We start from the raw sequence: 138,131 nt of genomic DNA, 5'->3' as shown, positions 1-138,131 counted from the left end.
AGTGTTATGTGAAAGGACCGTACCAGTGATTTTGCATCATATTTTAGAAATGCTATATCATTTTCCTTCCATTTATACAGCCGTTGGTTTCCATTCATTCCACTATGATATGAAAATGAACTTTCAGAGACTTCAGACTTTCTTCACACCAGTATTCCGTCACCGTATTAAAGTTGTCCACATTAGTTTTCCTAAAAGCAGCAGAACTTTTGTGTTTTGATGCCTTGAAATTGGGCGGAGTGAACCGGTCTCAGAAAGTAGTCCCCGAGGGAAAGTTTGCTTTACACAGAGAATTATCAGTTCTGTGGTTTATGAATGATGACGGCTTTGTTAGTCACAGAAGCAGATCATTGGAAGGTGGGGGCTTCAACCAAAAATTCAAATTACAAAACTGAGGATTTCGATTACATGTTGTGAAATCTTAAGTTCTGCATGATTTGCAAAATGGTTTGTTGCCGTGTAAAATGTGGGTGAATTGCAGTAAATGGGCTAAACATTCGAAATCACCGCTATGATCTTGATCCTTTAAGTGTGTTCACTTCAAGCATGATGTCTGGAGCAGTTTCTTTGAACTCTCTTACTTCAGTCCATTTGGACAGATGAGAACAATGCCAATCAAACTGACTGAAAATGTCTGAGTTCTCCTCCAAGAAAAAGGTTGCGCAGTTACTCAGGAATTAGAGTGTAATCTAAACCAACTACAGGAGAGAAAAAAAACACAAGGTTTTATGGGTATAAGGAGATGGATGTCGACATCCACCCTCATGCCTGGGAAGTCTATTGCTCAACTAAATGAATCGAGAGCAAACCACGGACCAGCAGTGTGGACTGATGATCACATTCAGCTGCAGACAGGTGACAAATTGAAGGAAAAACCAATAGAAATTTAGATGTTAGACCACCATGACGTAGTTTCAGTGCACCTTGGCATTGATTCTCCAAGTCTCTAGGACTCTACTGGAGAGATGGAGCTCTATTCTTCTGAGAGATATTCCCTCTTTTGGTGTTTTTATGATGGTAGTGCAGAGCGCTGTCTAAATGTTGCTCCAAAATGTCCCATGGGTGTTGAGCTGGGTTGAGATGTGGTGAGCGTGAAGACCATAGCAAATGATTTGCATCATTTTCATCCTCATCAAACCGTTCAGTGAGGCCTCGTGCCCTGTGGACGGGGGCGTGTTATGAAAGAGGGCCAATTACAGCAGAAAGCACATCTAAGTCTGTTTGACTAAAGTTACAGGGCCAGGAATCAGATGTGTTTTGTGTTTTATATTCTTTACCAACCAGCTGCACGCAATGAACATCATTCATGAGGAAACACAAAGGCCATGTGGATTTCGACATTTGGCTTTTTTTGAACATTTCCGTGCCAACTGTCACAAAAACTGCCCGTGCCCATTGCGTTCCCCTTCATTTACACTCTGCTCTCTGAATTTTCATTTCTATTTTAAGCCCGTGTATTTATACACAGTCTTGGGAAAGTTAGGGGTACAGATGCCACATACTTCTGTCCGTCACCTAGGCTGTCAATGGGCTGTGGACGGAGACACTAAATTAAACCGCGGGTCAGTGATGATGTGTGCACAAAACACACTGAAACCTGACACACACAAGCCAGCCTGCATCACTCAGGGCACACTCGCCCCTCAGCTCGGCAAACTACCTTCATCATCATCAGTGTATCCATAGAGTGAAGAATTATCACACAATACCAAAATAATACTAAAATACTATATCTAAATATCAAACACATTCCATGATAAAATCTTTTCAGTTTTCACACTTTACATGGAATGCAGTGTTTTTTTTTTTGTTGTTGTTGTTTTTTTGTTTTGTTTTTTTTTGCATGAAAATTAGGTCGGGCAGTCATGTGTGTATTACAATACATTTTTCTGTGTAACATTTTGGGTCAAGTAACACAGTAGTTAAGTCCCAGGGTTCAAATGAGGGGCTTCCAGGGGGTCCAGTGAATGAATGAAGTCAATGAAGAGTAGTTTATTTTCACTGTAATCTCAGAATTTACTCTACAAAACCAGTATTTGAGTCATTTTTTCAATGATGAGTTAATTTAAAACATTCACAACTGGCCCTCCAGCTACTTGAAAAAGCATCTATATATATATATATATATATATATATATAGTAAAAGACACAAATTTGTGTCTTTACATTTACCTCAGAATACATTCAAGCTGTAGAGTGGCTGCACACTGTGTGTATCTTATTATAATGACCTTCTACTGTAATCACACCACTGAATGGACGTTATCAGTATAATATATCTGATAAGGGGTTATAATGTGTTTATGAGTTTTAAATCCTCTTTTAGCAGTACTACTGTTTCTCCTGTCACACAGAGGAGTGTTCGCTGAGCAAGCAGGAAGCAGGCACGTTTGTATGTGTGTGTGAGAGTGTGTGTGTGTGACATTTAGACCCTCATTCAACCTGTCCTGTGACCTGAAAGGAACCCTGGGAAGATAAAGATAGCCAAAGGCGCCTCAAACACGTCAGCCCTTTGAAATTATGGTGACATTACATGCAATCCAAAAAAAGGACAAGTGAGCCGCCACTGTGCTTTGCATATAAAAGAGTTTTGCTGGGTAAGATCCCAAACATTTAACAGAGCATAAGCAGACTGCTCTGTTTGCTGTTTGGGATCAAACCCAATAAAATTATTATTGTGAGCGCCTGGAGGCTCCACTTTTTCCTCCCTTGACATTACATGGAAAACGTTTATCAAGCCTACAGACAGAAAATGAGTTTCCAGATGAGTAATGATTATAAATCTCATTACCTCAAGAGCACATTGTATACATTCATGCTTAAAGGCAGTAGAGGCTGTGCACCCCCAGTGATAATGGGATTGCCTGTACAAGTTCAGTCATGCAGTTGGTTTAAGTTTCAATCTAAAATTTATGTTTATAAAGAGATTCTCTCTCTCTCTCCACACACACACACACACACACACATATATATATATATATATATATATATATATATGGCTTGGGGTGAGCTGGACTGCAGAGTGAAGGCAAAGGGGCCAACAAGTACTAAACACCTCTGGGAACTCCTTCAAGACTGTTGGAAAACCATTTCAGGTGACTACCTCTTGAAGCTCATCGAGAGAATGCCAAGAGTGTGCAAAGCAGTAATCAGAGCAAAGGGTGGCTATTTTGAAGAAACTAGAATATAAAACATGTTTTCAGTTATTTCACCTTTTTTTGTTAAGTACATAACTCCACATGTGTTCATTCATAGTTTTGATTCCTTCAGTGAGAATCTACAATGTAAATAGTCATGAAAATAAAGAAAACGCATTGAATGAGAAGGTGTGTCCAAACTTTTGGCCTGTACTGTATATATATATATATATATACAGGATATAGATAGATAGATAGATATATCAACAGATATACAGATAGACAGATATACAGTATATATATGCATACATATATACATATGTAGAATTGTCCATAGGCAAGAGACAAGATTTTGCTATCAGAGGCATTCTGGTTTCCAATTCTATTTCAATTGTGAGTGATTTTATGAAGACATATCCATATGGGGAGTGAAAGTGATGGAGTGCATTGGCAGAAATATTGTCTGGACCTAAAACACCTGCAAAAAGTATCAGTGTTTGTGTATTGTGAGGAGAAACGTAAATGGAAAGGACTTCTGGCTTGTCTCCAGCTACACTGAAAAAGCCAGAGGCTAAATCCTCAGATGACGGGTTGATGGGTTCCAAGGTTAGGCTAAAATTGTTCTGTATTTTTCTAACACATTGACATGCATTTGTTTACTGATTTTCATCAGATTGCCAGCTGTTATAGATGTCGGTGATTGGCCTGATTTATGAGAATGCTAATACAAGGAGGTGATGGGTGACGGTTGTGTTGTTCCAACAGCTGGTCAACTGCTCTCGTGTGACAAACAAGGGAAAGGACACCTCCTCAAAGGTCTTTCAAGCTACAATAAAGGCTGAATGAATGGGTGAGCATGGTCAGAATCAGCAGGAAGAGATGTCTTGTGATGAGTTCCTCAAGCTGCCAGCAGTATGTATGCACAGTTTAGTGTTACTGCAAACCAGAGAGTACAGCCATTATCCCTTCAGATCAGAGAAAGTGACATTTATTTCAAGAAAATTCCCAAATAGAGATTTTAAAATGATCCCACTGTCAGAGTTTTGCACTGGCTGTGTTTGATTGTAAAAACTAATTTAGACAAATTTCATGTACCACCTCTCAGAGCAAGAGAAAGTTGACTGTGGGATCAGCTGCATTAAAGACTGCTTTGTATTGTGTGTGTGTGTGTGTGTGTGTATACTGTGCTTGAGTGTGGCAAGTCCTTTGTGCTGTGGGGGAGCAACAGATTTTGACAGGAGGATGGGAAAACAAACCTGAGCTCTGTGGCAATATTTGATCTGCTCTTTTACAATCAGGCGTTAAGGTGGTCTTTTCTCATGGGGAGACCCGGTAATGCCAAACTGAAAGGTTTCACTCAGAGGGATGCCCTTCAGAACAACAAACTCTTTCACACTTTCAAAATAGCTATGAAAGTGAGAGTAAGTGTCATGCCAAATCAGTTATTATGGATACTGATATTTTTGTGGTGAAGCTGCCAAATTTGACAAGTTTAATCACAAAAACTTAAAATGGTTCAGTGTTTCACCTCAGATTTTATTTTTGTCAGGGTGGGGAAGTTTGTCAAACAGTATTTAAACCATTATGAGACACTAAAACTCTCCCAAACTGATGAAATTGCTTTAGGGTTAGCAGCACTTTGGCAGAGGAAACTGTGTTTAAACTAAACTGTAAATACATACATAAATAAATATTTGCTGAATCTACAGACTCCAGATCAGAGGCCAGCGTCACTGGCCTGTATATAATATTAAAGGAACGGTCAGCCTGATATATTGTTCAAATCAGAAAATTATTTTGATGAACTCAGATTCCATCAAAATAACAGTTTACAGCATCAGCCCATGATGAAGTCTGCATTTACAGATTAAATTAAACACATGCCAGCCAAGAATAAATTCCTAGCCTCTACTAATTTTTTTTTTTTTTTTTTTTTTTTTATTAAACTTGAGGGAATGATAGCTAGACATTTTGAACATACCCCCGTCTGTCTCACCATGGCACCAGTACCGTGTTAACCTTCATGCTCAATATCTTGGACATTGCTGGGTGATATTTCATGTTTTTACACCCAAAATGAAACTGAAATTGGCCCACCACAGCGCCACCATCAGGCCAAAACGTCCCCATGATGCAAAAAGCAACAACAACTCGCCACACAGGGGAACTCTTGCACTCATCATGGAAGACTGAAAAAGGATTCTCAGCAAATACAAAGATCGTGTTTGGTCTCCAACCTCAACCTTTACTATGTTTTGTTCATTCTGACTTTCAGAAAACAAGTTCATGTATTCATGCTTTAAGCTAAGCAGCAATGGATTGAGAATATTATTACGGCTTGGTCTAGGGGTAACGGTGCAACATAAGGACGAAGGCGAAAATCAGATTAGTAATTGAGCATTTTATTCCTACCAAAATGATATTTACAATCAGTGAGGTCATGTGACTCACCTATAACATGGGAAACAACTGACTTCAGGGTGAATCCAGGCCAAAATAATAACCAAAACAAACTTATTAGGTGGGGATTATGTCTTCTACCTAGAAACAAAAAGATATTGGCTAGACCAAACTCCCTCAAACCAAAACAGGAGAAAACAGTGAAAGAAAATGGCCATTCACCCCTCTCTTGGAGCTATTTACAAAGTGACTGATCTATTTACAACTATGCAAAGCATTCATTCATGTTAGTGCTAATAACAAATAGACTAACAAGCAAGTGATCAAGGCTGACCGATCCTAAAACGCAGGTTTTCACAAAATCTCACTAAGTGAGATTTTGGTAAAGCAAGTTAAACATGAACGAAAAGTCAACTAAACCCACAGATCTATAGTCCAGTAATTTTAGGCCAAAATTGGGGTCAACCTAGGACAAATTGCAAGAGAAGCAAACTCAACTGATTTTGGATCCTCAGTTTGTCCTGAGTGATGGAAAAAAAGTCCCAAGGAATCCCATTGGTGGAAAGTTTTGAAAATCACCTATTTATGACCACATATTACCAAAAAACACAGTTTTTAACACACAGGGGAAAGGGGTTCAACATTTTACTGTCAGATATCACTATAAAAATTCACAAGTTGATTACACACACAAAGACAAGAAAAAAAGTCAATTACAAGTTCTTTGAATTATTCTGTTTAAAGGTTACTATATATATAGTAACCTTTTAATTAAAAGGTTACTATATATATAGTGACCTTTTAATTCACTGTTTAAATATCTGTTCTGGCTTTTATTCCTTATATTCCTTATTAGCGCATATCAAATCAGATAATGTGTGATATGCATGTGTAAACAGAATAATTCAAAGAACTTGTAATTGACTTTTTTTCTTGTCTTTGTGTGTGTAATCAACTTGTGAATTTTTATAGTGATATCTGAAAGTAAAATTTGGAACCCCTTTCCCCTGTGTGTTAAAAACAGTGTTTTTTGGTAATATGTGGTCATAAATAGGTGATTTTCAAAACTTTCCACCAATGGGATTCCTTGGGACTTTTTTTCCCTCACTCAGGACAAACTGAGGATACAAAATCAGTTGAGTTTGCTTCTCTTGCAATTTGTCCTAGGTTTTTTCATAAAATGACTAGACTACTATCACACAAGTGTCACATGTTTAGGAGCGAGGAGGGATGATGCTGCTGCTGCTGCTGCCAAAATCAACCTTCAGCGCCATCTCAAGAACCGGGACCTTAAACAGGCCAGCCCCCGGCCCGGTCCAGTCAGCAGCAGCCACTTCACTGGAGGGCAACCAATCCCTGCTGGGAAAAAAGAAGGGTCTCACCCTCCCAAACACAGGTTACACAAAATATTCAAAAACAGGCCCTATTTGCCCATCATTTTCCATTTTCCAGCACAGTGTTTCGAGCGGGAGGGGCGTTGTTGTCTGTGGACATGCAAAAGCTCACACTTTCATCCCACCCAGCACCACAGCAGGTGGAGCACAGGGCGGCTGAACACAGTCTAGGTAACGGGCTCGCTTCAGCTCCTGCGGCTCGAGCAGCAGAGGAGGGTCGGACTCGTGTTTGAAGTGGGAGTGTTGCAGGCAGAGTGTTTATGTGAATCACACAGCCGGGGCTGGGGAAGGCTTGACCCTTCACAGACCTCCCTAACATAGCGGAAATGACTTCTCTCTGTGTAAGACCCCCCCCCCCCTTCACACACACAAACACACACACACACACACACAGACACGCACACACACCAACCCCCCTGACTTCTAAACTTGTAGCTTTACAGGAATGTAAACACCACAGGAAAATGAAGGGGAATTAAGTGGGAGAACTTAAAGTGTTAACCTTTGTGTGTGTGTGTGTGTGTGCATGTGTGTGTGTGTGTGTGTGTTTGTTTGCATGTACTGTACAGTAGGCATCGTGGTCATGTCTGTCTGCATGTGCCCATATACCGGGGTGTTTTTTACAACACTGCAACGTTGCCAAAGTTGTTTTTAATGAGAGCTGGTATGGCGACTGCAGCTTCGGCGTTTCAGGCCTAAATTGCTCCAGCGGAGAGGAAAACATGAAATAGCACATTGGAATTTAGGCCTGGAGTTACTCTCCCCAGGGGAGGCAGTAAGAAACACTGTTTGGTCCCGAGCCAGGAACAGTAAAAGGAGACCAGACCAGCGTCCATGTCTTTCTATATTCCTCTTTTTCCCTTTCTCTCTCTCTCTCTCTGTCTGTCTGTACATTTCTCTTTGTCTCTCTCTACAGGAATTAATTTCAATATGCGTTATCATGATAATGTCGGACATTGTGTGTCTCCCTCCTTCCTGTGTCAGTCCAGTGTGTGTGTGTGTGTCTGTGTATATGTGCACATGTGTGCACTGGTGCAGACTGCAGTATATTTATAGAACTTTCCCTCTGCTGGTGATGAGGTTGCCACCTGTACCCCACAGCTGCAACAAAAATATTCACACACACACACACACACACACACACACACACACCAGGTCAGATAGGGCACATACAGGGTAGTAATGTGTGGGAAAGACTGGTCTCAAATAATATTGCCAGTAAATCAATACATTGCAAAGTACATCACATTTACCATGGATGTACATCACACTATGGGGAAAAAAAATATACTGTAACAGATAATAATTCTATCATTTTAATAATAAAAAAAATGATGATCATGGAAGAAGAAGAAGAAGAAAATGCAGTGAATGCAACATGTGGTCCTGACTGAAGAAGTCAACTACATTCAGCAACAGAAGCTACAGATACACAGACAGACAACTGAGTTTCACTATGGCCCTGAAACATACTGAGACATACGAAGGCGTATTAGGGCCAATGTAGATGGAAAAAATTATGGAGCTGGGGTAGGGGGGTAATATTCAGAGAAAAAAACTCAAGAGACTAAAGATTAAAGTTTTTATGAGAATTTATGAATTTATGAGAAAAAAAACTCAAAAATTTTGAGATTATAACGTCACAAATTTAGGAAAAAAGCTCTTTTTCGGTCAAGGAGCCACATGTGTTGACTGTGTGAGGTTGGATCACCCACAAGTCACAATATTGTTTTTCCTCTGAATCGGCCCAAGTCACAGCAATGTCTCCTCAAAGTCCACATGCTGATGAGAAGATTGTGATTCTGAGCTCAAATCACCAAGATTTCCTTCTGACTGAACCCAATATTATAAGAAAAAATATTTTTTTCTGATTTTTTTCTCATAATTGTACAACCTTAATCTCATAATTTCTGATTTTTTTTTTAGTTTAGAATTTTCGAGTTTGTTTCTTATAAATTTGTAAGTTTTTTTCTTGTGAATTTGCCACTTTAATCTTAATTAAGTTTTTTTTCATGAAATATAACCCCCCTTCCTCCAGCTCTGTATTTTTTTTCTCCCTACAAAAAGCCCTGATACGCTGTCATCGAGACAAACTTATCTGCTACCCACAGTCCTCCCCTCTTCCTAAGTATGACAGGAGGTTTCATGACTTCGAAGAGAGGAGAACCATGTGGAATACATTCAGTGTCATGTGTGTCATGTGTGCACATTTTTGCACATTTAAAATAATAAAAATGTGTAATTTTGAGACTATTAGGCCTAATACAAATACAAGAGTGAAAGAGAGAAAGCAGCAAGTGAAAGAGGGAAAGTAGCAAGTGAAAGAAAGAAGGAAAGTGGCAAGATGGTGAGTGACCAGAAGATGAAGAGCAAGAGATTGAGAGCGCACAGAAGATGGAGAGGAGGAGATGGAGAGTGAGATTGAGAGAGAGCAAAAGAGAGAGCACAACTTTGACATTTGTGTATTGTTCATTGTTAATTCTGAAAATAAAGGGCTGTTTTTAAAGTACATGTTGCCGTTTTTTTTTTTCACGTAAAAAAAGGTGCCAAAATGCACAAGAAAGCATAAAAATAGAGCTTGTTTATCAAAATGTTTCTGTGGGAGAATACCCCCGGACCCCCCTACAAGGCAGTGAGTTCATGCCAAAGAGTGCAGAGTTTTCATCTCATCCACATAGAAATGTACGCAAATCAAGTTGTGATGCAGACATGCATCACAAGTGTCAAGTCCCCTGATGGAGAGAACAGAGAGAAAGAGGGAGGAGGAGGGATTAAGGGATGGGATGGAAGTGATTCCCATTATCAGAGGAGGGAGGAAAGATGTGAAGATAGGAAGGAGGAACTTTATCAGAAATGTGTGATTGATTCTTGTTGAAAAATTCCTCTTTTCTCTGGCTGTGCCCTCGCCCTCCTGCCACCTTGTTGCTGCAGCATCCCCGACACAGAGAGAGGGAGTGATGTTTGGAGAGAAGAAAGAGGAGGCGGGACAGAGGGAGGGAAAGAGCTGACTGGGTGAGAAAGGCAAGAAACAGAAAGAGAGAGGTGGGAAGCCAAAGGAAAGGAGGTGAAGAGGGGGGGAGAGAGAGGTAACAAGGCAGTGAGAAAGAGAGGGGGAGAGAGAGAGAGCAAAGGGGGGGGGTGGTTGATGTTTCCATGGGAAGCCATCTCAGACACTTGTTGTTGTGTTTTCACATGGCCTTCAACCTCGCCGTGCGGACCACAAACAGATGTTAATGACATTTCTCACAGCAGATTCTTCTCCGAGTCATCAGCGCTGCTAAACGTGCGGTGACACATGTTGTGGGGACGGACGCCACGGCAGGGCCGGCCGCTCTGCAGCAGAGCTCAAAACTCTGCAGCACAAACAGCACGGCCTGAACAAATCCTCCTGAGACACTAGAGGGAGACCGCTGTGCACCAGTAACGCCTGGCTCAGCCACGGCTAGGCAGTTTACTACTACAACTACACCTACATATTATTATTAACTGTTTATGGTGTCAAGTGTCGAAAATTATTATTTTTCAGGGCAATGAAATTAGACTTTTTCATCTCCTTGGAAATTGCACTGATGGCTCCCTCTCTTCATGTGCAGCACCTCATAAAGAAACTAATACTTTACTTTTGGAATAAGGCAAACTTTTCCTTTGAAGCCAAATGGAAACTTGTTTCATTTGTACCTGAAGGCATCAGGATCAGGGTCTATATTCACTGGATACAGATGAACATGGTTACCACGATGTACAGGGTGTCCATAAAGGCTCTTTACAATTTAACAAATTTATTACAAAAGCAAATATATAGACAAATCTGTGGAAATTATTACAAAATGAGGAGTAGATATTGAAGTTGTTTTTTTTTTTTGCCTCATTTAATACGCCTCTATATGGGTACCATTAGTTGCACGAAGCACATCAAGACGGTACTCGATTTCTTGTCGTGTTCGCTGTAGCAGAGCCTCATCAGTGGTGGCAATGGCATTAGTGATCTTTTGCTTCAGGTCGTTGATGTCCAATGTGATTAAAAACTTTGACAACCACTGAGTACATGGAACAAATCTGATGAACATATCTCATCAGTTGCTTTTGTAATAGATTTTTTTAAATTGTAAAGAGACTTTGTGGACACTCTGTAATACAAATTGTAAAGCATTTACTCATCATTGCACATGTTGGCCCGCTCTGACAGAGTCATTGATTGTCTTTTAGTTAGGGACAATTTCAGGATTGTTGCCATTATACCAGTTGCAGTTATTTTTGCTTTTATTTGCTCAGGCTTGTGCAGAATTTGGGAAAAAACGGCCACTGGTAACTTTCCTTCAGCTGGGTCAATTTTAAAGATATATAGCGTATATTGGCATATTTTTAGATTTGCATCATTTACACATTTGCTTGTTTGAACTCTGATTCAAGTTGTTTTTTTTTTTTTTTCTCTGAAACTTCATGTGCTGCTGCTCATTTTGACTGCTCCTATGAAACAGGTTTTTAATCTCAGTGGGACTATCTTAGTAAACTAAAGATCAGAAAATACTGCTGTTAGTGCTATTTCCATTAGCACTGCTTTGCGAGTCGTGTTACTACTATTATTATTACTATTCCTAATAATAAAAATAACTACATTTGCAGCATGTAACACTTTTTAACAGTGCTATAAAGTTCTTATAAGCATAAGAATGTTTAAAAGAAAATACAGATGAGACAGTAAGAAGTGTGAATGGTGACCCTGGCAGAGAACATTTGAAAAAATATGGGGAAAAAAATTGGATTTGATTAGTTTGTAAGATTTGGGGTGTACTGCTGAGTTTTTAGAGTCACAGAATAAAAGAAAAAAAACTAAAATAACCATAATGCTTTGCACTACACACCTCGGTCAGCTCCACTCATCTCCACGCTCCACCCTGCTGAAAGCTGAACGGTGAATGCAGACATATTCTGACACCTGGTCGCCCAAAAACACTTCCTGGAATTCGTCCGGCATGCCGAAAATTCCGACTTCTCACGAGTTCCCAAAACTCCATGGATCACATACTTTTTACACGGACCTTTGTGGTTAGAGACTATCTACATGACCTACAGTGATAAGTAACAGTAATAACCAAAACTTCTCAGTAAAAAAAAAAAAAGAAAGAAAGAAAAAGAAGAGATCTGGTTTAATTAACATCCCTTAAAAAACAAAGCTGGTTAAAGCTGACTGATATTTCCTACCAGTCAGGACTGCAGTCTGCAACCACGGCTCCAGATTTGACCCGTCAGTCCTCAGTGAACTGTCTCCTTGGCAGAAACCTGCTCTCCACTGACAGCGTTTGCTAGTGAGCTATTTATTATTATAGATTTCCCATTTTTTTAGGAGTCACACTGATATAGGCTAGTAAAAACAACATCAATTATATAAGACAGTTAAAATACTCAACAATAGTAGGCTAATAAGGGCCTAAATATATTTAAAGATTGTTATTTGAAAGTCCAGCCCCTAAAGTGTCTTCAACAAATGTAACAACAAATTCATTCAAGAAATGTAGTTGATGACCCCTGCCTTACATTCTAAGGGTCAAGATGTTTTGGGGCCAAATGTTGTTTTAGGGTTACCTGTCACTTTAATGTAGTCTTTGGAATTAATCAATAATTAATTTCTGTTCATATGGGGTCAGCAGGTCAGTGAAAAAGGCACAGGCTGAACCAAGTTGATTGATCACAGTTGTAAGTGATGAGCAAAATCCAGTCGGGAGTCAGGGGATGGATACTGATATGAGCTGCTATATGTCCACTCAGCACTTGGAGCCCCAGTCTGGCTGAGTAAGAATGACAACGTCTATAATGCAAAGCAGATTCCGGCGTGACTCGAGCATTCCCTTGGCATCTTCAGCGGAGCGGTCCGAGCAGCTGTGTTTACTTTCTGACAGAGAAAGAGAGGTTTAGAGAGAGAGAGAGAGAGAGAGAGAGGGAGGAGGAGGAGGCCATGTACACTATTCTGTATGCTTGCCTGACTCTGTGTACATGCGCCATACGTAGACATGTGACTTGTTTGTGTGTTTCTGTTTGTGTCTGTGTGCATGCGTCAGGGGAGCCGACCGCGGCATGGGGCCTCCAGGAGCCTGCGCCTCCGGTATAGTTCTCACAGCCCACAGAGTGACTCCCCGACAGGGATCGTGAGAACCCAAGTGGTGTGGTCCGTGTGGTTACGAGTGATCTGACATAATGTAAAGAAAAAAAAACAGCAGCGTTCAAAAGATGTCAACAGCATGACATAGTGAGAGGAAGACATGTGATTCTCACACACACACACACACACACACACACACAATGCCAGACTCATCACAACTGGTTTAAACTGGGTGGGAACCTGCTGTGAAACAAAACTGGTAGAGTACTGGACAATTAGTTTTGGTTTTCAGCATTTTCTACTTCTTATGCAGTTTAGCTGGGATGGAACGTGATGCAACAGCTTTCATATTCAGATGACTCTTTCAAGAATATCATTAGCGTGCCTCATTTATCAAACCATATTAAAACAATAAGAAGACACTGCTGCTGTATGCTTCTTCATGGTAAGTACAGGCAGAGCAGGAAAATGATTTTTTTTTCCCACTGGCTCTCCGCATTTTCTTAACTGGCCGCAGAACACAACCGAAGTATGCATTTCTTAATATGCTCACTAATTTGCATTAAAGGGGCACAATATAAAATTGTGGACTGATTCAAGTAAGGACTGCTTTGAGTTAACTGAACAAGAGAGAGGAATAAGCAACAAGCATAAATTATCAAGTGAGTCAAGTCAATTGTCAAAAGCTTATTCCACATCTTTTGGTGTTGGGTAGAGTTCAATAGACGCAGTTTTGCAGCCACTACAGTCGCCATCTGCTGGCCATTGGAGAAACTGCAGGTTAAGGCACTTTTGCATCGGCTATATTTCTCTCTGTTTCCCATGAAAAACATCCCTTTGTGCCTTAAATGTAACTCTAAACCTTGCCCTCACTAAAGATGTGCAGTTCTATGAATATGCAAATAGTCTCCATCCCCCTCCTGCCAGCTCGTAACCAGAGCTCTGTTCACACAACCAGCGTGTCCCATCCCATGACAGGCGTGAATACTGCGCCACATCTGATAATCTAACAATAAAAAAAAGTTTTATTTTTTTCGGTGAATCCCTTAGCTTCTCTAATCTTGTTCATGTGAAGCAATCATTTTTACCAGCAGTCCAGCACCGCAACTTTAGTCTCAGTTAGATTTGTTTAGACATTAGGGAGAAAAAAACACTACCATTTCCAGTGTTCTCGGTATTTTAACCTTTTTTTTTTTTTTTTTTTTTTTTTAAATGCTATTTGGCATAACAAAAGCCCACTTGGATTATTTAAAACAAACTTTAAAACATTTTCAGTATATTCATTAATTCATCAGCTCAGTGTGGTGAGATGGCTCTCATGCAGTGGGCATGTGGGACACTGCACTTTGTAGGATGTATTGTGTATTGTGTCTTTTTTTATGCCGTAAGAAGAACACATGTTTGAATGGAGGGGGTCTTTCAAGTCATTTTGACAGCTCACATCTGTGGGAGAAAAGCCAGTCCAGTATGGGAGGAGCCTCGACGGCATGCTCCAATATCACTTCAGCATGGCATGTGCGAGCACACTGCAGCTCACAGGACGCTGCACACAATCCACCTGATTCACCTGAGACAAGGACAAGATGGTGTGAAATTCAGAAGTAGTTTTGATATAGATTAAGGAACAAAATGCAGTTGAGTGAGTGCAATTGCAATGGAGATGCAGTATGTGCAGTGTACAGTGCAGCAGAGAAATCAGTTCAAGTTCATGTTCAAGTTTATTTAAAACCCAGCATCACACTTGACAGTCATTATATGTTCACTTACATGCTCAGTCTTTTTCTCGTTACTTTTATAATTATTTTATAATCTTAGAATTTTCAAGGTTTTTGTCTCATAAATTTGTGATTTTTTTTCCCCATAAATTTACAACTTTCTCTCAGAAATTCTCAGTTTTTTTCTTGGAATAATACCACATCCTGCACACATCCCCCCACCCTGTTATTTTTCCTCCCTATAATGACCCTAATATGCTGTCGTAAGATTTGAGACTGAGTTAATGAGCTGTAAATTAGTTGTTGGCGTAGAGAGGAATATCTATTCAGTACATCTGCGTCCTCAGAGTCCAACAAATTAATGTAAATAGTGTCTCAGAGTTTGTTTTGTCCCATTTGGAGTCCCAGATGAGTGGAGTTTGCCATGTAGACCCAGACAGGCAACTTTAGACTATTGTAAAGTCGATTTAAAGGCGCTTTTCTGTGATTTATCTTTGAAACACTACCTAAATTATCTTAATGCTGTAAAACTCAGCCATCTGTGCGATGAGGAAGAGGACAGCAATATGTTAAAAAGTCTGTAATTGATCCAGAACCGGCACTAATAGGACATTTGTATTTCTTTTCCTTCTTTTTTTCTCTCTCTGTGCTCTCCCTCTCTCTCTCTCTGTTCATCAAAACACCCCCTCCCACTCTTCTTGTCTCCCTCCATCCTTCATGTCACACTCCACCTTCTCTTATGTTGATGTGTGGCTGTGTGAATATTTATAGGCTGGTGAATGGAGAGAGATAGGATGAAAGCCAGAGCTTGGCCTCTACCTCTCCCGCTCTCTGCCACTCCTAAATCATCACTGAGTCTGGCTCACTTTTATATAAATGCTTTGTTGGATGTGTATGTGTGTGTGTGTGTGTGTGTGTGTGTGTGTGTGTGTGTGTGTGTGTGTGTGTGTGTGTGTGTGTGTGTGTGGCTGCATCACAGAGGACAGAGAGAGACAGTTGACATTATTTTAATGACCAAATGGAGTGTACAGTCACAGCAATTTTCCGTTCAAAACCATACACTGAAGAGTAAGACAGGACCAGAAATATGAACAACAAAACAAGAGAAAGGAAAAAACATAAGCGGAATATTTCTCCTGTCAGATTATCTTGTCTATCATGCAAAATGCAACATGAAGCAGTTTTGTGAGCCCATATAATTCTCTGAAACAAAAAAAGAAAAATCCTTTCATGGCTTTTGTGGTGTGCAAAATCCACTTGACAAGAGTGTTTAACACCTCAGCTACATCCTGACATGAACATGATTCCACCACATGTTTCCTGCTTAGAAAAATGGCCACCTTTCTTTGACCTGAGAGAGAGACTCCTTCACAACAATGTTCAAAAGCAAAAACAGACACAGAAAAAAAAATCTTGCCACTGGGAATAAAAAGAGAGAAAGAGAAACAGATAAAAAAAAAAAAAAAAATTGGTAAAATCTGGAAATGTCTATAGTGGCTGTTCAGTCCAATTCAGCTCAACACAAAGAAGCTTTATTTGCATCAAAGATCTTGAAAAGCATGGAAGGTTTATAGGGCCATGATTAAAATATAAATGGCTCAATAAATACAATGTCCTTCAGCAAGGGTAAATTTTGAGAATGATCTCTTGAGTAGTATGAGAATGACGTTGAAATTTTGAAATTAAAGTCAAAATTTCAAAAATAAAGTCAACAGTTGTTTGAAAATAAAGTTGCCATTACAAGATATTGCACTAAGGTATGGGTGAAGTGTACTAAATCCTATCACAATATAAACGACAACAAGTCCCGGTACCCATTTTTGGAGGAAATTAAACGTCTCTTTTCTTGTTGTTTTCCCATTTGAACTGGAAAGTAGATCCGGCAGGTAACATCTTCAGAAACTTTTCGCATAGTAACCTTGCGCCAGGAGAAAGGACCTGATAGTACGTTAACAAACACTTGTAATTACATACACATATAAACAAAAGGGTACTGGGCTATTTTGTTTGGCATAATCTGTATGAAACATGAAGCAGCTAATGAGGAGATTTCACCACCATGTTGACTCATATAACACCCAGGGAACTACACAACCCAACACTACCAAAGTTCAACTTTGCTTTAACCTAGTTTGGCACACTAGGCTCCGTGAAATGATCCTCTCTTGCCTCTTGCCCTTTCCACTGGGCGTCAGTGTACTGCCACTTAGCATGAAAGAGATCTGCTTCCTCTGCTGAACTCACTGAGGTTCAACTCTACCAGTGCGCTGATTTCTACCTCCACAGCTGCTCTCCCTCTTGACAGTGTTTATGTAACATCCCAGTTTGTGCTCATGTCAGTGATCAGCCTTCCCCTCTCTGGCTGAAGGTGTTCTCATCAGTGAGCTGAGCTGCTCCAGGCTGTGGTTGGAATGACACCTGTAGACTTGTGGCCTCTAAGTTGAAGGCCACTGTTCTAGACTAGATAGTAATCCCAGCCTGGGAGGGGGATTCCTTACAAAAAAAAAAAAAAAAAAAAAAAAATTGCAGTATATTGGAAAATGTCGTGTGATCTATTAGATAATACATTTCCATATACAGGAACTAGTCTTTATATTTTCCAATATATTGAAATATATGCAGAGACCATACATGTTTATATATTGATACCTATAAAAAATATATATTGCAATCAAGACCAAAAATGGCACTATATTTTTTACATGTAATAATTTGTTTGTCTTTATATGTTCAAATATACTGCAGTATATGCTTATACCATATATGTATATATATATCGCAACATATATAAAGAATATATTGGGATATTTTTTTAACATTGCAAATTTTCCAATAAATATGCATGGACCATGCATGGCATATATCTGTATATATATTTCCAATACATGTTCCCATATAATTGGAAAGTCATAAATCATGTGTGTTTAAATATATGTACCCAGTATTCATCACATATAAATCTAAATACATTATAGAGGATATTTATAAATATAAATTGACATTTATTACGGGATATAAACACATATATATTCATATGCAATATATTGCAGTATCTGAAATGCACAATTGCTTATATATTATTCCATGTATTGAAATACATTACAATATATTGATGCAATATATAAATATATTGCATCAATATATGTTTCACCAATATATTATTCCATGTATTGCTAAGACATTTTCAAATATAAAAATATATTTCAACATATTGTAATTCCATATATTAAATATAAAGTATTCTAATATATTACCATATATTTCATTTAATGTATTGGTAAATATATTTTCTTTCTGTAAGGGGAAGTTCTCTGCGCATGTGTGTGTGTGTTTGTGTGTGAATGGTGATGTGTGTCTGAGGTTTATGACCCTACAGCGTGCTCTGTTTTCGCAGGGTGACAGCCTGAGGACAGCCGGTCTGTAGCAGGGTGAGTTGGGGGGAAACAATTTAGCAACACCTGGTCTGTGTGCACAGGTGGAGGGTGTAAGGGGTATCGGAGCCGAAGTGTGTGCGCGTGTTTGTGCTTGTACTTGAAAAGCTGTGTTTTACACATCCAGAGTGCAATGTGTTTGTCTGACTTTTCTAGGGTCAGTGTTTGGATTCAGGGTTAAGATTTGAATTTGAATTTGAATTTGCATTTGAATAAAATTTCAGATTCAAATTAGGTCAAGGTAAGGATCAGCGTGTGGTGGTGAGGGATGAGGTAAGGTTTAGGGGATGAATGTAGTCAATAAAAGGTGATGTCATACTATCACACCAGTTATTCTGACCAGTTACAGAAAAGAATTAGTCCCTAACTTTTCTGTTTTATGAAATGTTTTTGTGTTTGCGGTTTTGCCGATTTCTTTCTGAAATGTTGTGTTGTGTTGAAATGTTGTGTTTCCGGTCTTGTTCATCTGTTTTCTGAAATGTTGCTGTGGTTTTCAGGGACTCTGTACTGATCTGAAGCCCATATTCTCTTAAATGCATGGTAAACCCAGTTAAAAAGAGGGATTTTTCTCACTTAGTGTTGTTATTGTTATTGTTCAGTACTATACTCATCATCCAAGATTTAAGAGTTCCTAAAAATCACTTACTGTAATAAAATGTTCGAAGGGCTGCATTTTCTACAGTAATCCGTTCAGACAGGGCTCAGTGGCCATTTCCCCTTGAGAAATGTTATTGTCATGACTGTGGTAAGAGTGAAAATATTTCACTTGTTGGATCTAGCGCTGCAACAATATGGTAGCAAATGTTTTCATAGCTACTATTGCTGTAAGTTTGCACTTGCTGAAAACTTTTTTGAGCCTTATAGCTGCAGAACTGAAGTGAGAAAGTCCATGACTGATGCCATCGCTCACTAAAGCTCTGTACTGAGATGTCAGCCTTTGCTAGCCCTCGCCTCTTCTTGCCTTATGATATGCTCCTCTGCGTTCCATGCTATCGAGCCAACAGTTACTGTTACTGTAGTCTGTTGAAAGGAGCGCATGGTGTCAGGTGTCAATCAAACAGGCGCAGGGCGAATAAAAACTAAGGTCATCACTGGACTTTGTCAGTCCGTGCTTCTGTGTTCCTCCCTACCTCTTCATCTGTTTAAATAATTTATTCAACTATATAAGATCCAGCTCACAGTAATGTGACCGCATTTTTGGGAGCAAATCCGGCGACCTTTGTGATTTGCTGACAAACATGAAACATAACAGATACATTACAGAATGACAGAAATTATATGCTCCCTAAAATGCTTGTGAAAGCCTTTCACACACATTTCAACACAAAAATTCTGACCTGACATTTAAATAATGTTGTTTTCAAAATGTTTATGTTTAAATTTTCAGTTTTTTAGTTTCTTCTTCTTCTTCTTTATTTGTTTTTTTCTTTGTTGGATTTTTTTTTTTTTTTTTTTTTTTTTTACTAATATTCAGGTAATTTTTTGTTCATTTTCTAATTGCCATTTTTCCATGTGTTTGAAAAGAGCAAGTGAATTGGACATAGCGTCACTGATTTGACGTGTCACAAAATGAGGATCTGTCTTCCACTTTTGCAGTAGCCAGTCACAAACAAAAAGGAAACCTTAACATTTATACTCCAAACACAAACTCTAAAAGTGATCACCCTCATTTACAAGCAGGACACAATTCTTGTGGTCTTGAGATAAAAACTGCCAGTCAAGACGTCCCCTGGTAATATCAGTGCTGTCCAGAGAAGAGGGCATCTGGGGACATTTCTGGAGGACAGCTCCTGCTGGGGACAAAGCATCAAATCATGGACTTCTTAGATCCTGAATTCCCTCTGCATTTGTGTTGCACTATCTGTCTGTGTTTCTGCCTGTTGAACTTTTGAACTGTTTGTGGAAACCCCTGTCTAATACCCGTCATCAGCAGCAGATACCATTACAATGTGCTGCAGAGATCCAGGCTCTCTTTGCTCCTCTACATGGAATCAGAGAAGAGTGTCTTTGTTTTAAGGAAAGGTAAACACACAGGAATCTCTCCATTGTAGACAACTGATGAGCAAGAAAGATGAGCAATTTCCTCTTTGGTTACAGGTCCGTATCTGTGTGTGTCTGTGTCAGTGCATACATGAGTGTGTGTGTGTGTCTGTACCAGGAATTACTACTGTTGTGGGGACATAAAGCTGTTTACACAGTCATTTTGTGGGGATTTGCCTCCCTTTTGGAGACAAAGAGCAAGTTCCCTTAGCAAAAATCATTATTTTTAGAGTGAAGACTTGTTTTAAAGGTAAACTAACTTCAGGGTTAGCTTAAGGTTAGGGTTGGGCTTAGGGTTAGGCAGGTAATGGTTAGGGTTAAGGTTAAGGTAAGTCAGGGAAATTAATGTAAGTCAATGTAATGTCCTCTGAAGTGATGGAAACACAACTCTGTGTGTGTGTGTGTGTGTGTGTGTGTGTGTGTGTGTGTGTGTGTGTGTGTGTGTGTGTGTGTGCAATTTTGAGGATCTGTGAGTGTAGCAGGGGGTTTTGTGTTCAGACATTCAGACATTAAGGGCTTTGTAACTTAGCAGAACCAAATACACACCCAAACACACTGTCTGGTGGACACAGACAGGAAGGGGAGCGGGGGTGACTGTCTGAACAAAGAAAGAGCAGAATGGACCTAATTTTCAGCACAGCTTAAATAAGAATGTGGAGTAGTTATTATTATTATTATTGCTGTTGTTATCATTACTCACCTGTATCAACCCTTGAATGCACATAACCCTAAAATGTTTTTGGTATACTGGCATGTGTGTGTGTGTGTGTGTGTGTGTGTGTGTGTGTGTGTGTGTGTGTGTAATACTTTTTTATATATAGAAATACCTTTAGGCATGTCTAACACTACCCATGGACCACATGCAGACTATTTCCAGCCTACAGTATATGTACAATTGATATGAAACTACAGACACTTGAACAAATGCTCACCTACATTTTGAAATGTTGATCACAATCCTGTGCCTAGGGAATGCAACCATGCCGAAAACATGAATCATCTCATCCCTGGCCCCATGATCAATCTTCATACCAAGTTTTGTGCAAATTCATCCAGTACTTTTTGAGTTATCCTGTGGATGGACAGACAGACTGGTGAACAGAGGTGAACACATAACCCCCATGACAGAGGTTTGCCTCACCATTTTTTTTTTTTTTTTTTTTAACAATAAAACTGTTTTCTCAGCAAGTGGTGGACCTGTTTATAGGGAGTTGTGGACCAAATTGATGTGTCAAACCTGCAAATAGTTATTTTAAATAACTGCCTGTCCCCCTTTTGGGGCTAAAAGGCTATACAAGCAGAGAGTCAGGAGCCAACGTCTGGTCTCAAAGAACGCCCACCTCACTCTGCTCAGGGTGCACTTGGAAATGACTAATTCAGGCATTAGGTCAGTGATGGTTAAAGGTGAGGACCAAAGTAGAAAATCTGGATTTTGCTGACATCTAGTGGTTGAAAATTTTACCTTGCCTCAGTGATGCAGTTGTGCCTCATTTGGCAGTAGCGCAGCAGTATGAATTTAGTATGGTACTCCATACTGAAATACTGAAATAAAGTCACTATTTGTTTTTTTATGTAGTGAATTACTGATCTGAAGTTTTTTTGACATTCGTTGTCTGAAATCTTGACCCAAGAATGAATGCATGCAATGTATTTCTTTTTTGTCTTTTTATTTTAATTGAGACTATGTACGGTGTAACCCACATTAAAAACCATGATGTAAATAAATAAGTCATTAAAATGCATAAATAGTCTTTTAAAATAAATGAGTCACAAAAATTTATTAATGTATATTTCATTGATTAAGAGACAGTTAAAATGTTTTGGTAACCCTTTAATGAGCACTATTAAAAGTCTGCCTACAAAAAATGGTGGTGAGAGACAGTGGGAACAAAATGGAATGCATGATATCCAGGTCTCAGTGGCCGGGAAGGGCTTTGAAAGAGAGAGAAAGAATAACAAGAGTGAGAAGTTGGTTGGATGATGGTGTGACTGGCAGCGCTAGCAATACCAAAAAAAAATCAAGAATCAGTCAGCGTGAGAAGCATATACATATCTATATCTATATCTATATCTATATATATATATAGATATAGATAGATAGATAGATATATAGATATATATATGGATCAAGCAAAAAAAAAATGAGTGGAAAGTAATACTTGAATTTTATCAAGATGGTGCTATCTATCATCCGATTAAACTTACCAGAGAGATTGGCAGAATTAAATATGCTAGATTTATGAACAACAAATGAGTGTTGATACATGCATCCAGCAAACAAGAGCAGCAAAAGACACAAAGAGTGTTGTCATGTAAGGGTGAAAGGATGAAGGCCCAAAGTTGAGAGGAGTAATCGCAGGAGTCCCATTGAGTATGTCTGTGGAGGATGTTAAAAATGAGATTCAAGGTGGCAAAGTGATTGATGCCACAGGGCTTAAAAGTAACAGGGATGGCTCGTTGAAGGAAACCCTATCAATGGTATTCAGTTTGAGGAAACCCTTCCTAAATCTGTGCAAATTAGCTACAGCTTGAAGAAATACATTCCCAAAATCACTCAGGTGTTTTACATGTCAAAGAACAGGGCACACAGCACAGCAGTGCAAAGGAAAGCTAGGGTGTGCAAGATGTGGAGGCCAGCACGAGTATGGAAAATGTGATGGAAAGGATGCCCGGGTTAAGTGGTGTAACTGCGGAGGCAAGCACAGTGTTGCTTACGGAGGCTGAGTAGTGCAGAAAGAAGCCAGAGAAGTCCAAAGATTTGAGATAATAAACAAGGTTTCATATGCAGAGGCACTAAAGAAAGTATAGGAGACAGGAACAAACAACAGGAATTCTAGAGGAATGACCCGAAGAAATGCGGTACAAAGTCACCATAACATATCTGGAAATCAGGTCCAAACTCAAGACCCTGTACCAATGCACTGTCCACTAGTAGTGAACAAAGTGAACTTTGTGGTCTTCATCTGCCACAGCATTAATGTTACATCACAGACAGTAGGAAGATTCCTTGATATGAATGACATTAAAGCAGATCAGATGCATGCACTGCTGACAACTGAAGTTGGAGAATATGTACAGGTTAAGGGTCAAGACCTTAATCATGATACTTCACATACTACATTGGAATGCAAGAGGCCTCATAACCAATAGCCAAGAATTCAAAAACTCGGTTTCAATCTTATTTAGCTTTTGTGATCCCAGGGTTCAGCTGTATGAGACATGACAGAGCCAACAGTCAAAATGGTGGAGACTGTGCTGCTTTTCTCAAAGATGGGTTGGCCTATAGCAGGGGTGTCAAACTCGTGCCATGGAGGGCCAAGAGGCTGCAGGTTTTCATTCCAACCAACAACTCCACCAGGTGATTTCACTGATCACCCTACCTCGAAACAGAGAGGCGGGACTAATCAGTGAAATCACCTGGTGGAGTTGTTGGTTGGAATGAAAACCTGCAGCCTCTTGGCCTTCCATGGCACGAGTTTGACACCCCTGGCCTATAGGGTGGTCCCTTCCCCTGAGGATATGAAATGTACAATAGTTGATATTTGCAGCCCCAGGAAAGAAGGAAATATTAAGATAAACAATATGTGTAATCCATGTAGAAAGCTTGAAATGTTCAAGGAAATGGCAGGGGCGGTATGAGGCAGCAGTGACAGACAATAATGGAAATGGTGGAAGAAATGTTGGATGAAAGATCCTTGGCTTGCCTAAAAAATGGACAAGGTACCAGAGTTGATGTGAACAGGAGTACAGTGTCATGCTTGGGTTTTACACTGGTGTCAGGTAGTTTGGTGAATGCCTCTGAATAACATGAAAAATGATACAACCGTAAGAAGTGATCACTTCCTTGTGATCACTATAGTAAATGTAAATGTTTGCACACAAGAAGGGAGTTCATTTGCCAGATGGTGCTTTATAAGGCTGATTGGGAAAATTTTGGGGTATGTCGTGAGGAGTCAGTGCATTTGGTGACACTAGAAGGAAGCCTAGAGGAATGTGTAATTCATGTTACGGAACAGATTCTAAAAGCTGCACCTCTGAGGACACCAACAAGAATAACGCAGGGTAGGACGAATGCCGTGCCTTCGTGGAATGAGAAATGCAGCAGAGCTATAGGAGCACAAAACAAGGCATTCAGAGCTTTGAAGAAAAATATGTTACCAGAGAATTTTATAGAGTATCAAAGGAAAAGAGCAGTGGATCGTGGGATAGTTAAATATACAAGAAAGAGGTCATGGAGAGCATTCTGTTCCATCATTGACAGAGGACTAAAGTTAAAAATACAAGCTGTGGCTGGATGTGACTGGGGGGCAGATAAACAGTCACTAACTAGCATTTACAGAGTAATTGTGAGGTCAACAATACAGTATGATTGTATAGTTTATGGAACAGCAGCAAAGACATCATTGCAAAAAGTGACAGGAAAGTATAGAGCAATATGATTATGTATAGAAGCAATTCAGTCAACCCCAATTAATGCAGTACTAAATGAAGCAGGAGAGACACCGCTGGAGCTAAGAAGAAAGAAACATACTCTTGCATATTGGGTCAGGCTAAAAGGAAGTGGGGAAGAAAACCTTTCAAAGAAAACACTACAGGACTGATGGCAATATTGTAATTTCCAGGGGAATGGGTTTGGGTAGTGGTATGAAGCCAAAAGAGAAAGATTACATAATAAAGTCAGAGAGGTGGGCTCTGATGGGGATGCTGGGAACAGGAGGGGGTGGGGTGGTGCTAATGACTTTCTTAAGTGACACAAGGGTTGATGGTTTAATTTAAGAAATATACAATGACGATACACTCTCTTGTACAGCAGGTGGCGGTATGCACTGTAAGCTGTTTGCAAGCCGCCAGTACACCGAGAGAAGAAGTTACCGCAGCCCAGCTGCGGCACAAGGAGCTGACAGCAGAGACAAAAGCAGGAGAGAAGCAGAGGAATTTGTAAGTGAAATACTTTAAAAAGAGTTTATCTGAAACCTGTGCAGCAACACGTACCTGGTCAGTAACCCACGAAGAGCTTATCTAACTGAGCCACAGCGGTTTTTAGTGAGTCTTGATTCCGTTTGATTGAGTCTTTGCTCGTGATGCGCTGTGCCGCTGATGTTTGCTCTGGAGTGACCGCTAGCACAGGGCTGCTGTAACTGTGTGGAGAAAGACACACACACCACCAGCTGTTCAGCAGGTGAGATGTTCGGCTTGATAGGGAAGCCGTGTGTGAATGTACACTGTGTGAAGAGGAAACATGCTGAGTTTTGTCAAATGTAAAAACGGAGAGTGAGAGTGATGCTGCAGCCTCAGCGCCATGTTAAACCACCAGGCTGTAACGTTACGCCATAGTTTGGGGCCTGGATGCAGTGGTGTAGTCTAGTTTATTCAAGTGGGTATACACGCGCGCGCACACACACACGCGCGCACACACACACACACACACACACACACACACCATGGGCAGCGCTGGGGTGGTGCTTGCTGGTGCTATAGCACCAGCAGAGATTACAATAGCAAGTAACTTGTGATATGATTGAGAAGACAAAGAATATGACAAATATGAGAATTATGATAATACTAGATTATATATTATATTTTGTTATGTCTTATGTAGGCCTAGATATTAAAAGCTGTAGATTTTTTGCTGTAATGATTTGACTAAATAATGAGAAGAGGAAGAAGACAAAAAAAAAAGATATCAAAACACAAATGTCTGAACTTATGTTATATTTTTCAACATAGTTCCAACAATGGCAAAGCAACATATATAATAATGTGTATATATATATATATATATATATATATATATATATATATATATATATATATATATAAAAACTAAAATATGCAGTATAATGCAATGTAATACAGTGCAACGTAAATAGTAAAATGAACAAAAGAGAAAGAAAAGCGCTTTGTTTCTTAACATAGTGGCAACAATTATGATAATAACGATAACAGCAGTAAAAATTATGTTTAACATAAATAGCAATGAAATATATTGCAACATAAACAAATGTGCAAAACAAAAAGAAAGGCGCAAACTCCAAACACAACCCCACCACCCTCCCCACCATACACACACACACACACACACACACACACATACACACAAGCACAAGCACACTCTAAAACAACAAAATGGCACAGGGGCATCAATGTAAAGACTTCCATCCAAGGGGAAAAGTAGAGCTAAGCCATTTAAAAATAAATAAATAAAAATAAAATACAAACATAAATTTTCTTCTTTTCCTTTTTCTTCTTTTCTTTTTTCCTGTAACCTCGTGTCTCCAGTGCAGCCCTCCATTTGTCATGACTGTGTCTCAGACTCTTCGCAGGACCAGTTGCCAAAGTACTTCAAATGTGATGGTGGCTTTCTCACTTTATTGCTTTATTGCACTGTGATCCTCTGCACAGCAGAGGATCACATCTGTCTTCTTTTCATATTTCCTGGTGACGTTGCCAGTTTGCGCCCTCTCCTGTTTCCTCTTCCTGTATTGCTGAGTAAGGAGCAGCTGGACTGGACGGCTGCGTCTGAGGTGGCGTAGCTGAAGGTGATGGGACGTTGAAGAACATCATCTGTAAGGTTCCAGGTGCTGCCATCACCTGTGAGGGGCCAGGCACTGGAGGAAGCTGCACAGATGGGAAAATGAAGGGGAGAGAGATGGGTGGTGCCGGTCCAATTGCAGGAAGTGCTTGATGAGGTGGAGTCTGGGAGGCGGCCTGGGGTTGCAGTCCCCCCTTGAGTTTCTCCTCCCCAGCAGTGTTTGGTGGCAGGATGAAGAGCAGAGTTGGTCCTTTCTGCATGGCCACAGGAAGCTTCTCAGGCCCTGCCATGGGTGCATCTAGAGGTGGGACACCCTGCTTTAGAATCTCTTGTTCCTGCAACTTGCAACGCCTGCTGAACCTGGAAAAACATAAAACAAAAAATATTAATAAACATTCACTTAAAGCGATAATACACAAGCGGGTGTGATGGACTGCTATTTGGTCACGGCTGTAACGCGGCAGCATGGCACAGCTGTGATCAAACAGCAACTGATCACACCCTCTCATGTATTAGTGCTTTTGTGTAACTGGGTTCAGTCCCCAGCTGAGCATGCTCTCTGTCCTTGTGTATATATCACCTCATGTAACGTGTTAACCTTAAACGCTCTAATGAAGGCTCTGTCCTCCAAAACGTCTAAGTGTTTTCTACAGTGATGTGAGTCAACTGGTGAGATGTGAATATCTTGTCCTCCCTGATTTGATGAACCTTGATGTGCTATGTTTTTACACTTTCCGAATGCTGGATATCAGGTTTAGCACTCCACTAAAAATCACTGCTAACTGTGACCTTCTCCTTGAGGGGCGCTGTGGCTCAGGAGGTAGAGCGGTCATCTGGTAATCAGAGGGCTCCGGTTTGATCTCCAACTCCTCCTGTGTCGAAGTGTCCTTGAGCAAGATACTGAACCTCTCACCACTCCTGATGCACATCTTGGCACTTTGCATGGTAGCCTCTGCCGTGAATGTGAGGCAAACATTGTAAAGCACTTACAATGATCAGTAGACTAGAAATGCAGTCCATTTACCATTTTAACAATGGTTTGTGTCGGTGGTATGGTATGGTGTTGCTTTATACTGTATGTTAAAATGACCATTTCCTCTCCTTGGACAAAAATCATGAAGGTGAAGTTTGCTTGTAAATTGTGGTTTCCAATTGAAACTTAAATTTTAAACCCTCTGATGTGAATGAGAAACCACAAAACAGAGACATCTCCAACCTCAAGGTCCTTTTCTCTCAGGGATGGGAAGAGATCTTGATTCAGGACAAAAGCTCTCACTGTGAGGAGGATTTATTATTATTATTATTATTATTATTATTATTATATCCGTATCCATGCATTCACAAACGTAGATTAGATACATGTACGTACATCTTTTGCAGTGAGACTCCCTAAAAACGTTCTTGTTGGCTTGCAATGGATCATTTCATCACTTTTTTGATAAACTAGGAAAACTGCAACATAAAATGTTGTCTATTAACCTTAATATTTGCTTTATCCACAAAATTAAACAGGAGAGGTCAGGCTAAATTTTAACTTCAAACACAGATGATTTTATTATTATTATTATTATTATTATTATTATTATTATCATTATTATTATGATTATTATTATTATTATTATTTTTTTTTTTTTGTGATCCACCTGCTATGACTGTTATCTTTGAATGGACGTTACAGTGGGTAACAAGGCCATTATCATCTATTCCTATCATCACTCTGTCTAAGCCAATCAAATGTTAGCTTCAGCCACTTTAGTTAGCTTTCATTTGCTTACCCTTCATTAGCTACTTGGTTAAGGTTAGGAAAGGGTTTTGTTAAGGTTAGGAAAAGGTCATGTCTGAAGTTTGGGAAAGGTAATGGTTAAGATGAGGAAAGGACAGTCACATTGGGTTCCTGATTGTGTTGACACAAACTGAGATGTTGTTGATATTCTCTACACCAAAGAAAAATTGTTTACATGATGACTCTTCAAAACAGTTTACATTGTTCAGTAAAAACAACATGCTGGATCAGGGCTTCAGGTTTGACACTGCAAACCTGCAAAATAATATGCTCAATGAGAAAAAAGGTGATGCTTAATAGTCCAGTCATTTTATGTAAAAACCTAGGACAAATTGCAAGAGAAGCAAACTCAACTGATTATGTATCCTCAGTTTGTCCTGAGTGAGGGAAAAAAAAGTCCCAAGAAATCCCATTGATGGAAAGTTTTGAAAATTACCTATTTATGACCACATATTACAAAAAAAACACTGTTTTTAACACACAGGGGAAAGGGGGTCAAAATTTTACTTTCAGATATCACTATAAAAATTCACAAGATGATTACACACACAAAGACAAGAAAAAAAAGTCAATTACAAGTTCTTTGAATTATTCTGTTTACACATGCATATCACACATTATCTGATTTGATATGCGCTAATAAGGAATATAAGGAATAAATGCCAGAGCCGATATTAAAACAGTGAATTAAAAGGTTACTATATATATCATAACCTTTTAATTCACTGTTATATAGAAACTTTTAATTCAAGGTTACTATATATATAGTAACCTTTTAATTCACTGTTTAAATGTCTCTTCTATCATTTCTTCCTTATATTCCAATTAGCACATATCAAATCAGATAATGTGTGATATGCATGTGTAAACAGAATAATTCAAAGAACTTGTAATTTTTTCTTGTCTTTGTGTGTGTAATCAACCTGTGAATTTTTATAGAGATATCTGAAAGTAAAATTTTGAACCTCTTTTCCCTGTGTGTTAAAAACAGTGTTTTTTGGTAATATGTGGTCATAAATAGGTGATTTTCAAAACTTTCCACCACTGGGATTTCTTGGGACTTTTTTCCCCTCACTCAGGACAAACTGAGGATACAAAATCAGTTGAGTTTGCTTCTCTTGCAATTTGTCCTAGGTTGACCCCAATTTTGGCCTAAAATTACTGGACTATAAAGCACTGCATGAAATCAAATTCAACAAAAAATAAATAAATAAATGAATTAATAATGCTTTTAAATAATGCCCTGTTTTGCTTAACATTTCATTTCATTGCAAAAGAACTGTAAATTATTCTTCCACCACTGTTGTGATTGCACTGACAGCTGATCAGTGATACCAGATGATAACAGTGAATGACTAGTCCTGATGGGAGTTGGTTCCCGCTGGTCGGCTCCACATGAGACTGACAGGCTGCTTCCGGAATTCCCATCACAACTGAGAATCAGCACGCAGCTCCATTGTTCTTTATGACATCATCATCATCATCAGGCAGCAGTGAAGGTCCACTGGGCTCTGGGTCACTTTTACAACTGCACCTCAGGAACACTGACAAGCATGTCGCAGGACCAGAAAAACACTCACACGAGGAAGGGGACAGGCTCCTCTTCCTCATCACTTTTTGAACAAGCCCGCCAGCAGCAGACCGAGTCTCTGCTGCTGGTTCCTACACGCCTTCCACAAGTTGCAACAGCAACCGTGGATCCCCAGCTCTTCCAGGAGAGGCTGAGCCGCCAACGGGAACGGATAAAAGAAGCGCTTAAAAGACGGAGGCTGTGGATGATTGAATGCCCTCCTCACATTCAGAAAGCCCAGGAGATGAAGAGGAAGAAGGAGGAGCGGGAGGAGAAGTTCAGGCTGATGAAAGAAAGGGAGAAAGAGGAGGAGAGAGAGCGAGAGCACAGGAAGAAAAAAGAGGCCGAAATGAAGGAGATGAAAAGACAGGAGATGGAGAAGGAGGCCAGAGAGGCAGAGCAGAGGTGGAGAGAGGCCAAAGAGAAAGAAAGAGCCGAGAGAGAGGCAGAAAAGAAAGCACAAGAAGAGAAAGAAAGAGCCGAGAGAGAGGCAGAAAAGAAGGCACAAGAAGAGAAAGAAAGAGCCGAGGGAGAAAAGGAGGCAGCAACCACAGCAGATCACCAGGACCAAGAGCTGGAGGTCAAACTGGGTTTCAGGGCAAAGCTCAAGGCCTGGAACTTCAACAGACAGAAGGAGAACAACCTGAAGAAGATCTCCAGGACCTTTAAGAAAGAGCACAGGATCTGCTGCAGCTGTGAAGGTGAGTCAGTCAGCTAACTCAGCAAAACACCTGAAGGCAGCACAGTGTCAGCACCGTGTGCCTCAGCTCTACTGCAGTTCATTTCCAGGCAGACTCCAAACTAACCTGTCCACTTGTTCCCGCAGTGGAAGGCTGCCCAGAAGATGTGGAGCATCAGCAGAGAAAGAGGAAGACCCTGCTGCAACAGGAGGAGAAAAGACGGGTGAAGGAGGAGCAGTGGAGAGAAAAACAGAGAGAGAAGGCCCTCAGAAAAGCCGAGAAGAAGAAAATGAAGGAGGAGCAGAGAAAGGGGCTGTCGTTTAACTCCCACTGAGATCTCAGTCTCTCCTCACAGCCTCACCAGTCTGAACCTACGACAGATTTTACCAGATGACTGACTTGTGGGCTCCGCCAACGCACCTTTATTTTAATTGTTTTGTCTTTGTAATCATTTTAAAAACATAATAATCATAATAATAACAATAACAATAATAATAAAAAATTTAAAAAATCATCCTCACAATGAGAGCTTTTGTCCTCAATCAAGATCTCTTCCCATCACTGAGAGAAAAGGACCTCGAGGTCGGAGATGGTCTCTGTTTTGTGGTTTCTCATTCAGACCAGAAGGTTTAAAATTTAAGTTTAGATTGGAAAACAAAATTTACAAGCAAACTTCACCATCATGATCTTTTTCCAAGGAGAGGAAATGGTCATTTTAACATATAAAGCAACACCACACCACCACACCATCCTTTTGTTTTCTCACCACATACACACACACACACACACACACACACACACATACACACACCAGTACAAATAAAGGTTAATGAAATAAAATACCAAAAACCAACCAATAAAGGATTAGATATTAAACCCAAACAAGTAAGAAAATAAAAGAATAAACCCTAACCCTAACAGGCTAAAATACATGAATAAATATTTAAATAATCAAACCCACCTCACAACTTGTGTGTATATGTGTGTATATGTTTGTATTTATATATAAAATCATAATATAGCATTTAATGTAAATACTTGTGAAGTATTTCTTATTGCTCTGTTACAATTGGCCGTATAGTTCAATGTTTCTTGCATTATCCAATGTATTACATAGTTCAGGGCAGCTTGGCTGCTAAGCAGAGGACAGACACAGCAGGAGCCAGATGTACTTTCTCTATCTTGTTATTTAGGTCTGTTGCATTAGATACACGCCCAGTCAACATCCACACACATAGCATCACACATTCCGGGAGCAAGGCATGGACAGTGGTTGGCCTGTCCATGTCCGGGTAACTGGCCAATTATTCTCGGTTGCGTTTAAGTCCAACCTATGTACGGGGCAGGCCCAAGCCCAAGAACATAAATGTGTATCATTTCCTGATATCGAGGCTCACTCTGACTGAGATCCTGCGGGAGCTCTGTCACACTGAGACCAGCGCTGCCTTGCTTTATATGTGACCATAATAAATGTTGCATCAGAAAATGGAAGACTGACTCCGGTCTGTTCTTGAGCTTTCAACAAAAGAATCGGGAGCTAACAGCTCTGTGTGCAGAGCTGTGCGGCACCAGACTACAGTCCTACCGTGATCTCATGAAAAAAGCCCAATCATGGAGAGAGATAGCCAACAACTTGAGAATACCAGGTGTGTTTAAATATACAAGGAATACAAGGAAGTTTGTTCGTCATTATACAACAGGTTGTATAATGAAATTAAAATGTGGTTCCCTCTTAATTGATTCATTAAACATGGCATTTCTCATCATCAGCACATTTGTGTAGTCTACAAGGTCAATATGGTTCTCCTGGGTAGCAGCATCTTTGAACATCTGCCAGCCTGTGCATTCAAAACAGTCCTGTAGAGCCGCTGTAGCTTCATCTGTCCACACTTTAACTGTTTTTACAGTTGGTTTGACCCTTTTTGTCAGCTGGATGTAGGTAGGCAGGAGAAGCAGGGAGATGTGGTCTGACTGGCCAAAATGAGGACGAGAGAGGGCTCGGTAGCTGCCAGGAACATTGGTGTAGACATGGTCCAGTGTGTTGTTTCCTCTGGTGGGGATGTGGATGTGCTGGTGGAATCTTGGCAGAACAGTTCTGAGGTCTGTTTGATTAAAATCCCCAGTAAAAATAATAACTGCATCTGGCTGTTTTGCCATTTGACTGCTGATGACCTCATACAATTCCTGGAGTGCATTTTTCGAATTTGTATCCGGTGGAATGTAAACAGCAGCAACAAACACACTGGTGAATTCTCAAGGCAGGTAAAATACTGAAAAACCAGCAGAGATATATGATGTTTGTGCTTTCTACTATAGGCGAGATTTTTTTTTCTGCTGCTCTGCGCCCGTCTGCGCTGTAACCGCAGAGCGCGGCCCAAACCGCGCGCTATGTGAAAGCCCCTTAAATGAATAATGAATAATTGCAACGTTACAGTCAGTGCATATCACTGTCCACATTTTGCGAATGAAGCCTGTTTATTTTATAATGTTCCTAGGGAGTGTGATATGGCCTCATTTCAGTATTAACCTCTGAGCAAGCTGCCCGTTCTGTTGACATTTTGGGAATAAAGCCTCAATGTGTGTGCCTCAATCAGTAAGGGATTGTGTCCCTTATTTGTCTGCGTGGAAGTTGGCAACCCTACATCATACCTAACTTTGTGTTGTCACACTTTCTTGTCGTAATATGTAGTTGCTAGCATGTTGTAAATAGTACCACTGTATTCCTCATCCTTGAAAATGTAGGATTAGCCAACAGGATCAAGATCCTGCGATGGCCCTATAGCCAAAAACGATCCTGTTATGGTTTGGTGTTTTCTGTGTTTTTGTACTTTGGTTGGACACTTGTTTTTCTGTTCCTGTGGTCTCTTGTCCTGTTCCCATTAGTATTTTCACCTGTGTCTGGTTAGTCTGGTTTGCCCCTCCCAGTGCCACACCTGTCCTGTGTCTGGCAATTATCCCTGATTGTTGTGATCCCTCCCAGTGTTTCCCTCAGCCTATCCTCTGTGTTCTCCTGTCTTGTGCTCCAGCCCCTTCCCCAGGTGTGTCTTGTTAGCTATCTAGTTCTTGTGTATTTAAGTCCTGTTTTGAGTTCTGTTCCTTGTCCAGTTATTGTCTTTGCTGTCACGTGTTCCCTGCGTTTCCTGAGAGTTTATTAAATATTTTTTGTTGTATTCTGAGCTTCGTGCCTCCTGGCTCCTGCATTTGGGTCCTCCACCAACCTCCGGCGTGACAGATCCTTAAGGCATGCTCTAACAGGGTGCCAAATTTCATGCTTGTACCGTAAAGTGCACGATGTTTCGCATAGCCGCCGGACTATCTGGAACAGTTGCCACAATAAGCCATGTTATTAAGTTTTCTGACATCTGGTCATCTATGGAAAATGGATATGAATTTGCATATTTACTTATATTATTTACATAGTCACATAATTGATATGTATTGATGCAAAGCAATATGATATGGATGTTGATTGACGGTGCATCTGTCCATAGATACTAGTGAAGGCTGGAGTGAAAAAAAAAACAAAACAAAACAAAAAACAGCAAAATCAATTTGTAAATGCTGTAATAATGCAATCAAAATATTGTTGAGCTATCTGTATACAAGTGCAACATTTTGAAGGACAATACACCGTCACAAGTGACAAGTGATTAGATTATTTTAACATCTTCTGTAGCATCTATTTAATAATCATGACTATGTATGTGCTTTCAAACAGTAATGTGGCGTGCTGCAGTGTCATGTCTGTCCTCATGACCACTGATTGTGCACCAAACAGAAAGACAGCGGGCAGGTGAAGCGCACCTTGTAGTCTTGGCAACGTCTTCCGCCAGGCTGCTCAGCATTCACACAGGCAAACCCATGAGTGGCATCATACCTGCAAAACACAAGAGGCAATCTGTTTAACACAGGAAGGGCCGAGAACCCCCATCACTGGGCAATGAGATTTAAAAATTAAACATCCTTGTAGACTGGAAATTCAACGTCCCATTCTTTCATAAATGTTTCTAAATATTCTGTATCTAAATGATGGCATTTTTTAGAATTCGAGGGGAAAAGTTGATGTGTAGCCATCATCCCACTGAACATTGTGCTGAAGCTGCAGACACAGTATTCACTTAGTCTGTTAATCTATCAACAGTGTGGGGGTTTCATGTCTGTCCTGTGGCTTACACTTGGAGGATGTCACCGGTCTTTAACGCAGGAGTACCAGACACAGTCATGGCTTCGATCGCCACAGGCTGGGAGCAGACCTCATTGGGAAATACCATCTCCAGCTGGAGGAGGGTCTCATAGTCCCCCTGCCCAGTGGGATTGTCGAAGTCAAACCAACGAGTCCTGCAACCTGCCAATGAAAAACAGCAAAAATCAGAGTCAGTCCCTCAGGACAGAAAGGGGGTCAGCAACCATCCATTTTTAGGAAACAATCTTATTGCTTTTCAAAATGCGTCTTTGTCAAAAACTTGTCCAATGTGGCTGGGCATCCTTTTGTACTGATTAGGTTATCAGCAACAAGTGCAGAGCGCTGGCCAAAATTCAGTTAATTTTCTATAATGCAACAAGAAAAAAGAGACAATAGAGGAAGAAAAGAATACATAGAAAATAGGAAAACTATAAAAACCATCCTGAGATATTGAAATTGATAGTTGGAATTTGGTGCACCATGGCACCACCAAGAAAATAACTGAATTATTACATTTAAATTCTAGCTTTCTCTGTATATTTTCGAAGTTATTAATGTTTGTGCAGTGAAATGGTAAAATGCAGTGGCGGTTGCAGCCCTATAGGCGAAATTACCAGCTTGCGCCCTTCCATGTTACTACTCCTACCACGGTACCAGTCGGCCGCGGCACCGGCCGCTCACCTGTCAGATCTGGCAGACCTGACAGTACCGACCGGTGCTGCGGCCGGCCCGCCTTATGCAGGCCGGTGGCTTTTTTATTCAAACAAGATTTTGTCCATATAAAAAGTAGCCCATTTTTCCAAAAAAGGGGTCTTGAAAAAGAGGGGTCATCTTAAAATCAGGGTCGTCTTTATGCGGGTCAATATAGTAGGAGAAAACTGACGTTTTTTTTTTTTTTTCTTTTTTTTTTTGAGGGAGCTCGTGCACCCCCAAGTAGCCTAGATTGCGCCCTGGGCGGTTCCCCACATTGCCCATGGCAAAAACCGTCCCTGGTAAAATGTGTAGGTACGGTTAATGAAAACTTGATACCATGGACAGTGCTTTTGATTGAAGTGGGTGTGTGTATAACCTATTGTAGGTGTTGCATTGTGAGTGGTGCTGAAACGCAGCGGAGGAGATGGTTAGAGACAGAACATGTCACTCGGTTACTGCTGTTAAGCCTGCTGGTTTTGCTTATGGACTTCCAAAGGGTGATTCTTGGTTTTTGTTTTAATTATAGTTTTGTTTACTGCATACGATTTGTCCTACAACTCCTACAAAGCCTGGCATCTGCTGTTTTCCTTATTTGACTTTAATGTAGGCTGTCTGTTGGCGTTGTTGTCTGTCAGTGTAATATGAATAGTAGTAGACATTGTTTTTAAGTTGAAAAGCACGCATTTAATGCTGATTGCTGGATTGGTGTGTGACTGATGTGCACTCTGGCTCGGAAGTTCTGTTAAGTTATTGTTTATGCTCTTGTGTAGCCCGGGTTGTCTCCCATGTTGCTGACACAATTCACTTGTATATTAAACACGAAAAACGCTGTTGTTTTGTGAATCAATAGCGGCATTGGTAAAAACATATCTGAAACTTACTTTTGAATCCCACGTGTCTGGCTTTTGCGCAACTAAAGGCTACCATATGATACATCCATCAGCCCCATCACTGAATGATTCAGCCCCACTACAGCACCAGCAAGAAAAAATCTCTGCTGCCGCCACTGACACACACACACACACACAAACACAGGCTCCCTTTCTGAAACGTTAACGTTAGCTCCAGCTGTAGTGTCCCCCGAAATATGATCAAAAGAGCCGGCTTTGTAACACAGAGAAGGCGACTTTATGAACGGGAAAGTGAAAAAAACATAGTGATACGTATCTTTGCGCATTTTTAAGAGGTTATAGGGAAATTCGGGACCTTTTCTAGTGGGTATACGGAGTATACCTGCGTATCACGTAGACTACACCACTGCCTGGATGAACAACATAGTAATGTTACAACTCACAGTGAATGTAACACTTTATTTTGTTGATTTATATGGACAGACTAATTCATTTTCTTCATGACCTGTCTTTATGTTGTGTACCTGTTTGAAGTTGGACTTGAAGATCTTTCCATGGTGAGTGCAGGACGACACAAACACTGGGAGGCAAGCTGGCGAGCCAAACCCATGGACTACGTTTGTAGACACCCTGCTACATCATGCCAGTGAGAGGATTCACTGCTGCCAGATGGACTGTTGGTAAACTCACTGCCAGAGCGGTAGTTCCCTTCAGCTGAACTGATTCAGCAACACAACTCTGAACTGAACTGGATTGGAAATGGAACTGGATTTTGAATAGAATTCAAACCCATTTTGAAACCATAACTCAAACTGAAAAACACCTTGAACTGAATTTAAAATGAAGTGTTAACAATATTGTACTTTTCATAAATGTCAAGGTTGCAGTATATGGATAAAAGTTTTGGGCCACAACTCTTAATCATTGAATTTGGGTGTTTCAGTCCCATTGCCACAGGTGCATAAAATCAGGCACCTATCCGTGGAGTCTGCCTTACAAACATTTGTGAAAGAATGGGCCGTTCTAAAGAGCTCACTGAGTTCGAGCGTGGTACTGTGATAGGATGCCACCGCTGCAACAAGTCAGTTCGTGAAATTTCTTCCCTCCTTGATATTCCACGATCAACTGTAGGTGCCATTATTGCAAAGTGGAAGAATTTAGGAACCACAGCAACTCAGCCACGAAGTGGCAGACCACGTAAAATTACAGAGCGGGGTCGCCGAGTGCTGAGGGACATAGTGCGTAAAAGAGGCCGACGCTCTGCTGACTCAATAACTGCTGAGTTTCAAACCTCCTCTGGCATCAACATCAGCACAAAAACTGTGCGCCGGGAGCTTCATGGCATAGGTTTCCATGGCCAAGCAGCCGCATGTAAGCTTCACATCACCAAGGACAACGCCAAGCGTCGGATGGAGTGGTGTAAAGCACACCGCCACTGGACTGTGGAGCAGTGGAAACGTGTTCTTTGGAGTGACGAATCATGCTCTATCTGGCGGTCTGATGGACAGGTTGGGGTTTGGCGAATGCCAGGAAAACGTTACCTACCTGACTGTATTGTGCCGACTGTAAAGTTTGGTGGAAGAGGGATAATGCTATGGGGCTGTTTTTCTGGGGTTGGCGTAGGCCCCTTAGTTCCAGTGAAGGGAAATCTTAATGCTTCAGCTTACAGGGACATTTTGGTTGATTCTATGCTTCCAACTTTGTGGGAACAGTTTGGGGAAGGCCCTTTTCTGTTCCAGCATGACTGTGCCCCAGTACACACAGCAAGCTCCATAAAGACATGGTTGGGTGAGTTTGGTGTGGAAGAACTTGACTGGCCCGCACAGAGCCCCGACCTCAACCCCATCGAAAACCTTTGGGATGAACTAGAACGGAGACTGCGAGCCAGGCCCTCTTGTCCAGCATCAGTGTCTGACCTCACAAAAGCTCTTCTGGATGAATGGGCAAAAATGCCCTCAGACACACTCCAAAATCTGGTAGAAAGCCTTCCCAAAAGAGTGGAAGCTGTTATAGCTGCAAAGGGTGGACCAACTCCGTATTAATGCCTATGGATTTAGCATGGGATGTCATGAAAGCTCCAGTGGGTGTAATGTTTAGGTGGTCCATTACTTCTGTCCATACAGTGTATCTGGTCTATGGTCTATTTTCATACACTCATACACTCCCACCCCACTCGACCCTAGAACTGGTCCAGTAGTTCAGTTATTGTATCAGTCTATACAAGTGTTACATGTGTTTAATTTGCAATGTTATTCACACTGGAGCAATAAAGACCTGTATTATGAATACTATTAATGCTCCCTTTTCTAAACATACCCTAAATTCAGGGGGTAAAATACATTGTGGATTTTATGTTAACATCCATAACCAGCTTATCTACAAGGACATTTTTGGGGGATCATCCCAGTCTTCTGAGAAAATGTTGGCATGGTATGTTTCTGCAAACCAAGGACATGTTGAAGTGTTTGTTTTCTCAATTTGGTCACATAGTGTAAAGCAAGCGCCAAACAGCATGTTAGGAGACAGGTGGGGTGGTGGGTGGGTCAGTCAACTGGACTGTCCCTCCACTGGGGTTCAATTCCCATGTCAAGCAAGAACTGACTATATTCCCATATTAACTAATGTTTAACATTAACCGTGACCTCTTCCTAACCATGATGATGAGCAGGGCCGGCTCTAGCCATGCTGGTGCCCTAGGCGAAATTACTGCCTGGCGCCCCCCATCCTGCCACCCTGCCACTGGATTTCAAAGTGGCCCTTAAATTTCAATAAATTCCCCAAATTTCTGGTTTCATAACAGAAGAAAAATGGGAATGGCGTCCACAATCACAGGTGAAGAAAACGCAGTTCAGTTCTGAGCTAAAAGTGTCGATCAAAGCTGGTTTCATTTCATCCCAGACACAGTAAAATGTCATAAATAACTTTTGAATGCAGGTATTTCTCCCTCCTGTCACTTTGTCTTTTCTACTGTTCATGGAGGGCATTACAGCACTTCTTTGTGTTTTAGCAGGTAAACCAGTCAAGACAAACTGTCCTGTTATTGTGAGATTCTCTTCAGGTGGTTGATGGACTTTTTGGAACGAGAACAGAAGAAACACTGTTGATTCTTGGAAAGATTTTTTATTCATTTTCATAAACATTCACTTGGTTGACACACGTAATCAGTAAAATCTCATAACAGGCGTCTCTATCTCAGCATTCTCGTGATTCTCACCCTCGACCGCATGAATCATTTTCCCCTGACAAAAGGAGAAGAAACATTTGATTTGCAGTGCATTAAAAAAAATTATAGTTACAAAGTACTGGAAACAAAATCAACAAACACACTTCTGACTCCATTAAGCAGTAATACAGGAAGAGCAAAAACATGTTACAGTAAATATTGAGTGAAGTTAAGAATCATAAAGAGCCTCTTCAACAGTTTAATCAGTGATATTTTTTTACATTTCCCTGTGAAGTGCAGTTCATTTGGCTTCTCTCTACTGTCAACTGATGGAGTTCAACCTATCCAAGGACCAAGAACAAAATCTGCCACAGGTGACGTCTGGGAAGTGCAGGACTGAGAAACCACAGCAATGAGCTTTTAGCAGCAAAATAACAATGCAACAGAATATTTGATATATGTGGAGTTCTTGAGTAAAAAAGAAAAAAAGACACATCTGTTGTATTTCAACTGATGTTGTTACACTGAGACCCGGAAAGAGAGTCATAATCCCGCCCACACGGTTTGAGTGACAGGTGACCTGTGGCCAGTGCAGTGCAGAAACACAACAGAAACAAGCGCTTACCAACACAGATGTTATAGAAATAGACGACAGGACTGCTTTAATCACTCCTGTCTACTTGAGCTCACAAAACTCTGCAGTGGCTCCGTTATTGTAAAGCCGCAGTCCAGCATGGAGAGGCCGAGTGAACGTGGTCTGGACTCTGTGGAGGAGAGTCATGGTTTCAGAGACACTGTAGAAGGACAGAATACCTGCTCTGTGATCCAGGTACACTCCCACTGTGGAGGACACAGGGAGCAGGATTTTAGTTTGGATATTGTTGTGTATGAAGCCACGGTTCATGTTGTAACAATACAATGACCAAGATTTGTCATTGTGTCCAAATAGACATGCAAACCCGCCCCCTGTTCTGCTGATATCCTGATATGAGACTGCCATATCAACTTCCCCCTTCCACTTCACCTCCCAGTAACAACGTCCAGTCAGACTCTCTCTGCTAAGGACCTGCTTCCATCCAGTAAATCTGTCTGGGTGACTGGGATATGACTGTTCTTCTGTCATTAATGTTGCTTTTCTGTTCCTCTCAGATAATGACAGACGTGTGAATGCTGTGTTTGGATCCAGTGTGATGTGACATGAATATTGTAAGAACTCAGCTCTGGTCTTGGGCTTCGGTTGTGGCAGTAAAACATTCACTCGAGTCGCTGTCAGTGAGATCTTGGACCATTCCTCACTAAGAAGCTCCTGTAGTTTGTCTCTCAGCTTGGACACAGCTGCAGTCACATCCTTAAAGTAGCTCAGAGGACGGATGTTGATGCTGGGTGAGTCTGTAGATTCACTGAGACATGAGAGCGAGGGGTAATTCTGTAGGAAATGGATGTGATCCTGTGTGTGAGAGAGCTGCTCCAGCTCAGCGTCTTTCCTCCTCAGCTCAGCGATCTCTTGCTTCAGCTTCTCCAGAAGTTCTTCAGCCCGACTCACTTCCTCTTTCTGCTGGGATCTGATCTGCTTCTTCACATCAGACCTTCTTTTCTCAACCAAACGGATCAGCTCAGTGAAGATCTTCTCACTGTCGTCCACTGCTTTATCAGCAGAGCGATTGATGGCTTCCACCTCCCGCTGAAGCACCTTCACGTCTTTCTCTGTGTCCTGGATTCTCTGCTGGATTTTTTGCCAACTCACCCCGAGCTCTTTCTGCCTCTCTTTCCTTTCTGCTGCAGCTGAGACTTTGCAGTGGCCTTTATGTTCATCCATGGAGCAGAGATAACAGATACACTGCTGATCAGTGAGGCAGAAAATCTTCATCACCTCATCGTGACGAGAGCAGATGTTCTCCTGAAGCTTCACGGTGGCTTCCACCAGCTTGTGCTTCTTAAATGGAGCTGCATCGTAGTGAGGCTGGAGGTGCTGCTCACAGTAAGAGGCCAGACACTCCAGACAGGACTTGAGGGCCTTCAGTTTCCTCCCAGAGCAGAAATCACAGGCCACATCTCCAGGTCCAGCGTAGCAGAGATCAGGAGGAGCAGCTTGGAGTCCCATCTTCTTCATTTCCTCCACTATGTCTGCTAACATAGTGTTTTTCATCAGGACAGGCCTCGGTGTGAAGGTTCTTCTGCACTGCGGGCAGCTGTAGATTTCCTTGTACTCCTCTCCATCCCAGCAGTCTTTAATACAGCTCATGCAGTAGCTGTGTCCACAGTGAATAGTCACCGGATCCTTCAGCAGATCCAGACAGATGGAACAGCAAAACTTCGCCGAGTCCGGCTGAATTCCTCGCTGAGCCATTTCCCCTCTCAGTCACAGTGAACGTCTGCTAGTTTCACTTCCTATCAACAGATAAGAGTTGTGCTCCAATTCAAAGCAAACATCAGCTTTTCCTCACAGTCACTCACTGATCTGCTGTAAACGGGCTTGTCGGCTCTTGTCCTTCACACTGTGTTGTTTCCACTCGTCTTTAAACTGTCAGAGGTGAGAAGCAGGAAATATCTGGGCAGAATAGAACTCGTAACGTTTGAGATCAGACAGAAGCGGAAAGGGTTCAACTGCTGATTGACTCCAGGAAGAGGAGCGCTCTTAAAGAGGCAGTGTGTGTTTAGCTCTTATTTACAACATGAAGTGAAGTTGATGACAAAAATAATTAAACTGTTACGTCTCATTTTCATCTTCAACCAATAGCTAATATTATCTCCAGTTATATTATGACCCTCCTGTCAGTGACAACTCAGTCAACACAACAGATCCAACAGATCCAGTCTTAAAAATGTAGATCCGGGGCCTATTTCACGAAACCTAGATTAGGCTTTAAACCTGGATTTAGCAGCTATCCTGGCTTAATCTAGCCAGGATTAGGGATTAATGGGTTTCATGAAAAGTGGATTATCTTGCAAGATTAACCTGGCCAGTAAACCTGGCTATAATTAGCATTAACTTGGTTTCATGAAATTAATCCCACTTTAGTTACCATGGAAACTTAGCCTAAGCCTTAGCCTGCTCCAGACCAGGCTAGAAGTCAAGCTTAAATTAATCCAGTGCCCTGTTGTTCAACTTTGTGAAATTACTATTAGTCAATGACTCCAATCGTAAACCAATGACTTTGTTAATTCAACACCTGTTAGTATATGGACTAATTTCAAATTATGCTACATTCAAATAAAATGAAAATAAATGCATGAAGATATAATCAGTTTAATTATAATACTCTAATAGTGTGTGACCATGAATCATAATTGTTTCACAATGGCTCATGTGATATAATCACTGTCACTCTCGGTCTCTCATAATTATGGAAGAACACATTTAATTGGTAATGCCATACAATCGTGACATTGCACGGCACTGCAGATAGATAGAGTGATAGATGGAGCGCATATAGGCCTAATAGGCCTATAGCATTGGAGATTAGTAGGTTGACAACTGCTTAGCCCAGGGACGGTTTTTGCCAAAAAAAAAAAAAAAAAGAAAAGAAAGAAAGAAAGAAAGAAAAAGAAAAAGTGCGTCCTCAAAAAAAAAAAAAAAAAAATCACTAGTTTTCTAGACTAGCCTACCATATTGACCCGCATAAAAGACGACCCTGATTTTAAGACGACCCCTCTTTTTCAAGACCCTTTTTTGGAAAAAAGGCTACTTTTTATATAGACAAAATCTTGTCTGAATAAAAAAAGCCACCGGTCGGCATGAGGCCAGCCGGCCGTAGCACTGGCCGGTACCGCAACCACCCAGTCAGGTCTGCCGGATCTGACAGGTGAGCGGCCGGTGCCATGGCAGGCCCGCCTGGTGCCGCGGCCGACTGGCGCCGCGGTAGGAGTAGTAACATGGAAGGGCGGAAGCCAGTAATTTTGCCTAGGGTGGCAACATAGGCAGAACCGCCACTGGCTTAACCTATATATTTATGGACTAAATAATAATAATAATATAAATAATAGGGGAGACTGGGGACAGTTGCAACAGGGGACGGTTGCAACAAGCCTTATTTCTCCAATCAGAAACATGCTAGAGTGATGAAACTCACGCTGCACATGCCCAGTTAGACCCTCTGCCCACCAAGAAGAGAGGCCATATTGAGCATCTGGTCCTGCTTCTATCAAGACAAGTTGTTTTAAAGGTATGAAAGTAGCTTTTTTCATGAGCTGTATTTTTGTCATACTGTCCTGGTCTTTTGTATGAATTAATCCAAACCTACCTAGTTTGAATCACTGTTTTGTTGACTATTCAGTGACACTGTTTACATGTGTCAATGTCACTGTGGCTAGTTAGCACATGGTGTTTTGTCATGACTGATACCATGGGGACAGTTGCAACAGTTGCGACTGTCCCCATGCTAATATCAAAACAGACCACACAACAGTATTTTTGAAGATTTTTAGCTCAAAATAGGCACAATTAATATATTTCATTGCTCATGATGAACAGAACAGGCAATCATAATTTTCCTGTTTTTCCTGTGAAAACAATCATATAAACTTGTCATATAGTGAATAAATCATCTAAATATAGAATTTGCAACAAATGCAGATTTGTTGGGGAGAGGCGAGTGTTGCTCTCCTATTTTTTTTAAACATTTGTGTGCCTTTAACAAAACTTAAAAATGAAAGTTTATATTCACTGGTTTTAAAACAATGTGAATTTTGTTCACTAAAACTGTTCACTGTTTGTTCACATGTTTAATAAATGTTTTTTGTACTGCAAATTATTGCATTCTTTTTGTCCCAAACTGAAATATTGAGTTTTTATAGCTTCGGTAACATCTGCACATTGACTCAAGGAAGGCCTATGTTTTACACAAAACAAAACTTATTAAATACTTTGATATTGTATACTGTGCTTATTTAGACAAAAAGCAGAAGATAATTGGTGAAATTTTATGATTTTTTAATATGTTGCAACCGTCCCTGATCCGTGTTGCAACTGTCCCCGGGTTTGGGGTCAGTTGCAACGTCTGAATTCCTTTATTCAAATAAATATTGTGATTGATATGTTATATGTAGCCATCTTTAAATGGTATGGGTATATAGCAGACATATGTAGGTTTAATATGTAAAGACTTGGTGTGCCTAGTCCAAATAGTCTCTGAGTAACTGAGAGTAAAGTAAAAAGTGTTGCAACTGTCCTCAGTCTCCCCTATATGTAGCCTATTTTTGGACGATTTACGCATTAAGTTTGTCGGCAACACTTTGCCACGCTTTCTCCCTTGCTTTAATTATAACGCTTGTATTGCCTTTACGGTTAATAACCTCCTTTACTTCCTCATATGCTTGTATTAGGCGCTGAGTCTCGTCCAGACTGAATGACGCAGCCCTCTGCTTCGCTTCCATGATTGGTCACGTTCAAGGAATCTACGATCGACTGGCATGGTCTTTGGAAGGAAGACGTGATCGCGCACAAGCCTGGCTTTCACAATCCGGACTCGCTAAAGTCGCTCCTTCTCAGCCTGACTTGGCTTTAGTGGAACGGAATAAACCAGGCTGTGCGGGGCAGGCTTTAGCAAACCTGGATTTGGCTTATATCCTGGCTTATTTAATCCACCCTTTGTGAAATAGACCCCTGGTTTATTGCACAGTGTTTACTCTGCAAAATAACAAGAAAAATAGAAAATATTTTGTAAGAAAGGTAGTAAAAAAAAAAAAAAAGTCTAGAGTGACATAAAGAGACTTGTGGAAGTGAAACAAAACTCCATTCATGCTGCAACACTCCAACTTCCTCCTAAAACTGCCTCATAAAAAGCTTCAAAGTTAGAAAAAATGTTTGTTCTCCTAAACTACCAAGTCACATATATACCCAGTGTTGGGCAAGCTACTTGGAAAATGTAGTGAGCTGAGCTGTACACTGTTACTGTTACTGTACATTACATGAAGCTTCACTCCACTGAAGCTCCCCACCAGAGAAATGCAGCAAGCTGAGCTACAATACAGTGACTAAATGTAGCTCAACTACATGCATAAATTATTACAAACAATAGAAGGAAAACGAAATGCGTGCACTCAAAAGTTAAGCATATACCTATTTAGCTTTTTTATGCCTATATTGAACAGATTATGTCTTATATTAAACAGCTGAGATGGAAATAATTTGATTAGGATTAATTTACTGACTGCAGATATATGTGTGTTGGACCTGCAGGGTCTAAACTGCTGCTCATGTGTTTCCATTTGTTACAATTTTTGTCTCTTCCTTTGGATTAAATCCTTGAGGTCAGCTGTTGGTTTCCCAGTTAATGGTATGTTTTTTCCCCTCAAATATCAAGTTAGAAAGTCTTTTCATGGGAAATCTCCACCTTCGCTGCTAGCCAAAGCACTGTGCACCGGTGACAACAGCATCGCGAGACCTTGTGGGGGGTTCAGGGCCTGTCGGGATTCCCGACTTTCCCTACTTGGGAAGCCAACCCACAGAGGCAGAGAAGCGCTGTGCCTAAATGATGCCCATTGAAAACAGTGGGAGAATAGACTACGTATGTGCATTGTTTTCTTATTCTCCGGTTCGGACATGTTTGCAGAAGCACAGTCAGTTCAAACAGGAAACACAACACACAGCAATGAAACACTATAACTGGCTAATGTACAGTACACTGTATGTATTTGAATTGCAGCAGAGAAATTCCCCCGTCTTTTAGGTCAGGCTGCAAAATGGTCACAACAACATGAGATGTGTATTTGTGTGTGATAGGCCCTTTCAGTTGGTTAAGGCAGAGCCTGCCAGGGTGCATTCAGGGCATGGCTGGCACTCATGACCAACAATTTCCTGCTTCACAACTAGAGTGACTGACTAACACCAAGCAGGTTGCTAGTTTGAGTCCTGACATTAGCTGGAGGGCTGACATCCTGACATCTGGCCATGGAGTGGTGGCTGGAATTAGGAATAGTTCACAGTCAAAGTGCCTGATGATGTGCATTCACAGCCTCCCATGTGAATGGGACAGACAGCTTTGGATTTGGATGAGCTCCTGGATGATTTATGCTTGCTGCAGACAACAGAAGAGAAGAGCAGGGCCAATGACCTTAGGGACCCTCCCTTTTCTGAGACAGGGAGAGCAGCTCATGGACAGCTGGGAATGAAAGAGAGCATGTGAGAGAGGATAATGTGTTCATGCCAGACAGAGAGCTAGAGGAACAATGTGTAACGGTTTTTACTGTACCATTACATGTTTTGTTCGCTCTGCATTTAAATTTATAGGTGATGAAAGTGTGATCTAATTATACTAGAAGAGCTTCTTGAATTAAGAGAGAGGCAGAGAAATATGAGAGAGCATGCAAAGAGATAGCAAAACCACAGTTTGTTCCTGAGTATTTCTTCATTTCCTCACCATGACGGGGGGCAGTGCACAGGAAACCACCATGCCTTGCAGCTCTACTTTACTTTTTGAGGATGTACATTTATATAGACTCAAGTCATGAATTACATTATATTTCAGTAAAACATACTTTTCTGCAAATACTCCACAAGCTCTCTGTTGTGTTTTGTGAACTTTTTGTTGTTGTTGTTTTTTTGTTTTGTTTTGTTTTGTTTTTTTCTCATTCTGATTCAACCAACACAGAGGCAGCTGAAGTGTTCTTACATCACCGTCAGTCACCTGCCTTTACAAAAGACAAAGACATAAAGAGGTTATAGTAGATTAACTGCCACCCACCTGACCCCACTCCCACCATAAATGGTAAATATTTCAATTTGGCATGATTTTCTTCCAATGTGCATGTGTAATATGCAGAAAACTACCCTTCAGTCATAAACTGTTCAGGACCACACATACCATACTCAACACTTACACACTTGGCTAATATTTGCACATGCTTAAATGTGGTTGATAATCTCCTGAGACACATCCAGTGGTTTCATTCAGGACAGCTGCCAAGGCTGTGGCAGTTAGATCGCCCCATTGTGGACTGAAGGCCAACTACAATGTAGAGAGGCTTGAGGTTGACTATGGTCGAACTACACTCAGTTTCCACTTTCTCAGCTCCACCTGTCCAGTCTAATGCAGTTCAGGTCAACAGCTCTGCCATCAATTCTACCTTTTAAAAAAGTTTAAAGTGTTCAGTTTGTGTTGACATTGTGGAGAATGTGTACATTTAATTCTATGTTTATTATTGAGGTTGTAGTTTGCAGAGGTCTTGTACTGGACCACATTATATTCAATTTTTTTTGTCCTCCCTATTTATATACATGAGGGGGACAGAATAGTGGAAACAGCTGTCAATAATACACAGTCCAGTCCAACAGCAGCACGAACTATGAGCTCAATGCCAAACATAGAAGTGAATGTAAAGGAGTAGATTCAATTGCTTGTGTGGAGGCTATCGTCACAGAACCATTCGGTCAGGAATGTACAGCATAATCAAGAGACTAAGATCATTTAAAGTATTCATTTCTCTTAAACAGCATGAAATAGGGGGGAAACAGATACACATGGGTCATCTGAAAGAAAGCAAACAAGATTAAAACATAAATTGACCTCGTATCTCATCATTGCAAAATAAAGATAAATGTCAATGAGGTTGAGGTTACAAATTGAACTAGATTCAAGATCAAGATTCAAGATTCAAGGTTTATTCGTCACATGCATGAATGTACAGGTACAGCAGCAGTGAAATGTAATTGCAACAACTCCGGCACTGTGCAAGTAAAAAATAAAAATAAAATAAAAATAAAAATAAAAATAATAATAATAACGATAATAATAATAAAAAATAAAAGAAAATAAGATAGAAATAAAGGTAAAATAGGAAGAATATATGACATTCCTATATACAATGAACGACTATATACAAAAAGTACAAAAAGTACAAATAAGTAGAGGGTAAGTACAAATGAGTAGAAGAACTGAGTTGCAAAACCCTGAAGAAAAACACGTTCCGCCGGAGGTTCAGGGTTAGTATGAAACCGTGAGACCAAGTGACATAAACCTGATGCCCGGCACTGGGTTACAGGAGCTGTCAGACTTGATCCAGCCTTGTGGAGTCACCCCTTCCCCTCCAGTCTTTTCGTGTTGCAATCTGCCAGTAATGTAGGGTGTAGTGTAGTTGCTGCAGCTGCCGTACCAGGCAGTGATGCTCACAGAAAGCACAGACCCTACTGCGGCGGTGTAAAAGGTTTTCAGCAGCGTGGTGGAGATCTTAAATTTCCTCAGCCGCCTGAGGTGGTACAACCGCTGCCGAGCCTTCTTCACCAGGGTGGTGGTGTGTGTAGTCCATGTCAGATCCTCAGAGATGTGAACCCCAAGGTACCTGTAATTGCTTACTCTCTCCACCGGGGTCCCATAGATCCTGAGCGGTGCATAGTGGATCCTCTGCTTCTCTCGCCTGAAGTCGACCACCACCTCCTTGGTCTTGTCAACATTCAGGTCAAGGTTGTTGTCCTTACACCAAGAAGACAGCAGCTCCACCTCCTCCAGATAGGCCGTCTCGTTATTGTTGGAGATCAGGCCTACCACCACTGTGTCATCCGCGAATTTCACAATGATGTTGGATTGGTGTGTAGCTGTGCAGTCATAGGTGTACAGGGAGTATAGCAGAGGGCTCAGTACGCAGCCTTGGGGGGCACCAGTGTTGAGGGTACAGGAGCTGGAGGTGTGGGCTCCAACCTTCACCACCTGTGGTCTGCCAGTCAGGAAGCTCTGAACCCAGGAGCAGAGTGAGGAACACAGCCACAGGTCCCTGAGCTTGGTGACCAGTCTGTGGGGAACTATGGTGTTAAATGCTGAGCTGTAATCAATAAACAGCAGACGCACATAATTCCCCTTACCGGTGTCCAGGTGGGAGAGGGTGGAGTGGAGGACATGGGTGATGGCATCGTCAGTACTCCTATTGGGGCGATAGGCGAACTGAAGGGGGTCCAGGGAGTCCGGCAGTGATGAGCAGATGAAGTCTTTGATGAGTCTCTCAAAGCACTTCATCACCACGGAGGTCAGAGCTACAGGGCGGAAGTCATTTAGACCGGCTGGGTTGGTCTTTTTAGGCACAGGGATGATGGTGGACTTTTTTAGGCAGGTGGGGACGACAGAGTGGGCCAGGGACAGACTGAAGATGGTGGTGAACACCGGAGCTAGCTGGTTAGCGCAGGATTTTAGCAGCCGCCCGGCGATGCCGTCTGGGCCGGCAGCCTTCCTGCTGTTCACTCGCCTCAGAGCTCTCCTGACGTCGTGCTCCGAGAGCGAGAGTGGGCGGTCCTCCTCACCGGTCAGGCCGCCTGCCTCGATTGCGTTAGCCACAGCGCTAGCGCGAGCGCCGCCAGCCTCAAAGCGAGCGAAGAAGGTATTAAGCTCTTCCGCCAGTGAGGAGTCCACCACAGCCGGGGTGTTCACTCGTCCTGTATAGTCCGTAATCGTCCGCAGTCCTTGCCACATGCGTCTGCTGTCGCGGTCGCACAGTTGTTCCTCCACCGTATCCCTGTATCGCCTCTTAGCCGCTTTCACCGCTTTCCTGAGCGTGTAAGGCTGCCGCTTTGTACGGTGACATGTCTCCGGTGAGCACAGTCTACGCGGAGCAGTCACGACGGCGTCTGGACTCGTCCGCGCCATCTTGCAACTAAGGAAACAAACAAAACTCACCAGAGGCCTGTACCATAAAGCTGGATTAACATACTCGGGTTTTCTCTTAGTTATCTGGCTTCACATAACCAGACATCCGCACTCCGGATTTTCGGTCCCATAAAGCCGGTTATCAACTCGTTAATTACCCGGGCTTTTCCAGTCTAGATCTGTGCGCGCTCACATAAAAAGGGCGGAGTTTGCTGCATGCGACCAATCGCAGACATGGAAAAATCCACCCGAGCCGCATACTTTACAATGGAGGCGCAGACAATAATCTGAAATATATACGAGGAATATAAATCCATCATCCAGGCACAAAGCAACACAGTTGCAGCTGCCAAGAGCCGCAAGGAATGCTGGCAAAAAATCTCCGACTGTGTCAATGCGTAAATTAATGGGATTATAATCTGACTTCCCCACCATGACGGCACGAGTAGATCTGACTACAGTAACATTTGTGTGTTCAGTAAATGAATGTGTCTCCCACTCAGCCATACACTCCTGCAGAGGAACTGGCCCTCTCTCACAGTGAGGGTCGACCCTTGCTGGAGGTCTGTCCTCAGTTTGAGTTTCGTCAGAATCGTCACTTTGATTCAACTTTTTGATATTTCATTTTTTTAAAGCATCTGACGCCTCGTGTTTATTCTTCTGGTTGAAATATTATTTCACTGTCACTTAAAGACTGTAAAACATTTGGCATCAACTCTCATGTGGACTTTTCAGGGCAGACACCCTAAATACTAAATATGAGCAAACTAATGGAAACCTAAAGGAGCCCAGAGGCTGGCGTGTATTTTATCAGACTTTTATTTAACCCTCTGAAATAAATTCCCCTCATTTATTTTCAAAAATATTTTTAAAAATCACTACATCAGTCTACAAGATCAATTTTTGGTTGGACAGTGTAGAGTCATAAGTAAAAAAAAAAAAAAAAAGAATTCCTTCTCCTCTTCAAACTTGAAAAAATGTGAGAAAAACAAACAGAATTAAAATAAGAAGTCTAAGTAAAATGTATTAATTTTATAAAATAAGAAGAAGAAAGGGGAAAAAATACTCGGCATAACTTGGAAAAAACGGTGCACAAGTTGTGCACCTAGATCAGCTGGGTTATCATTAAATGGGCAGGCCATTTTCCAAGAGAATTGAATGGTCAGTGGGTGGGGCTTTTATACCTCCTGAGCTCTTATCCTGAACTTAACCTGCTCTGGAGCAGGTTAGGTGTTCAGGGTATGTTACCATGGCAACATACCCCGATAAAAAGTAAGCCACCTTTATGGTACAGAAAACCCAGGGTTAAGCCTGAAGTTTGCTTGCTAAGCCAAAATCCAGCTTTATGGTACAGGCCTCAGGTCTGCCACCCATGTGAAGGTGAAAAGAATGAGTGAGGGGAAGTGCAGTCTTAAATAGGGGAGTGAACAGGTGAACTCAATCAATGTAATTAGGTGATGGCAAAGCTAGAAACAGCTACTAAGTACAAAGGAAGTGAGACACCAAACAGGAAAATGTTAACAAAATAAGAGCTTCACAACACCTCTATTACTGTGACAAAACCTAAGCATTACAGGCAGCAGGAAAGGAAACTTGATGGCACAACAGTTGGATTGGATTGGATTAGATTATACAGGTGGACCTAATAAAGTAGCCACTGAGTGTTTATCAAACATTTCAGTACAAAGATGACAGAATTTGCTGGAAACCTCACATTAAACATGTACAAACAAAACTATCCAGAAGCATTTCACTCCTTTCCAAAGCAAAACATATCCTGAACAATAAATCACTCCATATTCTCTATAAGTCACTACTCCTACCATATCTAACTTACTGTTCAGAGATCTGGGGAAACACATACAGAACCTCTTTATATCCGCTGTGCATACTTCAAAAACGAGCTGTCAGAATCATCCATAATGTCAGTTTTTATGAACACACTAATCATCTATTTTTTCAGTCGAAAATTCTTAAACTACATGATCTGGTAGAACTAAAAATTGCATAAGTAATGTTTAAAGCATTATAAGCTTTTACCGGGACCCATACAGAAACTGTTTTCTGAAAGAGAGGGGACATGGCAACTTAAAAGTACAAAGTATAAGCACAATGAAAACGAGCTTCTGTATTTCAATTTATGGTGTAAAACTGTGGAACAGTTTAAGTGAGGGGCTAAAACAAAGCCAAGGCATAACTGAGTTTTGGAGGAAATATAAGGAGGACATATTCACAACATACAGGAACATGAATGAGTGAAAATAAATGTGTATAAATGTGTGTTGTATGTAATCTAAGACTGGGACTCCACTAGTGAACAGGTGTGTATGTGTGAATATATGTTTATATATTGATGTTAATTACACTGTGTAATTAACATAATATTGATGTTTGTTACACAGATTCTATATTTTTCTATATTTTGATACACTGATAATATAATATTGATGATAATTACTAGAGTATAATACCATATATATGTAATATATAGGAACTCAAGGGGTAGGATCACATAAGTTTTTAACTTCTTCCTACTCCCTTTTGAACGTGTGCTGGCCATCTAGCAAATAACATTGAATTTATCTTTTTTTTTTCTTCTACTATTACCCTTTTGTTGCATTGTCTGTTGTCCTTTATACAACATGTTCAAAATAAAATAGAATAAATAAATAAATAAAGGTGACACAAGCTGTGGCTGGATGTGATTGGGGGCAGATAAACAGTCACTAACTAGCATTTACAGAGCAATTGTGAGGTCAACAATAGAGTATGATTGTATAGTTTATGGAACAGCAGCAAAGACATCATTGCAAAAAGTGACAGGAAAGTATAAAGCAATATGATTATGTATAGAAGCACCACTAGAGTTAAGAAGAAAGAAACATACTCTTGCATATTGGGTCAGGCTAAAAGGAAGTGGGGAAGAAAACCTTTCAAAGAAAACACTACAGGACTGGTGGCAATATTGTAATTTCCAGGGGAATGGGTTTGGAAAGAGGTGCACCAGGTCCAGCCCTTTGGGTTTTCCCAGACGTAAAGACAAACATGAGAGGAGAAAAGAAAGGAGAAAGGATAAAATGTCACATTGTTATAGGCCTATTGGGGAAAAGCAACAGTGACAATTGTGCAGTTAAAGAAAACATTGACCATATCATACTGAATTGCAGCAGGTATGAAGCCAAAAGAGAAAGATTACATAATAAAGTCAGAGAGGTGGGCTCTGATGGGGATGCTGGGAACAGGAGGGGGTGGGGGTGGGGGGGTACTAATGACTTTCTTAAGTGGCACAAGGGTTGGTGGTTTAATTTAAGAAATATACAATGATGATACACTCTCTTGTACAGCAGGTGGCGGTATGCACTGTAAGCTGTTTGCAAGCCGCCAGTACACCGAGAGAAGAAGTTACCGCAGCCCAGCTGCGGCACAAGGAGCTGACAGCAGAGACAAAAGCAGGAGCGAAGCAGAGGAATTTGCAAGTGAAATACTTTAAAAAGAGTTTATCTGAAACCTGTGCAGCAACACGTACCTGGTCAGTAACCCACGTAGAGCTTATCTAACTGAACCACAGCGGTTTTTAGTGAGTCTGGACTCCGTTTATTGAGTCTTTGCTCGTGATGCGCTGTGCCGCTGATGTTTGCTCTGGAGTGACCGCTAGCACAGGGCTGCTGTAACTGTGTGGAGAAAGACACACACACCACCAGCTGTTCAGCAGGTGAGATGTTCGGCTTGTTAGGGAAGCCGTGTGTGAATGGACACTGTGTGAAGAGGAAACATGCTGAGTTTTGTTAAATGTAAAAACGGAGAGTGAGAGTGACGCTGCAGCCTCAGCGCCATGTTAAACCACCAGGCTGTAACGTTACGCCATAGTTTGGGGCCTGGATGAACAACATAGTAATGTTACAGCTCACAGTGAATGTAACACTTTATTTTGTTGATTTATATGGACAGACTAATTCATTTTCTTCATGACCTGTCTTTATGTTGTGTACCTGTTTGAAGTTGGACTTGAAGATCTTTCCATGGTGAGTGCAGGACGACACAAACATCGGGAGGCAAGCTGGCGAGCCAAACCCATGGACTACGTTTGTAGATACCCTGCTTCATCATGCCAGTGAGAGGATTCACTGCTGCCAGATGGACTGTTGGTAAACTCACTGCCAGAGCGGTAGTTCCCTTCAGCTGAACTGATTCAGCAACACAACTGTGAACTGAACTGGATTGGAAATGGAACTGGATTTTGAATAGAATTCAAACCCAGTTTGAAACCATAACTCAAACTGAAAAACACCTTGAACTGAATTTAAAATGAAGTGTTAACAATATTGTACATAAATGTAAAGGTTGTACTATATGGATAAAAGTTTTGGGCCACACCTCTTAATCATTGAATTTGGGTGTTTCAATCCCATTGCCACAGGTGCATAAAATCAGGCACCTATCCGTGGAGTCTGCCTTACAAACATTTGTGAAAGAATGGGCCGTTCTAAAGAGCTCACTGAGTTCGAGCGTGGTACTGTGATAGGATGCCACCGCTGCAACAAGTCAGTTCGTGAAATTTCTTCCCTCCTTGATATTCCACGATCAACTGTAGGTGCCATTATCGCAAAGTGGAAGAATTTAGGAACCACAGCAACTCAGCCACGAAGTGGCAGACCACGTAAAATTACAGAGCGGGGTCGCCGAGTGCTGAGGGATATAGTGCGTAAAAGAGGCCGACGCTCTGCTGACTCAATAACTGCTGAGTTTCAAACCTCCTCTGGCATCAACATCAGCACAAAAACTGTCCGCCGGGAGCTTCATGGCATGGGTTTCCATGGCCAAGCAGCCGCATGTAAGCTTCACATCACCAAGGACAATGCCAAGCGTCGGATGGAGTGGTGTAAAGCACACCGCCACTGGACTGTGGAGCAGTGGAAACGTGTTCTGTGGAGTGACGAGTCATGCTTCTCTATCTGGCGGTCTGATGGACAGGTTGGGGTTTGGCGAATGCCAGGAAAACGTTACCTACCTGACTGCATTGTGCCGACTGTAAAGTTTGGTGGAAGAGGGATAATGCTATGGGGCTGTTTTTCTGGGGTTGGCGTAGGCCCCTTAGTTCCAGTGAAGGGAATTCTTAACGCTTCAGCTTACAAAGACATTTTGGTCAATTCTATGCTTCCAACTTTGTGGGAACAGTTTGGGGAAGGCCCTTTTCTGTTCCAGCATGACTGTGCCCCAGTGCACACAGCAAGCTCCATAAAGACATGGTTGGGTGAGTTTGGTGTGGAAGAACTTGACTGGCCCGCACAGAGCCCCGACCTCAACCCCATCGAAAACCTTTGGGATGAACTAGAACGGAGACTGCGAGCCAGGCCCTCTTGTCCAGCATCAGTGTCTGACCTCACAAAAGCTCTTCTGGATGAATGGGCAAAAATGCCCTCAGACACACTCCAAAATCTGGTAGAAAGCCTTCCCAAAAGAGTGGAAGCTGTTATAGCTGCAAAGGGGGGACCAACTCCGTACTAATGCCTATGGATTTAGCATGGGATGTCATGAAAGCTCCAGTGGGTGTAATGTGTAGGTGGTCCACTACTTCTGTCCATACAGTGTATCTGGTCTATGGTCTATTTTCATACACTCATACACTCCTACCCCACTCGACCCTAGAACTGGTCCAGTAGTTCAGTTATTGTATCAGTCTATACAAGTGTTACATGGGTTTAATTTGCAATGCTATTCACACTGGAGCAATAAAGACCTGTATTATGAATACTATTAATGCTCCCTTTTCTAAACATACCCTAAATTCAGGGTGTAAAATAAATTGTGGATTTTATCTTAACATCCATAACAAGCTTATCTACAAGGACATTTTTGGGGGATCATCCCAGTCTTCTGAGAAAATGTTGGCATGGTATGTTTCTGCAAACCAAGGACATGTCGAAGTGTCTGTTTTCTCAGTTTGGTCACATAGTGTAAAGCAAGCGCCAAACAGCATGTTAGGAGACAGGTGGGGTGGTGGGTGGGTCAGTCAACAGGACTGTCCCTCCACTGGGGTTCAATTCCCATGTCAAGCAAGAACTGACTATATTCCCATATTAACTAATGTTTCTTAACCCTTTATAGGGCAAGTGACCATTTTCGGTAATTTCAGAAATTTTACATATCAGTCCCATCCCCTGTCTCAGTTAGTTCAATAATCATTTGGTCTTCACCCAGCCAATCAGCAAAGATCGCTCTACATCCCAGGTCACATGATTGTTGCATTTGACCAATCTCAATGGCTTTGATTTTCTATTACAAAATGAAAATTTTAGAAAAATTTTATAGAAGTAATAAAGCCCTGTCATGTTCTTTAATAACAGTCTAGGGTTGTTTTTTTGAATTTCAATGTATTTCAATGAGTGCCCTATAAAGGGTTAATATTAACAATGACTTCTTCCTAACCATGATGATGAGCCTTTTAGTCCCGTCTTTTAGGTCAGGCTGCAAAATGGTCATGAGATGTGTGTTTGTGTGTGATAGGCCCTTTCAGCTGGTTAAGGCAGAGCCTGCCAGGGTGCATTCAGGGCATGGCTGGCACTCATGACCAACAATCTCCTGCTTCAGAACTAGAGTGACTGACTAACACCAAGCAGGTTGCTAGTTTTAGTCCCGACATTAGCTGGAGGGCTGACATCCTGACATCTGGCCATGAAGTGGTGGCTGGAATTAGGAATAGTTCACAGTCAAAGTGCCTGATGATGTGCATTCACAGCCTCCCATGTGAATGGGACAGACAGCTTTGGGTTTGGATGAGCTCCTGGATGATTTATGCTCGCTGCAGACAACAGAAGAGAAGAGCAGGGCCAATGACCTTAGGGACCCTCCCTTTTCTGAGACAGGGAGAGCAGCTCATGGACAGCTGGGAATGAAAGAGAGCATGTGAGAGAGGATAATGTGTTCATGCCAGACAGAGAGCTAGAGGAACAATGTGTAACGGTTTTTACTGTACCATTACATGTTTTGTTCGCACTGCATTTAAACTTATAGGTGATGAAAGTATGATCTAATTATACTAGAAGAGCTTCTTGAATTAAGAGAGAGGCAGAGAAATATGAGAGAGCATGCAAAGAGATAGCAAAACCACAGTTTGTTCCTGGCTATTTCTTCATTTCCTCACCATGACGGGGGGCTGTGCACAGGAAACCACCATGCCTCGCAGCTCTACTTTTTTTTGAGGATGTACATTTATATAGACTCAAGCCATGAATTACATTATATTTCAGTAAAACATACTTTTCTGCAAATACTCCACAAGCTCTCTGTTGTGTTGTTGTTTTGTTTGTTTGTTTTTCTCATTCTGATTCAACCTACAAAGAGGCAGCTGAAGTGTTGTTACATCACCGTCAGTTACCTGCCTTTACAAAAGACAAAGACATATAGAGGTTAATAGTAGATTAACTGCCACCCACCCGACCCCACTCCCACCATAAATGGTAAATATTTCAATTTGGCATGATTTTCTTCCAATGTGCATGTGTAATATGCAGAAAACTACCCCTTCAGTCATAAACTTTTCAGGACTACACATACCATACTCAACACTTACACACTTGGCTAATATTTGCACATGCTTAAATGTGGCTGATAATCTCCTGAGACACATCCAGTACTTTCATTCAGGACAGCTGCCAAGGCTGTGGCAGTTTTTTCCTTTAGCTGAAGTTAGGCCGCCCCCTTGTGGACTGAAGGCCAACTACAATGTAGAGAGGCTTGAGCTTGACTATGGTTGAACTACGTTCAGTTTCCACTTTTCAGCTCCACCTGTCCAGTCTAATGCAGTTCAGGGCCACAGCTCTGCTATCAATTCTAACTTTTAAGAAAGTTTAAAATGTTCAGTTTGTGTTGACATTGTGCAGAATGTGTACCTTTAATTCTATGTTTATTATTGATGTTGTAGTTTGCAGAGGTCTTGTACTGGACTACATCATATTCAATTTTTTTGTCCTCCCTATTTATATACATGAGTGGGACAGAATAGTGGAATCAGCTGTCAATAAAACACAGTCCAGTCCAACAGCAGCACTGACTATGAGCTCAATGCCAAACATAGAAGTGAATGAACTCCTCTGTTACTGTGACAAAACCTGAGCATTATAGGCAGCAGGAAAGGAAACTTTATGGCACAGCAGTTGGATTGGATTGGATTAGATTATAATCTAATCCAATCCACCTGGACCTAATAAAGTAGCCACTGAGTGTTTATAAAACATTTCAGTAGAAAGATGACAGAATTTGCTGGAAACCTCACATTAAACATGTACAAACAAAAAATTCAGTTGAAAATTCTTAAACTGCATAATCTGGTAGAACTAAAAATTGCACAAATAATGTTTAAAGCATTATAAGCTTTTACCGGGACCCATACAGAAACTGTTTTCTGAAAGAGAGGGCGGTTATAATCTAAGGGCACATGGCAACTTAAAAGTAGAAAGTATAAGCACAATGAAAAAGAGCTTCTGTATTTCAATTTATGGTGTAAAATTGTGGAACAGTTTAAGTGAGGGGCTAAAACAAAGCCAAAGCATAACTGAGTTTAAGAGGAAATATAAGGAGGACATATTCACAAGATACAGGAACATGAATGAGTGAAAATAAATGTGTATAAATGTGTGTTGTATGTAATCTAAGATTGGGACTCCACTAGTGAACAGGTGTGTATATGTGAATATATGTATATATATATTGATGTTAAATATACTGTGGAATTAACATAATATTGATGTTAATTGCACAGATTCTATATTTTTCTATATTTTGATACACTGATAATATAATATGGATGATAATTACTAGAGTATAATACAATATATATGTAATATATAGGAACTCAAGGGGTAGGATCATATAAGTTTTTAACTTCCTCCAACTCCCTTTTGAACGTGTGCTGGCCATCTAGCAAATAACATTGAATTTTTTTCTTTTTTCTTCTACTATTACCCTATTGTTGCATTGTCTGTTGTCCTTTATACAACATGTTCAAAATAAAATAAAATGAATAAATAAATAAAGGTGACACCCTGCAAACTGTTTTACAAAATGTGAAACACTAGCTCTAGGGTTTAACTATTTAAAAACTAAGCCTTGGGTTTCTGCATTATTTTTCTCTATATGCACTTAAAAAAAAAACAAATACTTCATTTTGTTGTGTGTACATGCTGAACAACATATAAGCAAAAATAAAATGAAGTAATTTAGCATTTTCTTTGCTTTTTAATTTAACTCTGGAATGAACTGGCCTTTTGTGAACACTTGTGGCAACCAAGCTCCAGGAACAACAAAGAAATTTGAATGGCAAATGTTCCAAGTGTTTAACATACACGTGAAAGGTAACACTGTGTCAGGCTTTAATCATTTGATAGCACTGAATTTGAATATGGCTACACCTGATTTGCATATTAACCCTATAACACCCTTTCCCTAATACATATATTTTGTTTTAAATGTCACATTGCCAGTAGGTCAACAGTTAGGTTATTTGGTGGCATGACATTTGGTGACATGTTTCATGTTGGATGAACAAATGATGAATGAGGGATGAGATCTGTCCATTAGGTGAACCTATGAGTTTCTCTCTAGTGCCACCAACAGGCCAAATTGTTAATATTGCAGTGGAATATCAATATGTACTGGGTTTATCACCATGAAATCTGGTTACAATAATTATATTGGCTAGAATAGATGATGATACTTGTCCTGGGTGACTCCATGACCTTTCCTCTAGCGCCACCAGCAGGCCAAAATGTTGCTAGTGGCCACAGTGACTTTTGTAACAGTTGAAATTTGGAGTCAAAAATGTAAATATTGCATACTAATATCTCAAAAAAATATTTACATTGCAATGAAATTTCATGACAACAGTCATGCTGGCTAGAGGATGAAACCCGGCAGTTTTGGTGACCCTATGATCTTCCCTCTAGCGCCACCAGCAGGCCCAGCAGGGCATCTGCATTAGAAATAACACATTTGTTTCTTGAAAACTTCAAAGATAATTTTTTTCTACATTTGAAACTCAAATACTTCAACTGCAGTGTTTCCCACTATCTGCTATCAACAAGTTTCAATCTCTCAATTGCAATTATAAAAATGTTTTCATCTCAAATTTGGCTTTTTCAAATCAGCCTACTGTTATGCTTGATTCCTTGATTCCTTCTTTTTTTTGATTTGTTGTACCTCTTCAAATAATCAGTGTGCTTATTGTATTTGACTGTTGTTGTTGATGTACCTCTGCATTTCAGCACTGTTGTTGAGCACTTTGTAACCATGTTTGAAAAGTGCTACATGAGCAGTAATTACTATTACCACACTGTGTATTAGACTTTTTCAGGCATATCATTTCATGTTTCTACAAATCAAGTATTTTTTTTTTCTATTTGACCAGCCATCGGCAAGAATCCACTCATGTGTAGTTCAAAGTCTTTTGTTTGTGTTTTTATTAGCCATAAAGTACATTGGAACTTTACAGAAACAAATGGTGGCTACATTAAGATAGGTTTGCAACTTAAATTTCAGCTTTGCTCATGAAAGAAATCATCAAATAGTTTGTGTTATCATTCAGCATATTTAAGTCTGTCTTGTTTAGTTTATGCAAAAATTCACCCAAATGCTGCATGGGACGAATCCAGTTTTATGACATAAAACTGGACTGGCCATAGCAACATGCTGACGCTTGAATTCCCAATAAGCTGCAATAAATGCACATATTTAGAAACAGATGCTGCCAGTGACTAATAAATGGCAGGTCATAATTATTTACCATCTACATCCATCCACTCTGGAGGCTAAAAGAACAAGAACACAATGTTATGATGCTTTATGATCTGAGACATCACTTCCACTAAGCTTCACATCAAAAGGCAAGCAGCAGGTACATGGTATGACCTTGGTCATTTCTTTTTGCCAGTGCCACTTAAAATAGTAGTTGGCCTACTATTATTCACAGTCTGTGGGTCTCATGGCTTCAAAACAAGCAGCTGAGAGATGTGATGTTCACTTCTGCTGGGGGTGTTCCATGACAGGGGCTGCGCTCAATTTAGTGCCTTTTTTTTAACATAAGCAGGCATGGGATTGGTAAACCACTCATTTTGAGAATAAACTTGGTTTAGAGGTCACAAAATATCCCATGAGCCCCACATGAAGCAATCCCATAAATAAAGGATGCCCGTCACATAATTTGTTTCAAAACGTGTGCTTCCCCCTGTGTGGTCTTTCTGTGTTATGTTTGCTGGTCTCACCACCTTGTCCAAGGATTAATTTGGCGTATTACCTAGCTGATGTTGGCTTTAATTGAATAGAGCCAAATACCGCAACAGAAACTGTGTTGCTAAATATGTAATATATAATATAACCCGTAATATATCTGTGCAAAGCCCGCCACTATAACATAGTAGCCCTGTTAAAGGACCGTACCAGTGACTTTTAATGTTTGGCCCCTTTACTACAAGTTAGCCGCATTTTACATTACAGCAAACCATTTTGCAAATCATGAAGGGGTGCTAAAGATTTCCAAAAATCTAATCAAAATCAACTGATTTTCTAATATGAATTTTTGGTTAAAACACTCACCTTAAATTGATGATTATTATATTAATTATTGCTTCTGCGGCTAACAAAGCTGTCATCATTCATAAACCACAGAACTGATAATTGGCTTTGTGAAGTAAAGGTTTCCTCGGGGGACTATTTTCTGGTGGAGGGAGCATTTCACTCCACCCAATTTCAAGTCATCAAAAGACAACAGTGCTGCTGCTTTTTGGAAAACTAATGTGGAGGACTTCATTACAGTGATGGAATACTGGTGTGAAGAAAGTTTGAAGTCTCTGAAGGTTCATTTTCATATTGTAGTGGAATGGATGGAAATTAATGAGTGAATAAAGGGAGGCAAAATGATATGGCCGTTCTACAAAAAAAGACTGGTTAATTTGGGAAAAGATTAGCTGAAAAAAGAAATATATCCATATTGTAGAGGTTACACTAAACATGAAAAATCACTGGTATGGTCCTTTAAGTGTAATCCAGGGCATTGTGTAACAGAAATCCAAGAGAAGTCCTCTCTCAGTTTTGAATAAAAACACCACTTTCTTCCCCGTAACCAAACCTTATGGCCCCTCCTTTCACTTCCTGGAAAGATTATGTTTAGTGATTACTTTGTAGCGTGCCAATAGGAATAAACAAGAATTCCAACCAGCGACTGCCTCATAGACTTCTTCCTGCTCCATCCTGCCCATCATATTTAACATGCAACCTGTACTCCAGTAGCTGAAATTCATTCATTTTGCCAAAGCTGGAATTTGTAACATAAAGATTATACACAATGCATCTTCCGCTGACCTTATATACCCAATACACTCATATATACTGTCTCCTTGCTCCTAAATGTGTGGAAACAGTGCACTCTGCACCAATGCCACTAATGCCCAGACAGTTGGTGACATTGAGCACGTTTACATGCACACCTTATTCCTGTATTAACCGGAATATTCGCAATATTCCGGTTGCGCACGTGTCATGTAAACACGCACCGAACCCGATTAAGGTCATATTCCGGTTGGAGAGAATTCCGAATAAGACCCCTGGCATATGCCTGTTCCAACCGGAATATTGGGGCATGTAAACACCTTAGTCGGAAAATGCCCCGAACCGGAATATTCAGTCAAGACTGCGCATGCTCGACATGCAAGGAATTCTGTGGCGTCTTTGTTGCTATGGTTACCTGCAGGCGGGGAAAACGGCATGGCGAACAGCAGCAAGAGCCAGGAGGCGGCAGTCTGCCTTCAGCTAATGAAAGACTTAAATATCATGGAGGATATCGATGGGAGAAAACATAGAACTAGCGACAGAAGAAAAAGAAGAAGACTTCTTCGTCTGTATTTCCGGCAGACCAGACGCGTATACGCGTACTGCTGCCCCCCACGGTTGAGTGTCGCATTACATAAGAGAGTGGAATACGCCGAAACACGGGGGGATGCCAAGTAACATGTAAACGGAATATTCCAGTTGCCGCGGCGCAGTTACCTTAACCGGAATATTGGCCCGAACCGGAATATGGTGTGCATGTAAACGTACTCACTGTCTGGGTTTAAAAGAAGCTAATTAACACAATAAGAAGTTTGCCCCTTTGATAAGCTCTGCTAACTATAGATAAAACCATGATGCCTTATTTATTTTGATGTTTTCTTATGGGTTTGCATGAACATTTATGGCTTGGCACAGTTTCACAACCTTGGGCCTATGAAATATCTTAAAAAACCCCTCTGTATTTTCAAGTACAGGAGTGTCAATTAGGGTTAGACCAATATCCTGGTTAGTTGTTGTATTGGGCAGATATTGGCCTTTCACTAAATGTCAGATATTGTCCAGTCTTTTTGTACACTGCACAAAGGTTAATTCTGGACAACAGCTCCATAAAAGCAATCTAAAAAACCTGATATTTTCTTTTTCTTTGCACATTTTATTTAGTCATTTAATTGTCTGGTTATTTAAGTTATTTCATCATTTACAGACACGAATGCATCCCACTTTCTTCTGCCACTGAATAACTGGTGTGGATTACCATGCCATAAAGAGCTGCTAACCCTAAAAGAATTTCAGTGGTCTGGATTTCAGTGGAGAGTCCCATAATAGTCTAATTGCTAAAGTGTAAATACTTATGCAGATCTCTGACAATTGTGGCAAATTGCTTGTTTGCTACATGCTTATGTAGATCCAACCAACACCTCTAACTTTTCAGTCTTTTATCAATTGCTGATGTTTAAAACTGATAAAAGAAACTCCTAATACTTAGAGAGCATGTTGACTTAATTTAGCAAAGTGTTTGTAACCATGTATCTAATTAACACCTTTCAGGAAATACTTTGCAAACTTATTAGTTTAACAATGGGGCTGTCTATGGAGAAGCAGTGTGCCTCATGGTTTGTTGACAAGTGTCCAACTATTGTTATAACACAGAGTTTGTCCATCTTCATTCATGTGTCCCAGTGACTTATTAGTCTCCTGCTCACTCACACTAAGTTACTCTGGGCCACAGCATCAGCGACAGAAAGGAGTTTTTCTTTGACATGTTCAGCAAGCTGCTCCAGGCTCCCTGATCATCTCCCAGTAACTCATCATCTGTGGAATGTTTTCTGTGGTCACAGCAATCACTTTGGACAGGCTGCAGCGGTTCAGGGAGTGCTTAGGGTTGACAATGAACATCGACTTTTCAGGGGGGTCAGTAGGGGAGATGCCCAAGTGTTTCAGGCACATTCCTAGGTAGGCATCTTCAATAAATATGGGCTTAATCTGAGGAGACACCCCCAGGATCTTCCCAGGGAGGTCTCGAGACATCACGTAACTCATGCCCAGAGGATATGGAGGGTACTCAGGCTTGTCGAACACCTCTTTCGGCATGTAGAATTTATCTTCAGGGTTTCTTAGAACGGGGCTGTGCCACCACACCAAGCCTGTCATGTAGTTCTGTTTGGGTGTGTTGGGATCCAGCAGCAGATTAACCAAATTCTGGACATTGAGAAGCATGTCTGAGTCAATCTTCATTACATAGGAGGCACTGAGACAATGTGCAGTCAGCCACTCCAGCATCACCATAGTCTTGATGGTCAGATTGCGGTAGCTATCTTGAAAGTTACTCTGGATCAGGTCATGGTGCAGTAGGTTCTCCTGTTTTAGATTCTGCTGCTGCTGCTGAGCATCAGCTCCTCCAGGGACGCCCAACAAGAACAGAGTCTGGACAAGCTTACCTTGAACCAGGGTCTCGTTGCCCCATGTTTTCCGGATGGCATCCCGAGCTGCCACGTCAGCTGGTGCCACTGGAACCATCAGAACAAGGAAAGGGGCCTCAACTTTACATACATCTGTGTCATCCATGACAAACTTGTAGTCTCCAGGGTAGGCCACATAGTATAGCCAAGAATCTTTCCATGGTGTTCTTGGAGCTTGTTGGCCTGGACTGGACCTATTGTGCTCCTTGGGCCCCGCATTGTGGTCCAGGGTATTCCACCACGCCCAATTCCAGTTAGAGGAAAAACAGATCAGGAAGACAGCCATTGTTATAAGGATGCAAATAAAAATGTGGCTCAAGTGTGTCTTCCATTTCCCCATGAGGCCTAAACAGAAAAAAGGGAGTTGTGTCATATTCATGTCAAATTGTACCATGACAGTGGTTCGTTCTCAGGGATGTGCCTTAACTTACAAATAAATTACCACTAGAACCACTAGACTGCACTGCAAGATTTTTTAAATTATTATTATTATTATTATTATTATTATTATTTGTACGCAGTTAATTGGCATATCCTGGAGTGCAGCCCTGAAGCCCAGAAGCCATAGGCCTAAAATTAAAAAGAAAATTGTCTGTATTTAGTATAAAATTGTCTAGATATTATTGTCTGTTGAAATTATTTGAAAGAAAACTTTAGCTTAATTGTAAATTTCTTCTTTCAGAATTTAAATTCTAGTTAATTCTTCACTTTATTTTATTTTCCCATTCACCTCCCCCACACACACATATTGCCATGTATATACATACATACACATACATATATTTATATACGTGTATACATATATACATATATACGTATATATGTATATACATATATACGTGTGTGTGTGTGTGTGTGTGTGTGTGTGTATATATATATATATATATATATATATATACATATAGCTGACCAGAAGGACTGAGGTTCTGTTGTGTGATTAAGAGAGGATGAAGGATGATAAGTTTTCCATGGATATGGTGTCTGTGAGTACGTTTTTTCCAGTGCGCCAAATGTATGGTGTTCCTTGATTTCCAGTTCATGAGGATCGTTTTACTGGTGATAGTTAGGGCCACGTGGAGAAGTCTATTGTTTGTTTTGTCCAGGTTTAATGTTGTTGGGTCTCCTAGTACACAGAGTAAGGGAGATAATGGCATGTGGCAGCCCTGAGAGCAAGACAGTGATTTGGTGACTTCTTTCCAAACGTGTTTGACGGGTGAGCAGTGCCAGGTGGGGTGAATACACTCCTGATCAAAATCTTAAGACCAGTTGAGAAATTGCAAGAATTTACATTTTGCACTGTTGGATCTTAAAAAGGTTCTAAGTGGAGCTTCAAAATGCAAAAAGAAAAAATGGGAGAGAGACAAAAAAAAAATTTGAGTAAGCAATTTATTGCAAACAACCATTAAACTGAAATAGGCTGTTCATCAGCTGATCAAAAGTTTAAGACCACTGCCTTTAAAAGCCCAAATCTTGGCAAAAATGTGGATTCAGTGTCATTTTCTTTCAGGTATCCACAGTGTCATGACCTCCTGATGGCAAAGGCAAAAAAGTTTTCTCTCTTTGAACGCGGTTGGATTGTTGAGCTGCATAAGCAAGGCCCAACAACAAGGCCCTCGCAGCGTACCATTGCTGCTGAGGTTGGACGCAGTAAGACAGTCATTTTTAACTTCCTAAGAGATCCTGAGGGTTATGGAACAAAAAAGTCAATTGGTAGACCCAAAAAAATTTCACCGGCCCTGAGCCGGAGGATCCAATTGGTTGTCCGTCAAGACACGAGACGATCCTCGGCCCAAATTAATCTTGTCACTGGTGCCAACTGCAGTCCCATAACCATCACACGGCATCTGCGAGAGAAGGGTTTTAAGAACAAAAAAGGTCTTCAAAGGCCTCGTCTCCTTCAACGGCACAAAATTGCCCCTTTGGAGTTTGCACGAGAGCACCAAACATGGGACACTGAAAGGTGGAAGAAAGTTTTATTCTCTGATGAGAAAAAATTTAACCTTGACGGTCCTGATGGCTTCCAGCGTTACTGGCATGACAAGGAGATTCCACCTGAGATGTTTTCTACTCGGCACAGTGGAGGGGGCCATCATGATCTGGGGGGCTTTTTCCTTCAATGGAACAATGGAGCTTCAGGTTGTGCAGAGGCGTCAAACAGCAGCTGGCTATGTGGAGATGTTGCAGGGGGCATCCCTCATGACTGAAGGCCATCGTCTGTGTGGTAATGACTGGGTTTTTCAAGAGGACAACGCTGCAGTTCACAATGCCCGCCTGACAAAGGACTTCTTCCAGAGAAATAACATCACTCTTTTGAACCATCCTGCGTGTTCCCCTGATCTAAATCCAACTGAGAACATTTGGGGTTGGATGGCAAGGGAAGTTTACAGAAATGGACACCAGTTCCAGACAGTGGATGCCCTCCGTGAAGCCATCTTCACCACTTGGAGCAACATTCCCACTAGCCTCCTGGAAACACTTGCATCAAGCATGCTGAAACGAATTTTTGAGGTGATTAACAAGAAAGCTTGTTTGCCTTTGCCATCAGGAGGTCATGGCACCTGACAGATACCTGACAGAAAATGACACTGAATCCACATTTTTGCCAAGATTTGGGCTTTTAAAGGCAGTGGTCTTAAACTTTTGATCAGCTGATGAACAGCCTATTTCAGTTTAATGGTTGTTTGCAATAAATTGCTTACTCAAATTTTATTTTTATCTCACTCCCATTTCTTCTTTTTGCATTTTGAAGCTCTACTTAGAACCTTTTTAAGATTCAACAGTGCAAAATGTAAATTCTTGCAATTTCTCAACTGGTCTTAAGATTTTGATCAGGAGTGTATAAGTGTCGGGACAGTTGTGTGCAGTGCAAACAGATTTCTGAAATGAATCCCATTCTAGACTTTTTATGCCCGGTGTAGTGAGTTCTATGGAGCATGTTATACTGTGTGAGTTGTGGGTTAGTATTTTTAGTCATGAATTAAATGTTTTTACAGATTTGGGTCCAGAAGTCAACATCAAGAGTGATGGCTTGTTCCCATTTTATCAACGGTAGGGATATGGTTCTGTTAGACTGTGGTAATGTTTTACATATTTTGGAAAGGAGTTTTTTCAAAGAGGGGATAGTAATCAAATCTGCGGTTGCAGGGAAAGGTCTAGGTTGGAGGTTCTAATGTTAATCTTAGACTGAATACATGATTTGAGTTGTAAACAATCCAGGAATTGATTGCTCCCGCTGCTCTACTCCTGGACCAGGTGGGAAAATGAGACCCGAGTGTTAGTATGGAAAATGTGTTTAAGATGGGTCATGCCCTTGTCAGCTAATGTGTGAAAGCTGAGTTTTTGTTGTTGTTGTTGTTGTTGTTGCTTAGAAAGTCAGCGTTATTCCAAACTGGGGTGAAACTGGATGGTGCCAGGGTGGAGTTTGTGATTTTGTGGAATTTCCACCATGCTGTCAGAGCTGAAGCTACTGTTATTGCATTGAAACATGGATGATGTTAGATGGATTGACTAAGGAATGAAATGTCTGAAATCTGAATGTCTTTACAGTGTTTGCTCTATGTCTAACTAGGTGTTATCTCACCAGGTGTTATTTTTATGTACTGACATTCTTATCTCACAAGGCATGTGCACTACTTTCCCATTCTGTGCTGTTGTATGTCAGTTATTGTTGTGTCCTGGTGTACAATAATTGTCCTGGGACACAATAATTTTGTTGGCTGTGTTCTGCCAACAAAATTTTGTTGGCTGTGTTCTGCAGCTTAAGTGATTGCAGCTGTGTGTAGCACAATTGCCCAAATCAAATTTCCCCATGGGAACAATGAAGTGTATCTTATCTTATGTTATCTTAATGTTTTTTTTTGTTTGTTTTTTGTTTGTTTTTTTTGTTTGTTTTTTTTGCTTAGATTATTTGGTTCTACGAGTGTGCACAATTTTATGGTGCCATTACTAAAATACACTCAGTGGCCACTTTATTAGATCCACCTGTACAAGCTTTTCTTTTTGTCACAGTAATAGAGGTGTTCATTCACTTCTATGTTTGGCACTGAGCTCATAGTTATAGTTTTACTGAGAGCTGTTTCTACTATTCTGTCCCCTGTCATGTATATAAACAGGGAGGACAAAAAATGAGAAACACCTCTCAATATAATGTAGTCCAGTACAAGACCTCTGCAAACTACAACCTCAATAATAAACACAGAATTAAACTGACACATTCTCCACAATGTCAACACAAACTGAACATTTTAAACTTTGTTAAAAGGTAGAATTGATGGCAGAGCTGCTGACCTGAACTGCATTAGACTGGACAGGTGGACCTGAGAAAGTGGAAACAGAGCTGTTTTGTCATCACCCTCTGCCATATGAGGTGTGGGAGAAACTGCTTGAGAGGGAAGTGTGGAACACTGAATCAGCACAAAACATAGGAAGCAGGAATTAAATGTCAGTGTCCTTGTGTACACTGACTTATAGGCTTTGGCTGTACTCGTGAGAAATTAACATTAATTGCAAAAAAATAAATAAATAAATAAGCAATTACCTAAATAATCCTTTCATCATTCAAATGAAATAAGAATCAGCCTAAATGTTAGGATTTAAAGTCTTTCACAGAGGTGGCAGGAGCCTTAGTGCTTTCTAATCTAGCCAATTGTTGTATGATATTCTGGCATAATATTACCACTGGGAGATTACAGTTTTTTCAATTGCTTACACACTAAGAACATATGTTTAAACCAATGTGACAAAACTTTAACTCATTGTAACTAAACCTTAAACACAGCGTCGTCATTCCTTAGACGCATTTGCTGCTTTGAACTGTGTTTGCATTTCTGCAACACACTTCCTCCTGAACACTAGACAAAATTTCATACAGGAGACACCTCGCTCAAAAATGAAATCAGGTGGTTACCATTGGGGAAACACTTGTGTTTAAAAATATAAAACACATCAGGTAATTAGAAAACCTGAGACACACACATGAAAGCACTTACTTAGAAAACTGAACACCAATCAGTCAGAGCCGAAGCACTACAAACAGGCCCCAGGTCAGCCATGTTGAGTACTTTGCAAGCATGGAGGCGGTGAGAGAAAGAGCCACAGGAAGACATTGTATGCGATGTGGACCAGAGTTTGTGGCCGGACCCTAACAGACGACAAGATCCGCAGCTCCCCCAGCCCCCAGCATAACAGAACGTTCAGCTACTTACTGTGCATAGTTTGATTTTGTTGTATTGTTTTATTTTTGCTTTATATACTATGTTTCATATTGTTTTTTGCTATTGTTTTATGTTTGCTTTACTGTACTGTAAAGTACAGTATACTGTATACTACAGTTTTGAGTTGACACCTTTCTTATTTACCTTTATTTTTTGGTTATTTTAGAAACAGTCATTACTGTGAAAAAGATGCTTAATTTCTATTTTGAGCGTTGCAGAATTCTTTTTGAAGAAATAAATGAAAAGCAGTAAAAAAAAAAAAAAATGCAGTGTGTTTTGTGTTCAGTATGTTATTGTGTTGCTGCGGATCTGAAAGTGTGTTCATATGATGGAAATGTGTATCCTTTTGTCATCAGAGTTACATTTTGACAAAGGATTTTTAGGTTTTGATGACAGTAGTGTTTCAGTTTGCCATAAATGTGAATGGTTTATTTCCAGGTGTTGTGTCTTATTTGCAGTGTTGGGCAGTAGCGGCGTTACAAGTAGCGACGTTACTAGTTAAACTACATTTGTCAGTAGCGTGGTCGTAATGTCGCTGTTGTCTAAATCAAATAGCTTTTAAGTAGTGAAACTATTTTGCTGCGGTTTGACATCTAACCGGGGAGTAGTGGGCGACGCACCGCCGCTCACGGACCTGTAGGTGTCGCCGACAGCCGCTCCTCTGTTTGACGTCGCGTAGCTACCTGTCCTACCTGTCTGCTGCAGCGGGACATGAGCTCGTGTGTCGCGTGAACAAGCACCTGCTGTAAAAAAAGATCAGGATGCCTGGCGTCTGTATCCACTAATAAGGAAAAAACTTTGGAACACAAGGGCAGAAACTACATGCAAACGCAGGTGTGCACACATACACACAAGCGCGCGCTCACACACACTAAAATATATACACACTTGCCGCACATTAGCATATACACACCACCTGCTTTATGTTATTATGTGAAGCATGTTGCTTGTTTTTGTTGCCATGGTTTGTAGCAGTAAAAGCAGAGAGAGCACAGTTTCATCATCTATTGAACTGATCAAACTATCCGTTTGACTGACAGTTTTAGTGATCATAAAGATAGCAATGACTTGGAATGAAGTTGCCTCAATGTAAAAAAAAAAAAAAAAAAAAAAAGTAGTTTTGATGTAGTTAAGCTTCATTTTGTCACTGTATTGTAGCTTAGCTTACTAAATTTCTCTGGTGTGGAGCTTCAGTGTAGTGAAGCTTCATTTAATGTAGAGTAACTGCGAGCTTAGCTCACTACATTTTCCAAGTAGCCTGCCCAACACTGCTTATTTGCTTGTGTTTAGAGATTTGGCACAGTGAGCAAAGCATTTGCAAAATGAGTTCAAGCAATCTAGAAAAAAAAAAGCTATAATAAAGGGGAATTGAACGGTTTTACCTCTGTGAGCAGGCGTGGTACAGCTTGTGAACACACGCAGACTTGTGTGCAGCCGCACGGCACTCAGCATGATGAGGGTTCGGGAAGCTGGGCGTCTCCCAGCTGCTGATGTCCCAGTGGGGGAGCGCTCGCCTTCTCGCCTTCTTTATCGGGTGTCGTCCAAATATTTACATTAGGTGTAGTATAAACACGGTGGTTCTTAAGAAAACGAGGAGCTCGACTGTGTACTCTGTTCATCACTTAGCATTCACTGTACCCACCTGCACCTGTACCAAGCACCGCCCACCGCCTCAGTGCCCACACCTTGCTGCTTCACCGGCACTCTACACCTAGGTGTGTGGCAAGTTAATGTCTAGACTATACGCAAGAAGATACAATTAAAAATAAATAAATAAATAAAAATAAAAAGGAAAGGAAAGAAAGACACAATATATGCCAGTGGTTCTCAGTTTTTATTCAATAATGTACCTCCTTAGAATTTTTTTTTTTTTTTTTTTTTTTTAGCCAAGTTCCCCCTGACCAGTGCAAGGAAAAATATTGGTAGACAAAAAAATCCTATATGCTGAAGTTCAACCCAGCTCCATCAGAGTCTCAAACAACAATCTGACACTGAGGAGATTTTGTTGTTTCTGTTTCTGCTTCTTTCTCTCTTCTTCCTCCTTGCTTTCAGCTGGATCGCTGCTACGTGTCAACCAAAACTCAATTCTCTGGATTTTTGACACCTTTGGGAAACCCGGAGGGAAACCTGAATATAAAACGTTGTATGTCTAACTTACATTTTTTACTGAACTTATTATAGCATAAGCGTATTATTTTGGGAATTATGCATGACTGATATTTTTTAAATTAACATTTCACCATGGGGACAATGAAAAATCTCACACACACCCCTGTTGTACTCCAGTATGTGTACCCCAATTTGTGAACCACTGATATAGGCTATAAGACATACAAAATATTTAAAGTACATTAAGGGGCAAGAAATCTATCACCTTGAGGAGATAAGGCCATTACAGCACATACCTCAGTAGAGGCAGCAGTAGGCAACCGGGTGATAGATGTAACCTAGTGATAGAGGACAAGCAAAATCTTGCGTGTCTGGTTCAGACCCAAAAAATAGAATGCCTGTCAAGTTTGAGTCAATACTATGCCCTCGGGCACAGGTGGACTCGGGCAAAACTATGAGGTCCAATCCGCACTCTAAACCAGGTATAAACTGTGCGATAACTAAAGGAGCTCTCACTGTGTTTTGTTCTACTTCTAGTGTAGTCTATACACTGTAGCCAGTTCCACTGATAAGCAAGAGATTTAAACTAAAGACACTGCCTATTTACTTGTTTGTAATTATTTTTTGTGTTAGTTCCTTTTCGTTTCAGTGTGCAGAGTGCCATGTTGTTGGATCCTGTTTCCAGCATTGTTGTTTGCACTAGTGTTACTCAAACGTAAGATCACATTTCCGTGTTGCTCCCTCTTAAACATATTTGTAGCTGTATTTATCTCAAAATGCCCAGGTGACCAAGAGTAACGCAATGGTAATTTAACCCTTTTAATTCGGTATAATCTCACATCAAAATCACAATGGAGAACAAAGGCCAAGTTCAGTTTTAAACACAACCACTAGTCAGTAACATAATGACTTTCCCCTCTGTGAACTGCTGGATCCTGCATTCCCAGTTACAATGGGACATTCCTTGTTAAATGATTACCCTCATATTCCTGCTTGACAGTAACAAAATATAGTACACAGTATAATAACTTGACAATTACATTTTTGGAATTTGCATTTTGTAAATATTGCAGTTTTTGAGGCAACATTCTTGTATTGTAGTAGAACTTTTTAAAGGTCACAGGTTACCATCCCTTGTGCTTTTTAGTGTGAACGTATTTCAAAAATTTGCTGGTAGAGGACAGGGGTTGAAAGAGCTGCCACTTCACTTTTACAGTCTGGTAATTTCTCACCACTGCTGCTTTCCTTTTTAATAAATGATTTATTTCTTTTCCACTACCACTGTTATTTTTCATACGTGATTTATTACAAGAATCAGCATGCCTTTGTACTGTGCTGGCATAGAGAGCAAACATTGCTCGCTCTGAGGATCTGTGACATTTATGGAACAGAATTTTAATTATTGTGTATTAGTAACACTTGCATTTAGCCTGCTATTTCATCTCAAAATGGATGCTGTGTTATTGTCTTGTCTTTAAACCTGCAGAACGTAACCTTGTAGTTCTAAATGATTTGTCTCCTCTTTAGCACGAAATTAAAGGCTGAGTGAAAAAAATACTTCTTGCTGCTGAGGATAATGCCTTTCAGGCCCCGTTTACACGACAACAATTTTTACAAAGAACGCTAAACTTTTGTTGCGGTTTGGCCTTTCACTTACACAACAACTGTGTTTTAGGTGCTTGAAAACGCAAACTTTGGAAAACAGGCTCCAGAGTGGAATTTTTTGATGCCACTCTCCCGTGTAAACTGACAATACAAAATTCTTGAGAAAACGATGACGACACGCCCCCTCTTTGCGCGTGACTATGATGTTTTCAGCCATGCGCGAACAGGAAAACAACAACAATGGTGGACTGTCGAGCTGTGTTTGTGCTTTGTACGCAGGCGCGCAGTGCTACTCTGTGGTGTTACATTGCAAAGTTACACCGCCACCCACTGGCCTGGCATGCACACTACAGCGTTTTCAGTTGTTTTTGCGTTTTTATCAGAACTGTTGTCGTGTAAACAGGGCCTCAGTCTTCACACGCAAAGACAAACAGGAAATAGAAAAACCTCGGCAGAGTCACGGTATCATCAGATGACAAAAGTCAAGCTTAGTTGTCAAGCAGGGTTGACTTGAAACACATCACTAAAAGGTCAACTGTACACCACTGTGGGAATGTCTTTTTGTAATGTTCACACTGCAAAATGTATTTGTGTTTTATTGGTGGGTGATAATCATCTCCTAATCATCACTGTGTGAACTTGTTTGGCGTTGTGAAGAATGTTCCATACTATATCATTTCAGTCACGTAATGTTATCTCAGTTCTCAAGGACATCATAATGACCCAGGAGAGCTCACCGAGGACCCAGTCCATTCAGCAAACTGGCAACTGGCACAAAGCTTGACATGAAATAAGCATGAGCTCACTGCATATGTTTTCAAAGAAGTACAGCGAAGGGCACAGGACTGGGTGACGGCCAGAGAGAAATCAGTTTTGCCCATATGCTATACAATGTACCAGAAACTATGCAAGAACACTGCTTCAAGAAATTGTATGGGGTCTAACTAGTTCCACTACCTGGGATGAAACACAGACAGATGAGTGGGTGAAAGTGCTTGGCAGAGGACAGGTTCTATAAAACTCGATGTCACTATGGTCAAGCTCACACTGACCATAGTGACATCAATAAGAAAGTTTAAATCTTGTTGCAAAACTACACCCAAACTTTATTCTTGCAGATTAGTAATCTGGTACAGCAAATGAATCTGTGCGGAGAAGTCACTCTAAATAAACTATCCAGATTCAGATTTTTTAAATATGCAAGATATAGTATTTATCAACCAAACTCGCCCTGTGTGAATTCTTACAAAACATAGGGCTACATGCTATAAAATGACTATTACATTTGTTTCCAAAAATGCACCAATTACTGGACTATTGCTGTCATTGTCATTTTTGTCACGGCCCAGTATTTATAATGAAAGCAGAATTATTAGCTGATGTGAAATGCATGGTTGTAAAATGATGGCAGGAGATAGCAGAAGATTTGTACTGTTGCTAAGGTTATGTGGAGCTGACTGGTGGCATAACCACACGCACGCACACACACACACACACACACACACACACACACACACATGCATGCATGCATACATGTAGGGGTTTTACACCAGTGGACGACAGCCCCCTGGTGGTCTGTGAAGGTATTATAAGACCATTACAAATAGTGCTCATCTGGTCCTTGGTAGCCTCTGCTAATGTTGGAATGTGTCAATAACATCCCATGCATTCCTGACCTGCCTATACATACACACATGCACCTAAATATATTAGATTATTGACTAGCATCTAAAAATATTTAATTGATTATGCCAATGAAAAGACATTTTTGCAAGTTTCAGTGAAAAGTAAAAGTAAAGTGAGTTTTTGTTTGTTATTGTTTAGGTGAGCTCAAATTTGTTTTAGGCGACTGCTATGGTGAAAAACAACCCTAAAGGACATTTGTACAGCGGCTTTTGATGTTATTGTGTTCAGTGATGTTTTCAAGTTCAGCGACCTCAAGCAGTCTTGTAAAAAAATGACACTTCAGTGTAGTATTAAGGGAGCAACAAGGTCTGCATAAGGAGGCTGGTGAAGTGGTGGATGGTTCAAGTAACTTGACAATGTGTAAACGAAATATTATTTCTGACTGCTGTCTTAAACATAAAACATTTCATGCTGATGTTGATGTTAGTTGTATTTATCAACTAACCTAACCCATGGCCCAAATTTTTAATTTTTCAAGATGAATTTTACAACCACCTCGCTTTCTACCTTATTGAGGGTTGACAAGCATCTTTTGTGAAAGTGAATGCAATGTTGCAATTGGTCCCACCTCTGCTTGAAGGTGGGGTACTCAGTGAAATCACTTGGTGGAGTTTTTGGTGGAGTCCACTGCCAAGAGTGTGTTCATTGTTTATCAAACCAAATACATTTCATCACATAGTTGATAGTTATTATTCAAAGGCACATAATTTAGAACCCATGCAAATCACAAAAAAGATCTTTGTGTAAGAAACAATATCGAATATATTTGAATCTTGCTCACCCACCATTTAATAAAGTTTTGATTGGAAACTACTGTCACACCATATATTTCATTCAAATATTAACATATGCATCTTAATCACACACAGTGTGGATTTTTGCAGCCTTTCAAAACTAATACCAGATATAATAAAAGTAACAAACTTTATGGTGCCTTTAAGAATAGAGTTTACAAAGTGCTTTGACAGACACCGGGAAAGCAAAATAAAGTCAAGATAAAGTTAAAACAGGAAAACAAAAGACACAAACAATAGAGAGAAAACAGGAGACAGTTGAAATATAAAAACGGTAAAGGAGATAAAAAGGCAGTAAAAATAAAAAAAAAAACTTAAATGTAAATAAATAATTACAACAAAATTAATAAAACAATAATAAATAAATAAATAATAAAATAAAATAAAAAATAAAAAGAAGACATCACATAAAGACAATTCTGCAAAAATAAGGCTTGAAGATTTAAGTGATTTAAAAGAAGTTACTCATTCTGCAAGCTTTATCTCCTCACGCAGGTCATTCCAAAGCCGAAGGGCCCTGATGGCAAAATCCATCACTGTTTTTTTTTTAAAAAAACTCTAAAACTTATTATGGTAGATTATGTGTGGCAAATTTCAGAGCTGTATCTCAAAAACTCTTTTGAGATACAGATTTTGAATTTTGCTCTCATGTGAACAATTGGAGTCAATGCAAGAATGGCATTTTTGAACATCAGTTTTTAACTTATGGAGCAAATCGTTGTCTAGATGCAATATCTGTATTTTCAGATTTTCGGTGATTGGCTCAGTCAGTTTGTGAAGCTACATGTGAAGTTTTAGCTCAGTGAGATAGAGGCCGGTCTTCGGCATCGAAGATTGTGAGTTCAAGCTTCAGCTTGTGCAGCATTCCCATGTGCAAAAATTCACCAAACTTTGCACAAAGGTCCAGTCCCATGCCAGATTTCCTCAGCTGCAATCACAAGCCAATAGTCCTGATGGTGGCACTACAGCAAGCCTCTAAATTTCAAAACTTTGAAAATTTATAAAAAATTAACCATATGTGCTACAGCTTTGCAACTTTCATCAAAATGTAGCTCCAATACCGAAGAAACCTTTGTACACTTTACACTTAAACATCAGTTTTTCACTTATGGAGCAAATCAATAATTGTTAAAAACAAATTACCATCATCTCCATGCTGTCTAGATGCAATATGTGTATTTTCAGATTTTTGTCTTGATGACTGATTTATTTATTTATTTAATTAATTTTTTACAGTGGTTTGAAATCTACCTTTCCATTCATAGGGGGCTGATATCATGTGACTGTCTTAGTCAGTTTGTGAAGACTCGCATGAAGTAATACTTGCCAATTAGCTCAGTGAGATAGAGCATTGGCCTTCCTACCAGCAGTTATGAGTTCAAGCCTCAGCTGATGCACATTAGAATGCCATTTTCCTCTTCTCCACTCATTGCTCAGAATTGCCTAAAATTGCCCGGCCCCGACCGCAGCTCTAATTTAGCTTGGGGCCAGACTCAGACATGCTTTAAAAGTGATCAGTAAAATCTTAAAATCAATCCTAAATCAAACAGAGAGTCAATGGAGAGCAGCCAGGATTGGGGTGATGTTATGTGATATTACAATGCACCAAGGCCACTCTCAATGAGACTGATTGGGTTTGGAGGACTGAAGAATATCATTTCTGATTTTGATTTGTTGAGCTGAAGATAATTTTGTGCCACCCAACAGTTAATATCACTGAGACTATGACAGCTGCTAGGCTTTTTGGGTCACCAGGTCTCACAGGAAGGCTTATCTGAGTAACATTACGATGTTGATGAAAGATTCGCCCAACTGAAAGCATGTAGATAGAAAACAAAACTGGAATTAAAATTGAGCCTTGCGGTACACCACAGGTAATGTCAGATGGTTCTGTATGTGTTACTGTCACTATATTGTCAGTACTTAAAGTGTGAAAAACTTCAACTTCAGCAATTTGGGCTAAATTATTCTCCAGCTTATCCTAATTACCAAGTCATTTTCATCCAAAGCAATAACAGGCAGACCTTAAGTGACCACACTATCTGAAGACCAGGTTAAGGCAAAGGTGGGCATATCCAGAATATGTAGGATTTTTACATTTCAGTGAATACTATCATTTTTAAATTTACATTAGTGAAAAATGTTTTCTTAGTTGAGAAATATCATTTGACAAAGAAAATGCATTTGTTTTTGATGAAACAAAGAGTAGCTATTAACCATGTGCTCTTTTCTTTACTTCCAACCCCATGAGCCACATACCATTAGATAAAGGGACTCTGTAATAATAAACTTCCTGAAATCAAAACTCAAAAAATTAAGAAAAAAATGAAGAAAGTCATCAGACAAATCTTTGTAAATCAATGTAAAAACCACCTAAAATTAGACAATCACCATTGTTCCTCCAGTTAATCTATCTTTCATTGTGCAGGTGGCCAGAAATCAATGTAACCTTACCATGCAGTTTTTTCACCAGTGACCAGTCCATGTTTAAATATAATAACTTCCCCATTCATCCAATCCCTTTCACCCATATGCTTTCTCAGTGTGTCTCAGTGTGTAGTAATCCTTGCATTAACAAGGTGAGCCAGGCTTCTTAAAGTCTGTCCAGTATTTCACCAACTGTTGTGAAGAGCCAAGAATGTAGGTGATCACTTGAGAGAACTCACAGCGATTATATCTTGTGTTATAGGCCTTGAACTGGGAGGGATCTGGAGGTGACATGGGCGCAAGTCCTAGGTTTTTCATGCACATGCCAATATAGGCATCCTCTATATTAAAAGGCTTGATAGCCTTTGAAGCCTGCACAAATTTCTCTGTAAGATCATTGGAGAATACATATCCCATTCCTAGGGCATAAGTTGGGTAGACAGGATCCGGAAAAAGCTCCTCTGAAACGTACCACTTGGAGTCCTTGAAGCGAACCACATCCCTGTTCCTCATTAGCATCCCTGTCAGGTAGTTCTGCTTGGGGATGCCAGGTTTCTTCAGCATGATGACCAGGTTGTCAACATTCAAGAACATGTCAGCATCAATCTTCATAGCGTAGGCTGCCCCAGGACAGTGGGTAGCCAGCCAGTCCATGATCACCATGGTTTTGATGGTCAGGTTGAGGTAAGTGTCCATGAAGTTGCTCTGGATCAGATCGTTGTACAGCAAGTTCTCCGCTCTGAGCTTCTGCTGCTTCTGCTCAGCATCATCTCCTCCAGGGAGACCCAGCAAAAAGAGAGTCTTGACCAGCTCACCTTGAACTAGGGTTTCATTGCCCCATGTCCTCCGGATGGCGTCCCGAGCCGATGTGTCAGAGGTTGCCACTGCAACCATCAGAACCAGGAAAGGGGCTTTGGCCTTACATACCTCTGTGTGGTCCATGATAAAGTGGTAGTTGCGTGGATAAGCCAAGTGGTATGGATTTACAGTTGTTGTATGGATTTCATTCCATTTTGTTTCATTATTAATTCTCTGGCTTGTTTGGTCATGATAAGAAGGAGGTGGAGTGAAGAGTGGCAACCCAGTGACAAACCCATGCTTTTGCTCAGCAATACTCTCCCACCATGACTGAGAATTACTGGACAGGGTGCAGGTTAGGATGATGATCGCTGTACTGAGCAGGAGCAGGAATTTGAATGTGTTGTAGAGGCAGGGCTTCTTATGACGGTATGGACTCTCCACAACTTGCCTAATTTGGAAAGAGAGAAAAAGTTAAAACTGATGGGAAAAGATTAGCACTACCACTAGGCAGCAATAGACAGACGTTTTCCTGTAAGATTTCCTGACTTAGTCCAGCGGCTATGCTCAATATTTTGATGGAATCATGCACTTTACGATACAAGCATGAAATTTGGCACACTGTTAGAGCATGCCCTAAGGATCATTTTTGGCTATAGCGCCATCGCAGATTTGTCCCGTGGTAACTGTGGCAACCATTTTTCAAAATGGCTGCCACCTGCTGTGATTTTACCTGTAACCACTACTCGAGTTGAGGGGGGATGAGGGCAGATGGCATCCCCCCTGAAATAAAAACGGTCAAAATCATCCACCCTGTAAACAGATTCAAAAGCACCATGAACATTAAGTTACACTTTGTTGAAATTTGTCTTCTCCATTTGACCCTAACTGCTTAGTAGCAATGGTAGCCACGGCAGGGCAGCCTGGGGACTGACTGTAGGTGTAGCCACAAGTCTCCCATGTACATTCATGTCCATTTTGGCTATACCCATGCAGCTTTGGGCAAAAAATAATGCAGTTTTTATCATGCAGGAAAATGTGTTTTTTCACCCATTGTTAAATAGTGTAGGGGATGCATAATATACCATTTAGACAGTACATCAGTAGGCTAATATGTTTATTTGAAATTACATCCCTGTCCCCACCCCTATTTTTTTTAAAGTGAAAAAAATTGACCTTCCCCCCTGAACTTTGTGTTGTCACACTTTCTTTCCTCTTTGGCTTTATTAAAAATGCCTTTAGGCTAAATGGTATCCTGTCTCTGTACTGCTGTATAGCTCCACTTTGGCCATTGCCATAACTCACATGCATTTCATGGCATATCTGTCAACATCTTAGAAAACATGTACAGTACCGAAATACATATTTTGATGGTTTTTACTATTATTTAATTAACTGAATGTTGGAAATATGTAGTTAGGTAGTTGCTAGAATGCTGTAAATAGTACCACTGTATTCCTCATTGAAAATGTAGGATTAGCCACCAGGATCAAGATCCTAGGTGGTCTAGAACCTGAGTTACAGGTAAAATCACAGCAGGTGGCTGCCATTTTGAAAAATGGTTGCCACGGTTACCACGGGACAAATCTGCGATGGCCCTATAGCCAAAAATGATCCTTAGGGCATGCTCTAGCAGTGTGCCAAATTTCATGCTTGTATTATAAAGTGCATGATTTTTCGCATAGCCGCCGGACTAACTGGAGAGCCACAACTTCTACAAAATTAAGACTTTCCTTTCTTTTATGTTTTATTTTATGTATCACTTAAAGAATTTGAAATTTGATGTCTGTGGTGACTCCTTGGGTCCCTCAGTGGTTGTTGTTTATGTACACAAATGATGTGTTCATCAGGAGCCAAACTCAGGTAAATCAATCACATGGCACTCTTTCCTCTTGTAATAAGTGATGGTCACTTACCTGGATAGATTTACAACTGCAGTGAGAAGTAGTTTATGCATGACTTCTGATTTACTGTTTATGTGTGACCTGTGTTTACCATGCTACTTCATGACAAAATGGCTGCTGTGCAAAAGGTCTGTTTGGGACCTGTAATTTTTGATTGCTCACATCAATTTTAAAATCAGCACATCATAAGAAGATTTCGGCTGCCAGATAATACCAGTGGCACAAAAGTATACATTTTACAGCCATGAATACCCCTATGAGTGTGACTAATGAAGTGAAACTTAATTCACATCACAAAATGCATGTTCATGACTGTACCTGAATGTGAATATGAGATGTGACTGTTCAAATTCAAGACATGTTACAGCATTTTAGCTGATTATGGCACCACCATGCGGGCAATCAGCACTATTAGTGCTGTTTGCCAAGTGCTGGTAAAATGTGAAGAGCCATTGCGTGTACAGACAAAATAAAATTGGCAAACAAAGTAGGCAAACAAAGTTTAGTAATGCGAAGTCAAAGTGCTAAGAACTCACCATACATTCCCTTGGCCAGTTGGTATGAGATATAAAATAGAAATATTTTAATTATACGTTGTTATATATTTATGTATTTACACACTTATATTTATTTAGTGTTATATCTCCACTTGGATGACGACACTTGCACACAGACGTTTGACGTTATCAGCTCTGTGTTTACTTATGATGAAGAAAGATTTTGTTATACAGTAGATCAGGGATTATACCAGGACTTCCCTAACCCCACCTTGACCTGAAACATATTTGCAGTGTGTAGTGTAAACCACTGACTCCATTTAATAAGATTTTACATTTTGGCTGTATGAAAACCAAGCCAAACAGGGTGGAGAGTGAAACCTATGAGCAAAATAACTGCTGCTTTTTAGGTAGGGCAGTAAGTAGTGAAATTAAATTGCTTATTTTGCTGAAGACCCATGTACTCCTGAGGGTCCCCAGATCCCACTTTAGGAACCTTTTATTTGATTGTTTGTTTGTTTGTTTGTTTGTTTGTTTGTTCTTCAATTCAGCAATTTTGCTCAAGAGAACTGGACCTGTCAAGGGAAGCTTTTAACCAGTGGTGGAAAGAGTGCTACTCACATAGATGTATATTTGAATTAAGTAGCGGTAAAGAACTAGGGTAAAAATCTACTTAAGTAAAAGTAAAAAGTAACTGTACTGAAATGTACTCACAGTAGAAGTAACTGATCTACTGATGTGATCTAACAATAATGATGCCATTCTAAAGGGATGAGAGCACAAAGTTCAAACTGCACTCTTTTAACTGGAAATTTCCAGAAAAAAAAGTGCACCAAAAAAGTGAAGATACTTTACTCTTCTGATCTTTGCTAACTGACCATTCACTGTGAAAGGCTGCACAGTCTGTCAGTTTATCAAGGTCTAGTTTCTGATGCTTACACAGACCATATAGAATTTGCATCTGTAGTGGATGTGATTTCAAAAGGAGCTAAGTGCAATACTTAAGACAAAAGGTACTTCAGAAAAAGTAAAATGATTAATTTTAAAAACTACTCAAAAAGTTCAAAAAGCAAAAAGCTGCTTGATTACAGGAATAAATAAATGTAAATTAATTACTTTCACCCCTGCTTTTAACTTAGAGCTGCACCTCTTGGCATTGCTGATTTAAAAAATCAAGAACTGTTAACAAGAGGAGGGAAAACACTGCCTGTAGTGAACCACACTTTCACTCAACTGCAGGTCATTATTAGATTACTAATTAGGTTAAGATGCACTTGGAAATCTCGGACAAATGAGGAGGGACTGGGAGGGTGAACAATGTAATTTTTTGTCACATTGTATAAGATAGACCATAGGTTGCTGTTCATCGTTCTCTTGCGCAAGGTGTTATTCAGTGTCGACTGTTTGTGAAGAATGGGGAAAGTGGGGACAGTTGGCAGCCTCAAAAAAGGCAAAGTGACAAAGACATTGTGTCTTCAGATGAAGACTAACCGGGTGTGGTGCAGGGTATCCATTACAATCAGGTTAATGTTGATAACTTTGTCCTCATTTGATACAGTGGACAAGGCGACAACTCTCCACAGTGTACCAGCCGATGGATAAATGTCTACATCTCTGTGTCTCTCATATGGAAAAACCGAACAAGGAGTCGCGCTCCGTGCGCATGGTTTCTGTGCGTAAAATACGCATTACCCGTTGTTGGTGCGACGTCCTTTAAAAACACGCGCAGCTTTATTACTACCTTTTTACTGGGGAAAATATCTTAGTCTCCTCTTCATGCGCATCTTTCTCCACGGGAATTGTTGCAACCGATTCAAACTTACCTGAGTAACTGCCTCAGGAGTAAAAGTAGCCACATATAAAGAAATCGCTTTTACCTGAAGTTTGCCCCTTTTGAAACTCACAGTTCTCCTGACTAGGGGAGTCGTCAGACTAACTTTTGACAAATTACAATGGAATGACTGGGCATACGTGTGACTTCAATGCGGGAGGGGTGTGCAGGGAGGGGGGGTGATTTGTATATGAAATGAATTAAGGGTGCTCACCTTTTCAGCAGCTTCCCACCTGAATCTGCTCCCTCCTCTATCAGGACTGCTGCCGCCATAATTCCGTTACTGTCTCTTTCCTTCATGCCTTCGTGAAACGCAAAAGATGATTAGTCATGCGTGAGCGCAGTAGTAGTTTTAGTACCAGAGCTTGGGAGCGGTGGGGGTTTCCTCTGAATGGGAGCGGGAGGGGACAGAGAGACAGAGAGAGAGAGAGAGAGAGAGAGGTGGGACTCCCTGAAGAAAAAAAAAAAAAAAACATATTTTGAAAATTTCCTCAAATTAAAACCAGGTTTTTCCAACAACAACTCTGGCTACAAGTAAAACATTTAAAAATCTACTCTGTGTCGTTTTCAGTGGGTGAAGGGTGTTGCCTTCATGTGACCACATGCATTCCTGATGATGTTACACACTGACACTGTGAAGCTGACAATGAGGCCAAACTGTCCAACAGATAAACACAAGATGTTATGAAGCCATTTTATTATTTGTGCTGACTAGATCATGGCTGTTTAATATTAACAAATTATTTTCTTTAATGGTGAAATGTACTGATGAAGATTCTTAAAACTGCTTCCTTGTCATATATCAAATTCAGTAACCACCCTGTCAAAACAAAACGGGGTGTTGCAAAGTTGCTGTGCAGAAATTTGTTAAGAGCACTGCACGGGGAGCTTATTAAACTAAATATTTGTAAACCAACAGCCAGCACATTTGTATATCTTTACAGGAAAAAATATAGATATTCCAGGTTTAAATAATAAATAAATAAATAAAGAACACACACACACACACACACACCAAACAGAATGGAGAAGGAGTAGGAAGAGAACAAAATGCATCACATTCAACAAAAGGAAAACACTATCAGAGATAATAGAGGAGAGGCAGCCCAGGCATCAGGACTAGGTTGTCATAAAGTGTTAAGTATTAATCCTTCCTATATTATCAACACCTTCATCTTGAAAGCTTAGCACTCCATTTCCCAACATCACAGTCATATGAAAATCTACATTTGAACCACCGGATTGTAAAGAGCCCAATGTGTAAATACAGAAAAGCTCCATCTGGCAGAATGCTTTTTTTCCATGTGGCCCTGTGGGTAGCTACATATGCTCAACGCCCTTAAAATGTTGGGAAGATCCATGACAGCAAGACTTAAAATGGCAAAACGACTTATAAAATCCTCATCAGGAAATTTTCAAGGTTTGCTACCAAAACATCAACAAAAATAAAGTACTAAGCAGAGGTGAAGAGTGTGTGGGAGCCGTTTAATTCTTGGTAATGTTCTCCTGTAGCCCTGCCTTCTCCCCCCATCACAGATCTCATATTAGGATTTTTGAACATAAGTATTTTTTTTTTTTTGACTATACACTGAACATTGTATCATCAGAGAAAATAGTTTAATGTTTGTGGGGGGAGGGTCAATCATTTTTTTCACTCACTTGTGGAAGGTCAAGGAAAAATATATTCCAGTCAGCTTTTTATTTCACAGCTTTTTATTCCAGAGCACTCTCAAATCCCCCAGTGACCCCTCATTCTAAATAACAAACAGTTCCTAACCTTAACCAAGTGTTTTTTACACCCAAACTTAACTCTTCCCTAACCTTAACCAAGAGATTTTATGCCATTTGTAATTAGGAATACAGTTTAGCTGTATGGGAACATATTTTTTAGGAGACAGGCTTGCTATAGGCCACACAAACAGTGGTGGCTGTTTGGATGTATTCATTAACAATAGGAGATGTCAGGTGTTGTTTTCCTGAATACAGAAGTACATGAAATAGAAAAGTGTGTGTGTGTGTGTGTGTGTGTGTGTGTGTGTGTAATGGCAGATGCGTCAGAACCTATAAAATTGGCTTTCTGAAAACCAAAATTGAAGTGCTTTAGGATGTGAGCTGCTTGCTAGAAGTACTGAGTTACAGTCAGTATCCTTTTAATAGAGGATTGCATATAGTTTCCCATTCTCTAGCCTGATCCACATATTGAGGAAACAAACAGATTTAATTCCATAGAGAATGTTAGACCATGATTCATGGCATTTAGATTAGAGGTAAACTCTCCTGTCAAGTTGCTGTTGAGAATCTTTAAAAATGAACCAGCAATTTAACAAAATACCAAAATGCCTGATAAAAAAAAAATGTGTTAACGGGGTTTTATTCTCATTGAAGGTAAACTGATATTCAACACCCATGTACACATGTTCACAAGACAGGGCAAAAGTGCTACCTATACTTGTTCCCTTGAATTGTAGGTTAAATTGCAGTAGAGCCCCTGGTGGAATGAAAACATGTTAAGCTTAAGAATAAGACATGCCAACAGACGTATAAAGGCACTACTCTATCTTGTAAATAGAATTTGAGTATTCAAGGACCTAATTCTCGCTTATGAGAACTAGAATTATTAATGACATCAGTGGTATCTTTCACATAAGAAGGGAGTTTTCAGACATATAGTTTTATAAAATGATCAACAATATTTGACAAAGGCTCTATACAATGGCTCCATATCAGCAGTTCTCAAATGGGGGTACGTGTACCCCTATGGGTGTGTTGGAGTACTGCATAATAATGATTCATTGCTCGCCACTATTGGTCTCTCCCCAGAAAGCAAAAATGCATTGAATCAACATTGAGATATGGTCATGGCTTAAGATTGAATCAACGTTGATAATAACATTGCAAGCGCTCGTCCAATCCCAGCGCTCATAGGGCGAAGGCAAGGAAACATCCTGGACAGGTCACCAGTCCATTGCAGAGCAGACAGACAAACACTGACATTCACACCTAGGGGCAATTTAGCTTCTCCAATTCACCTGACCTGCATGTCTTTGGACGGTGGGAGGAAACCGGAGTGCCCGGAGGAAACCCACGCAGACACGGGGAGAACATGCAAACTCCACACAGAAAGGACCTTCTCACTGTGAGGTGACAGTGCTAACCACTGCACCACCGTGCCACCCCACTTTACTCTTTTGGGTCTCCTGCAGTCTCAGGAGAGAGCAGGTCTCGCGAGCTTCCCACGGCACGCCTACCCCTGCGGGGGTGGGGGGCGGGGGCACAGATGCACAGCATACCATACATTGAAACCATGTCTATTTAATGTTGACATTTCAACATTGAAAAACCAGCATCTATACAATGCTGATTCAACAACATTTTTTCAAATGTTGAAATGGTAGCTGTAATTAAACATTGAATCAACATAGATTTATCAACCTCAACCAAAAATAACCAATTTGACCAAAATTCAACGTTGAATCACTGTATTTTGCTATCTGGGTCTGTTGGCTTTATCAAGCTCTTATGGATTTTGAGCACCATGTAAAATACAGGGATGTTTCTTATTCTTACAGTCAAAATCTTGATTCGTTTTTGATACAATGCTTCAATAGTAAGATCCAATATGATCTTTTGAAAGTCAGCAGTTGCATTGTGCTCCAGTTTTCTATAGAACCGATACTCATTTAGCTGGTGACATGCCTCTGCAACGTAGCCACTCCTATCTTGGATCATAACATCATCCCCCTTGTCTGCTGGCTTGATTATAATGGCAGTGGCATCAGACATTTCTAAAAAGGCCCACCTGTAAAAGTATGCTTTCATGAGCTAACATGTATAATAATAATAGGATAAATATCCAAGTATTGACCCTTGTGGGACACCACATAACAGGGGAGCTGAAGACACATGACTAAAATGAACAATATGAGGCAAACCACTTCCAGGGCAGGACCAGAGGCACAATTCCAGTTCAAAAGTCTGTCAAGTGTAATGGTATAATCAATGATGTCAAACCAGAAGATGAATCAAGCAAAACTAAAATGCAATATTCCCCTTTATCTGCATCCATAAGATTGTTATTGGTTACTCTAAGCAGTGCAGTTTCAGCACTATGTTGGTGGCAAAAGCCCGACTGAAACTGATCAAAAATATTATTCATTAAAATAGCAAGGACAGGAAGATGGGTGCATATTAGACAAGAGATTTGGGAGGGAAATAGGAGTGTACACAAACAGCAGAATAGGACATCTAGCAAAACTGGAGTAATGTACTCTGTGGTTAAAAATTGATCTGATACCACTGATCTTGCCATCAAAGAGGGGCCACAAACCCTGCAGTCCAAATGTGTTCTTGTGGCCTGTTGTAAAATGGTGTGTTTGTGCAGACTGGGGCCTAAACAGTCTTGGAGTTGCATCAATTGGGTTTGACTGGAAAGCTGAGACTCTTGTGGATTCAGTGGGCCACATTTGAGTGATGTGTGATGATGTTAGCCCCCATAGCAGCCATTTCATTGTTGAGCATTTTTTGAAATCTCCAAAGGCTAAAAGTTTTTTTTATACCAAATCAAAGCATGGATCTTTTTACATTGTGTTCTTCAAGGTCTTGGTGCCCTAATGTGGTATTGTGGAGGGTTAAAAGATTTAATTGAATTGACTTGAACTGACTTGAATTGACTTGAATTGACTTGAATTGAATTGAATTGAATTGAACTGAATTGAATTTACATTTAAAATGTTCTGGCACATAATTGAGCATGGGAATGGTTTCATATTCTTCCATCATAATGTTCTACCCCTTACACACTAAATAAATAAATAAATGAATAGGCACCAAACCAAAATACCAAAACATTTTTATTACAGATTTATGCCTTTAATAACTTGACATACAGTGCTGAGCTGCATCTCAAATCAGTCTTTAGGTTCCCAGATTTCAGATGCTGAATGCCACTTCTACTGTTGACCCACACCACCCTTCACCGCCCTCCCACACCATTGTAGCAATACTGAGAATATCATCCAGTGACATCAGTGGATTAATGTTGGCTATATAGCCACAGATTGAGAAAATAATAATATCAAACAACTGGAATCACAATATAAATTTCCAATCCATGATTTTAAAATACTCTTTCAGGCTACAATGTTCTGTGTTGTATTATAAGTAGGAACATAGCAATTGCCCAATTTAAAGTATGGACCAGTTGGCTTTACTCACCAGAGCAGATGATAGGCAAATAATAGCATAACAAATAGGTAATGCGTACTTCTCCAGCATGTATGTATTATTTTGAAATTTAAAAGGGGTGTACATGTTATTCTAACTGAATTCTAACTAAATCTTGCACCATTCAAAAAAAAAGTTCAATTAACCACAAGATTCAGTATGAATCTCCCACAAAACCAACAAATGATCCCAGCTAAAATAGAGATAGTGCATATATTAGTGTGTGTGTGTGTGTGTGTGTGTGTGTGTGTGTGTACTGGTCTGAGCGACACTGCAAAGAGCAGAATATATCAAAGTGCAAGATGCAATGCAGTATGCATACACACACACACACACACACACACACACACCCATGCACACACACTCAAACTGACCTGTATAACACCAGAGACATTTGTGTTGTAAAATCTAATACAGTATCAAAAGAAACAAAAATATATGTTCAAATCATGCTCTCATTTGTAGTGACTTGTTTTCAGAATACGCATGTTATTCATTTTTAAAATTATGTTATTGTTACGTGGGTTTCCAATTTTGTTTGAAAAAACAAAGTTGGAAAACCACTGAACCACTGACAGTTAATCTTACCACAGGTCAGATCAAGTGTTCCACCATGAAAAATATGTTGCAGTTTTAAACACTGTCCATCACAGAAAGACTGACTGTAATTTATTCACTTCCATATCACCCAAAAGACAGAGTAACATGAATGCCATAGAGTTGCAAAGTGGGAGGGATAATTTTGAGCAGCCAGCGTTCCATTCATTTTCCCAAAAGCAATGATTTGAGATGGCCCGTTCAAGCATTTCAAACACTTGGATGGTCATGCACCCCTCCCGGTTTAATCATTAATATCCAGATTTGTACATTTTTCCTGTTCAAGTAACTGCTGGCTGTACTGTGATATTGGACACAGTAACTAATTAACGTAATATGATTTTAACCCAGCCAGCCCTGACGAAGATAAAGACCTGAAAATGAACTTAAGCCGTGACAAATACATGTTTGATTTCAGTTTTATGGTACGAAGTAGGACTGAGCATATTGGCAGGCTGGTCCATATAATTAAATGGACACATGAGGAATAAAATCTGTTGTTAGAAACTTTGAGTTGTGTCTTTAATTTTGGGAAGCAACATGCATTCCATTCTACAGCTGATCAGTGCTGCTAAAAATCTAACTCTGACAAGGTGAGCCAGGCCTCTTTACATCTCCCCAGTATTTCAGCAAGTCCTCTGAGGAGACAAGAATGTAGGTGATCACTTGGGAGAACTCACAGCGATTGTAGCTTTTGAAATAGGCCTTAAACTGAGACATATCTGGAGGTGCAGTGAGCTTAAGTCCCAGTTTTTTCATGCACATGCCAATATAGGCATCCTCTATATTAAAAGGCTTGATAGCCTTTGAAGCCTGCACAAATTTCTCTGTAAGATCATTGGAGAATACATATCCCATTCCTAGGGCATAAGTTGGGTAGACGGGATCCGGGAACAGCTCCTCTGAAACGTACCACTTGGAGTCCTTATCGCGAAGAACTTCTATATTCTCCTTTATCAAACCTGTCAGGTACTTCTGCTTGGGGATGCCAGGTTTCTTCAGCATGATGACCAGGTTGTCAACATTCAAGAACATGTCAGCATCAATCTTCATAGCGTAGGCTGCCTCAGGACAGCGGGTAGCCAGCCAGTCCATGATCACCATGGTTTTGATGGTCAGGTTGAGGTAAGTGTCCATGAAGTTGCTCTGGATCAGATCGTTGTACAGCAAGTTCTCCCCTCTGAGCTTCTGCTGCTTCTGCTCAGCATCATCTCCTCCAGGGAGACCCAGCAAAAAGAGAGTCTTGACCAGCTCACCTTTAACTAGGGTCTCTTTGCCCCATGTCCTCCGGATGGCGTCCCGAGCTGCCATGTCATAGGTTGCCACTGCGACCATCAGAACCAGGAAAGGGGGCTTGGCCTTACATACCTCTGTGTGGTCCATGATAAAGTGGTAGTTGCGTGGATAAGCCAAGTGGTATTGAATCTCAGTGGTTTCATTTGAGTTGTTAAATCCCTGGCTTGGATAGGTTTGATTGGGCTGATGGTTTTTGACATCAATGCCCTTTGACCACTGCAGATAGTTGCTGGTCAGAGCATAGCACAGGGTGAGGCTCATTATGGTAAGCAGCAGCAGCCACTGAAATGTTGTGCGGTGCCAAGGTTTCTTCTCATTATGGCATATGCTCTCCACAACTTGCCTAAATTGGAAAGACAGACAAAATTAAAAGCAATACTGTATATTGTTGACAAACAGACAGATTGTTTACAAAGCTATATTTTAAAAAAATAATAATAATTGTTGGTAAGGTATGTACATTTAAAGGTTTACTTTACAATTTCTTGCCAGTTGGAGCTATTTGGTCTTCATTTTGTTTCATTTGTTTAGCTGAAGTTGCCTTGAATTTGCGATGAAAAAGAAAATGTAACTGCATGTTCCAAAAACTCTTGATCAGTGACAATGTGACAGTAAAAATGTCCATTTTAAATTTTCACATGTTTTCCATGTCCCAAACCAATGTACATTCAATAAAACTATTGCTAATAAAACCACTTTCAGAAGATGTGTAATGAAAGAGTGCCTGTGCACAACTAACCAACACGTTCACAGACTTAAAGATCAAGCTGCAAGCAGGTCTTTGGTTCAGCTGCATTTTTTTCAGAAACTTCTGTTCTCTATGAGACATGCATTTAAAAATGCTGCCTCACCTTCCAACATAAATATTACTATTCATTGTTTTAATACTAAAAGATTTCCACTACTACTACTTTGTTGTTAAATAGTGCTACTGCTGCAGCGCTATTTCTTAAATTACTAATCGTGGTCTGAATGAGAATATTGTTTGTAACTGTCTCAGCAACAAACATCACTGAGATGCTTATTGCTTGTTTCGGGGTTATTTGAGTTCATAAGAGGTTCGAAGGGTGTTTCTAAAATATACCATAATAATGGATCACATGACCAGAGTTTGATAAGGGGATAGGCGGTGCATTATGGGTCAAAACCAACATGACAGGGGCGGACTGGCCCTCTGGACATTTTGGAGAATCTCAGAATGACCAGTGGTCCAGGCCTGCCACACATGCATTGTCAACATTTGGTTCTTACATGCCAAGTTAATACCCAAGAAGAAATAAGAACGGAAACACAGAGCATGACCAGAATGAGCCTCAAATGGAAGCATTTTATGTCAGTTACTGTGCGTCAGACAGTGCAGGAGTGAAACGATATGGATAAAAAGAAAATGGAAAGAAAAGGCTAGGGCAGAAAAGGTAAGAGAAAAAAGGCTTCAATCCCTGGACAGTGATCCCTTGAAATGTTGCAAACTGACAGAAATTTTTGCCAGCGGTGTTGCCACTGCCAGCAGCAGCAGTGGCATACACAAAGTCCAGCAGCACAGTTTGAGAGAAGTGAAAGAAGTGAATGTTGGGGGCGGGGGCCAGAGTGCAGCAGCCTGAGCCTCTCATGATGCTGAGGGACAGAGAGCTCCACAGACATGTGCAGGGGCAGCGGTAAGAACTGTGTGGAACACAGGTGTATTCAGATTGCTTCCTTTCCAAGTTCCAGTATGAGGTTCTCATGTATGCAATAAATAAAACAACAGTTAAATTGGGATTACTTTCACCCTAGGGCACATTAAGGCACCATGGCACTGCTGCTGTGGGGCTCTTGCATTTCCACACACATGATTGTGGAGGGCTGGACTGGGTCCAAGTCCAGGGCTGTTTTTTTTAGCCCCAGCCCGTCCCTGAACATGGATGCAAAGGAAAGGCATGGTCCTGTCCCTAGATGGTAACCCTACCTCACTTGCGAGTGCAGTTAGGGTTAGGTTAAGGTTAAGGGTCAGGTCAAGGCTTAAGATTAGGGTTAAGGTTCACTTATAGATGTAGGATGTCCTGAATCTTGTTGGGATAGAGGGGAATGGTGAAGTGCTGGGGCAATGTGGCCTCCAAATGGAGGTTTTACAGAGGCACACTCCAAATAGAGGAGTACAGGAGAAATGCCAAAGAACTGCCAGGAGAGAATTCCATAAATGTAGCATATATTAACAAATTACCATGTAAAAATGATCAAATTTGCCAGGATATCTTATTTCAATGTCGATGCAATAAAATGTAATTGCTTCTTGGTGTCAAACATTTCACAAAAATTGTGAGTCATGATGTCATTAGCACAACAGTTAAACACTGATTTGTGTGTGAGGATCCAGCATTTTGACTTATTTAACTTCTCCGCCCCACTCTTATGATGTCAATGCAGGGCAGTGTGAGTTGCTATGGTTACAGGACCTCTGTCCTGTCCTGTATTGTGCGTAATACAATAGTTTAAAGAAGTACACCTGAAAAATACCCAAACAGGTAATATCTCCTGTTATCTGTAAACTGAGTAATGTAAAAGATAGAATGAGGAAACAGGATGAATGTCTGTTTGTCTGAGAAAAATGTGTGTGTGTCAGTGTGTGAGACAGAGAGAGAGAAAAGAGAGAGAGCGCGAGAGAGAGGGAGAATTTCTCTTAGGACATCAGTTTGTCAAACAGGTTTTCACGAAAAATGCTTTAGTAAAACGTAATCACACTTCTCAAAGTCTCCCCTCAGTCATTTATTAATCCAGTTAAGTAAGTATGAAAAAGCATTTCTTTGTGCCTTAAATGTAGCTGTAAATCATTAAAAATGTGCAGATCTATGAATATGCAAATAGCTGAAAGAGCAAAAGAGAGAATTCCCCTAAGGGCATCAGTGGGGCCATTGGTGGCCCGGGTCAGCAAACAGGTTTTCATGAAAAACTGTAAAAAAAAAAAAAAAAAAAAAAAAAAAAAAAAAATTCAGATTCCCAATCTCAGTTTTTAAGAAGTTCTTTAGTGCTTTGTTTGGTGTAAAATAATAAACACATTACAGACAGATATTGTGGACATATTTTATCCGTTTTTAAAATAATGTGCAAGAACAACATGTAGTGAATGAATATAAGATTTGTGACATCTTCATGCCACTTCTTGCATTAAGTCATATTTCAAGTGTGATAAAGCTAAAAAAAAAAAAAAAGTCTCATTTGGCTTTCTTCATTTTTTGGGATTGTTATAGATTTAACAGAGGATATCAGTAAGGCATAATTTGGCTCATCTAAAACACTAGTTTTAATGCAACTGAAGAAAATTTGAGGATAAACTGTGGTTGTCCTATAGATCTTCCTATAGAATGTCCTATGCAAACCCTTTAAAAAAAAATGAATGCTTGCCAATTCAGAAACATAATTACATCAGATAAAAATAATTACAGTGTTACTATTTATAATTAGAAGCCAACGACAGATTCTGCAAGACCTGGGTAAACCATTCTGGTGAGTTTCAGGAAAGGGAGAATTTAATGGTGGTTAGTGATGATGAACAACAAACAGTTCATCTAAGGTCACCTTGCATAAGCTACAATATAGTATAACCTAAACTGCTAATCTGTGCATCTTTATAAATTTGTAGGCTGAGTGGATATGAGCCAGAGATAAGGGGTGCTCCCTGTTTCTTGCAGAAACAGAGGAAATACAGGAGAAAGAAATGTTCTTTAAAATGACCAGGTCCTCAAGTAAATGTGAACTAGGACAGACAGCTCCCAAACAGTACAGAGGGTAGCCCAGGCACACTGCCACATTCATTCCATCTAGGCAAACCAACAAGAGCTCATCTGACTACATCGCTCCAAATTGTGAGAAATTATGAGGATTTTTAGTCCTAGATAAAATCTCATGATATGTCAATGGAATGATTTAAAAACTCCTCACCTTTTCAGCTTTTTCCAAAATAATTCAGTCCTTTCATCCTCCATGACCGTTGCCATCTTTCCCTCTACCTACTACCAAGGAACTAGAATGTCCAGTGTAAGGGCTAAGTGACTTCAAACTTAACGCATATTCTCCGCCCAAAGAATCCAGAAAGTCGACATACTACAAGTGTTTTGGTTTATGTGTTGTGGTGAGAAGACTGGTCAGGAAGTGAGGGAGTGTATCAAATGATTTTACTGCAAATAGACCCTTATGGAAGCCAAATAAATAATACGCAAACAAAACTCAGGAGAAAAAACTCAGATCCTTTATTCATAAAGGACCCGAGTTTGGACTCTGCAGATTACAGGACTAAAAGTAACATTAGTACACGAGTTTTTATGAACACAAACCCACTCCTGAGCAGCCACCTTTCTCATCAATGAGATTTCTCCCCTCACCTCTGGTAACCCTTTGAGGACTTTTCCCTCTACTCAGTGAATGCTTTTCTCCCATCTTAGACATCAGTCATATCTAAAGACTTCCCAGAATCAGAACCATGTCTCTGCTAAAATTCTCCCTTTAAGACCCTATTTGAAAGATTCTGTACCTCAGTGTGTTTTTTGTCAGGCTGGAACATTGGTGACTAGGTTTTGATTCTTTTGCCTTTGCCTGGTTCTGCTCTCTTTCCTCAATTTTCTGGTCCTTGTGTTGTACAGAAGAAATTCAGTAAAACAAATGAAGTCATCCAAATCCCTGTCTCGTTTTTATATAAGCCGCTGCATGCTGAGGTGGCAAAACACACACAACTGCAGAGCTTGTGTGTAAATGTAAGTTACTGAGACATCAATATTACTTTTCTACTGAAAAATAGCTAGCAAAATCACGGAAGATTTGCTTGTTTAAACATCTTAGCTTTATGTCGGGTTGTGAGAGTCTGAGTTACAAGGGAAAGTTGAGAGCTTTCCAATATTGTCATCCAGCATTCCAATATTAGTGTGGTGTAATCACTCATAATTATATTTCTACCTTTCTCATATCTTCTGTCTGATACATCCTGTTCTGATTTCCACCCTGAGCAGAGAGGTGCTTTCACAATATATTTTCACTTCTGCTGTGTATCAACATGTTTGAGTTAGAAATGTAATTATGTCATGTCATGTCATGTTTATTTCGAATATGTCCATAAAACACAATTCTGCAATTTAAATCATAGGAAAAAAATGCCAAAAAAGACATACAAAATGAATAACAGATTCAAATAGCAAAAAAGAAAAACAAAAAAAAAATCAAGAACAAAACAAAAGAATCTAAACATATCCGAAAAGGAGTGAGAAGAAGTAAAACTTATGTACTCTCACCCCTCTTATAATGGCTTACATTAAATAATTATGTTGACTTCCATAATTAAATAATTATGTAATTATTTCATTTTTTTTTTAGTTACCTGTGTTGGTAATGGATCAGTAACAACCAGTGGTACGGCTTTGACAACGGCTGCTGTCAAATGCGGTGTGTTTGTGCATCATGATGTCTAAACCTGTCTAAAGCCTGTCCTTCTGAGGAACCCCGTGTAAAAATGCTTCCAGCTAAGGACACTGTCTCACTACTGTGGGTAGCAAAGGAGCAGACAGCTGCCCTGCACCATTCCCACAGCTTTGTGTAAGGTAGTAAGAATGTGCACCCTTACACCAGTCACCAGAACTCATGGAGGTAGCACTACTTGTTTGGCCTGCTGTCCATGCTGATGGAATAAAAGTGAACATCATGAAACATTGTTTATGTGTCAAATTGCATGGGAGATTTTTGCCAAGGAGGAATGACTACCTGCTAGAAACTCATACAGCTGCATAGCAGCAGCAGCAGACCATGAAATCAGCACAATTCAGTCAGGCCAGGTAGAGCAGCTGAAAACATAAATGTAGTTGAGGCAGCAGTAGGGGAGAGTGGGGTAAGTAGTGCCAATTTTTACTTAAAGTGCCTTTAAAGCGAGGGGATTACAGTAATGCCTCCAACTAAAATATGCACATATAGTTTAGGATGCTGTGCATCCCTGGGAACAATCACTTTGGATCTTATATAAACTGTTTGAGAAATATAGCTTTTAAAAAAAAAAAGTGGTTTTGTGGCACAATTTGCCCCCGGTGTGGGGTAAATTGTGCCATTAGAGAGAATACACTGGGGTAAATTGTGCCATTGATAATTGAAGTAAAACAGATCATTTTAATCTCACAAATGATAATGCTATATAAAAGCAAAACAAATTCAATACTAAATTATTTATTTAACATTTATTCATTATTTTAACAAGATCACAGGCCACTTTTCTATAACAAGGCTTAACACCACACTAACACATACCCAGAACAAAATAAAACTTCCAAAATGAGCACCTGCAAATCATCTTCATCTGAATCTGAATAGTTTTAATGATCAAAGGTAAGAAGACAATGTACAATAATAATAAAATACAATAAAGTAATATATAATTTGTGCCACTGGCACAAATTACCCCAAGCCCACAGTTTGGAAAAAAATCCATCCCCAAGTTGTTTTGAGCTAACATCATGCTAACTGTATAGACTCATGGTGTGTGAACTGTGTGAACCTGTGTGAACTGTTTTCAAAGTTTTCTATAGCTGTTCAAACACAGCAATCAAAAAACCTTGATCATAGAAATTTTACTTTGGAGGGCAAAAAAAAGGTTTTTTGAACTTAAATGTTCTTACCTCTCAAGCCATGTGTCTCCCTTCTTTGCAGGATGAGTGAAATGGATGCCTGTTCAAAAATATGTGGTCACATGACCAACTTCTTCTATGGTTTTCTAGATAAAAGGGGTGGCACTACTTTCCCCTTGGCACAAATTACCCCACTCTCCCCTATATACTGTTATTTATTTTATTTATTTTATTCAATTTATAAAGGACAGTGTGCACTTTCATTAGCTATTCAAGGAATAAAAAGATGAGTGCACCAGATTTAGCAAGAAAGCTAATTTCCATCTGTAGTCCTTACAAATAACATTAAAACAATCAACACAGTAAAACAAACATTAAAATAATCAACACAGTAAAACAAACATTAAAACGATTAACACAGTAAAACAAACATTAAAACAAACAGACCTGCACCTATCACATACCAATACACACAACATAAACACTACATGCAGGCCATACAAACATAAATAAACAACCTAACCATTCACACGGATCAAAAGCTCATAGGCCTGTGGGCCCAAACACACTAGATCCCTTGCTAAGCATTTGATAAGAGGCTTTATTTGTTGACTGAGTAGCAGAAGTGCCGCCTAACAGAAGTAAATGTCATTATGTATTGATAGTTGAACTCAGGTTTAAATTGTGCGCAGTCAGTTTTGGCAGGCAGCTGCTCACCTTTGACTGTAAATAGGGCCAAAGGTGGCGCATACTCTGGCAGGGTCTCAGACTCAGGACTTGTACTTGCTAATGAAATACTTTGCTGCTTTCCACCACTGCTATCTGGAAACTGCCAAAGAAACTCAAAAATGCTAATAATATAATTGACTGTAAACACAAAAGCAATGGGCTTGGAGCCACTTTATGTGGGCATTACACACTCGAGTGTTTTATCCTCACACAAGAGAGGTGGGGCATACAGGGACATTTAACTGCATGATCGTCATGAAGAGAAAAGGTTTTGTGTACACTTGGACGTGACCGTAACGGGTGAGGCTTAAGAGCTCATTTGTCACACTTGTGATCACACACACACACACACACACACACACACACACACACATTTACATATTAATGGCACTCAGAAGCCTGTTCCTTTCTTCTTGTAACAATCGATGCATGAATAGCAAGTCAGGACACATTCTCTTCACTCAATCTTGAGCTGGAGGGCAAAAAGATTTACACTAAAATTATGAGCTATCTACAAATTTTAAAAATTACACACTATTTCTTGTTATTTCTTAAACTTTAAGTTAATTGCATATATAAAATAGAGAATATACCATCACACATCACCCGTGTTCAAAGGTCAAAGTTCAAAACAGGAATTGTTGGTTTAACCCTTTCTTATCCCACATTGTCAAATAACAACCCTTTGTCACGCCCCCTTTGGTGTGTGCATTCTGGTTTTTATCGTACGTCAGTGTCTTTTGGTTAGGTTTAGGCGGGGAAACCATTTGGTTAAGGTTAGGAAAAGGTTAGGTTGAGGCACCAAAACAGTGGAAACAGGGATCAAACTCTGGTCTTTTACACCTCCAATCCACCCCACCCACCTGCCCACATGGACTCTTTTGCTCTTTATATTACATCATGTCATCTGAGTTCCTTCTCTACGCCCCCACATCTCATCCAGACACCAAAGGCTGCCTTCGGCTTCAAATAGGCGCCTTTTGCGTCGCTATCAGACGTTGGAGGGGTGTGACAAAGCATCGGTATTTGACAACCCGTGAATGAGAACGAGCTGTTATGTTCTGGCACACATTCTGCATTTCCTTTTCTTCCATTATTTTATGTTACTGTTCATCATTCAACAAACAGAATGTCATACATCAAATAATGACATGCAGATAGATTAATCTGATGTGTTCATTTTTTATTTATTTTTTTAAGTGCATGGCATGCTATCCCCCCACCCCCACCCCCAACACACACACATAAACTTATGCCCATTACTTCAACAAATCATTTTTGAATAACTGAAATGAATCGAAAAACCAGCAAACCCCACCTGAAAACCTCCTGAGACTGATCAGAAACAGGAGCTGAGCTGGAAAATGCACACATCGGTCGAAACACAACAGTAGACCGAAGTCTTCTCTATTGTTTGTTTATTGACACTCAGTCATTGTCATCCACTTCAGTGACGTCCTTGAAAAGTGATGCAGTGGCCTTGATGTATAAATCACATCGGTTGTCAGTTATTAAAATTGAATTCTCTAAAACATAATGAAAAGTACATGTATACAATTACATTTGTGTAACATTATTTCATATATTGTGTGTGTATTGTCTATATATTTCAGTTGTAACACAAGGCACTTGGACACCTTTGAAATACTGATTAGGAAAGGATACCTCAATGTGCAAACAAGAATATATGATAAATCAACTCAGATACTGGCCGCACATGGCCATTGTCTAACATTTCCCCTTTGCCCTGAAAGACACTTGAGAAGTTTTTGTTCTTGAAACCACCGCTTGGTTCTCTCTTGTGCATTTTTAGGCATGGCAGAGTACGTTCAACATTCATCTGTAGCAAATGTATATTCATGGCATTCTACACATCTTTGTCTATATGTTTCCTACTTGAACTTGGTTGTCAGTTGGTTCTGTTTATGTTTATATAAGGCAGGGCAGATCCTGTTCAGATCCTTGTCTTGGACTGAAAAAACAAAGCAAGGGCATAACTGATAAATTGCAAGCGAGGGACATAAATTCAAATTGTGCTGCAAGCCTAAATTCAGTTTCCTACACAATTTGTTTCTCTAGCGACTTCAAAAAAAAATCACGTGGTCCGGCAGATTGACCTGTGCGCAATCTTGCATAACATGTTCAGAACTGGTGCTGTGAGATACTCAAGCTAATGATGAGCCAAAGTTTGCAAAGTGTGAAAGCAAACAACAGCTGCATTCCACCCCAAGAACATCCAGGAAACCAGCCACTGTTAGATATTATAATGTATGGCATTGTAAGGCCACAGGAGATTGGGTTTTCCTGGGGGGGCTTATTGTTTTGTTCACTGTGGGCCTGGAAATGGCTTCACCACCCATATTTTTTCCATTGCTACCTATAACCCTGCTTTCCACCATGTGTCGTCAATGGGGGTTGTCCAGCATAGACAAAGAGTAGGGACACTCATCTTTCTGTAAAAATACAGAGGCTTGGCAAATCTAACACAGGTGAACAGCATCTCTGTGATGCTTTTTGATCATGAATGTGTGCATGAATGGTATGAGAAAGGTTAAACAAGGATTTTCACGCCTAAAGACAGTTCAAACATGCATGGTGCAAAGTACTGGTGCAGGTCAACACTCAAAGGTGTTATGTTACGTTATGTACACATCGTGTCCTGTACATTCAATCCCTCTCTGGGCTGGAATGATTTAAGTGCTCTTTATGGATCTGCAGGGAAGTGAGAGACCCCGCACTCAATATACTTCTGTGTCCCTATCATCTGTACCTGGACACACAATACATACGCAAACCTGCATGCATATGTGTGCACACATACATGCATACACGTACACACAGACACCCATACACACACATGCGCTCACACACATGCAAACACACAGATGGCCACGCACTCCCTGGATCATTTTATGGCGCCTGAGCGCACATCCTAGCTGACAACGGCTGGCTTGAGGAGCAGTGCCCCGGACGGGACCACCACCCACGAAAAGGGATCACTTCGTCTGGCAGACAGGTTCAGCACCTCCCCTTCTCGCTCTCCGGCTCCTTCCTCTTCTTCTTCGTCCCCTTCTGCCTCCCTCCTGCCTGCCTGCCCCAGGCCCAGAGCTCCCAGCCCCAGCATGGATGCAGCTGAGAGTCCAAACGGTAGCAGGGGGGAGTCAGACAGGCCTAGTGCGCCCGCGGCGCCGCCTCCTCCTCCTCTGCCGACAAGTGAGAACAGCGGCGGCCCGGGGTGCCCCAAGGCTCTGGCATGGCAAAAGGCAGAGAGTGGCAGGGAGGCCCCCAGCCCACTCAGAAGGGCCGCAGCAGCCCCAGGGATGATGATGTGGGCCCTGCTCGCAGAAGGCAATTCAGTGGTTCCCTGCGGCCCATGGAGGCCCAGTCCTGTCCCCGGCCTGCCTGGTGTGCCCTGCTCCTGGGCCACAAAGTGTCCGTGGGCTTTGATGTGCTTGCGTAGAGAGCTGGGGTCAGTGTAGCGTTTTGCGCAGCCGGCCATCTTGCAGTAGTAAGGCTTGTCCACGTAGTGCGTGCGTGTGTGCTTGAACCGGTCGCTGGAGTTGGAGTAACGCTTGCTGCAGCCCTCGTAGGGGCAGATGTAGGGTTTCTCTCCTAAAAAAAAGGAAAGGAAAAGACAGGTGGAGGGTGGAGGAAAAAAAAACGGGAAAGAGAAGGAGAGAGAGGGAGACAGAAACAGACAGAGAGAGGGGAGAATGAGCAAACTGCTTGATGTTCATGTCAAACATTGTACACGGCCAAAGAGAAACAGAGACGGAAACACAGGAGACATTTGATCAGCAACTGGTCACAGTAACAATGGCTATTCCACTCTATTATTACAAGAAATCACCTCATCCCGGAAGATACATATTTGAACTGGTAGTGATGACGTAGCTGCTTATCTACATCCGTGGACATGTGCAAACACTGTGCACATATTTCGTAAGAAACACATTCGTGGTGAGTAACAAACCTCTGTAACAGAATCTACTCCACAGTTTAAATAGCATCAGTGTGGGTTGACCCTGATTAACCTGTCATGACTCAGATGGCTTTTAAAGGATGATACCAGTGGCATTTTTCATCCGTCTACGTCAAATTTACATCTGTGCGATCATTTTCTATGTAATTAGGCTTTTTAAACTTTCATTCATTCATTCTTTCACCAATCACTTTAAACACTTAAAACAAGGCAGCCTCCTTAAGCTGTCAGCTCCCCTTCATTCATTGAGTTATATATAAAATACATAAATACCATATACATAATATAAATAATAATATTAAATATTGGATTAATAATAAAACCAACAGCAAAGACAACAGCAGTAGTGATAACATTGTCATAATTAATAATGGTAATAATTAAGTTAAAGGGGAGATAGGAGTGAACATGTTAACAAATAAATTCCAAGTAAATAAATGGACATATAAGCTAGTAAAACAGGAAAAGAGATATTAATACAGTAACATTAAAATAAGGGCTCAGTCAGGGCTGATGTGGTGGCTTCATTGTTCATCTTCATGGTGTCAAACCTGGAAAACCTTAAACTTGTATCCTGGCTGGCAAACGACAGCACATATGTGATGATGAATGTTTAAACACCAGCTAAGCTTTTTTTTTTCCCTGTTACAGACTATTTCTCTCTCACAGACACAACCTGAGCCTTATTTTGCTCGTTGTCACCACACCATGATGACTGTAGAAAATGTCATGACCCACACAGGTCAGGGCCTCAGCACAATCATATCCAGCCCCGAGATGACTTTCGATTTTCTTTTAATACGGGCCCGGTTCCATGTTTCCTACAAACCTGATACTACAAACCCCAACATGCTCTGGAAAAACCAAAGAACTGGTTGTGGACTTTCGCCGGCACAAACGCACCCCCCCCCCTCCGGTGAACATCCAGGGAACAGACATTGAGATAGTGGACCCTTACAAGTACCTAGGTGTTCACCAGAATAAAAATCTGGACTGGACTGTCAACGCCAAGGCAATATTTAGGAAGGGCCAAAGCAGACTCCACCTGCTGTGGAGCGCAGGAAGCGCAGGTGCGCTGCGCCTCTGCCTCGCCCGTCTGTGAAACTAGAGGCCTCTGTGGTTGCTTCGGCCATCTTTTATGGTGTAGTCTGCTGGAGCAGCAGCATCACGGCAGCAGAAAGGAAGAGACTCAACAAACTGGTGAAGAAAGCCGGCTCTGTTCTGGGCTGCAGCCTCGATCCAGTGGAGGTGGTGGGGGACAGGAGGATGACGGCGAAAGTGTCTTCTATCATGGACAATGTCTCCCACCCACTACACAAGGCTGTCAGATCCCTAGATTGCTCCATCAGTGACAGGCTTCTTCACCCACAGTGTGTGAAGGAGAGGTACCGCAGGTCCTTCCTCCCCTCTGCTGTCAGACTTTATAACCAGCTCTGCTCCCAGTAGACCAACAACAAAGTGCAATATTGCTACCACATGTGCAATATCCTACCCCATCCCACCATAACTGCACCACATATGCATATAAATGCATTTTAATTTGCACTACCTATCCACACTGCCTTTTTTCTGTTAATATATGTATACTATGTATATTACTATGTACACTATATTACCAAAAGTATTTGCTCACCCATTCAAATGATCAGAATCAGGTGTCCTAATCACTTGGCCTGGCCACAGGTGTATAAAATCAAGCACTCAGGCATGCAGACTGTGAAACAAGACATTTGTGAAAGAATGGGCCGCTCTCAGGAGCTCAGTGAATTCCAGCGTGGAACTGTCATAGGATGCCACCTGTGCAACAAATCCAGTCGTGAAATTTCCTCGCTCCTAAATATTCCACAGTCAACTGTCAGCTCTATTATAACAAAATGGAAGCGTTTGGGAACAACAGCAACTCAGCCACGAAGTGGTAGGCCACGTAAAGTGACGGAGAGGGGTCAGCGGATGCTGAAGCGCATAGTGCAAAGAGGTCGCCGACTTTCTGCACAGTCAATTGCTACAGAGCTACAAACTTCATGTGACCTTCAGATTAGCCCAAGTACAGTACGCAGAGAGCTTCATGGAATGGGTTTCCATGGCCGAGCAGCTGCAGCCAAGCCACACATCACCAAGTGCAATGCAAAGCGTCGGATGCAATGGTGTAAAGCACGCCGCCACTGGCCTCTAGAGCAGTGGAGACGCGTTCTCTGGAGTGATGAATCACGCTTTTCCATCTGGCAATCTGATGGACGAGTCTGGGTTTGGAGGTTGCCAGGAGAACGGTACATTTCAGACTGCATTGTGCCGACTGTGAAATTTGGTGGAGGAGGAATTATGGTGTGGGGTTGTTTTTCAGGAGCTGGGCTTGGCCCCTTAGTTCCAGTGAAAGGAACTTTGAATGCTTCAGGATACCAAAACATTTTGGACAATTCCATGCTCCCAACCTTGTGGGAACAGTTTGGAGCGGGCCCCTTCCTCTTCCAACATGACTGTGCACCAGTGCACAAAGCAAGGTCCATAAAGACATGGATGACAGAGTCTGGTGTGGATGAACTTGACTGGCCTGCACAGAGTCCTGACCTGAACCCGATAGAACACCTTTGGGATGAATTAGAGCGGAGACTGAGAGCCAGGCCTTCTCGACCAACATCAGTGTGTGACCTCACCAATGCGCTTTTGGAAGAATGGTCAAAAATTCCTATAAACACTCTCCTCAACCTTGTGGACAGTCTTCCCAGAAGAGTTGAAGCTGTAATAGCTGCAAAAGGTGGACCGACATCATATTGAACTCTATGGGTTAGGAATGGGATGGCACTTCAGTTCATAGTATGAGTAAAGGCAGGTGAGCGAATACTTTTGGTAATATAGTGTATATTGTGTTTATGTACACTTACATATCCCATCATAACTGCACCACATGTGCATATAAATGCATATTTATTTGCACTATTCACACTGCCACAGTATACTTGTACATTTTACATATGTATACCTACATATTCTCTTTTTATATCCCTTTTATTTTTATATTTTTATATTTTTTACTCTTATTTTTATACAGTCCACTTATGTGCACTGAGTGCATAGTATGTGTGTGTGTGTGTGTGTGTGTGTGTGTGTGTGTGTGTGTGTGTGTGTATGCATGTACTGTGAATTTCCAGTGAATTTCCAGATTGTGGGATAAATAAAGGCATATCTTATCTCTCTTATCTTATGCACTGCAATGTCCTGCACAACCCACGCTCATCAGAAGATCGCTGCCATCAAGACAGGTATCAGCTAGCTAGTTCACTTGCAAGCCAGCCAAAAACAACGTCCAAACAAAAGGACAGTGAAAACAGGTGTTTCCAGTACAGGTGAGAGATCCAATGTCTCATGTAAAGTTCATATTTGTGTGTCAATCATAATTTTTACACAGGACATATTTTGATTCAAATAAGGACCGTCAAAAGCGTTCAGTAGATAAAGGCTCTGTTTGGCCCTTGAACTGGGTTTGATTTTTTAATATAATTTAGCTTGGCACCACAGCTGTTGAGCCTGCATACCTTCATGTTGCTCAGACAAGCTTTGTTTTGTGGCTGATGAAACAAAAAGTAGAAAAACTAAAACCAGTTCTGCAAAGAGCCCTAAGAGTCGCCCATTGTTTACCAAAGTGATTACTCCACCTGGTGTCCGTTTTTATTATCATGCACAGTGGAAAGACACATAGAAACGTGACAACACACAAGAAACACATCATATATTGCATTATGTCAACACTGTAGGTCGTGTAGCCTTTTAATAAGGTTTATCCTACTTGATTTGTGACTTCTGTACAGTGGCAGCTCCTGACAAATTTCTGAGGGGGGGGGGGGCTATTGCGATGATGGCTAAGATGACCCATTCAATGGGTAAAATAATAATAAATAAATAAAAGTCAGATAGCTAACTTAACAGTGTTACATTGCATTGTTTAATGTAGTTTTCCTGTTCAACCAGTAGATGGCAACGCCAGACATGAATTGTACACGCGGTAGTATTTTTCTATAGCTATATCAAGTTAAATGCCACAAATAAAATAAATTTGGTTCCACAATAAAAATTGTCATCTACTAGTTTCCCCATTAAATCACTGTTAGCAGAATGAAATGATGGAGTTGCTGCAGTTCCTAGCCATGTTCATGTTGCGGTCTCCCGCCCGACACATCCGCGCTGCACGTACCGTCCACACGCGCATCAGTGCGTATGAGGAAATCACGTTGGGGCAAGCCCTCCCATAGAAATGAACTGTAGGGTCCAAAATGTGAAAAAAAAAAAAAAAATCTCACCATGTAAGTCTATGAGAACGCCTGAGGTGATTTTTCAATCTGACCGAGATCCCCCCAAGGGGGCGGGGCTGCTGGTTGGAAAGTGACATTCAGGCTGCTGATGTCACAGAGATATTCGGGCTGCTGATAGACAATAATATCAAGACCTAGACCGGCAAAATAAACTCTTTTTTCTCTCTTTTTTTCGTTTGGCTTTAGGGGCGCCCACTATGGGCCAGCCGCCCCTGCTTCCATACATTGTGCTCATACATAACAAACTTAATAACAGCAATTTGCTTTATAAAAAAAAAAAAAAGCTTTGTCTGAACATGGCCCTGACCTGCAGCCGATGTGCATGTGTTTTTCTTTTTTCCCTTGCCTGTTAATTGTGAATTGCAGTAAATAACTGCATTTACTAAACCCCACAGCAGATGTTACAGCTAAGAAAAAAGAACTTTTTTTGAAATTATGGAGACAAATACATGTTTTTCTGTCTGTGTATCTGTACACTTGTATTTCCATATTGTTACTTATATTGTTTTTTTGTTACCTATATTGTTTTTTTGTTACCTGCCTAGAGACTACAGATGGAAATGAGCATTCTTGCAAACTACAGCATGTTTACATCTTGTATTGTTTACATTAAGGCTGAGTCTTAGCCAGAGTCGTCCCCTCTGTCTTCACTGTCTGTCCTGTCTGTCTACAGTGTACCTATCTAATAAAGCAGAAAAACCTCTGTGTGCACGTGTCACGTTTCATTTTAGCTGACATGATTAGTTTTCATAATTAACCAAGTTAGTGCTCGTGGTAATTTTGTTATGTAGCCTATAACATAATGGACATGTTCACAAGTTTACTAGGATAAACTTCATTGCGACCTACAGTGCTGATGTAATGCAACCAGATGCTTTGTCATGTTTCATGTCTTTCTGTCTGTCTGCTGCAAATGGGGGACAAAGTCGACTGCAGGTGGGAAAAAAAGCTTTATGTTTGCACACCGGCGCTGACCACTGACGTCCACTAATAGACTGTGAAGCATTTCCTGCCTGAAATCTGCGATCTGCCTCGCAGCGGCTTTATTTATGCAAAGTATTATGTATTATAGACCTGCGACCTATGCAACCTATCCAGGGACCTATGCAACACTAAAATAACCCTTTAATAGATTGTTTACATACAGCAAGCTGAATTTGAACTTCTTTCCAAAGACAAAAAAATCATTAAAAACAATATTTGGGAAGTTACTAATTTTGACATTGTGGTCCAGCAACAGCCATGGCAACTGGCACAAATGGTGGGGGATGTCTTGTGATGGACAGTCTCCTTCTCTGCACTAGTATCAAATTTAATTCCTTTAAGGATGGTGCCAGCACCTGAGAAAATCATTGACATTTTACACATAAAAACAAAGCAGCACATTGAACCTGCATGAAAAACATGGGGAAAGTGTTTGTGTCATGTTTTGGTATAATAATTCACAATGTCACTATTGATTTGAAAAAGGCTCCTCTTCACCCTTTTTTATACTAAACACAAATTTAAGAATTTACCTAGTCACCACCCCTTTGCAATTATACATAATCTAATCCAGTCCACAGTAAATATAAACTGTATGCATGATTATATTTGAATTCTAGTATGTATGCCATGATGAGCAATCATTGGCTTTATTTGCAGTCAGGTTTGACAACTGTTTCTCTCACGGTTGCTCTCTCGCCGCTCATAGCCACCGGCTATGAGCGGCGAGAGCGGCGAGGTTACCTGTTCCGACGTGCACTGACCTGTGTGTGAGCGGGTGTGTATCTTGAGGTTTTCGAGACGCGAGAAGCTCTTGTTACAGGTGGGACAGTGGTGGGGCTTCTCGTTGGTGTGTGTGCGGATGTGGATCAGCATTTTATACCTGTAAGACATGAAACGCCACGGGGCATCTGTTGAGTATCACAGACAAATGTGCATTATGACAGAATGGCAGAGGAACAGCATATTTAAAGGATAATTCTGGTATTTTTCAACTCGGGATCCTACTTTTCTACCTTTTGGGGTCTAAAATGACTGATAGGGACAAGGAATTGAGCACTGTATTGAGTAAACGGGCACTGTAAACGGGCTGCATTGCACACCGGGCAGGTCCGCCGGTAAAATTATATCTAAAGGTCATCTGTAGGTGCTTGTGTGTGCCACTGACAGCTTCAGATTGTCATTATCAATCTGAAGTGTCAGCCTGTTTCACAACTGCCAGCTAAAGCATTCTTGCTCAATACTGGACCAAAAAAAATCTTTGTCCCTATCAGTCATTTGGACAAAAAACTAACCCAAAGACACACACATGTATTTCTTGGAAATTAGAAATGTGTTTGCCTATGGAGCAGTTCAGATCTCACATGACATCTGCCTTTCTCATGTTACAGACACCAGGCTGTTCTCATGAAACGTTCGTAGGAATTCCTACGAAAAATAATGCACAAATTTCCGTGCATATTCCTACGAATTTCCAGCAGCACAAGCGATCAGCGCGCCTCCGCGAGCCCCGAAGGGTTGTGTTCAATGGCGTAACATATCAGCATATTATCAACTTTCATGCACTTTATTACACTTTATTGACGTTATTGATGAAAGTAAAATCAGACACGTCGCTGATAAACACTAGGATTATGGGTAATGTAGTGCTTCTCCGTGACATGACATCGCAAATAAAACGTGTTTTCTTAAAATAAAGTTGATATTATACGGGACTTGTGGACTCGGCAGAAGCACATGCCATTGTTACACATCCTCATAGTTTGTGATAAGTCTGCCTTGGATGGTTACAACGTTATGGCTAATAATCAGACCTTTTTCCGGAATATCGATTAAATTTGCACTTCCGGGATCTATGAACCACCACCCACAGCGTGACGTCACGGAATATCGCCGACTTCCAGTGAACACTGTTTGTGTGGTGATCACACGGAATTAAAACCATAGAAATCGATTAAAACAGGTTACATGCGAGGAGCACGCAATGCGTTATTAGGAGGTCATGCTCATTTCACGGATTTCTGTGAGAGCAGGTTAACCCCACGCCTCCCTCCCCAGATTTACACGGTGAGGACAATACTTCCGAGCGGAAGCTACATCAGCGACAGTGGTAGCAGCGTCCATAGCAACAGCCATAGCAACAGCCATAGCAACGATAGAAACCTGAAAGAATCTTCGTAATAACTAACAAAGTAAACATTATATACACTAACTGAACGAAGATTTTGGAAATAAAATGCACATTTCCCGCTAGAAATGTTATCAAAACGCATTTGAATGCATAAGCTCTCTTAAAATATTGCATTTTCCACTGAGAATAAAAGGAATGTCCGCCATTTTTCTTAAGGCTCTCGCTTCGGGGCTCGCGCAGGCGCGCTGATCGCTCGTGCTGCTGGAAATTCGTAGGAATATGCACGGAAAATTTGCATTATTTTTCGTACGATATCATACGAATCGTTTCATGAGAATACGTTGCAGACACACAAAGTCACACTGTAACATTGCAGTTAAATTGATTATCCTGTGGCAGGACATTTTCTGGAAAATACTGGGGAAATGGGGCATCTTTGCAAAAGTATTGCAGAGGGAAACGTTTGGAATTCTTCGATATGAGGTTAAAGAGGAGATTGATTGCGGTCCTTTCCTGTTTTATGCATTGCTGTTTCATTCTGAGACCTAACAATATATCTAATGAAATAATGGCCAGTGGATGGAGCTCTGTGCTCCATGTAAGTGTGCCTGATGACGGTAGCCCTTTTTGTATGACTTGTAAACTAATCATAAGTATGTGGTTGTTAAAGTGTCAACCTTTAAGCCCAAATGTGCAGGTGTCATATTGTTTTATAGGCGTGATTCAGATTACCCTCTGGTGGTTATAATGAGAAGCTGGTCTTCAGCTGGGGATGAAGCAATGTTGAAACACTTTTGTCCTATAATATGTCATTTGGTTAATAATAAAAAAAAAAAAAAAAAAAAAAAAAAAAAAAGCGGCCCAAACAGCCTGAGAGTGCTGTAATAACACACTGTAAAAGTTTTTAAATCCTGTTGTACTTTTCCCCCTAATTCATCACTGTTATGCCTTTAAATCAGTAGAATTTGAATAGTCGTCAGTGAGATGCTTGTGTAAAACTGCACAATTTTATTTGGCATCTTGTGTGAAATAACAGGGGGATTTCAGTGATTGATGAAGGAATCTGAGCATCCCTCACCTGGCATTGAAGCCCCTCCCGTTGCGAGCACAACCCTCCCACTGGCAGCAGTAGCCAGAATCCTTTTCAGGCTTGACATGGTAGTCGTTGATGTGATCCACCAAGTCCTGCAGCGAGTCAAACAGCAGGTGGCACTAGAGGGTGCAGAGACAGAGATGGAGAGAGAGGGAGAGAGAAAGAGAGAGAGAGAGAATGAGAGAGAGAGAGAGTTAGACAGGCAGACAGACAGAATAAATGGCGAATTCAGCAGATAAAAATAATTCTCAAATTCATTTCATTCAGCCATGTTTTATTTACACAGTGTAATGCAGAGGATTCAACAGTCTGTTTTCTACAGGAAACCCAATTCAGACCACAGTTCTTTCATTAATCATTTCTTTAGATCGTTCTTCCAAAAAGCCCCAAAGGTGCTCCAAAGACCCATCAGACACAAGTTCTTTGAGGTGGTAGTGAAACGACCCCTGAGAGAACCAAGGACCTTAACCAATAAAAAAAACAAAAAAAAGAAAAGAAAAAAAATCTAAAGAACCATTTGAAAACAGACAATTGATTCAATGGCTCATTTCTTTTCAAATGCCCATCTCCCCAAATAAAGAACCATCCACTAATTAAAGTGGTTTTTTAGCTGGTTGGTTAACAGTTACCACAGCCTTTTAAGGAACCATGTTAGAACCATTATTTTTCACTGCATAGGGGGTTTCTATTTTCTGCTGTGACGGATCATCAGAAAATATCTTGAAAATATCTTGGGGATTTGTTTTATAAAAACAGAGGGTTTGCCACTAATCCAACCAATATGCTGACTTGTTTCGGATATTTGTTGTCATGATTTTTCACAAAGCAAGTCAAATTATAAGGCGCAGACTGTATGTTATAGTACTGAAGAGCTTTGGTAGAGTTTGTCCTCTACGTCTCTCGCACCTCACTGTCACTCATCTTACCTTCATCCATCGGCAGGCCAGCTGATCGTCCAGCAAGGGCTCAGGGGAAACTCGCTTCTCTCTGTTCTGACCGAGGGAGGAGGGAAAGCTGTACCTCCCCACTGGGCTGCCGATTGGCAGGTAGAACTGGTAGCCCTGCGGTGAAGCTCCGCCTTCCACACATCGCGGATAAGCTGCTTCCTGAAAGAGATGGAGAAATGAAGAGAGGTCACAGAGATCAAGGAGGAGGATGTCAACAGAGAGATGAAGGGAAAATAAATCTGCATCAAGGTGATGAAAAGCAAAGTGACATGAGGACTTCATCAAAGACACGTTCTCCCCTTTTCCTTTTCTCCCAAAGCAAATGCTGTGTGGTGGATGCCCTTAACAAAGCACCTTCCAGAGCCACAAGGCATAGAATGTGTGGAAATAGAGGCCCTAGTTCCTGCAGTGTTAGTGCCATCCTCTTCTCATAAAGATACACAAGAAATAAATCCCCCAATCTCCAGGATAAGATAAATCATTAAAAGCCAGACTGTAAAAATTAGTCTCAAGAAATGATTGAAATAATTGAAAAGATTATATTAATTAGTCAAAGAGACCGAGGAACTGTCAAAGAGCCTTGCCAGGGGATTTCTGGCAGCACTCAACTTCATACACACAGAAAAATAAAGTTGCCAACTGGGGCAACCTTTTCTTGTTCCACAAAGAAATATGGTTTTTAAAGAATCATTTCTTTAAATGGGTCAAAGGTGCCTCAAAGAGCCATTAAAAACTCTTCAAAGAAGAGAGAAGAGAAAAGTTACATGGAAATAGTTTAATTCTCATGCAAAGAAAGAAAACAGTGCCAACTTGGACTGAAAATAGTTCCTCATAGTGGTGATATAGGGAAAGCCATTTCTGATTTCACAAAGAACCTTGAAAACCACAGTTCTTTCACGGACCATTTCGTTCGTTCTTCAAATAAACCCCAAAGGTGCTTCAAGGACCGTCAAAAAAGTTCTTTGAGGTGGTAGTGAAATGGTTCCTCAGAGAACCAAAGACTTTTATCTAAAGTTTAAATCTACAGTAAAGAAGCTAAAGAATGTTTTGAAAACAGAGAGTTGGCTCAATGGTTCATTTAATTCTCTTCAAATGTTTTTTTTTCCCCCAAAATGATGAACTATCCACAAAATAAAGTGGTTCTTTGGTTAGCTGGTTAAGGGTTCCTCATGGAACCACACTGTCTTTAAAGAGCCACTTTAGAACCATTATTTTTCACTGTGTGGAAATTTCAATGATCTGCAATGGTGAAAACACAAATGGTCATCTACTATAATGATAAAAACATCTTGGGTTTCAATGAATTATTCAGTAAGATGGAATTCATGAACTTGAGTTTGTAGCCACTGACTTACTTCTGTTTCCAGCAAGACCTTTCATATCTGACTGAGAGCATTTCCATTTTGTTGCCTAAACCCAGCCTTTGCCTAACTTTAACCATGTAGTTTCATCCTGATACTGAAGGGTGCCTTCAGTGTCAGTATCAGATGTGAAAGCGGCGTGACCAACAGCAAGCCAGCTATTTGCCAAACTTGCCAAAATCTAAGTTCCAACACTGGACATTCATTCCCCAAAGGCAGAAATATCAGTCTCCAATGGTAAGTTAGCCTCTTGCTGCTTTGTACCATCTAATCTTCCAAAAACTGAAAAAAAGATGCTAGAAATCAACATCAACTTTCTTGACTGAAGCAAGATTATTTTAGTTAACTAAAACAAAACTAAAAACTAAAACCAGGTGTGAAAAAAACATTTTAGTCAACTGAAATAAAAATAAAAACTAGGCTAGAAAAAAAAATGAAAAATACATGAAATGATATTGTGTTCTTAAAAAAAAAAACTAATTAAATTAAAATATAACTATACAGAAAATGTCTTTTTTAGTCTTTTCAGTTTGGTCAGATGTGTGAGCACAACCAGCATGAGCATGTTTACTGAGACTGAGACATCCACATGACTGGCAGTCAGCTGCCTTAACAAAGTGTTGGATTGGAATACATATTCTGACAAACACTTCCATATTAGAATAAAAAACAAAACTAAAACTAATAATAACTAAAACTTGGCATTTTTAAACAATAAAACTAAACTGAAATGGGAAACCCGCTCTGGAAACAAACTGAAACTAAACTGAATTAAAAGCAAAAATTAAAAAACGAATAAAACTAAAAACTAATGAAAACTGCAAAACCATAACAACTCTGGACAGCAGTAGGCTGAAACCATTGCACTGCTTCTTTAAGACATTCAGCTATCTTAGATGATCAATAATGAGGATAATGGCCATAACATGATTAAGATTTAGTGATCCCTGCTGAAAGAGCTTTGTTGAGCAGGACAGTTTCTCTGTTATGTAAAGCTTTAAAACCAAGTGGAAACTTTTCAAAAGTGCCGTTATTTTTGTGAGACTTTATCAGTTAAATACTACTCGTTAAAAGAAAAAAAAAAAAAAAACAGAATGGCGTTTGGTCTGTAGTTACTGAGCGTTAATGAAATCACGGCTCGGATTCTTAAAGAGGGGGTGAATTTGAAACAAGGGAAATCCCCAGCGGCCCTCTGAGTAGTTTGTGGCTAATGCAACGCTGCAACCAACTGTATCAAAGGCATCTTTGAGAAACCTGGTGGGGACAGCATCTGCAGAACAGGAAGAACACATATGACTAACAGTCCTCTTTAAAAATGTTAAGAAAATTCGTTTAAGGCAATTTAATGTCTGGAATTTAATTTAGTCTGAGAGGCTGTGTGCTATAAGCAGAAGCTGCTCCGACTAATTAGATTTACTCCCAAGTCTCTCAAGTCAGTTCAATCCTGTTGAAAATGAGTGGTGCATATTCAGCGACCATCAGCCTCTGGATTAATTTAAAAAGACTGTGGCCATGCCTATGCACAAGGCTTACTGATAACATGACAGTACACACATACACATTTTTCTTGAGTGAACATTTATGGAGCAGTTCACCCAGTTTTGCACATTATCACCATTTTCTTTAAACTAGCACAGTTCAATTGGGCTCTGCTTCCATTTAAATTCACAAACAGTATTATGCAAGCACAGTACAACTGCATGTGGTTACATCATGTGTCTTTCATTTAATGGTTGTTTTGGAACATCAGAATTTTTATTGATTATCTTGGTATTTTTATGGCCATTTTTAAGGCAAAAAAAAAAAAGAAAAAGAGCAGTGGGGGCTGTCAAAAAATAAAAATTAGAATCATTACTAGCTTGGTTTGGCTTTAGATTTTTCTCTGGCTGCTCTTTTACATGTCAATTTTTAAGATCTGATTCTAAAGATTGGATTCTATGAGATTACATTGCTGGCCTCAAGTGGCTCTTAAGAAATTCCTGCAGCTACAGACATTTAAATGTGTCTTTACATTGCCTGTATGTGCATAGCACAGAATTTGATCACAGCATGAGCCTTGCCATTTACCATATCTGGCAAGAAAAATCCTCAACAAAGGTATCACTTGTAGTTTCAGTGCAACTTTTATTATCCTGTCATGCCAGGATACATTACATGTCAGATCTGGGTGAACAAAATTAGATTTGGCTCTGATTGGGATCAGACCCTTTATTAGGATGCGATCCAGCCAGCACATATAAGCGATGCAGGAAATGGTGTAAGAGCAGGAAAGTGAAATACATACAGCGATAAAATAATTATTTTCAGGCCAAGAGAGATCATACAGCAAGGTTACCGAAAAAAAAAATTAATAAAATCTTTAGAATCAGAAGTGACAAGTTTAACCACAGCTGTTGTTACCAGCCCTACAGTTACACTCAGATCAATCACTTAATATGAGTAAATGCCACTGAGTAATTTAAGTTGAACTGAAACAACAAATTAAGCTCAGTCAAAAAACAATATGCATGCAGTGCTGCTCAGGAGGGAAAAAAAGAAATCTGAGGCTCTCAACAGGGTGATGAACTTTAACATCATATTAAAGGCTTAGGCTTTTTAAATTCATCTCCGTCTTCAGTGCCACAGATTTCTTCTATAATTCTAAACAAATTAAGCTTCTTTAAGATAATTACACAGCGGAAGATCATTCCTCTCCTGATTTCCTTTTCATTTATCTCATAATTGTCTTCTATGTCATTTCCGCCTTTCCATGCCAATTTCCTTCCCAAATTTCTAAGCGCTTCCCACGTTGTCAAAGCACAAATTACAAGCATCACCCCTTCTGTGTTCTGCCTGCATTTAGCTATCCAATCAGCTGGGAGATGCTGAACTTTAAATATCATTGCTGATTTTGTCCTTCACAGAATGTGCAGTGGGCAACCCACCCACCACTTTGGTTAATGAACCAAGAAGGTTTCTTCATGCATCTGCCAGCCAACATCAGCTCCACCAGCGTCTAGACTCTGGGGGATCCTGACCTATCTCCTGCATCTTCACAGGTCTCATTCTATGAGGACGTTTTGTTTATAATGGAGTCTAATTGCCTGACTTGTATGAATTTCATGATAAATATTTTCTTTTATACTTCCAGTTTGGTCTCTCCTTAGTGAAGCGTTGCTGTTACTGTAAGGACGGACTCACCCGTGAGAAGAGATGGGGCAGGGGGCTGCTGCTGCTGTGAGGGGACTCCAGGGGTGAGGAGGGGGACGGGGAGGAGGGAGAGGAGGGCGAGGGGGAGAGGGAGGAGGCGTGGCGGGAAGAAGGTGACAGGCTGAGGTCCATGGCCGGAGGAGTGAAGCAGGACCCGGGTCGCTCTTGAGAGGGAGACAAGGAATCTGGAGGAGGAAAAGCAAGCAAATAAATAATATTAAATTATGAAAAGGTTATTTGACACAAAAAAATGCACCTGCAAATCCCATCTTAGTTCCCAGACTTTGCCACGTTAGCAACCCCCAAATAAAGACACGCTAGCTCACAGATTTTGTCCCAGGCAGCTTTATTTAGATTGTTGCTACCTATCTGTGTGAGGGCTTGTGAAGCCTTTGATAATTTTATATTTGTCCCACTAACTCGATCATCCATCACATTCTAACTTCAGGGGAGCGGAAGGAATAGCAAAATTAATGCCAATGATTTTTGCATTTGAAAATAAGCCTGTCTCATCAGCTTTTTTGCAAATGCTCAAACATTTTCTCTGACTGACCCTATATTTACCTTATCATTACTATCAGTAGTATTGTAGTAGTACAAGTAGTAGTAATCTTATAATCATATTTATTATGATGGTAAAATTTCCCAGAGGACAGAAGATTACAAACTGAAAGTGAAAAGATTAAAATTTTGTTCAACAGCAGGAAGGGACTGCTCAAATGTGGAAAAATTGAGTCATTCCACTAATGGCTGAATCTGCTGCAAAAAGTTTTTTTTTTTCTTAACCTCCTCTAGCCATACCAGCCAATAAGAAGAAGCTCTGAGGAGAGTGCAGTTTCTAAAAGTAACATTTCAGGATTTTTGCATATTGTAATCCTTCTCTCCCTCATTAATTCAGTTATTCCTCCCTGCCACTTGGGGCCGCCAAAGTCAGTTGTCTAGTGCAACCCCTGGGACCTCTGGGCCCCAGAGTGGGAACCCTTGCTGAACAACACATATCTGCCACACACAGATCTGACACTTCTAAAGCACTTTGAGCTACACAGACCTAGGGAGGTGCAAAGGACAGGGGACAAGGAGAGTAAAAGAGTGTAAGGGGTGAATGATTAAAATGGCAAGAAACTGGGACAATGAAGTGAATCAAGCACCCTTATAGAGCGGAGGTCCATTCACACTGGGTGTCACAGGGGTCATGCTGTGGATGTCTTTGAGGTCACTGAGAACGTTGGTCCTGTCAAAGTCACGCTCCTCTCGTTAGGAGCCACACTGATGAAACTTTGCAGACACAGTATGTCTCTCTGAGAGTTGAAGAGAGCCACCATTCAGCGGTTTCACAATATTATATTACCAGCAGAATGAGAACAGAGCTTCCACTTGTGCTGCTGCATTATGACTGTGATAGTCTACCAGACCACAACACGGTGTCAGCGAGGGTATGTCCTTTACAAAATGAAAAAGAGCAACAAACAAATAGAGAAAGGGTGGAGAGTATATTATCTGCAGTGTGCATGTGTACCTCCGGGTAACTCCTCTCCCTCTTTGTGACTCCCTTACATATAGAAACCCACATCTGTTGTAACCCACCTGTTGTAATCTATGGCCAGGTACCCTATTTTTTCCCATTAGAGGTCAGACTTCACACAGATTTGGGTTTGTGGTTGAGTTACCTTTTAAGTGTACTAGTAAGTAAGTCCTCAGCCAGTTTGCATGGATAAACAAAGATTCAGAAAGACCAGATCTTACCTGGGGAAGACGGTGGTGAAGGGAACGTCGTGCATAGCAAGCGAGGACGTGAGGCGCTGAGGGGGGCGCAGATAGAGGCAGGACAAACCCTCTTCCCTAATCTCACCGGCCCATTTGTCCTCCCTGCAGGCAGCTTCAAGTCCAGCGGCTCATCCAATGACAGCATGTCTGCTTAGTTGTTCCTGCCCTCCTGCAGAAAGACAAGTAAATTTAATGTTAATGTTAATGTTAATACTCAGATTTTATGCACCAGAAACAAAGGAAAAAAAGAAAAGAACCCATAGGTTCTCCAGGTACACTGATTAGCTTTATCTTCTTTGCAAGCCACAGTTTGTGAAGATCCAAAATGTGAGTGCAGAAGTATCAACAACTTCATATTAAGAGGTTAACACTGTGGCTACTGTGGCTGATTTTCTGTCATATTTCCCCTTAAGTAAATTCAAAGTTTTCCCATGTTGTACAACAATGGCACATGCATACACACTTATATCGAGTTACCTACTCAAACCAAAGATGACATTGTTTTCTGGCTGCAGCATCACATCAAATAGAAAATATCTAGATGTCTTGTGCGTCATTTTACACACGCTATCCTGGAATTCAGCAGCGCATATTTGGTATCTCTGGAACCTCAAGATCTCCAATAGAAGTTAAAATCAAGTTCTGTTGGGTTGAACAAAGCTCGGCCATGCAGCAGTGATGAAGCCACTGATTATGAGTAACTGAATGAGTAATGCTTTTATTAACGATTAAACCTCTTCTACAGAGAAGCTGGAGAGTAACTGGTGATCAATAGCTTTGACTTGACAGCTATCTAAACACGAGTGTGAAATGTGAAAACGTGAACCTAAGTAATCTTGCATTCATTTTGCTGGCCTATTCACATCAGTGTGAGGTAAAACAAACTACTCCAGCCTGGCTTCTTCTTCTGTAGGCCTCCCATCCCACCCATCCATCCTTTCACATGCTCTCCCACTCTCTCTCCCTCTCCTGACAGGGATACTCTGGTCTCTTTTGGGTGCTAACCACTGAGAGGAAATCCCTCCCCTCCCTCACAGTGGAGTGAGAGAAGTCGGGTCTGTCAATCAAAGCAGAAATCTGCCACATAGCCAGTGAAAAAGCCTGCCGAACTCGCCACAGTGGCACGGCGGCCACTGGCATCCGGCATCATGGAAGTAAAATCATTTTGCACCAATCTGCCAGTGACATCAGTGCATAGCAGAGGAAAAGTTAGCTGTGAGGTGATGGCAAAGGACTATGACTAGGGTGGTAAATTAACACCTGCCAGCACTGAAGAGAAGAAAAGGGCCTTAAAACAGCAACATGGCTGGTCCACATGAGTTGGTGATGGTTTACATCACTGCACCTCAAAAAGTCTCGACAAAGCGCACATTCCAGATTGTTAATAGGTTCTGAATCACAGGATGTACATTTAAGCTATGAATGTACTCAACATTCAGACTTGAAGTATGTAGATGAAGAATGTTAAAAGTCTGTCTCTCCAGCTGCATGACTCAAATATTTTTACTTTTGGAATTCAAGTATAATTTTCCATCAGCAATCTGGTAAATATTTTATTTAACTAAATACATCCCCTGGCCTTAGCAGATGATAAAAAGTGGCTTAACAGTGCCGAGTTGCTGTCTTACCTGGAGTATCTACATTTTGGCCCGTGTTCTTATCCAGAGGGACTTATCCAGAGGGATCAGTAGAAAAAGCTTAAATATGTAGATTTATTTAGGTAAGAGTTGCTGTGGGGAAACCTCTGAGAAGCATTATGATGTGGCTTTTTCACTGCAATCCTCCACATTTTTGTGGGACAGCTTCATTGTGGCCAAGGCTTAACAAGATTTTGCAGTACTTTTCCACCCTTAGTGGTATGATGGTCTGGGTGAAGCATGAAACAGAAACCTACCCCGGTCCATGACTCAACTCATGAGTTCCTGTTAGAACGAGTGACTCAAGACCCAGATATCTACTTCAAAACAAAAACCTTAAGGGGTCCCACCAAGGAGTCCAAAGGCTGAAAAACTCTTTGGCCTCAATGAACCGAGCTTGTGGCTAAACCTTTGGGCGAAGCCACAGTATTTTTTGCAACATTTACCAAAGGAAACTAGACTGAGCACGCACACTGTTTTTCAGCAGTAATCTACTTCTTACTCAGTAGTTTGTGTTTAGCCAGTTTCAGCTTGTTTGCTATCAAGTGTTATTACCCAACTATGTTGAATACTTGATTCTGACTGGTCAATTGATGCATTCTGCAGCCCATCATTCATGAATAACCAACCACTGTCAATGCCATCGTCAAGCTGAGACCTATCGAAAAATAATATCCTCCACAGAGGAACTCCCCTCGGCTTCATGTCAGGGGGTTCTTCAGCTCCACATCGGTCATTGTTTTTTCACAGGAGACTCGTGGATTATTCCTTATATATCTGGTTAATTAACACTCATTGTCATAGGGTAAATTCATCTGCTCTGCATACTAACGAACGTAGCAAAAGCTAGCTTTCGCAGTGGCTAGTACTGTAGTAGTATATTTACATTATCATTGGATGGTTTGCAAAAGTATCATGCTTGCTAGTTTGGCAGCTGATCTACATACAGACCACAACAATATTTTATTTTCAGGTATCTGTCTTTTTCTAGCCTGGTTGTTATTATTTTTTTTAGCCAATATTCATGCACAGCCAATTCTATGATTATGGACCTCCATGATGGTGCCAGACATGGTTGCTGGAACATTTGAGACCCAACCTCAAAAAGCCTGGGTGTCTTGCTTATGGGAACCTCAACAATAGTTGGAGGTGGAAAGCATTTTTTAATTCACTTTCACCGCTTTGGATTTTCCCAGCCAGCCTGGGATTCAACCGGCAACTTTCCCAGTGTCATGCATGCTTCTCCAACCTCCAAACTCACTGTCACCAGAGATTCCTCTACAATCACCAGCAGGATCCCCCTGACATAATATGAAGCAGAGGCTAAACCACAATGAAGTCAGTGTTTAGGTCCCTTTGCCGGCGAGCCAACTTCACCCCACTGGTTTCACGTTCCACAGCAACCTCACCGACTTCTCACACACACACGCTGCTATTTGAGGGCATTGTGAAGGCACGCACATACTGGTCCATATGCATCCAGGCACGCATGCAGACAGAAGTCACAGCAGCAGGCATGCGCAAAACTCATAACCACACGTGAGTCCCCCCACCTCCACCATCAGCTCCCCCTCTTTTCCCTCAATGACCTCCGTTTGGGCAGAGTGCCCAGACCCTCTTATGGATCCCCTACCGCCTAGAAAAACACATACTTTGGGTGTGCGAACACACACACACACACACACACACACACACACACATACACAAACACACACATATGCATATACTCGTGCATGAGCATATATTGTATATACACTCAGTGACACTGAGTGGATGCCAGCATTGTAGCTTTTTCATGCACTAAGAAAGGCACTCACATGGGGCGTGAATAGGCGAACAAACAAAAAAAGTCATAGTCACACATAATATACTTTCTGAACATATGAAAAAAAATAAACCTTATCGACACATGTGTAAGGTATCTATTCTATACAGACACACTCACACACACACACATACACAGTGCTGTGGATGCCCCCGCCAGTGTATCACACACACCCTGCACATGAGAGATTCTTTCCTCCACAGACAGGAAACCTTCGTTTCCACGGCGCCCTGAGCTGGCCTCTCCCTCTCCCTCTTTTACTCCTTCTCTCTTTTCCCTCCCTCCCTCTTACTCCTTCCTGTGGTTTTCCTCTCCCAGTCCTCCAGCAGAGCATACCTCTCCTGTGTGTCGCTCTGTTCTCCTCCCCTCTCCTTTGCCCTTGCCGCCTCCCACTCCCTTGTACTGCTTCACCCATGAACTCTCCTTTTCTCTCTACTATTTTTCTTCTCTCCTTCCCCTGCGCTTTAACCTCTCTCTGTTGTTTCTCCTGTTCATTTCTCATCATTTCGGCATAATAGATGTGTTCTATTACAGTTATCTCTCCCCAATGTGCGCTTTCGCTCCTTTTCTTCTCCCTTCCCACTCTCTGTTACAGAATTTATTCAACCACATCCTCCATACCACCCCCCCCTCCCATAAGCATATATGGATCTTCATTACACAAACAAGATTAGCAGTCATAAAATCAGAGTCTTCAGTGTCTAAAAGCAGGGGCAAGACGGGAGATGGAAAGCAGCTTTGAAAAGCTGGATTATTTTGAAGGAGGAGTGAATTTCACTCTCTGAAAGAGAGCAGAGTGAGTTCCAGAGGGAGGGAGGTGCGATGGAAAAAGGCCTGTCACTCCAGGATCGATGCTTGCTCCTTATTTTACAGGTTGCATCTCTTGATCATTCCATTCTATGTCCTTATAAGGCGTTACACAATGCCACGGCAACGGCATGGATGACAGGAGGCTTTTGTTTTTGTGACTCGGAGGCGCACAAAGACCACAATGGGAAACAGTAAAGGCCGAGGTGCATGGGAATGGCTGGAATTGGCTGAAACTGGACACCTGTTTGAACAGCAAACAGCAGGGAGCATTTCAGTGCGCAGAAAGAAAGGAGAGCGGTTTGAGTTGAGAGGAGATTCAAAGGGACGTGGGGAAGGATTGCGGGAAGTCAGGAATAAGGGAGGGCAGGTTTGAAGGATAGAAGGATGAAAAAAAAAAAAAAAAAAAAACAGTAAGTGGGACTACTTACCTAGCCACCCATGGACAACAGCCAGAAACCACAGACGCTAACGGCCTGGGGTGGGTGGGAGACAACCAGCAAAACGCTGCTGTCAGCCGCAAAAAGTGTTTTTTTTCCCAGGAGTGTTTGATTTCTTGTTGACATTTTTTTTTTCCCCCTTGGTCAAATTATACAATAGGTTTTTGACAGGTTGAGGGAAGCTCACCCAACACAAATGGCCGTATCACCTTTCAATTCGAGTCAGAAAAATAGAGCCGCCATGATTGCAGCTGCGTGGTTTGGCTGTCACAGCGGCACAAAAAGGGAAACTGAAGGAAAGTGTTGTCAACATGCAAACGTGTAATGTGCTGCCACACGTTTCGTATAACATCGGCTGTGAGGCACAGAATGCTTCCTGAAGTGGATGTCCTTCTGGACGACAAATGGTATCGCGCGAGAAAGTAGCAAAAGAGAAAAGTGGAGAGGAAAGGCAGGAGGTGGAATGGGTGGAGGGACGGAGAGAAAGTGTGGGAGTCAGGCGTGGGCTCCTTCCCATTCCTCTCCTTGCAGCTCCCCCATTATTTGTCTCAGTATGATCCTCCCTCTCCCCTGCCTCCCTCTCTCTCTCTCTCTCTCTCTCTCTCTCTCTCGCCTTGTCAGTGCTAAGTGATGCAACTCTGCAGTCCTAGCCTGCAATAGCCACCACTAGCGCCTGCAGTGTCTCTCGCACTGACACTGGCGTCTTCACTACTTAGAAGAGAGGCGGTGGTGGTTGGGCGGGTGGGAAGAGGGGAGGGGAGGGGGGGCTCAAGACGGGGATCGTCACTCCTTGGGTTCTTCGCTTGAGAATCGCTTCTCTTCACCTCTCTAAACTTTTCTCTGAGACTGAACGTAACTCGCTAGTGTGTGCGTGTGTGTGTGCGTGTGTGTGTGTGTGTGGAGGGGTGCCGCAGAAAAAGTCGTAGGATAAAGGCATAGTTTTCCACTCATTACTTGTGGGTTTTTGTTTAAAACGTCACTGAACTCTATTTGCAGCAGCCACTCTGGGATTTATTGTTTTTCAAAGTAAAGTCAGCAAAGGTTTAGGAGTTTTAGCATTGAGAACAGTGTCTGTGTGTGTGTGTGTGTGTGTACTGTGAGCATTGAGATGTATTGCTATTCTCTGCTGTTGATGTATACTTGTACCTCCCATCCTAAAGCTGACCACACTCCCTCTCCCTCTCTGTCTTCTGGCCCGGCTCACCTCCCTCCTCAGGTTGCCGCTTCCTTCCTCTCTTCTCTCCATCCATCCTGCATCTTTACATCCATCCTTAAACCTAAGATCACACACGTCCCTGTGGAAAATCCATCTCAGTTCAGTGCGGTCTGAGAATCCATGAGAGTAGCTCTCAGCACCTCAGGAAATTAGCGTCATCTTGTTCTGTTGGCTTGGGAGAGCGGTGGGGTTTGTCATACCGAGAGAAGCAACAAGTGCCAGAAATTTTAGAAAATTACAAAACTGATTTGGTGTCCTTTTTCTGTGACGGACAACTTTGCGCTGAAGCAATAAAGTCCAGTTCCCTGGTGCGCAAAGCAAAACAAACACGGCTGCCCAATTTTGATGTCCACCCTGAGCCCTGAGCCCTCACAGACCTTAGGTGACGTCACCTGTGTGATCAGCGTGAAGGCCTGAGTGTGTGTGAGATCAGGGGCTCCAAGGGCATAAAGATGACAACACTGTGATACGAGGTTACCTTGACAGTGACACCGGCTGTTGCTACTCTGATTTCTAACATATTTATCCTTGAAATGTATTCCTGCTGTCATAACATTACATTGTGACAAATGGCTATCATATGGGTTTCAAATGCAAAACAATCCAATATTATGTTATTAGTACAAATATTTTGCTATGTTTTGCATTTTAGATCTCTAGTGTGTTGTACTTAGATCTTATTCTTTATTTTTTATTTATTTAATCTGTAATCTGTGGATACTGCTGAAAAACTGCGAATTTCCTTCGGGATGAATAAAGTATCTATCTATCTATCTATCTATCTATCTATCTATCTAATAAGTAGTTTTGTAGCTGTCTATTTTAATATAACTGTGTTACCAGTACCATTACATACAAATATACTGTTTTGTTGTATATCACAACTGTTTCAACTGGAATTAGGCCATGTTTATAACTTAATAACCAGAGGTAATATTTGTTTGAGGAAATTAGACATCTTGATAGGAATTTTTCTGGCATCAGAATTACTGACGAAGGAATGCTATATCACCTATTTTCTCATAAACATTTTTCGGGATGAAATACCACAAATGTCTTAATCCATTTAACCCTATGATAATGGACTTCAGAATCAGAATCCAAAATCCTTTACTGATCTCTGACGGGAATTTGGTTAAACTGAAACTGACTTGAAATTGACTTGGGGAAAGTGTTCACAAAGGTCTGATCGGGAAAGCGCACCAAAGTAAGGGCAGGCATCGAGATTGAGCATAGAAATGATTTACCACATTTGACACATTAAGGTTGAGGTCTAGATGTGACAGAGTGGGAGGAAAACTCAAACCTAAAATGCCTGAGCACTGTTCACAGAGCGTGCCTTGCATGTCGGCCCCACTTGAATGATTTTTTTCCAGGTATATTACAGCGTGGCTACAATGGGAGTCGAGTGCAGAAATGTCACCTATCTAAAACATTACTGGTGACGGTGTCAGAATCCCTCAGCACCAAACTGCAACAGCTTCTTTCTAGACTCGTCATTTTTTTTTTTTTTGAGGCAATTTTACTAAAGTATTGTAATTAGTTACATTTTAACTGTGCTGTTATCATCTTTAAGTTAATCAGATAATATCACTGATAACAATGTTCTCTGATCTACAAAGCAACTCAGTAACTTCTACTCTGAATGCATTTTAAATGAGCTCTTTTTACTGAAATAGGATTTTACACTGATAATTTTACATTTATTGAAGTAAATCAGCAATTCTTACTACTCCTGCAGTTTTGCATGGATGTTCAACAATAATGCAGGGGAAAATCCATCACAGAAGAGGCACAGATGCCAGTTCATCCTCTGACAGTGGCCTCACTAGACCACAATGCAGCAATTACATACGTTATGTTTTGAGAATTGGTTACTCTTCTTTTTCAACTGGAGGAACTTGCTCTCTTCGTCTAATTGCTCTCTCCACCTACAAGTATAACCCACAGGCTTAGGTCTTTGGTGTTTTTTCTGGGGAATGTAGTATATTATTAGCTGAAGTCAACAAGACAGGCTGAGGGAAAGTGGCAAATTGAAACACTTCACACTTCATCACTCCCATAATTGGTTGAACATCACAGAATGATTATCTACACCAGTTTTTTTTGTAATTTTCCTTTAATTTACCTCGGGGGGGGCAGTAAAGGATGGATGCAAGCAGCGCTGTTCGCCCATCTTGTTTGGTAGATTGAGTTCACCCAGAGTTTTCAAGCCGATATGAGCGAAAAGCCTCTGTAACTGAACTGGGGAGTGGGAGGGAAAATGGATCTGGCACTGCCCATCAAACATAATACATGAAGGAACATCTAAGATACCACTGGTCCAATTTTGAGGAAACTTGGAGAGATTTACAGTTCATCATGATACACAGAGAGTCCAGTTCAAAATAAAGTAGAGAAAAAAATCGGGCTTTCAAGGCTGCTCCTGACGCTATAATCTCATTTGTTAAAATCCATTTGGGGATGAATCACACAATCAGTCACCTTAACGAAGCATCACAATCTCAGTCCACTCACATCTTCTGTGCATACATACGCACTGCAGTGGTGCTCACCTACCTTAGCTATAGTAACTTAACTTAACTTAGCCTACCATAGCTACAGTTCGTCACTTCCTACTTCCTCACTGGATCAACATCAGAACCACTCACATGAGCGTGCATGAGGGAGGGAGCGACTTGGACAAGGCACTGAATCTCATGTGGCTGCTGTTTGTGCTGTTTGAGTTCAAATTTTCAACAAACATCTGTCCACTCTAAAGAATTTTGTACCCTAGCTTTAAAGGCACACTATGCAAAACTGCCGAGGGTCATTTTAAGTGAGGACCCTTTCGACTCAGCTGACCCAAGTCATGGAGAAAACACATGATTTAATGGTTTGAGTCCACGTGGTTCCCATCACTGGCCTGACTCACTGATACATTTCATGCTTACTCCATGTATGTCACTCTCACTTAAACCCAACCCCACAGCAATATGCAAAATGTGACAGCTCAGACCCCATTGGTCTGATAATGACGAAACTAGGAGGAATGATGCACTTTGACACAGGCTGGCTGTGGTACCTGCAGCATTTGCGGATGACGGTTATTTGTCCAAGAAAAGTCCACTGAGAACATTTACTCTTTTTCAATAACCCTGTGTTTCACAATCATACAGTAGAGCAGCAGTCTTCTACTGTCGGCCACTCAGCAGCTCCACTGGAGCAGTCAGGGGTGAAATGGTTTGCTCAAGGGCAGGTCGATGGCAGATGCAGAGGGCAGAAAGACCTTTACTCATTCACTTTCCCCAGCCAGTTTCCTGGCTGGTGAGTCAAAGTGACAAACTCTCGGCCACAAACCCTCAAACTTCTAGGCCACGGCTGCCCCTTTGACCATATGATCTTTAAAAACCTAAAGATTGTGTAGGTAACTTCATTGAGTAGGTTGCTTTTTTTTTTTTTTTTTTACTTTTTATTTTTATTTTTTATTTTATTTTAAATACTCTCATGATATTTGTATCAGGTCATTGCTGTTATTATTGTCAGCATTATTAACATTATCATCACTACCACTATTATTATTGTGAGCTTGCAGTATAAGTCAGTATATGTATGCATGAGAGGGTATGTTCTGTGTATGTACAATATAAATAATAAAATAAAAAAAAAATTATAAAAAAAAAAAAAAAAAAAAAAAGACTTTTGTAGAAAATTTGAACTCAAATAGTTCAAGGAGCACCCACCTTGAGGTGGCTGTTTTGATTTGTCCCTTACGGATTTTAACAAACTACAGCCTCAGGAACCCGGAAAACTTGATTTTTTTCTCCTCGGTGAATTTTGTTTGGCTCAGATCCTCTGTGTACAATGATGATTTGTCAAAATCATTAAGAAAAAAAGCTAACATTGCTATTCTGGGAAGTATTATAATATTATAGTAAAGCATAAAAGGCATTATATTAAAGAATAGTATTAAGTTATGTCTTTTTATGGTTTCTTTACTAAACTAAAACAGGGTATACTGAGAGCAACAAGGGCAGGGATGGAAGGGCACACTCATCCACAAACCCAAACCAGGTGATCCAGTCTGTCGAATCTCCAGCCCTGAACGCCTGAGAGGAACACCGTTCTGCCGCATGAACTGTTCTAAACTTTTTCAATATAGCTGGGGCTTTGTATTAGTTACTTAATTAATCCTGTATTTAGCCAGTGCCTCTCTGACTGTCTTTATGTCTCTGTCTCTCTCCACATGTTTTTCCTTCCCTAGTATGGACAACTGTATAAATCACATCCACTCTTCCTTTCATCTTCTCTCTCTTCATTTATTTGTCTCCCTATGCCATTTCTTCACTCAGGAGATGTAGATCCCCCACCTCCACCCCTGGCCCCCCCCTTGCCTTCTACCCACCACCACCACTGTTTGGCAGCAGGACAAGGTCAACACAGCGAACCTCTTCACTTTGCTTCTCTGGTCCTCTCCTAGCAGCTCTCCCTCCCTCTCATTCTCCCCACAGCAGACCCCTCCCGGATCCTTTCATCCGCTGCCACCCGCTGAAGAAAAGAGGGAGACAAGGAGAAGAAGAAGGGAGACGAGGAGAGGAAAATTTAAAGATGTGGAGCTAGAAACGCGGGGACGCAGGAAAGGAGCGGGGCAGATGTGGCGTGGCGTGTTGTTCTGGAGGCAGAAGAGACAGAGAGAGCGAGAGCGGAGAAGAGAGAACATTAGTAAATGAAAGACAGACAGAGGAAAGGAAAGCGAGCCCGGTCATGAGCGAGAGGAAGAGAAAGAGAGAGAGAGAGAGAGAGAGAGAGAGAGAGAGAGGTTTTAACCTTCGTTGTCAGGCATTCATTTCACTGGACAGAGCCAGACCAACAGCAGTCTGCATCCCAGAAATTTCTCTCTCAACCACTCTTTCTACCTCTCAATTTCACTCTCCCTCTCTCTTTTCTTTCTTTCTCCCCCCGTCTTTCTCTCTCTCATTCCCTCAGCTCTGTCATCCAGACCTAAAACACACAAACACATGCGCCTCACATTCCTACGTGCAGAGCAGATTCACCCAATTTGTTTCCACTGCGTGTGTATGTGAGCTTGTGTGTGTGTGTGTGTGTATGCGTGCGTGTGTGTGTGTGTATGTGCCAAGCCAGTAAATAATAACCAATCCCAGCTGTACTTTAGGCCGCCGCTCTCATTCTCACTGGGGAAACAAAAGAGGGAGAGAGGGAAAGAAGAGAGAAATACAGGCTCCATCATATGATGGAGTGGTGAACTGGGGAAAAAAGTCAGCGCAATTATACAGGACAAATTAATAACCTTTTAACGCTAACAGACGTTAAAAGGCCAGAAGAGTGGCAGTGAGTTAGCTGCACTTCAATGGCCTCTGTCTACTCGTCGAAAAAAAAAAAATAATAATTTCTATCGGTTTGGTTTGAGTGGGGAGTTTCAGAGTTAAATCATCTAAATGCTGTTTTAGAGGCTTTTCCACCTCTGAATGGAAAAAAAAAAACTGGCTGCATAGGTAGACAGTTTTCTTCCAGATGCCTTAAAATAATTAATTCCTTGCTCAGAGGGACGTTGTTTGCCAATTTCACCCAGATTTTCTGGATTTGTATGAGATAGCTAAGCCTAACTGGGCCCGAATATTAACTAAACATTGTAGTGTTTTTTTCCACCTTAAGTAAGAGGAAAGAGTATAACGGAAGAGAACGAGAGATTATGAGGGAATGTGCAACAGAGGCAGCAAATGGGAAAACTTGGGAACAATAAAGATAAACTGGCTTAACAAGAAAGGTATAAGGGGCATTGTCAGAGATGAAGCTGACTAATTTTTATTCCTTAATACTGATTTGCAAAATGACTGATAAGTGGAAATTCATCAGCCGGCATTTTGTAAACAAGATTTCAGGTTTTAGGCTGGCTCCGTAACTCCATAAGTGCAATTTATGCTTTTAATTTTTTACAGATTGGATATTGGTCAAAACTGAGTGGAAGTTGGACACAAAAGCAATGGGCCAGCAACAGAGGAACGATGAGAAAACAGAGCAATTATGAAAGGAAAAGAAATGGCTAACAGTTTATCCACTGCAGTCCAAATCTACAGCAGCCACTTGGGAAGGAGGCAGAAGCAGGCCGTTTCTGTTCCTACGCCCATCTGACGGCCATGGCACTCACTCCCTCTTTACAATCCCCTCCTTTCCCAAGACATATTTTTCTTCCTCACATATCCTGTTTTCTCTCTCTTTCTGCCTTCACTGGTCTTTTTCTCCCTCTCTCTCTCTCTGGGCCTTTTTCTGGGGCCAGTATTTTGTTTGAATCTCCCCCCAGTGAAAAAAAGACCCTGTGTTTGAGGGAGGGGGCCAATTGGTGTGTGGGTGGGGTGGGGGGGGTAGGGGCAGAGGGGGGTAGATGGAGCAAAAGAAGGAGGGGGTGTCGGGGTGGGGTTTTTGCGGAATTTTGTCTGTGTTTGTTTTGGAAATGAAGGCACAGGCACAGGGCTCTCAGGAGGATAATGGAAAAGAGAGGGAGAAGAAAGGAAGGTTTATGGATGTGTGTGTACCCTCACAGGTGGCCAGCACATACTGATGGGGGGCCTTTGTGTGTGTGTGTGTGTGTGTGAGACAGAGAGAGAGAGAGAGAGATCGCAAGAGGGAAAGAAAGAGAGAGAGTGAGAATGAGAGAAAGTATGTGCACACAAGCATATGCCTATGCCAGTGTGTTCATCAGATGCTACAGGCGTGCTTGCTGGCATGTGCAAGTGAATATGAGCTTGATGTCTTTGTCTGTTTATTTGCAAATGCGAGCGTGCATGCCTGTGTACCTTTGCATGCACTTGAATCAGCAAAAGGGAGAGCGATCGCAAGGCAGAGGAGGTGAATAAGACATTCCTAAGATTCGGGGGGTGGGGGGGCAGTGGTTAGTTAGCGGTTAGAAACTAAGAGAAGAAAAATGAATGCCTGGTCCAGGGCTGGGCCCAAGAAAGATACCACAACCAAACAACCAGCCAAGCAAAGGCAAGGAGGAGAGGAGAGGAGAGGAGAGGAGAGGAGAGGAGAGGAGAGGAGAGGAGAGGAGAGGAGAGGAGAGCCATGGGAGGCCTCCTTCACCCCGCACATCTCTCCCACCCTCCTCCCATATGAGGCCCACTACTCCTGCCTCTGCCGCAGGGGAGAAAGAGGGGGAGTGGCGCTTTTATAGCTGGGCTGAACCCACTGAACTCTCATGTACAAACAGCAGGGAAAGTATGGAGACAACAGAGGGCCAGCGCCAGCAGCCATGCAGGGGGCTTCAGTGGGGGTTTTCAGGGTGAGAACTCCAGGAGAGCCGGAGGTACAAGGAGTAGACAGATGGGTGGCGGGGGACACCTCACACTTCTCTCCCTTTCCTTCCTGTTCAGCTGTTGTTGCACCATCATTGCGGTTGCCTGGTTGGTTTCTTCCTTCCTTCCTTCCTTCCTTCCCCCCTTCCTTCCTCCCTTCCTTCCCTCCTTCCTTCCTTCCTTCGGTCCTTCCTTCCTTTCTTCCTTCCTTACTTTTTTCCCTCCTTCCTTCTTCCCTTCCCTCCTACTTTTTTACTTTTCCACACAAGCACACACCGTTTTAACACACACTGCCATATATACCATATGTTCGAGCAGCACCCCAACCCTGGACCAGACAGTGTGGGCGGATGGAGGAGAAAAGAAAGGGGCGCGGGCTGTGAGGCAGACGCACCCAACAACAACAGGAAAAGAGTTTGCTTGGATCCTGGCCCTTTCGAAAATCCATCCATGAATGTCTCTCCAACCTTCAGAAAACAGCATGATGCAATGAGGCTGCAACCTGCATATCGCTTGCAAAACCCTGCATCTTCTAAAACTTTTCAGACGTACCACCATTAATTTCAGAAGCTTATGGAATATGTGTGGATTTGGTATGTTCATGAGTCACATCTGAGAGCAGCTGTGGTTATATAGGCCCCTGTAAAGCCACAATTCAAGCAAAGCATGAAAATCAGTGTAATTGGAGTTAGGAGTTTTTCTGTGACAGAGTGTCATAATGTCCTATCAGCCTTTAGGGAGGATGAGGAGACAGGCTTGATGACCCGCAGTGGTGTCAGGGGGTGGAGGATTTATGGGATTTGATGACCCAAAGTGTTGGGAGGAGAGTAGAGGAGGCAGAGGTCCCGTCCCCACCCTGCCCCTCTTGGGAATTTGTATGTTTGTGTGCATACAGGAAGGCACGTGCATGTGTGTAAGGGTTATATATATAGGGTCTATAGGGTTATAAACCTAATCATTACCTCCTACACAATGCACTCATATTTTAAGGCACGGGTTCAGCCTGTCTGACCAAGTGGTAAGGCAAGTGGTCAGTCAGGACATCTCATGCCCAAAAAGCCCCTTATATACCCACATACATATATACAAGCACAGATTCATACATACACAGGTCAACATACAAACCGTTCATGCATACACACATCCACACAGACTTACATACCTAGGACTAAATACTGCACATGCATATATATGTAACAAAAAAGAAAATTAAGGCAGCAAAGTCTGCATGTGGAAATCCTCTAGTTTTATGGGTGTTTATCTGTTTATTTTCCGCATAATAGGGAAAACTGAATATTTTATTTAAATAAAATGTTATGAAGCAGAAGCATGTTTAAGAAGAATAATAGAGGGTCTATGACAGACCCTTGTGGAACACCGTATTTGAGATGGACTGCACAGGAAGAGGAGGATTTAACACAATACTACAATTTTGAACATTAGCCCAAGAAACAAATCAACTAATGAAGGTTGGGTGGTAATACAGTATCCCCTGATAATTAAAACAGCAATAAACAATTTCAGACCATTAGAGGGTACTGAGAGCACAAAACCCGCATGACCACTCCTGCCTTTTTAACTTTAAAGTGATCTGTAAACCAAAAAAAAAAAAAAAAAAATGTTTTTTTTTTTTTTTTGGATAGAAATGATGGATACATTTCATTTTCATAGGACTCCTGTTGGGTTATTTGGATTATTTGGTCTCCAATTTGAAAATGTGGTGAAGCTGCAGACTTTCAGCTACAAGGTAGGCTAATCTTTGAGTGTTCTCGTTCTGTGGCTGGCTGCATGACTGATTGCAGCATCAAACAGACTAGCATGATTGTTCTGAAACATAAAGCTAATGGACATTACTACTGTAAAGACTCGAATTCATAAATTATCCTTCAAATCCTTCCCTCACATTATTATTATTATTATTATTATTATTATTATTAGAAATTGTCAGCAATACTGTATACTGCATTAAAATTGGAGGACATTTTACTGCTAACTAAATTTTGATACTGCCCAACTCTACACCTAACTTTAACTCTGCCACAAGGCACACATGCCACAACACGCATGTGGAGATGGACGTTAGATGGTGAGTAGACAGTCATGAGCAACAAAAAATGTCAATAAACTACAATCCAACAGTGCAGTGCACATCAAGGTCTTGACTAGTGTAGATGCCTCCATGACTGAAGGCCAGCAGCCAGTCCTCACCTGCCCAGACCCATCAGGCAGTCACTAACAGCATACATGTAATCATATTCTGGCAGTCAGCCAACTTCAACCAACTATTGTCTAGCCAGTGGTCCTCCAGCTTCAAGATGGGGGAGCTCACCAGATTGTTCTAGAGGCACTAAGCAGGCTTGTCTGTGGACAATTGCTCAGGAAAATGACAGCCAATCTCTGCAGAGGGGCAGTGATCAGACTCCAATGTAACATTAAAGGTCCCCGTCATCAGCCAGAACCACTGTCCAGTGGACCAGTTACTACTAAAGGACTCTAGAAAAGCTCATTAGCTTGCTCTCAAATTTGCCTGTGTTCTGTCCTGATTTCATTTTGCCTTTTATTCTCCATGTTGATGCATCAGAGCAGGGCCTTGGGGTGGTTTTATATTACCCAAAAGATGGAAAATTGTGCTACCTTGGATTGATACCAAGTTGTTCAGAGGAAAGATGTGGAAGACAAACAGCTAAGTAAGCTTCAATGTATAATTAGTCACAGTGAAGTGATCAGAAACTGACACGGTCACAGTAAACAAACTCCCAGAGAGAGGATTTAGCCATTCAAAAGATAATCAAAGCTGAAAGAAATAAATGCTACTATCTCTATTAATATATCACATAACTCATTTGGGGCCATAAGGAAGATTATGACTGAGTGGAACGAGTTAACTGGCAAGTTTAAGCAGACTGCCCTCAAATTGCTTCACAGTGACATGAGCTATGTGAGCAGAGAAAGGGTGTGGAGCACGGTTGGGTTCTACTGGCCATTTATGAAGAGGGAGATAGAGAGGTACGTCACATCTAGATGTCCATTAAACAAAACAAATGCCCCATTAACATGCCTCAGAAGCATAACATCAAACTCAAACTTGAAGCAAGCCGAGCAGGGTGCTACTACATACTGATAGTAGTAGACCATTTCACCAGATTCGCCCAACCCTACCTCCCAAAGAACAAGTCTGGTAATACAGCAGCTGAGATCTTCAATTACTTTTGTCCCTTATTGGTTATTCCTCTAAACCTTACCATGATCAAGGCAGGGAATTACAGAATGTTTTTCTCTTCAAGGCTCTTTCTTGAAGTGTTTTCCAGTGTTGGCCACTCAAGGATGTCACTTACCACCCCCAGGGCAACATTGCAGAGAGACTTTCCAGGTCCCTTCTCTAGGTGTTTCAGACACTGGCAGACAGTAAGTAAGAAAGGTAGAAAGGCCATCCTTCACAAATCATGGAATCGACTGTGTGTTCTATATCCTGTACAGGCACCTTTCCCTGCCTACCTGTCAAACTGTTGCTCAACCTCATTGAAGGAGAAACAATTTCACACCATGGCTTCAAGTGGGCAGAAGGCATGGAAGAAATAAGACCTCCCCAGAACACTACACACTCCAGTTCTAGACACAAGACTTACTACTCTCAGAAAGCCAGAGGTATAATCTTACAATCCAGACTCCTTGTGAGAAACCTCAATGGCAAAAGAGCCTGGAAAACATAAATCATATTTGGAGAATATATGGTCCAGTCACAGGTCTGATATAACCCAATATGCAAAGTCAGTCCAGACTCAAGGGAATGCAAACACTTAACATAACCTGTTACTCTTGGATAATAACTTAACTGTTGACCCACCCTCATGTCAAGAAACCGCACAGTCTCCAAGCTACTTAAAAAGAGGAACAGACAAAGACCAGACCCTAGCATCAGAGACCAGTCACACAAGAGCAACAGCAATGATTAAGATGGAGAGGACAGTACTCACAGAGAACTGAAGTCCATCTACCTACCTATGAGCCACCGCACAATCCCATCCAAAACCTGCACCACGTGAACACAAATAGCAGTTGTAGGGGAAAGATGAAGACAAGAACAAAATAAATCTAAAACAGCCTGGTTTCCCGGCCCCATGAATCACACTGTTCAGTGGGGTCTGGCAATGTCCATATCTGAGATGATTTACCAAAGTCAGTGCTTGTACCACCTCTGGGCCAAGACCATTGGTCAGTGTTAAACCAATCATAGTAGATTAACTGATTGTGTCATCATGCATTCCCACAACAATGGCAACTTTTAGACTGGCTAATTGTTCATCTTTTAATTTCTTGATGCCATAACATTTCTTGAGACCAGAAGAAATCACCAAATTTAGCTCACTGTTGGTACCATTACAACTCCTCCCAGCTGCTGCCATATTTGTTTGCATCTCTAAGGTGAAAGCTTCATCAGTGAATTTGTCAACCGGCCAATCAGGAATCTCACACAAATTCCAGTTAAATCCAGGAATGAGAGTAGTCCAAGACATCAAGAATCATCAGACAATTCATAAATGTGGCCGTGGTGTTTCTCAAGGCCTGGATCCAGACTAAATCTAGTTAAGAGTACCTACCTGTTTCTGATCAGGCCTATTCAAAGTTCAGAGCCTGATCCAGCAGGTCCAACTCCAAACTCCTCAGTAAGCAGTGCAAAAAGTTAAAATTGGACTTTGGATCTACCAAGAGGTATCCCTCTGTCAGCACAGTCATGGCCCACCACTCATCATACTCACTGCAGCATGTCCCTCCTCTGCATGTACCATGCCCACTTACTCAAGCCCCAGTGTAAACACCACACACCTAGTTTCCCTCAACCTAAATCTACTCTTCAAACCTGTATACTGAAAAGGGGAGGGGAAGGGGGGTAAATATAGATTTTTAATGCATATATCTAAGGACCCATTATTTTGTTGGGGAATGGACATCAACTTCAAAGTGTTTGATCACAGTTTGTGTGATTATTTATTTTACAATGTTGGTGTTGAATTATCTAGTGTCAGTAGTATTAACTGCTACGCCTGTTTTCACCGCTAGGGGGAGAGGTGGCTCCATACTGTCACATGTGCGTCTCAGGCAGACAGTGAAAAGCCTTAAAAATTGACATGTCCTCTCTTGCCTATGACTGCTTTGATTATGTATTTACAGGCATTAGGCTCTCTGCTTTGCGTCCCTACCTGCGGGGGCCCATTACACATCAACTAAACCTTAATAAATACATAGTCACACATACACAGCTTGTTTCAAGACAAGACAGACCAGAGATTACAGACAGCTGTTTTAAATTATACAAGGTAACCTAAGTCTGTGAAAACACTTTGGAAAAAGTATAGCAATCTTAATTTTTTTAATAAGGAAACCGCAAATATGACTATGACACCTAATTAGTATTATCATAGGAATGTTGGAATCTCTCATACAATAGGAAAAGACCACAGAGGCATGATAAAGTCATTATATATTAACTATTCCACATCGCAGACACATTATAAATCCCATTGAGGAACAATGTAGTGTTATCAGAGAAAGGAAGAGCCGGTAATTGATTTTCCTTAGTTTTTACCTTGGGAAAAAGCCTGTGGCAGTGCTCAGTAGTCTGTCTGGAGATGCTCACCAGCCGTCAATAGGTATTTGCAGATACAAATTGCCCAATTCAAGCGAGTTTGCCTGGCGTTTCCCGTACCATCTTCGATTAAGTTATCTGTCGTCAATGGCAGGTTAAAATAAAAAAAAGAAAAAAGAAAAAATCAGTCATAAAAAAAATCCTCCCACAGGGGATCGTTCAATTTCTGAGAAACAGGAGGAGGAAATGCCTGTTGCGAGAAGTCAGTTTTCACATATATGCCAATAGAAAACCCCGTCCGAGAAACTGCGTTGCTAGAAAAGACAATGGCTTTTTTTTTAAGAAATAAAAAAAAAAATAAAATAATGGCGATCAAATGTGAGGATGGAGGCTGCGATGTCTGTCAAATCCTCGGGAAAAAGCCAGGCGCTCTCTTGGTTTGGTGCATCGCTCACTTGCGACGCTGGTCAACTGAGCTCTCAGTGGTGGGGATGAGGAAAGAGACTGCCTGGGTGGGAGAGAGAGAGAGAGAGAGAGAGAGAGAGAGAGAGAGAGAGAGAGAGAGAGAGAGGGTGCCAGGATTCAGATCCAGCCTCCTCCAGCTGTTGACTCGCACGACAGGAGTCCTCTCTTTGCGTGTCTGTCTGCCTCTCTCTATCTCTCTTCCTCTGGTATGATGGATTGGATAGAGTTATTGTATTGTTGCTTGAAATGTGACGTTTTTTCCCCCAGAATTTGAATCCCATCTCTCTGTTTAGCTCCCTCTCTCTCTCTCTCTCTCCTCCTGTAATGACTTCCCTAGCTCCTCAAAAAGCCTGTCATTATACAGTTTCAGAGTGAAGAGACTTTTCCACTCTGGTGTCTTCAAGTTCAACAGTCAACAGTCAACACTTGGAATAACTGTTTTAACTTACCACCTTTATTGAGTAATTTAATCACCCTGTTAGTTCAGGTAGATTTAACAGATAAAAAGACACATCTATAGACTACATCTCTGCACAATATGACAAAGACATTCCCAAACAAATTAAGAGGTCACACAAAGTACGTTATTGTTTGGCCAAGTCCTTTATTATTGTCCAACCGAAGAAAATGAGCATAAATCAAAAGTATTTTTTGACATGAGACCCTTCACCGGTATTAACGGCAAAAGAAAATAAATTGAAAATCATTTTCAGTTTCCCAAACTGTGCTAGAAGACAGATGCTGTCCTCTTGTGGTGTAACAGTGAACAGTTTCTACAGACATGGACTTGATCTGGACTCTGCAACAGGCTGTGAGAT

General features: G+C 41.0%; 5 protein-coding genes and 1 long non-coding RNA gene across 7 annotated transcripts; all 6 read right to left on the bottom strand.

Moving 5' to 3' along the window:
* Positions 1–22,032: 22,032 nt before the first annotated feature.
* LOC115366652 (uncharacterized) lies at positions 22,033–54,355 on the bottom strand. Of its 2 annotated transcripts, none has more exons than XR_003928851.1 (3): positions 54,227–54,355; positions 53,764–53,908; positions 22,033–22,146 (listed from the first exon to the last, which is right to left on the bottom strand). It is a non-coding gene; the product is annotated as an uncharacterized LOC115366652 (long non-coding RNA). The 2 variants fall into 2 exon arrangements; XR_003928850.1 differs by lacking the exons at positions 53,764–53,908; positions 54,227–54,355 and adding exons at positions 25,207–25,352; positions 37,031–37,159 and having other exon boundaries at positions 22,097–22,146.
* Positions 40,270–42,204, bottom strand: LOC115366638 (tripartite motif-containing protein 16-like). Its single transcript, XM_030062183.1, has one exon. The coding sequence runs from the start codon at positions 42,014–42,016 to the stop codon at positions 40,346–40,348; it is 1,671 nt and encodes a 556-aa protein (XP_029918043.1). The 5' UTR covers positions 42,017–42,204; the 3' UTR covers positions 40,270–40,345.
* Positions 54,356–63,710: 9,355 nt separating the features above from the next.
* On the bottom strand, positions 63,711–71,913 carry LOC115366646 (beta-1,3-galactosyltransferase 5-like). Its single transcript, XM_030062197.1, has 3 exons — positions 71,870–71,913; positions 71,610–71,752; positions 63,711–65,359 (listed from the first exon to the last, which is right to left on the bottom strand). Exons 2-3 carry the CDS (start codon positions 71,677–71,679, stop codon positions 64,320–64,322), a joined length of 1,110 nt encoding a protein of 369 aa, XP_029918057.1. The 5' UTR covers positions 71,680–71,752; positions 71,870–71,913; the 3' UTR covers positions 63,711–64,319.
* Positions 71,914–78,982: 7,069 nt separating this feature from the next.
* On the bottom strand, positions 78,983–84,151 carry LOC115362514 (beta-1,3-galactosyltransferase 2-like). Its single transcript, XM_030056472.1, has 2 exons — positions 84,093–84,151; positions 78,983–80,097 (listed from the first exon to the last, which is right to left on the bottom strand). The coding sequence occupies exons 1-2, from the start codon at positions 84,149–84,151 to the stop codon at positions 78,993–78,995; spliced, it is 1,164 nt and encodes a 387-aa protein (XP_029912332.1). The 3' UTR covers positions 78,983–78,992.
* Positions 84,152–90,277: 6,126 nt separating this feature from the next.
* LOC115362503 (beta-1,3-galactosyltransferase 2-like) lies at positions 90,278–91,255 on the bottom strand. The gene has a single exon (XM_030056461.1). It carries the CDS (start codon positions 91,253–91,255, stop codon positions 90,278–90,280), a length of 978 nt encoding a protein of 325 aa, XP_029912321.1.
* Positions 91,256–99,564: 8,309 nt separating this feature from the next.
* Positions 99,565–137,153, bottom strand: glis2a (GLIS family zinc finger 2a). Its single transcript, XM_030062112.1, has 7 exons — positions 136,849–137,153; positions 118,030–118,219; positions 116,278–116,471; positions 111,716–111,895; positions 110,775–110,908; positions 108,330–108,448; positions 99,565–101,907 (listed from the first exon to the last, which is right to left on the bottom strand). The coding sequence occupies exons 2-7, from the start codon at positions 118,193–118,195 to the stop codon at positions 101,228–101,230; spliced, it is 1,473 nt and encodes a 490-aa protein (XP_029917972.1). The 5' UTR covers positions 118,196–118,219; positions 136,849–137,153; the 3' UTR covers positions 99,565–101,227.
* Positions 137,154–138,131: the final 978 nt, after the last annotated feature.

The sequence above is a fragment of the Myripristis murdjan genome, chromosome 1 (genome assembly GCF_902150065.1).
Source record: "Myripristis murdjan chromosome 1, fMyrMur1.1, whole genome shotgun sequence".
In the NCBI taxonomy this organism is placed as follows: domain Eukaryota; kingdom Metazoa; phylum Chordata; class Actinopteri; order Holocentriformes; family Holocentridae; genus Myripristis; species Myripristis murdjan.
This window is presented reverse-complemented; position numbering and strand designations above follow the sequence as displayed.

Bases quoted from the DNA above. Each gene is read 5' to 3' on its own strand.
- glis2a (XM_030062112.1), bottom strand. From the start codon at position 118,195: ATGCTGTCATTGGATGAGCCGCTGGACTTGAAGCTGCCTGCAGGGAGG. The intron at 108,449-110,774 runs GTGAGGGATGCT...CATGTCTTACAG, and splicing joins GGGAGGGGCTTCAATGCCAG to GTATAAAATGCTGATCCACA. The intron at 101,908-108,329 runs GTCAGTGCACGT...CCTTTTTTTTAG, and splicing joins ACACACCCGCTCACACACAG to GAGAGAAACCCTACATCTGC.
- LOC115366646 (XM_030062197.1), bottom strand. From the start codon at position 71,679: ATGCTGAGTGCCGTGCGGCTGCACACAAGTCTGCGTGTGTTCACAAGC. The intron at 65,360-71,609 runs GTAAAACCGTTC...TTTTCTGTTTAG, and splicing joins TACCACGCCTGCTCACAGAG to GCCTCATGGGGAAATGGAAG.
- LOC115362514 (XM_030056472.1), bottom strand. From the start codon at position 84,151: ATGGCGGCAGCAGTCCTGATAGAGGAGGGAGCAGATTCAGGTGGGAAG. The intron at 80,098-84,092 runs GTGAGCACCCTT...TTTCCAAATTAG, and splicing joins GGTGGGAAGCTGCTGAAAAG to GCAAGTTGTGGAGAGTCCAT.
- LOC115366638 (XM_030062183.1), bottom strand. From the start codon at position 42,016: ATGGCTCAGCGAGGAATTCAGCCGGACTCGGCGAAGTTTTGCTGTTCC.
- LOC115362503 (XM_030056461.1), bottom strand. From the start codon at position 91,255: ATGAGCCTCACCCTGTGCTATGCTCTGACCAGCAACTATCTGCAGTGG.